This window comes from Ambystoma mexicanum, chromosome 5q (genome assembly GCF_040938575.1).
Source record: "Ambystoma mexicanum isolate Mex_15411 chromosome 5q, UKY_AmexF1_1, whole genome shotgun sequence".
NCBI classification, from domain to species: domain Eukaryota; kingdom Metazoa; phylum Chordata; class Amphibia; order Caudata; family Ambystomatidae; genus Ambystoma; species Ambystoma mexicanum.
The window spans coordinates 1,039,799,765-1,039,943,943 of NC_090933.1; positions in this window are offsets into that span (position 1 = coordinate 1,039,799,765).

The window sequence follows — 144,179 nt, forward strand, 5'->3', positions numbered from 1 at the left end:
AAACAGCGGCATGCAGGTTCCTGGTGGATCTTTCATGTACCAGCTCTATTTGGTATCACTTATCAGATGGTCTTTTCAAGCCCAGAGTATCTCCTGAGCCCCTCTTCCTATAAAAAATCAGTGACTCTTTAATAAGACATAAAATGACCAGGAAGAACCACAGTCAAGATGTGAGGGCTTGTGTACTGTAGTGGGGCATGCAAAATAAGGCAGAGAACAACGTTTAGGAAACTATACTGCAAGATGGTATAGAGAGGCTTAAATCGAAGAAAACGTTTGACCACGTACCCCATAGACATCGCAACCTGAAACCAACAGTGCCAGTGGCACAACCACCATTTGGCAGATTGGACTTTAGCCACCCCCACCCCCCGAAAGGCAGACCTACAGAGCTGTGACAGGACAGGACACATACAATTAATAGTGCTGCCTGCGGCTGTACAGTGAACAAAGGTCCATCAATTACTAATGCAAGGCATTTTATTGTTTTTAACTGCTTTGTATGCATATCTTTTTGAGCAATTGTTATCGTGATGGGGTGTTAGTACTTGCATGCAAGGGGAGTGATTGGAAGGGTAGTGGGGACAGGAGACATCACATTTTCACTGAAGTCCTAAAGTATGTGGTTTCAGACGTGAAGTAGAGAGTTAAATGCTTTTAACATTGAAGCTTAACCCGAATAGTCTCATTAGAATGTGTAAAGAAGTTAGATGCCCGCACGCAAGTAGATTTGTTTCTCCCCACAGTCCATCAAGTTATCCCCACTCCAAACATTTTAAGGGTTAGCACCCGCCAGAATGTTTGTCCTGTTGTAAAATATTACCAGAGAGAGATAGAGAGACAGGGAGAGGAACAGGAAAATGGGCAGTGAGGCAGTGAGGCACAATGAGAAACAAAGAAACATAAACATGCGGAGAGTAAGAGAAGCAGACAGAGACACACAATAGACACAGGCACAAAGAGATGGGAGATTTACACATAAAATGTGAGAGACACAGAAACTCAGCGAGAAAAATATAGAGAAAGAGAGCAGAAGAGAGAGGTATATACACACTGGCGTAACAGGGGCCCCACAGTGCAGGGGGCCCCACGACCACATGCCCTGGGAAGGGCCCCCCTTGGAGATAAAAAAAATCGAATACTCCCCCCCCAACAAGAAAAATACAAAAATAAGCTTCTTCTTCAATTCACTCTGCATTCATAAAGAAATTAATTCTGTAACAGAAATTATTTTTCTATGAAAGCAGAGTGACTACGAAAAGAAACTTTCTTTTTGAAGTCGGAGGTCCCCTCATCCTTATTACATGGAAGCCTATAGTCTGGAGGCCTCCATTTCATTGGGTTAGGAGAGCACTATGACTTCAAAAAGAAATAGTTTATTTTTAAATTCACTCTGCCTTCATAAAGAAATTATTTCAGTTATGGTTCACTCCTTAATGGAAATAATTTCTTTATGAAGTCAGAGTGACTTCAATAAGAAACAATTTCTTTTTGAAGAAATGCGTCTCCCCTTAACTCAATGGCATGTGCGTGTGTGAGTGTATGGTGAAAGGGTGCACACCTAAATGTATAGGTGGCTGCTTGTATGAGTGTATGTTAATGTTAATGTTAAAGGTATTTGTACCTCACTCTGTCACCACTGGAGTGGTCCCCAGGTGCTCTTGCGGATCTGAAAAGGGCGGGAGTGGGGTGGTTAATAGGGTGTAGTTTTGGACAACAGGACAATATTGATGTCCTGTTGGCAGCTTCAGTTTGGTATGCACCATTTACTGAGCTTAAGTGCGGTTTTCGGGTTGGTGCGACTTCTTAGTGTGCTGTTGTGCTGAGTTATGTGGTGTTTGTCTGATGCAATTTGGTGAAGTATGTGCGGGTTGCTGTGCAGAGAAGTGGTTGTGTGAGTTTTCTGTATGAGAAGTTATGCAGAAAGTTGAGGTTTTAGAGTTTGGTTAGCAGGTTTTTTCATACCTTTTTAACTTTGCATTTCTGCGCTCAACATCTATGATTATCCTGTATGTTTGGTGTTGTATTTTGTCCGCCTAATTCACAAGCATGTTGAAGAGTGACAGTTTCCTCTGTGTTACTCTAAAGGTATGTGTGTATCTGGCTGATGCAGGCATGTTCCCCCACCCTGGGTTGGCGATGTTTGGGTTAGAGGGTTATGGTCACTCCCTGCCTGTCCCATGGGGGGTCCTTACCAACCTAGGTTTCCTCTGTGGATGAGCTGCATGAGGACATGGGTTGTCAGGGTGTCCTCCCCCTGACCTCCGGATAGAGTAGATTATTTTAGATGTCATGGGTTAATCCTTGGGATTCTTGTTTCCTGCTCAGTATATGCTTCCTAGTCGTTTCCTTCTTGTTTCAGAGTAAAGAGTCACGTTTTGAGTGTTTTTCTGAAATTCCAGATGATCCCTTGTGTTGCGCATGTTTTTTGGTAGGTCATTCCAGGTTATTGCTGCTGGGTGAGAGAAAGATGATCCTCTGAATAATCTTTTATTGTATGGTTTTGCTTCTACGTGAATGTCATTGCTTGATCTGAGTGGTCTTGTCGGATGGTAGACGGTTATTTTCTCATTTAGGAAATCTGCTCCTTGGCCGTGGATTGTTCTGTGCGTTATGCACATCGTTTTGAACTTAAATCGCTGTTGTATTGGTAGCCAGCGCAGCATTCCCAGTGATGGTGTAATGTGCTCTCTTCGTGGTAGTTTGAGCAGGAGTCTGGGCGCTGCGTTTTGGATGCACTGGAGTTTCTTTAATAGACGTTCTGGCATTCCTAGGTGTATGTTGTTGGCGTAGACTACTCTGGACATGATGAGTGCAATGATGGTGAGTGTTTTGTGGGTGAAAGAGAAGAATGGTAGGATCGTTTTTACTACATGTAGGAGGAAGGAACATTTCTTGATTATTGCATTTACTTGTGTCTCAAGTGTTAATTCACTGTCCATAAAGACTCCCAGGTTCTTTACTAGCATTGATGGAGTCTGTGCTCTTCCTAGTTGCGTCGGCCCTGGGATGTAGTGATTGTTTTCCCGGCTTTTGGATATGATCATTATTTCTGTTTTGCCCGGGTTGAGTTTGAGGCTGTTAGTGTTCATTCAGCTGTAGAGTTCTTGTAGTCAGTCTTCCAGCGCTGTGTTTCCTTCCTGTGTATCTTGTATTTTGTAGACGATCTGTGTGACATCAGTGTAGTTGTAGCATGTGAAGCTGTCATTTTTAATGAGCTTTATTATTTGCATCAGGTATATGTTGAAAAACAATGGGGATATGGAGGATCTGAAAGATTTGATCTATATGGTTTCTGTTCTGTTTGTTAGGAAGGAGTTAATCCATAGTAGGGCTAGGCCAGTGATTCCTATTCCTTCCAACCCTCCAGTGAGAATGTCATGGTTGACTGTGTCAAATGTTGCAGAGAGATCCAGAAGTATTAGAGCTGTGCTTTTGTCTGACTCTGAATTAGCCTTTAGATCGTCCCATATTGAGATCAGTGCGGTTTCCATTCCTCTCATCGGTCTGAAGCCTACTTGTGCTTGATCCAGCACTAGGTTTTCTTCTACGAATTCTTGTGTTATTCTATAAACGTATGTTTTGAGTAGTTTCGCTGGGAATGGGATGTTTGAGATGGGTCGGTAGCCGGACGAGGTCCTTCGGCTTGATGTATGCCGATTTGAAAGATCTCGGTACTTTCCCTGTTGAAAGTGATTGGTTGAAAAGGTTTCTGTAGTATTCCATGGGTGTTTCTTGTGTGATGATTGATTTGTGTATGCCTGAGGGGCAGGGATCCATGGGTGAGCCAGCTTTGTTGCTATTGCTTACCAGCTTGACCAATGTCTCTGCTGCTATTTTCATGCTGTATTTGCTTGGCCTGCTATGTATGATCTGTTGGATGTTGCTGTTTTTTTTTTAAAGTATCAGTATGTTGTTGCAGCTAGGGGGGTCTCTCATTTCGTTTATGATTTTAAACAGTTCTTTGTGGGTGTTTGCAGCTTTGGTGATTCGGTTGTCGTAGTATTTGTTTTGGCCTTATGGATTTCCTTTTTGTATGAGTGGATTTGTCGTTGGAATTCTAATGTTTTTACCAGGTTGTTATGTTTCCACCATTCTAGTTCAAGCTTCCTGTTCTTTCTTTTTATGGCATGAGTAGAGGGGTAAACCATTTTGCTGTTGCTCTCTTGCACAATGGGATGAAAGGTAAGATATCTTGTCTATTGTTCTGGTGATCCATTTTTGCAGTATTTCTGTTTTTCTGTCAAGGTCAATTTCATCCAGAGTCGTTGCCGGTGGTTTGGTGATTTCAAGTAGTTCTACTAAGTTGCTATTTTCGATGGTCCTCCAATTTCTTTTCATGATAGTCGGCAGTTTGTCGGGCTGTTTGGCTGTTGATGTGGCTAGCGTGATCACGAAGGGGGTTATGAGGTGGTCACTCCAGAGGATCTGTATTGGTGGCACCGTGGTGATGAGGATTTATTGCATCTAGTGTATGTCCCGCGTGAGTTTCTCCTTTGCCTAGTTGATGTAGTTTCATTGTCTTCGGTTGTTTGGCTAGTGATTTTTGTGTGTTAGCTGTTTCTTCCTCAAACCAGATGTTGAAGTCTTCAAGGATTATCGGGTGTTCCTGCTCTATGGCTAGGTTGGTGATGGCTTCGGTGAAGGCACCCACAAAGGTTGCATTGTATGTAGGTGGTCTGTATACCAGGATGAATTTGAAGTTTCTTTTTGGGTTTGCTGTTAAGGGAAGGATTAGGGATGTGTAGCTTTCGATGCTTAGTGGTTCTTCAGTTTCAATTTCCAGGTGTTCCTTGTATGCTATCTCAGTCCTCCTCTTCTGTTTTTCCTATTTACTTCAGAGCACTTGAAGTTGTCAGAGAGGCAGATATGGAGTGTAATTTTGTAATTGTCTTCTAGCCATGTTTCGGTTATGAATAAAATGCAAATACTTTCATCGCACAGGAGGTCGTAAACCTCTGTGTCATGCTTGGACATTTATTTATTTAACATTTATAAAGCGGGGTTAACCCTTAGGTATCTGGGTGCTGGATATACAGGGTAAGACAATTTACAGGTGTTACCATGCGGCAACGAGATATAGAAATATGATATACAGATAATACATTTATAGAATTTACATTATGTACAGTTGCTAGGAAGATGCAGCTAGGATAATTTACAGATGTTACCTGGAGGCAACCAGATATGAACATGTAAGTATAAGTATCAAATTTACAGATTTTGAATATGTACAGTTGCAGTATCTATTTACAGTATAGAAGTTCTCAGTGCTAAGGTCGTATGTGCAAAAGAGTAGGCATGCATTGCACATGGCAGTGGCTCCCAGTGTGGAAGTTTTATGGATTGTATGTAAGGGTCAAGGTTTTGAGTTTTCTGCGGAATGAGGAATGGGAGGGGCCAGCTCTGATGGCTAGAGGGAGGGTGTCCCAGCCATTTACTGCTACTACTGGCAAGCTCCGTCCCCCAGCTTTGGCTCTTTTGAATTTGGGCACAGTGAGAAGGTAAGCTGAGGCGGAGCGTGTAATCTTGGTAGTTTGGGTTGGGGTGAACAGGTTGGAGATATATTTAGGTGCTGTGTTGGTGAGACATTTATGGGTGATCGCCATCGTTTTGAATCTGATTCTGTCTTGAATCGGCAGCCAGCAAACTTTGTGTCTTATATCAGAGATATGCTCTCTTCTGGAGATGTTTGAGACAGCCCGAAAGGCATTGTTTTGCGTAACCTGGAGTTTTTTGATACTGGTGGTCACTGTGCCAGCCAGGAGAATGTTACAATAGTTGTGTTTCAACAGGAAGAGGGCTCTAGCTAAGGTCAGGCAGCTGTCGGTCGAAAGGTAAGGTCTACATGCGTTGATAAGCTTGACAGTGTAGGCTGCTGATGAGATAGTTGCATTGACTTAAAAACTTGTCTAGTTAAGATTAAGGAGGAGTCCAGACACACACCCAAGGTTTTGACTTCTGTCGAGATGGTGATAGTATTCCCATCTATTATGAAGAATTTGTATTTGGGATCCAAAAAACGTTTTGAGGCATGATTGGGTACCGACCAGTGGTAACTCTGTTTTGTCATCGTTTAGACAGAGTTCATATTGGGCCATCCAGGATTGAATCATCTGGTAGATATTGTTGAGTATGGTAGAATCTTTATCGTAGTCTCCTGACAGGTGCAATAGGATCTGCGTATCATCCGCATAATTTGTATAGGTCACTCTAAGTTTGTCTCGACGGTCGAACAAGGCTTTGTAAAAATATTATATAGCGCTGGTGATAGGCATGATCCTTGGGGCACACCGCAGAGGACTTGGGCTGGGGCCGCATTTGCTAGATTTGAGAAAACTCTTATTGTGTGCTCTGAGAGAAAAGATTCTATCCAGGTTATGGCTTTCGTTGAGAACTGGGCCGTGCTGGCTAGGTGTCGACACAGTCTTTTGTGGTTCACCAAATCAAAGGCCGCGGATAGGTAGAGTAGGAGTAATATGGCTAGGTTTCCATTGTCAATGATAGTGTCCATTTTATTTTTAAGGTCGAGGAGTGCCGTTTCCTTGTCTAGGTCGGAAGCCCGATTGTCGTAGGCCCAAAGGATTGTTTGTTTCCAAATGTTCTTGAATCTGAAGGTAGGCGGCACAGTCGAGGATTATCAGAAGGAAAGGGACTGTGGTGATAGGGTGATAATTAGTTGGGGTGTTAGGGTAGAGGAATGTTTTTTTTAGTAGTGGGAGGACCCACGTTTCTTTTAGGTTCTTTCAGATAGTCCATTGCGCAAAAGAATAATTAATGAGTGAGGTGATGAATGAGGCAAGTTCTGTGACAATCTTTGATGAACGGAGAAGGGCAGATGTCACCTTGACATCTAGAAGGTTTCAAGCTGGAGATGATCTTGATGACCTTAGTTGTGGTGACTGGCCTAAATTCGAATGGAGGTGGGGGATTGCCTGTGTTAAGGGTGTCAGTGACAGTGGCTGGCAAGGTTGCCTTGTCTTTTTTGTTGCCAATTTTCAGTTTGGAGCATTGATATTTTGTCCAGTAGGGCATTCTGTATATTGGTGCATCAGGTTTCGTCTTTATGGCATGTTTCTGGTGGATTGGTTGGTGACTCGAGTTCCCTCAAGATGGTGAATATTTCTTTGCTGCCAGATTTGGCATTTGCTATTCGCTCGTTGTACGTGGCGCTCTTTGTTTGGAGTATAGCTTGCTTTTATTTTTTTGCGGCTGAGATAAAAAGATCTCTGTTATTTTTAGAAGGTGAGGCTTTCCACAGGGATTCTGCTGTGTGTATCTTGGGTCTTAGATTCTTAAGGTTGGGTGTGAACCATGAGTTGAGATAAGCTAGTGGTTTGGGTTTGCGGTTGATTAGGTCTAGGTTTCATCTAGCATTGATTAGGTTGCAATGGATCTTTTTGATGTGATTAGGTTTGTTTTTTTTATCCTTGTTTTGTCTTGTGGTTGTTGAATTGGTATGCTTCTGTGTTGTTGTCGTAGCAGTTTGCTCTCTCCTTTAAGTCTGAAAGCACCCACTTATGGACTGCTGTGAGAATGAGCCATCTCCTGTTCCCTCTCTGCCATTCCAATTGCTCCTTTGGTATGCAAGTACAAAACCCACTCACAATTTCAATTGCCTAAAAAGTTATGCATTTGAATGCAGGTACTAACAGTGAAATGATTTACGTTAGTAATTGCTGTCCCTTTGTTTACAGCAAAACCCATGTGCCGGTTACCATCTGAATCCCGTTTGATCCGGCAACTGCTCTGTAGGTCAGCCAGGTTGAGTCAACATAGCCCAAATTCTCAGGAAGGAAGGGTGCTGAAGCCCAGTCAGCTGAATGGTGTTGCTCCACTACTTGTGTTTAATGCCTTGATCACTTATTCATAATCTTCATTACTCCTAGCCCTATTCTTTCTCATCCAGTACTTGTGTATGAGGTAGTTTACCTCATACACAAGTACTGGGATGAGGTAGAGGAAATGAAGTTAATGCCTTGCTTAGCTTCCTGTACTCTTCATTACTCCTAGTCCCACTCTTCCTCATCCCAGTACTTACCTATGAGGCAAGGAGTCTCATACGTAAGAACTGGGACAAGGAAGAGGGACATGGAGGTAATTCTGGGTCAAGGAGCTGATTGTGGAGGTTGGTGTAGAGGGTGGGAGAGAGAGGGGATGTGTGGGGGTGGGATTGTGTGATACATCATAATGGTCATCCTGTACAGGCTAAGCAGGCATGGTATGTGGTATTAGTGGCTAGAGGTGCATTTTGGTGGAGCCAGTCTAGTCATTTGTTAGTTTGGCTTGACTTTTTTTAATCTGAGCATTTCTGATAAATCAGTCCTGCTAAGTGTAATTACCTGGCTAGAATGGCATTTGGGTGTTGCCAGTTTAGCCATTTCTTACTGCGGCATTGTATATTTTTCTGAGCATCTGTGATAAAATAACCATAATAGGTGTTTTTGCTTTGACTGGCATTTTGGTGCAACCAGTCTAGGTATGTCTAAATGTGGCCTGGCATGCTTTAATGTAATATGTTATTACGTGTCTACACTGGTCTACATTGTGAAGTCGGTTGGACATGTTTTCATTGTGGCATGGCATTTTGTAATAGCAAAGCAGTAATGTTCCTGCGCACTGCTGGTGACTTGCATGTATTGGATTTTTGGATTGGTGTTACCCAACAAAACAATTGCAAACACTCTGTCTTTTTAGCCAATTATTCTCTGAAAATGTGCTTTGTTTTGCATTAAAACACATATTTATATCTTTCTCTAAGCCGGACCAGAGTGTGGCACGACCCATGATATGTTGCTGAGTTAGGGGGGCCCTCAGCATGGCTCGCAGGGGTGCCCCAAACTTTTGTGTTACGCCACTGTATATACAGATAGAATACATTTGTGATGTCATCTTTGATGTCGTGGGTGTTAGTCTTAGCAGTGCACGGTGGTGGCGCGAGTTATGGTTGCTTAGCTTACCATAACTGGCGAATTTCAAGGGTTTTTCGGTTTTACTTGGAACCATAACGTCCCTTTAACAAAGTTTTTTCACTGAATTTCATAGGTTTTTAGTAGCACAACTTAACCATAACATCCCTTTAACAAAGTTTTTTCACTAAATTTCATAGTTTTTTAGTAGTGCAACTTAACAATAATGACTTTGACTTTATATATATATCATATGGAACTGACTGAATCTCTTCCACTGTACTTGATATCCGCGAACTCATTTAAACTCTGGGGGGGTATGTTTGATTGTTATATCATAACATAGGAACATTTAACAAATTCAAAAAGAAGCACACAAACACATTATATGTACTAATACATAAGAAATGTAACCCATATATACAACATATACAACATATATACAACATACTAACCATTCATTTAAATACACTATGTTCTAAAATGGAATATACCACAAGAAAATAAATTGGCTTCCAACATAATTACCTCACAAACACGACAGAACTGAGAACAAGAGCAGACCCACTGAGTACATAGGACATAACTTACCTGAAATAGTAAGTGCACTTAATTTTATTCATATATTTATAAACTTTCTGTATTAGATAAAAAAATGTATTATCTTTTTTTTTTCTCTCACAGAAATGTCTAGTACTCTGGAATGGCTAGAGGAGCATTTCCCACATGAAGAAATGTCACAAGATAGTGAAACTAATGGTAAACACTTTACAATATAAACCATTTAATTATTATTATTTTGTATACATTTAACATATATATATATATTTTTGTACAGAGCATACCAAAATAGAAAATACTTCAGAAAAACATGTTATAGATAACACTTTTCACAGTATAGAAGAAAAAATTGATTTATTGTTGACTAATTTTAATAATTTGAAAACTTTTGTGGAAGATTATTTTAAACCAAAAACCTCGTACCATTGCCCCACATGTACTTGTCCCTCCTCACCATATCCCAGTCAATTATCCCCAAACCCTCTCCATAACCCAAAACGTTTTGATGAGACTTCCATCCCTTCTTCACCTAATAACAATCATGTTGAAACCCCTAATTCTCCTGTTTTTGTTTCTGTTTCTGCCTCACCTTCTCTGTCATAAATTATTAATATATGTTAAATAAAGTTTAATTTTTATATTGTGTTGTAAATAGTTTCGTTTTTTTTTTAAAACAATGTATGTGTCTCTGCGAACAGTGCAGGTGTTCTGAAATGTTTGTAAATAAAAGCAAATCGAGGTGTCCTGAAGAACACTATACCTGTTCGTACTGTTCGCTAGCAAGATGAAACTATTCTAAGAACACACGCGGTGTCCTGAGATGTTCGTAAAAAAAAAAATTAAAGTGTCCTAAATAACACTATATCTGTCCGTAGTGTTCGCTATCAAGTTTAAACTCTTCTAAGAACACAATTGGTGTCCTGAAATGTTCGTACGTAAACGAAAATGGAGGTGTCCTGAAGAACACTACACCTGTTTGTAGTGTTCGCTAGCAAGTTCAAACTGTTCTAAAAACACACGCGGTGTCCTGAATTGTTCGTAATTAAACGAAAATGGAGGTGTCTTAAAGAACACTATACCTGTCCGTACTGTTCGCTAGCAAGTTGAAAATGTTCTAAGAACACAATTGGTGTCCTGAAATGTTCGTACATAAACGAAATTGAACGTGTCCTGAAGAACACTATATCTGTCCTTACTGTTCGCTAGCAAGTTCAAACTGTTCTAAGAACACACGCAATGTCCTGAAATGTTCGTTTCACGTGCAACACAATTTTAATTAGTTCAGGACCCGAACAGTGTCCGTAGAGCATCAACACGCATGCGCTAGCCAATCTCCGTGCATTTGGTGTCCTGCGGACATGCGCTTCCTTTCGCGGACTTGTTCGCGAACGGATCATATGACCGCACCCACGCTGATTGCGTGTTCTGAATGCGGACACTGTTCGGGTCCCCGAACAAATTAAAAGTACATTTTCAATTAATCCATAATATTTTTCAATAAAATCTCACCATGGCACAAGTCCCACATAGTAATCCTGAGTTTCTACATACCTTTTGAAACTTTTCAAACTTTTTTTTGTGTTCGATCTGTCCGCGGACAGCGCGCATGTCCGCGAACTGTGCACATGCACCCCTATAAAAGACCACGCCCTAGAGCTCATTCTTATTGTGTTTCTGGCTTTTCTACAAAGCACAGCGAATTTTGCTGCCAACTGCAGATTTCCATCGCATCTTTGATGGCATCCCTGGCTGCTGAACTGGCACCTGGTGCTGCACCTGCTTCAGCACCACCCCCACCCCCTCCACCACCACCACCTCCCCAAGGGCCTGAAGAGGGGAACAGGAGTGAGGATGCGGAGGAGGAAGACGAGGATGATGAGAATGAGGTGATGAGAATGAGGTAGAGGAAAACCCTACTACCCACACTAGGCGTGAGTCTTGGGTGTGGCGGTTATTTACCATTCATGGGAATGTTCCTAAGGCTCGTGCGAACCGTGTTACCTGCAATGAGTGCAAAATGATACTCAGTCGCGGGAAGCACGGTAAGTACAGCTTTGGGACCACTACTATGAAGCGACACCTGAGGTCATTTCACTCTGGGGCTATTCGCAGGATTGTACTTTGCGAAGAACGTAGCAGGTTGATTTCCTCTACTTCATCCTCTGTTTCTGATCCTGTCACCACAAGGACCACCTCTGTGGGACAGCGTCTTCCTCAAGCTGCCTCACAGGCCATACAGAATGCTGATGACCCTTACCTTTCGAGGGTCACAGTTGTATGTATGTACTGTGACACAGTACTCTGCAGGGGGGAGCGAGTTCGTAGTGCTTTTGAGACTATCATCTCAGAGCACGAGAAGATCTGCTCACTACCCAAATAAAACCCACTCTACATCTTCCTCTCTCAGCTCGCCCTTTCTTATCCCTGTGGTTGGTGTCCCCCCCTTTACCTTCCTTTCCCCTCCTCTCCTAGTGTGTCGTGTATAAAAAACCCAAAAACCCCAAAAAATACAAAATATCAAAAAAAAAATTTCAGAGCCACCTTTCACAGTTAAAAAATAGAAGTGAAAATAAATGAAGCAGGGCCCTTTGTATTTTTAGAAGTCTGCGGACAGTTCGCGAACATTAAAAAAATTGGGTTGCTACCCCATCACAAACATTGCAATTTTCTCTGGGAGGAAGTGGTGGCTCTGAAAAGCGCCTTTGGGAGATGTTAGTAAGACAAAAATTATAAATGCTTAACACCTACTTCAAAATGGATGTTGTAATTCCAAAAAAGGTCGCAATGCATTTTGTACATTTCTCAGAAAAATCTGATTGCCACCATAAGTAAGATGGACTCCATCTTTGCGAAAAATGTTTGTACTACGAAACAGAATATTTTCATTGTGAAAAGAAGACATGCCAAAATCTTTTAGAAAGGCACAAACAGCTTTATTAACATTGCGCCTTGCTTTTTCCATTTGTGGACCAAATGAAGAAGAACAAAGCCACATTTGTCTCTGCACAATCCGTGAAAATATCACTTGAGAATTAGGAAACATATCCATAACCTGCCCAAGTCCTTCTTTCATAGCAAATTGCAAAAAAAATCCAGTCACATGTCCTAAACTGTTCACTCCACAATGAATTACAATTATGTCTGGATGTTGCTCTGTCTCCAAAGTAGCACAGAGAGGTAGCAAGTCCAACCACTTCATTCCACGTACTCCATGCCAATGTATTTCCACATGTGGGAATCCAAGATCTACAGCTACTCCACAGCTTTCTGCATGCACCTTCAACCAATATATCCATGAATCTCCCAAAATCCATACAATCTTTTTCCTAAAATACACAGACATAGCTATCTGTTGTTCTCTCAGCAAAAACAGTATATGAGAAACTATCTTCTGGCACAACACACCCACTAAACTTCTACCATTTCCACTTCACTCTCTCTGCCATTCCCTCATTGGATGTAGCTAAGAAATCACATGACCATGCACCAATCACATTCAAGACCTCTACATCTAACTGCATCATCATAGATCAGCACTGCAAATGTACTGTGAATCTCTCTGAGTACAAGTGTCATATCATTGGCAAGCACCATCTACCAGAAATACTGTACAAGTCTCCAAGATTTCTACTTGCAACTCCATGCATATCCATATGCATGAACACAAACTTCAGGTATGCATATTTTCTGTACAGTAGATGAACACATTTTCAAACAGACTTTTAGCTTGTGTAATCTGTAAAATGAATTTACTGTATATTTTTCAATTTCCTAAAATCAACTATCACTTATAAACCTTTATACTATTTACTTTCTTTATACACACACACTCAAATCATGTTAAACTAACATTGTTTAAATGAAATATATAGACTACATATATTCAAACAAAATTGCATGCAAGCACAATCTATGTTTAAATCTTTAAAAAAAATACTTATACAATTTCATATTTTTTTGTTTTTATTTATTCATTTACTTAATTACTTTAATTTAGACATGACATTGAGGCGCTATTACCTAGAACAGCTTAATTACAGAAATAGTGGTATTCACTGGTATATTATAAATTTCACAAGACATAGTAAAGATATTTTTTGCTACAGTTAGTCATTCAATACAATTTGTTCATTAAGAACATATCATATGTACTGAACTGATGCAATGTATCTTATGTAAATAAATTAGTTTAATGGTTTTAAAGAAGGCACTGAGGATTTCAATTAAAAAAATCAATATCTAAATTAAAAACAGCACTATATACAAACAAAGTTACTAATTTGAAGCTTTTACAATTGCAGTGAAGACCAGTCTCCTGAAAAGAAGCAGCCGAATTCGAAGAACAAAGAAGAACTAAGAAGTTACCTGTTAATTTAAGAAAAAGAGTAAGTAGAATATCAGAATAATATTTGTATTATTGCTCAAACATACTATAACGTTAATACAAGCTATTTCTGTGCCTAAAAATAGAGATTGTGTACCATTTTGTCCAAAAATCTCCATGTCTTAAACAGCGATCCCATCCATAAGAAGGGCAATCGGGCTGACCCATCCTACTATCGCCCGATTGCCCTGTTGGATACCATCGGAAAAATGTTTGTCTCTTTTCTACGTCAACAGCTTGCTCAATGGTCAGTCGTGGAACAAATCCCAGACACGCGACAAACAGGATTCACAAAAGGAGTCGGCGTCGGAGTGAACTTGTTGTTAATGACCATCTTAAAACTTGAAAGTATAAGGGCTAAAACACATCTGTATGTCGCCTTTATCGATCTACGTGGCGCCTTTGATAGTATTAATTGCTCTAAGCTATGGCAAAAATTGGAAAACTGGAACTGTCCAAGTAACTTGATCGACCCAATAAGCGCTTCATTCAGACACAGCCATCAGCATACGTTTAAACAATCAAGGCACCCTATCTGATCAAATACCTACGAACATGGGCATGAAACAAGGCTGCCCACTAGCTGCCGAGCTGTTCAAACTCTTCATTGCCGACATCCCTGCCCATCGCACAAATGTGAGATGTTTTCCATCAATCCTAAATAACACCGAAATTGGATGTCTCATTTATGCGGATGACGTTGTCCTTTTAGATAAGACCCAGATAGGCCGACAACGGCAAATGACAAACCTACATGAATATCTCATCAAAAACGATCTGGAGATAAACACTGACAAGACCAAGATCGTCGACATTGGTAGAACAAACCTCAAAAGACAAAGGGCCTTCACTTGGTACATCGATAAGAACCCGCTTGATGTAGTAGACTCAATAAGATACCTAGGAATCTCTTTTAATAATTCCCTCTGCGAACATCACTGGAAAACCGACCTAATAGCTCGAATGACTCAATTCAGCATACAAGCACAGCTCTTGAATAAATCATATGGGAAATTCACTCTTACTCCCATATTGACATTCTATTCTCAAAAAGTAGTACCGGCTATTACTTTTGGTTCAGAAGCGGGCTGGAGCATAGATGTGGCTTTTTGGCAGAAACTCGAGGGTATTTTTTGGCGGCGGGTCCTGAAGCTACCAACATACATTTCAATGACCCAGTTAAGACATGAGCTTTCCTTAAACTCGCTACATACTACTGTCTTGTGGAAATCTTTAATGGCATTCCGGAAAATGATTGTAACGCCCAAGTCTCCTGCTTATCAGATCTTCTCAAAAAGTGCTGGACCTGGTCACTCCAATTTACTTGAAGAATGGAAACAATGCTTGGCACAGATAGTAACTAGTGCCGATTTAAATACCGACAAACTAATAACGAGACCACAATCTGCGAAAAAAAAGTTTGAGACTGTGAAGTGGATTCAGAATAACGAACAAAGGAGAAAGATGGCCTCAACATTAGATGCTGGAATAGGTGAACTTAAGCTGGGAGTTCCATGTAACTATCTGACGAACTGCCCGTCGAGACACCATCGTGAGCAGTTCCTGCGAATACGGCTGAATGCCATTGACACAAGAGCCATGTTGTGGCTTCATCACTCCAAAGAAGTAACTGATGATATATGCCAATTTTGCTTGAAGGAGCCCGAATCCCTAGAACATTTACAGGGTAATTCATAGAATTTCGCAGAAAAGTGTCGCAAGCGGCTGGCGCAGAGTGTCCGCGTGCGATTGACTGCACCAGGCACGTGCGCTAAAACCGATTTCCGCGCACAGCGTATTCATGGATTTTAGGCTTCCAAACCAGCCGTGGCACAGAGAATCGCAGCGACCCTGCAGCAGCGCCAGTAACGCCCCCAAGAACGCCCTCGTGCAAGAAAAAGCCATCAAAATCGCTAAATCATCGCAAAGGGCTGCGCTAACCCTGGACCAGTTCAGCGGGCTGGCAAACAGCAAACGCCAAGCGGGGAACGTGTATTGCAGGGGTGCGCGGGAAGTTCCACACGCGACTGGCCCCGTGCAAGCAGGGTACGTGTATTTCAGGGGTGCGCGGGAAGTTCCACACGCGATTTCAGCAGGGTACGTGTATTTCAGGGGTGCGCGGGAAGTTCCACACGCGATTTCAGCAGGGTACGTGTATTTCAGGGGAGCGCGGGAAGTTCCACACGCGATTTCAGCAGGGTACGTGCATTTCAGGGGTGCGCGGGAAGTTCCACACGCGATTTCAGCAGGGTACGTGTATTTCAGTGGTGCGCTGGAAGTTCCACACGCGATTTCAGCAGGGTACGTGCATTTCAGGGGTGCGCGGGAAGTTCCACACGCGATTCCATCAGGGTACGTGTATTTCAGGGGTGCGCGGGAAGTACCACACGCGATTGTCCCAGTGCGAGCAGGGTACGTGTATTTCAGGGGTGCGCGGGAAGTTCCAAACACGATTGTCCCAGTGCGAGCAGGGTACGTGTATTTCAGGGGTGCGCGGGAAGTTGCACACGCGATTTCAGCAGGGAATGTGTATTTCAGGTGTTCTGGGGAGTACTACACGTGAATTGGCCGTGTGGGTCCTCCCAGGTGTACGCTCCACAAACTCCACGGCCCCTGCAGGCAGCCCACACCACGGGGGACTACCCTGCACCCCTGCTCATGTCCCACAGGCAGCCCATCCACCATGGGCATGCCCCCCAGCCAACCCACATGTCACCTTGCACTACTGATCAACAATGCATGTCTGCCACCACCCCCACCCCCCAGCACTGTGGGGCACCTGCCAGCAGGCCCCCACTCATGTCCAACTCATGTTTCCCACCACCCCCACCCCCCTGCACCGTGGGGCACCTGCCAGCAGGCCCCCACCCATGTCCAACTCATTTACCCCTGCACCCCCACCCCCCAGCATTGTGGGGCACCCTCCACCAGGCCCCCACTCATGTCTCCCACCATCCCCACCCCCCAGCAGTGCAGGGGCAGCCTCCACCAGGCCCCTACTCATGTCTCCCACCACCCCCACCCCCCAGCAGTGCAGGGGCACCCTCCACCAGGCCCCCACTCATGTCTCCCACCACCCCCACCCCCCAGCAGTGCAGGGGCACCCTCCACCAGGCCCCCACTCATGTCTCCCACCACCCCCACCCCCCAGCAGTGCAGGGGCACCCTACACCAGGCCCCCACTCATGTCTCCCACTACCCCCACCCCCCAGCAGTGCAGGGGCACCCTCCACCAGGCCCCCACTCATGTCTACCACCACCCCCACCCCCCAGCAGTGCAGGGGCACCCTCCACCAGGCCCCCACTCATGTCTCCCACCACCCCCACCCCCCAGCAGTGCAGGGGCAGCCTCCACCAGGCCCCCACTCATGTCTCCCACCACCCCCACCCCCCAGCAGTGCAGGGGCAGCCTCCACCAGGCCCCCATCCATGTCTCCCACCACCCCCACCCCCCTGCCACCATGGGCAGCACCCACCAGGCCCACACTCATGTCTCCCACCACCCCCACCCCCCAGCAGTGCCGGGGCACCCTCCACCAGGCCCCCACTCATGTCTCCCACCACCCCCACCCCCCTGCCACCATGGGCAGCACCCACCAGGCCCCCACTCATGTCTCCCACCACCCCCACCCCCCAGCAGTGCAGGGGCACCCTCCACCAGGCCCCCACTCATGTCTCCCACCACCCCCACCCCCCAGCAGTGCAGGGGCACCCTCCACCAGGCCCCCACTCATGTCTCCCACCACCCCCACCCCCCAGCAGTGCAGGGGCACCCTCCACCAGGCCCCCACTCATGTCTCCCACCACCCCCACCCCCCAGCAGTGCAGGGGCACCCTCCACCAGGCCCCCACTCATTTCTACCACCACCCCCACCGCCCAGCAGTGCAGGGGCACCCTCCACCAGGCCCCCACTCATGTCTACCACCACCCCCACCCCCCAGCAGTGCAGGGGCAGCCTCCACCAGGCCCCCACTCATGTCTCCCACCACCCCCACCCCCTGCCACCATGGGCAGCCTCCACCAGGCCCCCACCCATGTCTCCCACCACCCCCACCCCTCAGCAGTGCAGGGGCACCCTCCACCAGGCCCCCACTCATGTCTCCCACCACCCCCACCCCCCTGCCACCATGGGCAGCACCCACCAGGCCCCCACTCATGTCTCCCACCACCCCCACCCCCCAGCAGTGGAGGGGCAGCCTCCACCAGGCCCCCACTCATGTCTCCCACCACCCCCACCCCCCAGCCACCATGGGCAGCCCCCACCAGGCCCCCACACATGTCTCCCACCACCCCCACCCCCCAGCAGTGCAGGGGCAGCCTCCACCAGGCCCCCACTCATGTCTCCCACCACCCCCACCCCCCAGCCACCAGGGGCACCCTCCACCAGGCCCACACCCATGTCTCTCACCACCCCCACCCCCCAGCAGTGCAGGGGCAGCCTCCACCAGGCCCCCACTCATGTCTCCCACCACCCCCACCCCCCTGCCACCATGGGCAGCCCCCACCAGGCCCCCACCCATGTCTCCCACCACCCCCACCCCCCAGTAGTGCAGGGGCACCCTCCACCAGGCCCCCACTCATGTCTCCCACCACCCCCACCACCCTGCCACCATGGGCAGCCTCCACCAGGCCCCCACCCATGTCTCCCACCACCCCCACCCCCCAGCAGTGCAGGGGCAGCCTCCACCAGGCCCCCACTCATGTCTCCCACCACCCCCACCCCCCTGCCACCATGGGCAGCACCCACCAGGCCCCCACTCATGTCTCCCACCACCCCCACCCCCCAGCCACCATGGGCAGTCCCCACCAGGCCCCCACTCATGTCTCCCACCACCCCCACCCCCCAGCAGTGCAGGGGCAGCCTCCACCAGGCCCCCACTCATGTCTCCCACCACCCCCACGCCCCTGCCACCATGGGTAGCCCCCACCAGGCCCCCACCCATGTCCCCCACCACCCCCACCCCCCAGCAGTGCAGGGGCAGCCTCCACCAGGCCCCCACTCATGTCTCCCACCACCCCCACCCCCCAGCAGTGCAGGGGCACCCTCCACCAGGCCCCCACTCATGTCTCCCACCACCCCCACCCCCCAGCAGTGCAGGGGCAGCCTCCACCAGGCCCCCACTCATGTCTCCCACCACCCCCACCCCCCAGCAGTGCAGGGGCACCCACCACCAGGCCCCCACTCATGTCTCCCACCACCCCCACCCCCCTGCCACCATGGGCAGCCCCCACCAGGCCCCCACTCATGTCTCCCACCACCCCCACCCCCCAGCAGTGCAGCGGCAGCCTCCACCAGGCCCCCACTCATGTCTCCCACCACCCCCACCCCCCAGCAGTGCAGGGGCACCCTACACCAGGCCCCCACTCATGTCTCCCACCCCCCCACCCCCAGCATCCAGGGGCACCCTCCACCAGGCCCCCCCCATGTCTCCCACCACCCCCACCCCCCAGCCACCAGGGGCACCCTCCACCAGGTCCTCACAATCCCCAATCATGTGCGTAATGGTCAGCCTCCACAGCCAAAAAGCCCTACCAAGTAACCCATTCACCCACATGGAAATGTAAATTACATGTTACACCCCCAATGTTCATGAAGCTAATGAACCCATGTCCGTCACACACACTGGTTGCAATTGAATGGGAAAACACCCAACATGACATGCATGAAACCAATGAGATGATACCACACAGTGAAGTATAAAAACAAAAATGTATTGAAAAAAATAAAGAATGCTAAAGAAAGGAAACAAACTACAATGGGAATGAGAAAAAATAAGGTGCATGTCCATATTAAAAAAAAAAACTGCAAATCAGAATCCAAAAAAATGTCGTCCAAAGTCAAATGTAAAAAAATCTCTATGCAATAAAGAACTATGTTAAAAACTAACAAGGGTCCATGAGCCCAACTGAACAAAGGAAACCTACTAAAAAACCTAACTAAAAATCAACTATATACAAAAAGTGGAGCAGTGTCCGTCGACTCCAAATCATAATAAGAAACAAAGGAAACCTAAAACTAAAGAACTATATACAAAGGCGGCGGGCAAGTCCAGCGGCTCACTCCGTGGTGTCCCGGGCCAGGGCATCATCGAACTCCTGTTCGATGTCCCGGAGGCGGTCCAGTTCCATGGCCCCGAGGGTCCACAGGGACGACGCCGTGTCCTCCTCCAACCCCCTGCGGATTGCCTCGAGGCACTCGGCCCGCCTCAGAGTTCTCCGCCCTGACCATTGTGAGCCGCGCCTCTTCCGCCCGCCGCCGCTCCGCACCTATGGCGTGGCCCAACCGCTGCCACACGGAAGACACTCTCTGTCCTGGGTCCCCCTGCCCTCCGGCCGATGCCTGCCCCTCCGATGTGGAAAGCCCTGAGCCTTCATGTCTCCCACCATGTTGCTGCTGCTGCACTGCCTCTGCCCGTGCACTGCCTCCTGCTGCCTGCACATCCTCCGCCGGCTGGGGTGCAGTTGTTGATGTGGCCACCCCTGCTGGACCTCCGACTCCCGACTGTGGCAGGGATGCCTCCTCCACCAGCCTGGCCGCACCGTCAGAGGCAGCTCCACAGGGCACCAAGGTGACTGATGGGTGGGAAGATGGCACAGAGGACGACTGGCGCGTAGGGGGTCCAGTTGAGGAGGGGGTCGGAGCAAGCCCCATCAGACGGAGGAATCCGGCCTGGGTGACCTGTCCCAGCAGGCTGACGTGGTCAACGAGCCATTCGAGATGACGTGCAGTCTCTCCATGAAAAGACTGCAGGTCACTTTGCATGGCCCGTTGACGCAACGCCACACCAGCCAGGACAGGCTCAACCCGGACCTGGATGGCCACGTCCGCAGGCAGAGGAAGGCCAGTTGACGTCAGCTCATCCCCTGCCTGAAAACGGGTCTGGACGTAGGCATCCCTGCTGGTGCAAGATGATGCAGGGACAGAATCGGGGACAGGATTGCACACAGGCACCTCCGCGGCGGCCTGTGCTGCCTCCTGTCCCTGGTCCTGCACTGCACCACTAGCACCAGTGGGATCCCCACCTCCAGACCCCGTCTCTGGTGCTTGCACGGCCTCCTCCTCCACCAAACCCCCCACCAACCTGGATGACTCCGTGCCATCTTCCCCTGTTGGGCCCTGTGGGGTCCCAGCTGCCCCTTCTGCTGCCGAGGAGTCCAACTGCAACCTCCGCCTCTTGGACCTCCCCCTGGCACCTGTGGCCTGGGACGCGGCACCGGACTCCTCACTCCCCGACGAGATGACAACACGGGAGGGGAGCCGGGCCTTGCGTCTCCGGCTGGCGGTCGGATCCCCGCCGCTGTGCTCCACAGCACCTTCTCCGCCCTCTTCATCAGTTGACGCTGCAGACAGGGAGAAACAAAACACAGGCATCAGGGCACTGTACAATGGACACATACACACATGACAGTTGCACATGAGTGGCATTGGCAAACCTCAGACATGTCATCACAATCCCCAACACACATGTCATTGCAACTCGCACACATGAGCCATACCACAGCCATATCGCAACTGCCAGCACCATCCATACACATACAACAGCATCAGCAGCCAAAGTGGAGCCAGACATCACATGCAACACAGGAAGTGCACCACACATGTACACACACCACCACACTTGCATGCATGTGTCTGCCAAGTGTCGCACTGTTCAGACGGCCATCCATGTCACATCTGCCAATCAGGTTTCCACATACCGCTGTCACATGCATCCATGTTGCATCACTGTTGCACCCTTGTCAAATACACACACATGCACATGTACACAGTGCTCATACATGCAGCCGAAAACAACATACATGCGTGACATCACGGACATACACATTCATACAAACATGTGTGCACGCACAACTGCATTTGCCATGCAAGCCTACACACACAAGCACCATCCATGTCTCACACATTACAGCCCTCGCATGTGTCAGCCCCACGGCCCTGTACACCCCCACCCATACTCGACCCCATACAAACAGATGTGCAACCTGCACAATACCGAATAATCACCACACGCACTGCTCACAATCAGGATGCATGTACACTCACCGCTCGACTCCAGACGGGTCTGCTTCTCTAGGACCTGGACATGGAGCGCTGGGGATATGCGTTCCAGGACCCCCATCTGTTCTTCCGACAAGTGGCCCCGCCGCCCCTTGGCATCCGCTGCCTTCAAGAGGCGCCGGGCCTTGTTCAGGGTCCTGGACCTGTAGTCCTCCCAGCGCTTCCTGACATGTTGTAAGTCCCGGACTGCCACCCCCTCCGCGTTGATGGCAGTCACGATGTCAGTCCAGATCCGAGTCCGTCCTTCCTTGTCGGCGCGGCAACTTCCTAAGAGGGCATCATACTGCCCCAGGACTTGTTCCACCAGGACACCAACTTCGGTGGCACTGAAGCTGGTGCCCCTCTGCCTCTCTGGCCCGGGGTTGTCAGTGGTCACAGATGGTGTTTGCCCCGACATGACAACCCCAGAGGCAGGAGTGGGTGGGCAACTGGGTCCTGGGGCTGGGCTGTGGAGCGATGGAATTCCAGTCGGGAGTCTTCGGTTCCAGCAGGGGTGGTCACAGCAACAGCACCCCTGGCTGATGTGCAGGCAGCAAATGGCAGTGCACGTGGGCAGCAGGCAGTCAGGCAGCAGCAGATGGCAGGTGGGAGCGTGCTCGGGGCTCTGGGGGGCAGTAGTTCGGCCTTCTGGGCAGGAGCGTGGTCTTCCGTGTGCTTACGCGTGGCCAGCTTGGTACGGAGTGATTTGGCACGTGAAAATCCTGCACGTCAGCGTGAAAATCGAGGAAAGGCCCTTAGCGCTTAAGCGCGTCAGCACGCATACGCGATTCTATTGGACCAAAGGCCCTTAGCGCGTAAACGCGTCAGCACGCATACGCGATTCTATTGGACCAAAGGCCCTCAGCGTGTAAACGCGTCAGCACGCATACGCGATTCTATTGGACCAAAGGCCCTCAGCGCGTAAACGCGTCTGTGACGTGACCCGCACGGGTGTTTCCCACACAGCACGTGATGACAGAGCACACGTGGAAAGACTGCACGTCAGAGTGTCATCGCATGTAATTGGACAGCACGTCAGAGTCTCATCTCGTGTAATTGGACAAAAGTGCGCGTACACGCGATTGGCCTATGTACGTGTATATCAGGGGTGCGCGGACACTTACACACGCAAGTACGTCAGCGCACCTGTATCCCGGGGTGCGGGGGAATTTCAACACGCTATTGGACTGGGTACTGGATTTCAGGGGTGCGCGGGTCACATGCTCGCCTACAACACGCGCAACGCATTAATTTGCGCGCTAACAAAATAACAAGCTCAGACCCAGGATGAACATACCGTTCCTAGCAGCAGTGGGCGTGGCCTACCAAAGGAGGAGGAGGAGGATAGTCAGGGCCAGAATATTCACACCCAGAACCAGCCTTTTCGGGATGCCTGATGACCAGGTGCATGGGAGGTACAGGTTTCCACCACACATCATACTGGACCTTGTGAGTGAGTGGGAGGATGACCTCACATCACCCACCCTGTGCTCCCAAGCACTCAGCCCCCTGGAGAAGGTCCTCAATGTACTGCACTTCTTAGCCACTGAATCATTTCAGCGGACAAGTGCCATTGTGGGTGGTGTATCACAGGCCACACAGTCACGCTGCCTACACCAGGTCTTGAACATCATCACTGCACGCCCATCAGTCCGCAGGCACATATACCTGCCCAGAACACCTGCAGAAAGGCATGCTGCCGCCCTTAATTTTTACGCTGTGGCACTATTCCCCAAAGTGCTAGGTGCCATCGACTGCACCAATGTGGCTCTACGTCCCCCCAGGGCATCTGAGCACATCTATAGGAACCGCAAGCACTGGCATTCCATCAACGTGCAGGTAGTATGTAATGCCAAGGGAATCATCACCTCAGTATATGCCAACTATCCCGGGTCAACCCACGACAGCTTCATTTACCGAATGTCCACCCTAAGCCGGGACCTAGAAGCTGGGCGGCATGGCGATACATGGCTGCTTGGTGAGTATGAATGCCACTGCACATGCATGCATGTCAGATACTGAGCAAGGTCACAACCCCACCAATGATACCAATCACCACCTCCTCAGGGGACAGTGCCTACCCTCTCAGCCCCCACATGATGACGCCAATTCGGAACCCCACCACGCCACCCCAGGTAAGATATAACACAGCCCACATTACAACCCGGGGCATAGTGGAGCGCACATTCGTAGTGCTAAAGTCATGCTTTCGCTCCCTTGACCGTTCTGGCGGGCAGCTGTTGTACGCTCCCCCAGTAGTGTGCAGGATCATAGTGGCAGCATGTGTCCTGCACAACGTTGCAACACGCCGGGGCCTGGCCGTAGACATGGTGGTGGCCCCACATCCCCAACCACATGCACAGCCGCTGCGCATGGGAGGGGAAAGGGCACGGGGGGAGGCAGCCTGTACACAGCTAGTGGCTAATTACTTCACATAGAAATCACACCCCTGTGGAGTGCACACTGCCCTGGCACATTCCGTCTGACAATCAATGATGACTCAACCTGACACTGATCCTGAATGTCTGGAGAATGAACCGTGAAAACCATATCAGCCTGAGATTGTTCACCTGGAAGTGTCACAATGTGTGCATCCCTACCCACACAGACACCACCAATGCAGTTTTGTGAAGTAACACATTCAAGCAGCTAAAATGAATACCCACTTGCAAAATGCAACAAGAGGACAGTGCCATGTCAGCCAACCCATCCCCAGCACTGCCACACCACACACCGTGCCATGTCATGCTATTTGCAGGTAAACAAAGTAATCCCCACAACATGACACTAGTGTCACAATGTAGAGTGTCCCTAATTGAAACTTGCAACACCTGAAATGCTCACAGTAATGCAGGACCAACAAAAAACTTGAGCAGGTACTACCATTAACATGACATCACAAATGTTATATATTAGTAGTCTCACCACCTGGAAATGCCTGCACTCCCACCACTACCAACTGTGCAGTGTTGGCGCCATGTAGAGTTGTAGGTGCACTGCTGCCAACATGGACCCCATCTCCAGACTAGAGGGCCTTGTGTAGACATGAGGAAGGGACCTGCAAATTGGGAGGTAGACACAGATGATGAGTTACACATCAATGCAACATGCAGTGTACAACACAACAGCAATATGCACTAGGAATGTATACACAGTATTCACTACAGACTGCCCACACAGCTCATGGGAGTCCAACGTCACTGTGTAATTCACTGTCACTTGGGCACACCCTTTGCAAGCCCATGGAAACGGGAAGCAGGAGGGGTGTGTGTGACTCAAACCCAAGCATCTGAACCAAATACATGACAAGCCTGCATGTGCCCAGCCACAATGCTGCGTATGCCCACAGGAACCTCGGAAGCCAACAAATTGTCCCAAAAAATTGGGAATAATTATTTAGAAATTAAAAATAAAAATAAAAATAAAAATCAAAAATAAAAATCAAAAATGAAAATAAAAATCAAAAATGGCCATTGATGGGCTCGGGGAGGTTGGGGAGGCCACCCAGGAGGTCCGAGGACAGGATGCACACCAGAACCCACCTGCGTGGATTCTGGGAAAAAAAAACACCTCCATGGGCTCATGGCCCACACGGCTACCCTATTGTGGGAGTATCACTGCTGTCGCTATTATCACCATGTGCAGCTGCATCCGGAGGTGGTTGCACTATGGGAGGCAGCCCACGCAAGGCCCTAGTCTGCTCCTCCATGGCTGCAAGCATGCGGGTGTGGTAGGTCTGGTTCTGGAGGATGAGTGTGCGGAGATCCCCATGCAACAACTCACGGGATGCCCGGACCTCCGCCCTCGTTGCCTGCATCTCAGCTGAGAGCGTACGGGTGAGACGCTCCAGCTGCTGTTCTGTCCTTTGGTGTGTTGAAGCCTCAAGCTCAACAAGAGTCGTCCTGAGGTGAAGGAGCTCCTGCCTCAGGGCTTCCCTGTGGCCCTGGAACTCAATGGAGATGGCCTCCTGCAGAGTCGCCAGTGCCGCCCGCCTGTCCCTGTTGGACCCCAACATGTCCTCCCTGTGTGACTGGCAGATGGAGTCGGTTGCCTGCTCTAGTCGCTCCATCAGCCTTTCAGGGGGGACAATGGAAGTGGCCACCCTATCCATGGCCTGAACCATCATCTCGGTTGATGCTGCCTGTTGTGTTGCCATACCGTAAATGGATTGCACCCATGCGGTATTGCCAGGTGGCGTACGGCCGCCACGTCGGCGGGCACCACACCTGTCTGGGGCAAAGCGAACTGCGCCTTGCTGTGCCGGCACTGCCTGAGGCTGCAGGACTGCATTCCCCCTCTGATCTGCTGGCCCAGGAACAGGATCAGATGTCGCGGAGTGTGACCCTGCATCCTTAACCACCAAAGGCGTAGCTGCCAACACTGACATCCCCATTGAGGGTTCTGACCCTGGTGCAGGTGGGTGGGACAGAACAGAATCCCTCCCCGGAACACTCACCTGCGACGGCACGTAGGTCTCATCCGAATGAACACCTGAGTACAGCTCGGGGGAGGTGCAGCCAGAGACACCCCTTGAGAGCACGACCTGCAGCACTTGTGGGTTCTCACCCACCACCACACCACGTCCCTCACTGGTGGTTGGTCGGCCCTCGGACCCCTCCTGGGTCTGCACCATCTCCACAACCCCAGCAGTATCAGGTGCGTCTTCCCCTGCAAAGACATAAAAACAGAGAAATGGAAACAGGCATTAGCACCATGGCACACAATGAGGGCTGAGAAGCAAGAGAACCAGTACTTGATTGACACATGTCCCACATGACTAAAACCCTCCCATGCATGCACCCTCACTGCATATGAAGGGCAGGCAAATGGCACACACTGATGACACCAAGATGGAAGATGAACACATTTTCTGCATGCTGCCTGGCAGTGGCATCACACATTGGCCTGTGATTGCCAGGTGAAACACACATGCCATCACACAGATGGCATGTACCATTGCTATTGAGTGAAGATGGAGAGGAGGGCAGCACCTATTCATTCAGTCCAGTTCCCGCATGTAATAGCTTTTCTAATTCTAACAGGTCAGATTTCTCACCTGGAGCTGCCAGTCTGAAATGGTCCAATTGCACAGGGACATGTGTGAACAAATGATATCCAGGTAACAAAGTCACTCCACTTTACCATAGCCATGTCAGACATGTGACTAGTGGACTGCGACTTGCCTAGTAAAGGTGGTGGAATGCAAACAATCTGCCTGAATGAACAGTGAAAAAAAGCAACAATGTTGTGGCAAGGTGACACTTCAAGGGCAACTGGCGTGCAGTTGGGCTAGATGTCTACTGTTGGCAGAAGGGATACTGCTATGGCCAAATGCAGCTGCACAGGATATATTGCATGAAGCACATGGCTGACCCATACGACTCAGGCGCACACACTCTCACCTGGCACACAAACAGAAGCCCTCACACACACACCATGCACATGGATGACACACACATGCATGTGCACTCACCGGACAATGCCTCGTAATCAGCCAGATCTCCCACGCCTTGGATCTGTTCCTCCGTGACGTAGGTCCCAGCGACTGACTCATGTGGAGTGAGTTCCATGTCTACTACTGGAGACCCACCTCCAGTCACTAGAGTTGCGGCATGACTTGAGGCCAGCTTACTCTTTGCCCTGCGCTTTAGGTCATTCCAGCGCTTATAGCAATCATTGGCAGTGCGCCTCACGATTCCAAGGGCACTTACAATGTCTGCAACGGTCTGCCAGTGTGCCTGGCGTTGTGCAGGTGTGGTCTTGGATCCTGCAACAATGACCATCTCGTTGTCAAGTGCGGACACATACTCGACAAGTGCATTCAGTTCGTCATCCGTGAAGCTGGGCTTCCTGGACGGGCCGGACTGTGTAGCCGTGTCTGGGGCATCAGCCTGTGCCGGACGAGCACTCTTCCTCTTCCGCTTCAAAGGTGGTGGTGATCCTGAGTGTCCTGCACCGCTCTGGACACTAGGAGCAGGAGCCCTGGTGGACTCTGTATCAGGAGTGTGGGATTGCACACTCAGCATGGGAGTTGGTGCAGGCATTGGCTCTAGTGTGATGGTGTCAGGGGGAATGTCAGCAGCATGGACTAGGACTGACACTGTCCTGGCTGGGTGTGTGAGGGCTGGGGTGGATGGAGCCGCAGTTGCCCCTGCAGCCTCTCCGCCCTGCCTACTTGGTGCAGCAGATGACCTTGCTGCCCCAGATGCACGTGGCATGGTGACATCAACGTGCACCAGCGCACGTGTCATAGGCCTGCTGACCTGGAAGTCAGCCATGGAGTCAGCCAGGTCTGGTGCCACAATGGGCTGGTCCAACAAGGGCTGAGCATGGATGGTGTCAGCCACATCAGCCTCAACGGGAGGGGGGGGGGGATTATGGGTGCCCTTGACTGGTCCTCCACACATGGGGGGACAGGCTCACCCTGCAAGTAACGACCACGTCCCCTACCGGATCCACCACGGCCACCACTTGTGGCTCTTCCACCTTTGCCACCCTTACGGAATCCTCGCCTCCCAGCCATGGCACTGATGTAGATGTGCGTATGGGAGTGGCTGTAAAGTATTGTCCTGGGCAATTGGGGGTCAAAGGGGTTGGGTACCAGATGGTAATTGTACCCTAGTGCTCTTGCAAGGCTGATTGTAACCCCTGGGGAAAGATGACGGGTCACGCTACGCACAGGAGCCCCAAAAAAGGGAGATGACGTGCACGCAACCCCTCCTAGACCACGTGTGCAGAAAGAAAAACCTGCACTACGCTGTGGCACCCAGTAACACAAGAATGAACGTATGCGTGTCACACGCAGCCTAGAATGACCTCTGAAGGGGTAGGCTACACACGGGGCAAGCACAGATGTTAGATACGTGCGTGACTCACCGTCTGCCAGGTAAAAGAGCGTGAAAAAGGAGCGCGTTTGGTTGGCAACACCCCCGCCAAAAGAAGATTTGTACGCTGTCTGAGGAGACAGGACAACAGTAGAAGGGAACACTGTTTGAGGGAACAGGCCCAGGTAAACCAGTAAAAGAGAAAAAAGAGAAAAAGCTGTCAGAGGTAACAGGGAATACGAACTTGAAACGCTGTGAAGTAAATCGCGTGTGAAAAGACAAGAAGTACAGAATTCACTCACTCGCTCTCCACGAAAAGCACGTACAAGGAAATGGTGTTCTACACGTACCTTTTATACAGGCCCACACGTCCAGCGTCACTTACGCGGCGTGTACGCGCTAGGGCCATTTCCACCAATTACACGCTTTGTCACTTCTGCGTGTAGGGCCATTTCCACCAATCACACGCGATGACACTCTGACGTGCAGTCTTTCCACGTGTGCTCTGTCATCACGTGCTGTGTGGGAAACACCCGTGCGGGTCACATCACAGACGCGCTTATGCGCTGAGGGCCTTTGGTCCAATAGAATCGCGTATGCGTGCTGACGCGCTTACGCGCTAAGGGCCTTTCCTCGATTTTCACACTGATGTGCAGGATTTTCACGTGCCAAATCACTCCGTACCAAGCTGGCCACGCGTAAGCACACGGAAGACCACGCTCCTGCCCAGAAGGCCGAACTACTGCCCCCCAGAGCCCCGAGCACGCTCCCACCTGCCATCTGCTGCTGCCTGACTGCCTGCTGCCCATGTGCACTGCCATTTGCTGCCTGCACATCAGCCAGGGGTGCTGTTGCTGTGACCACCCCTGCTGGAACCGAAGACTCCCGACTGGAATTCCATCGCTCCACAGCCCAGCCCCAGGACCCAGTTGCCCACCCACTCCTGCCTCTGGGGTTGTCATGTCGGGGCAAACACCATCTGTGACCACTGACAACCCCCGGCCAGAGAGGCAGAGGGGCACCAGCTTCAGTGCTACCGAAGTTGGTGTCCTGGTGGAGCAAGTCCTGGGGCAGTATGATGCCCTCTTCGGAAGTTCCCGCGCCGACAAGGAAGGACGGACTCAGATCTGGACTGACATCGTGACTGCCATCAACGCAGAGGGGGTGGCAGTCCGGGACTTACAACATGTCAGGAAGCGCTGGGAGGACTACAGGTCGAGGACCCTGAACAAGGCCCGGCGCCTCTTGAAGGCAGCGGATGCCAAGGAGCGCCGGGGCCACTTGTCGGAAGAACAGATGGGGGTCCTGGAACGCATATCCCCAGCGCTCCACGTCCAGGTCCTAGAGAAGCAGACCAGTCTGGAGTCGAGCGGTGAGTGTACATGCATCCTGATTGTGAGCAGTGCGTGTGGTGATTATTCGGTATTGTGCAGGTTGCACATCTGTTTGTATGGGGTCGAGTATGGGTGGGGGTGTACAGGGCCGTGGGGCTGACACATGCGAGGGCTGTAATGTGTGAGACATGGATGGTGCTTGTGTGTGTAGGCTTGCATGGCAAATGCAGTTGTGCGTGCACACATGTTTGTATGAATGTGTATGTAAGTAGACATGTCCGTGATGTCACGCATGTATGTTGTTTTCGGCTGCATGTATGAGCACTGTGTACATGTGCATGTGTGTGTATTTGACAAGGGTGCAACAGTGATGCAACATGGATGCATGTGACAGCGGTATGTGGAAGCCTGATTGGCAGATGTGACATGGATGGCCGTCTGAACAGTGCGACACTTGGCAGAGGTGTACACATGCATGCAAGTGTGGTGGTGTGTGTACATGTGTGGTGCACTTCCTGTGTTGCATGTGATGTCTGGCTCCCCTTTGGCTGCTGATGCTGTTGTATGTGTATGGATGGTGCTGGCAGTTGCGATATGGCTGTGGTATGGCTCATGTGTGCGAGTTGCAATGACATGTGTGTTGGGGATTGTGATGACATGTCTGAGGTTTGCCAATGCCACTCATGTGCAACTGTCATGTGTGTATGTGTCCATGGTGCAGTGCCCTGATGCCTGTGTTTTGTTTCTTCCTGTCTGCAGCGTCAACTGATGAAGAGGGCGGAGAAGGTGCTGTGGAGCACAGCGGCGAGGATCCGACCGCCAGCCGGAGACGCAAGGCCCGGCTCCCCTCCCGTGTTGTCATCTCGTCGGGGAGTGAGGAGTCCGGTGCCGCGTCCCAGGCCGCAGCTGCCGGGGGGAGGTCCAAGAGGCGGAGGTTGCAGTTGGACTCCTCGGCAGCAGAAGGGGCAGTTGGGACCCCACAGGGCCCAACAGGGGAAGATGGCACGGAGTCATCCAGGTTGGTGGGGGGTTTGGTGGAGGAGGAGGCCGTGCAAGCACCAGAGACGGGGTCTGGAGGTGGGGATCCCACTGGTGCTAGTGGTGCAGTGCAGGACCAGGGACAGGAGGCAGCACAGGCCGCCGCGGAGGTGCCTGTGTGCAATCCTGTCCCCGATCCTGTCCCTGCATCATCTTGCACCAGCAGGGATGCCTACGTCCAGACCCGTTTTCAAGCAGGGGATGAGCTGACGTCAACTGGCCTTCCTCTGCCTGTGGACGTGGCCATCCAGGTCCGGGTTGAGCCTGTCCTGGCTGGTGTGGCGTTGCGTCAACGGGCCATGCGAGGTGACCTGCAGTCTTTTCATGGAGAGACTGCACGTCATCTCGAATGGCTCGTTGACCACGTCAGCCTGCTGGGACAGGTCACCCAGGCCGGATTCCTCCGTCTGATGGGGCTTGCTCCGACCCCCTCCTCAACTGGACCCCCTACGCGCCAGTCGTCCTCTGTGCCATCTTCCCACCCATCAGTCACCTGCGTGCCCTGTGGAGCTGCCTCTGACGGTGTGGCCAGGCTGGTGGAGGAGGCATCCCTGCCACAGTCGGGAGTCAGAGGTCCAGCAGGGGTGGCCACATCAACAACTGCACCCCAGCTGGCGGAGGATGTGCAGGCAGCAGGAGGCAGTGCACGGGCAGAGGCAGTGCCAGCAGCAGCAACATGGTGGGAGACATGAAGGCTCAGGGCTTTCCACATCGGAGGGGCAGGCATCGGCCGGAGGGCAGGGGGACCCAGGACAGAGAGTGTCTTCCGTGTGGCAGCGGTTGGGCCACGCCATAGGTGCGGAGAGGCGGCGGGCGGAAGAGGTGCGGCTCACATTGGTCAGGGCGGAGAACTCCATGCGGAGGGCCCTGAGGCGGGCCGAGTGCCTCGAGGCAATCCGCAGGGGGTTGGAGGAGGACACGGCGTCGTCCCTGCGGACCCTCGGGGCCATGGAACTGGACCGCCTCCGGGACATCGAACAGGAGTTCGATGATGCCCTGGCCCGGGACACCACGGAGTGAGCCGCTGGACTTGCCCGCCGCCTTTGTATATAGTTTAGTTTTAGGTTTCCTTTGTTTCTTATTATGATTTGGAGTCGACGGACACTGCTCCACTTTTTGTATATAGTTGATTTTTAGTTAGGTTTTTTAGTAGGTTTCCTTTGTTCAGTTGGGCTCATGGACCCTTGTTAGTTTTTAACATAGTTCTTTATTGCATAGAGATTTTTTTACATTTGACTTTGGACGACATTTTTTTGGATTCTGATTTGCATGTTGGGTGTTTTCCCATTCAATTGCAACCATTGTGTGTGACGGACATGGGTTCATTAGCTTCATGAACATTGGGGGTGTAACATGTAATTTACATTTCCATGTGGGTGAATGGGTTACTTGGTAGGGCTTTTTGGCTGTGGAGGCTGACCATTACGCACATGATTGGGGATTTTGAGGACCTGGTGGAGGGTGCCCCTGGAGGCTGGGGGGTGGGGGTGGTGGGAGACATGGGTGGGGGCCTGGTGGAGGGTGCCCCTGGATGCTGGGGGTGGGGGGGGGTGGGAGACATGAGTGGGGGCCTGGTGTAGGGTGCCCCTGCACTGCTGGGGGGTGGGGGTGGTGGGAGACATGAGTGGGGGCCTGGTGGAGGCTGCCCCTGCACTGCTGGGGGGTGGGGGTGGTGGGAGACATGAGTGGGGGCCTGGTGGGGGCTGCCCATGGTGGCAGGGGGGTGGGGGTGGTGGGAGACATGAGTGGGGGCCTGGTGGTGGGTGCCCCTGCACTGCTGGGGGGTGGGGGTGGTGCGAGACATGAGTGGGGGCCTGGTGGAGGCTGCCCCTGCACTGCTGGGGGGTGGGGGTGGTGGGAGACATGAGTGGGGGCCTGGTGGAGGGTGCCCCTGCACTGCTGGGGGGTGGGGGTGGTGGGAGACATGAGTGGGGGCCTGGTGGAGGCTGCCCCTGCACTGCTGGCGGGTGGGGGTGGTGGGAGACATGGGTGGGGGCCTGGTGGGGGCTGCCCATGGTGGCAGGGGGGTGGGCGTGGTGGGAGACATGAGTGGGGGCCTGGTGGAGGCTGCCCCTGCACTGCTGGGGGGTGGGGGTGGTGGGAGACATGAGTGGGGGCCTGGTGGGGGCTGCCCATGGTGGCTGGGGGGTGGGGGTGGTGGGAGACATGAGTGGGGGCCTGGTGGGTGCTGCCCATGGTGGCAGGGGGGTGGGGGTGGTGGGAGACATGAGTGGGGGCCTGGTGGAGGCTGCCCCTGCACTGCTGGGGGGTGGGGGTGGTGGGAGACATGGGTGGGGGCCTGGTGGAGGCTGCCCATGGTGGCAGGGGGGTGGGGGTGGTGGGAGACATGAGTGGGGGCCTGGTGGAGGGTGCCCCTGCACTGCTGGGGGGTGGGGGTGGTGGGAGACATGGGTGGGGGCCTGGTGGGGGCTGCCCATGGTGGCAGGGGGGTGGGGGTGGTGGGAGACATGAGTGGGGGCCTGGTGGGGGCTGCCCATGGTGGCAGGGGGGGTGGGGGTGGTGGGAGACATGAGTGGGGGCCTGGTGGAGGCTGCCCCTGCACTGCTGGGGGGTGGGGGTGGTGGGAGACATGAGTGGGGGCCTGGTGGGGGCTGCCCATGGTGGCAGGGGGTGGGGGTGGTGGGAGACATGAGTGGGGGCCTGGTGGAGGGTGCCCCTGCACTGCTGGGGGGTGGGGGTGGTGGGAGACATGAGTGGGGGCCTGGTGGGGGCTGCCCATGGTGGCAGGGGGGTGGGGGTGGTGGGAGACATGAGTGGGGGCCTGGTGTTGGGTGCCCCTGGTGGCTGGGGGGTGGGGGTGGTGGGAGACATGCATTGTTGATCAGTAGTGCAAGGTGACATGTGAGTTGGCTGGGGGGCATGCCCATGGTGGATGGGCTGCCTGCGGGACATGAGCAGGGGTGCAGGGTAGTCCCCCGTGGTGTGGGCTGCCTGCAGGGGCCGTGGAGGTTGTGGTGCGTACACCTGGGAGGACCCACACGGCCAATTCACGTGTGGTACTCCCCAGAACCCCTGAAATACACATACCCTGCTGAAATCGCGTGTGGAACTTCCCGCGCACCCCTGAAATACACGTACCCTGCTCGCACTGGGCCAATCGCGTGTGGAACTTCCCGCGCACCCCTGCAATCCACGTACCCTGATGAAATCGCGTGTGGAACTTCCCGCGCACCCCGGAAATACACATACCATGCTGAAATCGCATGTGGAAATTCCCGCGCACCCCTGAAATACACGTACCCTGCTCGCACTGGGCCAATCGCGTGTGGAACTTCCCGCGCACCCCTGAAATACACATACCCTGATGAAATCGCGTGTGTAACTTCCCGCGCACCCCTGCAATCCACGTACCCTGATGAAATCGCGTGTGGAACTTCCCGCGCACCCCGGAAATACACATACCATGCTGAAATCGCGTGTGGAAATTCCCGCGCACCCCTGAAATACACATACCCTGCTAAAATCGCGTGTGGAAATTCCCGCGCACCCCTGAAATACACGTACCCTGATGAAATCGCGTGTGTAACTTCCCGCGCACCCCTGAAATACACATACCCTGCTGAAATCGCGTGTGGAAATTCCCGCGCACCCCTGAAATACACGTACCCTGATGAAATCGCGTGTGGAACTTCCCGCGCACCCCTGAAATACACATACCCTGCTGAAATCGCGTGTGGAAATTCCCGCGCACCCCTGAAATACACGTACCCTGCTCGCACTGGGCCAAACGCGTGTGGAACTTCCCGCGCACCCCTGAAATACACGTACCCTGCTTGCACGGGGCCATTCGCGTGTGGAACTTCCCACGCACCCTTGAAATACACGTACCCTGCTTGCACGGGGCCATTCGCGTGTGGAACTTCCCGCGCACCCCTGTAATCCACGTACCTGGCCGAATCGCGTGTGAGACTTCCCGCGCACCCCGGTATACACGCACACGTATTTTTTGTCAGCGGGTGTCCGTGTTTGTGGGTACCCCTTTGCACGTCATTTGTCCTGGAGGGCCACAGTATAGGACATTCATCATGGCAGTATATAGGTGCTATTTGTTGGCGCACCTTTTGGCGCACATTTCTTACAGCCGCAGAGACGCTACCGCCTGCTTTCTCGTGGCGGTCGTGTTTGTGCCTGTGCGCTGGTTTGAGCGTGCGCTTTTTTGCCCTATTCTATTCCTTGAATACGTGTTGTAGGCGAGCGTGTGGGCGTTCCGCGCACTTGTGCCCTGTACTTCCCCCGTGACGCCCACGTTTTGGCAAGCTGTTCCCCATTCCGAGTGTTACGCCCGTGTTCCGCCTACTTTTGTTGCGTGCGCCGCGCTATGTGCGATTTTCGCTGTGGCCTGTGCGATTTTCGCTGTGACCTGGCGCACGCAGTTACATGGCCTGTGCGCCAACGTGCGCCGCGCACTTTTTTATCGCACATCCGCTGGTTTTCTCGCGCACGGCCTTCCATGAATCGATGTGCGCTGCTTTTCGTGCGATTTTCGCACTTGCACTGCGAATTTCGCTATTCCACTGCGATTCGCACGTTTTTGCCCACTTGCGCCGCGCTAATTATTCCATGAATCGGCCTCTTAATAACTAAATGCACGACAATTACGGCAAAACGTATCCTACATCTTGGGAACTTCACTCCTGTGAGCCCCGACTCTCGAGATTGGTGGTCTCATGCAATGGCAGGCGATTCCATGAAACTATGCGGTGCGATAGTTGATTTCATCGCCTCTCTCAAATTGAAGGCTGTGGGTCAATTAACACAGATTGTGCCGCCCTAATCGTGAAGCTAGATGGTACTTGAACGGTGGCTTTGGTCGTTCCTGTGTTTTTATGCACTTATCTTTATTACATTTTCTCTTGGTTTGGTCTTGTGTTAGCGTTTTTGGAGGAATACGTGACAAAAAATGTTTGTAATAAAAGTCTGATGTCACAGTGTTATGCTGAGACATATTAGACTGATGTTGCAATAAAAAATAAAAAAAATAAAAATGAACAGCGATTTACTACCAGAATGGCCCACAAATTCCTATTTTTGGACACACAAATTACCCAACTGAACCGCTACAATTTTCATATTATAGATCAAACAACTGTTTTAATTGTATACATTAGATTTACTATTTGTACTTTTCCACACCACTAGCTTACTTTTTTTTTCTCATCTGAACCCCAGTTTAGTAACACATAAATTCAAGAATACCTATCCCTACTAGTTGTAGTTCCCAATGCACAGTCACACACCATTACATACATCTTTATCATCTCACTCAAACACTCATGCACACAGCACACATACATTCCAGAACACCCCAACCCATATCTTCTTTATTTTTTTCAACAGACCCTAAAGAATGCCTACCAAAAGTCAAGTCCGTAGAAAGCAACGCAAAAGTAAAACAAATGAAAATAAAAGTGTCCAACATAAGCATCCATCTCTAGCAGAATTTGTTAAAAAAGTTGAAACAAAACAGCTAATACAGTAATTTAGTGAAACACAAGAAGTTTCAAGTACAAAAACTTTGCCTCCTCTATCAAAATGTAAAACAAACCAAAAAACAATTAACAGAAAATCAGCTATCACTATAGATAAAACTACTTCTTCAAATTTTAATATAGTGCAAAGTAAGCATACCAAGAAAAGTATTTTAGCCAAAATGTACCGTCACAAAGTCCTTCAAAATCTTATAAAAACAGGAGAGAAATCAGGTTCAATGCTTAAAACCTATCGTAGGAAATTAATCTTAGAAGCATTGATGGACAGTGCAATTCTTCTCAAAAGAAATGTATTTATTTTACTGTTAAACAAAATGAAACCACTAACAAAACTAATAACTAAAATACAAAAAAGACTTCTCAATAAGCGAAATATCAACAGAAAGAACTTCTTAAGTATCTGCGGAGGTGAATGGAATCACACTACGAGCACAGAACCATATTTTAATGAAGAAGCGTACAAACAAAAGCAAACTAATACAATTGCATACATAGCAGTGGTCAAGGTTATGAAAAAGTGAATAATACCATAATGGAACAAGAAGTACTCCTTACAAAAATATGCCCTGAAAACTTAGAATTACCCCTCCATTCAACTGAATCAGAACATCTAGTGTACAAATGGCCATGCACGTCAATGTGTAACATTCCCAAACAATGTTTCAAATCTTTACGCCAATTCCTCAATAAATATGTAAAAAGCAAAGACAAAATCAAAATTAAATTACTGCAAAATATGGATACCTGTCCAGTGCGCAAGTACACAGGTCTACAAGGACATTCATTGGCCTGCATTACAGGACCTACTTGTAAAACCACTTTCCATGATATCAAAAGGATATCAACACATCATTCAACTATAAGAAATCTAGTCTATAAACTGTACTATGCTAAAAGTCCTGCTTTAGCACTAGCAAAGTTAAATAACAATCTTCTACATGATACAGCAAAAGACCTACTTGAAGAAATTCACTATATCCAGAAGAAATATTTTGGAAGTGAACGCCATTTACAGAATGAAATAGCTTTAAACCAATTAAGCAACAATTCTACACATGGCAACCTTATGCTAAACACATACAAAAAAGAAATACTAAAATGTAAAAGTACATCAGCTGAAGTAAAAAACCATGTATGTGTATGTTGCCGTAGTACTTTTTATAAAAGCAACAAAAAAACTGTGGACCTATCATACAAAATAGAAGACAATGAAGATTCTAAATGGTTTGAATTAGCTCTCTACCTTGTAGCAGAAAACAAACACGAAATAACTGAGCCCTTAATACTTTGCAGTTACTGTACTACAAAACTTGACAACAACCAAACTCCTTCACGTGCTATCACAAATAATTTGGAATTATACCTAGTACCAAAACCCCTACAACAACTTAATTTATATGAGAGCATCATAATTCAAACAGTGCACCCATTTCAAGCAATAATACGCCTTCAACCAAAAACAGCAAAATTACCTCCCTCTGAATTGGTAAAAGGCATTTGTGGAAAAGTAGTTTACCATTAGATCTAAAAGAAAATGTGCATACTCTAGGAGTGCAACGTCCAATGCAGCAATCTTTAATTATCTTAGTAAATGGAGTACCTAAAAAAGACAAAAAAATATGGCAACAGCTGGTAGATTTATATAAAGTTAGACAAGCCTTCCAATATCTTAAAGAGAATAATGAATATTACAAAGGAATTAATATTGAAGAAAACTTGAAAGATACAACTGAAATAATTCAAGAAACACAAGAAGCTGGTCAATTTGAGCTACTAGATCCTGCTACAATATCAAATACTTTAGACCATTATACAATTCATCCTTTCCACTGTAATGACACCGTAGAAGATATACTGGAAACTTACCAAATGCGTCAAACATAAGGATCGCCAATCAGCATATGGGAAAAAAGCATAGAAGCATGTGCTTTTCCTCTACTCTTTCCTACTGGCAAAAGGAGGAAGGTATGATGATAGACCTATTCAAATATCAGCTTCAGAATAACGCTCATTACGGATGTATTCTGAAGATCCCAGATTTAGACAAAATGTGGAAAACATATTCCACCTACTCTTTGAAAGTGAACTAGCAACTTTATGTCACGGAGTTGCACACATATTAAAATCAGGATCACACTTTCAAAATATGACAGCTACACAATTATTAGAAAAAGTGCAACAAAAGGATGAGGTTTTACAATCAAATATTACAAATATATTAGCAAATATGCATGGTACTAAAGAGTACTGGTTTCGACGTCATGGAGATGTACGTTGTATGATCAGAAATCTTGGCCCACCCACTTGGTTTGTTACATTAAGTTGTGCAGAATATCCATGGGAAGATTTACATGATTTCCTACGCATATCAAATAAAAACAAACCAAACATAGATATACTAACACCTGGAGAACTTTGTTCTTTGGATCCTGTTAATGTTTCAAGATATTTTCACCATCGCTTCATTGCTATGCTACATTTTATTTGTAATAAAACTGTTCCCCCACTTGGAGAAGTGCAACACTTCTTTTGGAGAAAAGAATGCCAAGCCAGAGGAGCACCACATATCCACATGCTTTTATGGATTAAAGATGCTCCTAAATTTGGTCAAGGCAGTGATGCGACTGTTTTACAATTTATTGAAAAATATGTCACTTGTGAAATTCCATCAGAAGCCACAAATAGTGATCTTCATGCACAAATTTTACAATTTCAAAGACACAAATGTGGAAAATATTGTCGTCGCAAATACAAAAACAAAGGGAAGTACTACACCAAATGCCGATTTGGTTTCCCTAGACCAGTTACAAATACAGGTCAAGTGAACAACCTCATGTCTTCAGTTAGACATAGTGTTAAAGGTAAGTCACCTAAAAATACATATTACATAAAAAGAAAAGAAGAAGAAAAATATATCAATGATTATAATGCAATCATTGCCCACTTATGGAATGCAAACATAGATGTGCAGTACATTGCGGACAATTCTACTGCAGTTGCACGATATGTCACAGCATACTTAACTAAAGCAGAAAGGACAGAGCTCCAAGACCTCTGGAATGACCTGTCTTCAGATAAAACAGTATCTCACAAATTATACAGCTTGGGCATAAAAATGCTCACCCATAGAGAATGTGGATCATATGAAGCAGCTGATTGTTTAACTGGTACTGCATTGTATGGTAAATCTGAAAAGATAGTATGGCTAAGTCTTGGTCCAGCTAAATCTAGAAAAAGAGTTCTAAAATCATATGAAGATATAGAAACAATAGCCAAACATGATCCCAACAGACAAGACATTTTAAAAAACAATTTATTGGACACATACTACCCAAACAGAAGTAATACTTTGGAAAACATGTGTCTATACCACATAGCCCAAAACTACACATACAAAAATAATATGAAACCTGATGAAAAAAAAGGTAAATATAGAGTGACAAACTGTGGAGGCAGCTTAGTTAAACTCACTAAACCAAATTTAATTAATCATATCAAATTGTCATTAAAGACTCCTCAACATAAAGAATTATATTACATGTCCCTGCTACAACTCTTCAAACCATGGAGAAAAGAAGAACAATTACTAGATAACTATGACTCATATGAGGATGCTTTCAAAGCAAATGAAAGCACTATAACTGATGTAAACTTTACACAGTACAAAACAATGTTGCACAATGAACAGCAACACGAAGAAGAACTCCAAGCCCAACTAGATAAGGACACTCCTGACAGTAGTCAACCTTCTGTAACAGGAAACCAAGAACCACGAATAATAAATGAGGCAGAATTAGCTATGATAGAAGTAGAAAACACCATGTGTCAGCATGAAGATAAAGAAGACTTAACTATACTACAATCAAAACTAAACAATGAGCAAAGTAGCATTTTTCAAGAAGTAACAAAACAAATTGCACATGGTGTAAAACATGAAAATAAAGAATGTTCCTGCCATAATTATAAACCTATACTACTGTACGTCAGTGGTGACGCTGGTTCTGGCAAAACATTCCTAATCAAAATCATTAGTAAGTTCCTTCAACAATTGACAAACAACAAACTGTCAGCTGTTGTCACTGCCCCCACAGGATTAGCTGCCTAAAACATAGGTGGTGTTACATTATACAGATTACTACTATTACCAGTAGAACACCAGAACAAATTAGACTATTACAAACTTTCTGCAGAAGCTGCAGTGGAATTACGCAGAGTATTGAAACAAAAGAAAATGCTACTAATAGATGAAGTGAGCATGGTCTCCAACCTGATGTTAGCTTTGATTCACCTCAGATTACAAGAAGTACTCACAACAGACTATGAAGAGCTCTTTGCAGGAAAACACATTATTGTTTTTGGAGATCTACTTCAATTAACACCAGTAAAAGGTGAGCCTACTTTTAAAACATTAGGACACAAACTCTGCCGTAAAACTGTTGGCAGCATTGGAAATGTCAACCTTTGGCAACATTTCCAATACAGAGAATTAACAGAAAACATGCGGCAATCTGCAGATCTCACTTATGCCAACATTCAGAGTAGGTATACTTTCTAAAGAAGCAGAAGCAATATTGAAAACCCGGCACATTAATGCACTTTATGGCGATAATGCATGTGCTACAGATGTTATGGAACAATTAGCCCACAAAAATGTCAATTGTATGGCCTTAATGCCAACTTTTGCAAGCTGTTTCAAATTCAATGAAATCATGCTAAGTAAAGAAATGCAGCCAATCATGGAAATTAGCGCCACAGACAAACTAGATGTACATGGTATGACACTACCCATGTGTGACCACGCCACAACAAGACTAAATAGTTTAGAAAAATCAATCTCAAACACAGCAGGCTTAGAAAAGATATTAAAATTATCCTTAAATTGCAGAGTAATGCTTAAACATAACCTTGACGTGGACCAAGGACTAGTTAATGGAGCACTGGGTACAGTTGTTGGCTTTCAAACATACCCACGCGACAACAAAATTCAGTTTGTCAATATACTCTTTGACAAACTTTCAGAAGTAAAAAGGATATCACGCTCAACAGCTAGATTCCTTCTCTTCAAAGATATGTATGTACGCAGAGAACAATTTTCTCTAACTCTTGCATACGCAGTCACGATTCATAAATCACAAGGTCTTACCCTAGACAAAACAATGATAGATATTGGTAACACAGTCTTTAAAGAAGGCACGAGCTATGTAACACTATCACGCTTACGTACACTTGACGGTCTATTTCTAATCAAGTTTGATGCAAGTAAAATAAACGCTGATATTCCTTGCATTTTAGAATACAATAGACTTCGCTCACTATACACCCCCCACCTAAACACATATTCTGTTCCACAAAAAGTAAAACGTTATAAAAGAAAAATAAATCAAACAGAAATGCAACAGGATGTCACTGGAAATCCTCCAAAGAGAGTAAAAGAAACTAATACTTCATCAGGTACCACAAGCAAAAAAGAATCAATTAGGGAAAGTAAACCAGGTACTTCTTTAAAGAAGGAAGACAAACTTCAAAAAAAACAGTTAGATACAGAACTACCTGGACCATTTAAATTCTCAAATATAGTTGGTGTAAGTTGCTACGCAAATGTAGCAATGAATATTCTATTTCAATTACCACCAATTGTTGATAACATTTACTTACACAGTACAGACCCATTGTGTTTGCAAATGTTAGTACTTCACAGAAATGCAGCAAACAATCCTGACAACACGTATAGTGTTTATGGAATAAGACAACAATTGGACTAGTGTGCTGGAATGGTGAAATTCACTATAAAGTCACAGGAAGATCCAAAACAAAAACATACCTATAAATGAAATCTTTCAGATTTCATACATGTGGAAACATACATGCACTCTCTGCAACAATGTGACACAAGAGGAAATCCCCAATGAACGCTTCATATATATATATCAATACCAAATTGTGAATCCATTCCATTTCAGCAACTTGTACAAAATGCAAACCATGGTAGATTATGTTCTACCTGCAATTCAGATAATCGTTCCACGTTAGTAATACAAACACATAGTAAATACATAATACTAATGCTTCTACGTTACAATGCAGATGGTACCAAAAACAACTGCAAGCTGACTGGATTCACACATGGTCAAATATCACTTGGTAAGAAAACCTTCACAACAATAGGTATAATCTACCACACAAGAGCCACAACCATTCAGGGCACTACACTGCATATATAAAAAAGAAATGTCGATGGTTTGAATGTAATGATAGTACCATTACTCTAAAGCAGAGATTACCAGGAAATCTTACAAACGCTTATTTGATGTTCTTAAAACCAAAATTTGATAACTAAACTGTATTTAAACCCTAAGTAAACTTGTGTTAAAAAAATATAAACTGTTAGAATACTCCAAAAGCTATCTAACTGCTCAAAGATTCTACAACAACTAATCAGATAAATGAATACCACTAAATAAGACCAAAGAATACACAGTTATAATAAGCCAATTGGTATCTAACTGTCCCAAAATTGAACAATATCCAAATAGATAAATCAATACCACTAAAATATATCAAAAAAATAGACAGTTAGAATACGCCAATTGGTATCTAACTGCTCCAAAATGTTATAATATCAAAACAAATAAATAATATGTTACTGCTCCTAAAAAATACAAGCCAAAGTATAAAGCATTAGCCAGAAACAACAAGTGAACACTGAAAACAAACAAAAAAATAAACTGTAGCATAACAGAAAACGTTTTTTTTTTTAACCCAACATGGATTTTTTTTTCTCCCACAGACTCAATGATTTTAGCAACAAATACAGAAACTGAGCAAATTGCACAGTAGTCTGATGTGTAATCTACTAAATATGAGGGTCCAAAAAAAAAAAAAAGGTATATTGATTATACAATGTAATAAGTCATTACAAAATACTAATACTAACATGCTATTTTCTTTTATCACAGAAATTAACAAGAAATACATGTACTCCGGTTACTAGACCAAACAGTAAGTATACAATAATAAGGAAAACCATAGCAGCATATCACATCCATAGTATCTAATACCTTTGTTCCTTATACATTTGTTTTTCACCCAAAGTTATAAGCAAATATGAATGTGATATGCTGCGGTGGTTGTTGCCAGGGCATAGGGTCTTGGGTGCATGGCCAAATGGCCATGCACCCAAGACTGAATGCCCTGCCAACAACCACCGCAGCATATCACATCCATAGAGTCAAACATTTCAACTATGGTCTATGGAAACTTTTAATGTCCGCGGACATTATGAGTGTTCTTAGAACACTTTCAACTTGCCAGCGAACAATACGGACAGCGTTTTCAGGACATCCCCTACGAACATTTCAGAACAACGCGATAGTTCTTAGAACACTTTCAACTTGACAACGAACAATACGGACAGTGTCCTCAGAACACCCACATTTTGTTTATTTGCGAACATTTCAGGACACCATGAGTGTTCTTAGAACACATTCAACTTGCCAGCAAACAATACGGACTACGCCTTCAGGACACCCCCTACGAACATTCCAGGACACCGCAAGTGTTCTTAGAAACGTCCTCAGGACACCCCCATTTTGTTTATTTGCGAACATTTCAGGACACTGCGAGTGTTCTTAGAACACATTCAACTTGCCAGCGAACAATACGGACTACGCCTTCAGGACACCCCCTACGAACACTCCAGGACACCGCAAGTGTTCTTAGAAACGTCTTCAGAACACCCCCATTTTGTTTATTTTTCATTTCAGAACAACGCGAGAGTTCTTAGAGCACATTCCACTTGACAGAGAACAATACGGACAGCGTCCTCAGGACACCCCCATTTTGTTTATTTGCAAACATTTCAGGACACTGCGAGTGTTCTTAGAACACATTCAACTTGCCAGCGAACAATACGGACTACGCCTTCAGGACACCCCCTACGAACATTCCAGGACACCGCAAGTGTTCTTAGAAGCGTCTTCAGAACACCACCATCTTGTTTATTTGCGAACATTTCAGGACACCACGAGTGTTCTTAGAACACATTCAACTTGACAACAAACAATACGGACAGTGTCCTCAGAACACCCCCATTTCGTGTATTTGCGAACATTTCAGGACACCGCAAGTGTTCTTAGAACACATTTAACTTGTCAGCCACAACCCCCATTCATATTTGCGAACATTTCAGGACACAGCGAGTGTTCGACAACGTCTTCAGAATACCCCCATTTTGTGTATTTGCCAACATTTCAGGACACCGCGAGTGTTCTTAGAACATATTCAACTTGACAATGAAGAATACGGACAGCGTCCTCAGGACACCCCCATTTTGTTTATTTGCGAACATTTCAGGACATTGCGAGTGTTCTTAGAACAGTTTCAGTTTGCTTGTAAACAAAACGGACACATATTGAGTCCTCAGAACACCCCCGATTCAGTATTTAGAACATTTCAGAACACCCGTGATGTCCGCAGACAAATCGAACACAAAAAGAACGTCTAACACATAAAAAACACAACTTTCATCCTATCTCATACACTCCCACCCTCCCCAAACACTCCTACACACCAACACACTCTACTAAATACAAATTTTGAACAAAGTTTCACCGCGCTGTCCGCGGACGACCGCAAATCCAAGATGGCGGGCACTACCGAAAATCTGACGCACTTCACGGTCCACGCCGTCCAATCAGCGAACACATTGCATGTCCGCGAACATCACGCAAGCCGATTGGCCAATCAGGACACTGTCAGCAGAGCGGACAGGGAAGTGTGAACACAGATATCACTAATTTTTTTTACCTACTTTTAGGTCATTTTAAAAAAAAAACACTGGACGGATTTTCACCAAATTTGCAAAAGCACGCTTTCGGGACCAAGCCGCTGCTCCTGGTCCAAATTTGGTGAAAATCCGTCCAGCGGATTGGGCAGTAGACACGAGCAAACATTTTTTCCCATTCAGTCTATGAGGAAAAAAATTTTTGGGACCCCCCCTATAACTTTGCCCCCCCTGGACGAATCCTCACCAAACTTTGGCAAAATTCAGAGTGACCCAATACTTTTCTTGCAAAGTTTGGTGAGGATTCGTCCAGGGAGAGCGAAGTTATAAGCCACCAAAAAGTGCTCTTCCTATGGAAACACCAACTTAACCATAACTGCCATGGCCATGTAATATATATATGTTATATGTACATATTGAACATTTTGAATAATATAACAACACCTTCGAATCAAATATAACAGTGTTAAGAGTCTTTTTGTGCACCACAGTTGCCGTGACTAGTCACAGCAGCAATATTGTTGTGCTCTAATGAACAGAGTGACTTTTTTTGTGCTGCTGTGACTTGTTGATGTGACTTGCTTTGTCAATTTGTGATGATGGAAACACTCTTAACTCTCTTTTATGGGTATGGCAGTTTCTGTGCAATAAGTACATTATTAAAGAAATGTATTTCTTTACACCTGTACACATTTGCATATATGCAGGCAAATGTACAGCACCTGAGACAGACATTTGTACCAAACACTTTTTTTTGGCTGAATTGGCAACCTCTCCCACGCAGATCAACACTCTTTTGACACCAATTTATCTTATACATTTTGGACACAGCCTTACAATGCGCTTTTCATCATTTCACCACTAGGTATATCCTTGCTAGTGAAAGGTTGGGAGTGAAAGGTTCTGCACCTTCATGCACTGCGAGGAGGAGAGAGTATGACAGTCATGCTTTCAACCACATAGGCATTCTAGCGCCCCTTCAGTGTATGTTCCAGATGTGGACACAGGCTTGAGCAACTGCCTGGTGTACCCGTAATCGATTGTGACCAGGGAAACTATTGTGTAGCTCTTAAACTGGGTCAAAGCCTCATCAACCGGGTATCAGGTTTCGATATTCCTTTGCATTGATCATTTACATACATTCAGTAACCACTGCCTTTTACGCCTGTAACATTTACTTACTGTGTATTTCCTGATTCTTTGCAATGGTTTTTAAATGCTCTAAATGTGCGAGTGCAGACAATAGGCACCTGAAATAAGGGCAGTTTTTATTGATTAAGAAAAAGTGCCTATAATGGCATAAGGTGGAAACAGATATGGATATCAAGGACATTGTATCACTATAACTTGCTCCTGCCATTACTAGCTGTATAACATTTACAATTCTCGTCCTTGCTTTCTTCTTTGGTCTTTTCTCGACTTTTCTATTGCTCATCCATTCTCCTTGGCCTTCCTGCATGCATACCTGCGCCCTTCGCTTAATCTTTAATTCCCTTTGCTCAATCTATAATTCTTCTATACATCTACTTTTCTCTCTCTCTTTCTACCTGGCAGTCCATTCGACCCTTCGTCGCTTTTTCTCTGCTGACTCTCTTTTACAGTGTCACTTCCTCTGTGTAGTATTTAAATTGCTTAAAAAGGTAATTTCAAAGAAAAAAGAAATATAAAACAAACACACCAGCAGAAAACAGTACAACAAAGGGAGAAAACACAGTGAAACGATTTGGGTAGGGAAAAGTGTTTTATGGACAAATAGGACAGAAAAGTTTGCACTGAGACTGTCTGAATTTGTCTCCAAAGCAATGAGAAAGTGTACGATTTTCTGGAGTATATAAACGTAATTTGCGATCTGTGTGTCTTTAAACCAATCAGCTCTCGAATGTCATACCGTACACATACCCTCAGGCCAATCTGTTTGGAGATTCTTTTTATAAGTGTGAATCGCGATTTGTTAATAAATTTGTCTGTTTTTATTCTTTTTATATCATGGATTTTTGAATATGTTGAGTGACAATTTGGTTGTTCAATAGATCAGGTATGGAATATACTTATTTCTAGGTATGTTGTATGCATGTTATTTCTTATATGGATATTCTGAGGAACGTCAAAATTTAGTGCTAGTCCTATTCATAAAATTTGCAAAGTTAAGCAAAATAGAGCATTTCTTTTCTGTTATTTTTGAACTTTTCTCTCCAAATTATCAGTGTTTTTGCAGTGCTTAAATTATCCCTTCACATAAAATAATGTTATTTGAAGATTAAAATGAAGATCAATGACATTTGTGATGTCATCTTTGATGTCATGGGTGTTAGTCTTAGCAGTGCACGGTGGTGGCGTGAGTTATGGTTGCTTAGCTTACCATAACTGGCGAATTTCAAGGGTTTTTCGGTTTTACTTCGAACCATAACGTCCCGTTAACAAAGTTTTTTTGTGTGAATTTCATAGGTTTTTAGTACCGCAACTTAACCATAACTTCCCTTTAACAAAGTTTTTTTTACTGAATTTGATAGGTTTTTAGTAGTAGCGCAACTTAACCATAAGGTCCCTTTAACAACGTTTTTTTATTAAAGTTCATTGGTTTCTAGTAGTGGCACGTAACAATAATGTAAACTAACATCTGTCTTCATTGCACACCTTGCGGAGAATGCCACATGACCATATGCTGGCGCACAGCACGTGACGTGTCCGTGAATCCGTACACACTTAACATTAAGATCTATGCCTCGTGGACAGTGTGGAAATACATTTTTTACTGATGTAGGAACTTCCAACTTAAACATTTCCCTTGCACAGCTCCAACACCTATTCGTAGTCAGCCATTAACAATGTAGTACACAGTACATACTTTTAGCAAAAGTACTATTAATCTGAAAACGACATGAGCTAAGGCCATCACTCCTCCCCAAGAAACAGCACCACTGCTGTAATGAATGAGCATGATAAACACTGCCCCTACCTTACAAATAACACACGCACAACATTTTCCCCCGTCCACCTATCCCCCCCCCCATATTACTGTTTGGTGCCTCTTTGCTCATTTCCGTCCGTAACTTTCATTCTTAGCTGTCCTTCCAAAAAAAAAAAACATCCGTAAACAAAGTAAATGTTCCTATAAGAACCACCTTGCACCGTTTAAAAATATTTTTTTAAAAATTGCATACACTCCATCTACTTTATATTTCTCAGTAAAGGACATAGATGCAATAAGATTTTTCAACATTTCCATTTGCAGTTTGTGTTATGCTAATGGGAATATTATAGCGTTCATCCTCTGTTCCAGGGACTAGAATGGTTAATAAAGGGCCAGCAGGCCAAGTTATCAGGCCAATCGAAGCGAGAGTGCATAACGCACATCTGGATCATTAGCCCCCCCTTGCACCCCTAAAATGGGGGATGAATGCTATTAACAATCTAGATTTGCAAAGCAGTAACGTGTGGTACTAAAAAGAGGATTTGTTGTTCTAACCCGGGACGCCTTTTTTTCTCTCGATGCAAGAGATAATCGTGGCTATAGCCTAGGTTATGGGAAAATGAAACACAGTAAAAAGCTATTTGCAGGTTACAAAACATACAAATGTCATCAGGGTAGAGGTGGGGGAGATGGCTAGAAAGCACTTAGTGAAATTTGGGAGTTGGAGGGGGTCCAGGGACTGAGTTTGCAACACAAAGCTTTCTGTAGCCTCGGTTATAGCCGCAAAAAGTCGACATCTGAAAGCAAACTGCGTCACAGAAACAGTGTGTGCTCTGGGGTGAAAGGGAGAGGGCAGGGGAGGCAAGGAGGCTAGGGATTTGGGGAGCTGGCACAGATGAGGGAGGCACTTGGCCATGGTCAGTAAGCTTGTAGGCATTAGAGAGTCATTTTTATTTTGGATGTGTGTTTTCAGACTTTTGAGCATGTTAGACTTTGGAGAAGGATAGAAGGAAATAGTTTAACACAATTAAAAAGGAGCAATTGTCTAGTTTTAGATGTTTCATACAATGTATTTTAGGTTGTGTATCCTCACTTATGGTATTATGTTGTGTGGGTGTTCAATGTTGTTTCTAGTTTACTGTTATTTATTTTTGTCATGATTCTTATTTTTCAGTTACTTTACATAAATACACAAGTAGTGTTGTTCTGTATTCATCATTTAAGTTGGATTGTAGTTTAAAACTTGAAGTCAGTCCCCCTTTTAACTGACTTTGTGTAGCCACCGTTATGATAAAAGCCAATGAATTGTAGCCGGGGGTACAATAAAAAATGTTGTTTTGTTATTATTTATTGTATTTTTGTATTTATGTATGATGAGAAGTCTTGAAAAGGACTGTTTTGGGGTACACTGAGTGTAGAACATTAACACATCAGGAGTACTGTTTTGATGTTATGAAGGAGCACTGCATTTCCTTGATCGGTTAGGTGTACTCCGTCATGTCTCTAAAAATTGGCCATGTAGAACTGTATGTTGTTGTTCGCAATCCATATCATGTTCTGGTCTGTCATGAATGCCGAAACTGCTTTATTAGCATTTCTCTTGGATTTCTAAATGTTGCCATTAAATCTGATGGTCCATCTCCATTTTTGCCTCTGAGTGAGATTGGAAAAGATAAAGATGGTGTCAGGAAATAGTTCCATTAGTTTTCCCAACTCTTGTTTCATCATTAAAGTAAGGGTCACCCCTCGTACATTTCCCAAATCATTGCCTCCAAAATGAATTAGGATGACATCTGGGTGCTCTGTACTTCTCAGACTTAACAATTATGGAAAAACCAAGAACCAACGCATTCCCCACAATCCAAACCATTTAATTGTAAAATCTCTCAAAACTAGGTCCATATTAATATTTAGTTTCTAACAAAAAGCCAGTAACCAAAACAGCCAACTGTCTCCAATCAGCCACACAGATTTCAAACCAGCCATGATATCAGCAGTATTTCTCTGTTTCCAGGAAAATTATTCCTAGTTTGAATTTCTAGTAGTTTCTATGAGCAGGGTATGTATGATGTGTGTGTTGTACTTTCAAATTGGTTGATGACGCTGTTGTTAGTATTTGCGGCTATCCAACAGCCACCCAGTATGCAGCATTGCTAATCACACCACCTTGCAGCCGCAGCTATATTCGAGCACGTGGCACGTTGTTTGTTTGTGGACGTCTGGTTGCCACGGCTATCCAAAAGTTTGGTTGGGGTCATTTTATATGCATTGAGTGTTTTGAGGGATTTTAAGAGACTAGGGGAGTGGAGGATGAGCATGAGCATGAGGAGTGGAGGTGGTGCTGGTGGGCATGTTGGGGACAGTCTTTTGAGTTTGGTGCAGTGGAAATGCAATTTTGAATTCACACTTACTATGCACTAATGTTGTATCTTTTATATAGTGCATGTGATGCACTGCATATAAAATATGAGGGTCATAAAAATGTGTGTATTGAATTGTGTTTATTAAAGTGTGTGTGTCATTGAACTGATTCTGTTTTCTTTTTTCAGATAGAAGGATATTATATATTTTTTTAAACATAAATGTATAGCCACGGCTACGATCCAGCCCAATGAGCCATTGGCATTTGGAGATGTAGGTAACCGCAGCAACGACTGGGAGGTTTCTTAGGCATGATTCCGATGATGCATACCCGTGGCTACAGCTCTAATGTGTGAAAAGTGCCTTCTTCATGTATTCCCTTTTTACTGTGACTTTTGTTATTAATATTCTGCATTACATTTATGGAAAGAAAGACACACAATCACATAGCCATGGCTATACAATTAGGGGCATAGTTGGATTTTTTAGTAGCAATGGCTATTCATAATTTTGTAATGTGGAACATTTCTTAAATGTGCATTGAGTGTATTGTTTGCAAACAGTTAGTGTAACATTTTTAATTTGTTTATTTATTCCACAGCACCAAGGAGAATATACAGATTTTAAATACTTTTTAATCGATAATAATGCATATAAATATACATACTTGAAAAGGGTAAATAAATATTCAAACACAGTTTGTTGAAAACAGGTTTATTTGCGGGGGGATTTGATTGTGGGTTTTCTTTCTGTTTCATTTAGAACACATGATATATCTTGTTCTGTAGCCACAGTTTCTGGATTTTTACTTTCCATGATTACTCTTAAATGGTCAATGTCCTTTTTCATTGACTACATGTCTTTTTGAACAGTCATTAATAGTTGTTTTAATTCTGTCTAGGAATCCATAGATTAGTGGGTCGTTGTTGTGGTGCTTACTTTTTGAATCTTCTAGAGACTTCAATCACTGCTTCATCTGTTTGAACATATTTGAAATATGTTTCAATAATGGAAGATATAATACACTTTCAAAAAATGTGTGTTGGTTGTATACACATTTGATAGTTTGATAATATGTAGATAAATGATATGTGTTTGGTGACTGATATTTGTTCCATTAAATATAATTGTTATTCTCATTTTACATGAATATATAGAATGTACTTACAAAATCCTGATTGAGGTGCATTTTCCTCTGGAGCATTATTGTCAGCGTCTTCTTTTTAATATCTTCCTGTGTAGGGTAATTCTCTTCCAGCCATTCAATGCACTGTTCCATTTTAGTAGTGGTAAATGCAATCACTTCTTGTGAGTTCAGAGTTAGAATTTGGATTGGAGGAAAATTAATGAGGAGAGAAGGTGGAATTTTTGTGTTTGCTTTGTGATTGGTTATTCATTGTTTGTGTGGTGGGTGGCTGCCAATAGGATTTCAAGTACCTCAGATGCTGTGGAATTGTATAGAGCCTTTTAGAGAATGTATTTCTGTTGAGTGATGTTTATATATGCCAATAAAATTGTAGATAATGTTGTATTATTATATTAAGAGTTTTTGTACATAGTACATTTTCATTGATTGAGGGTGAGGTGTACCCTTTGGAAATAGTGCTGTTTTCAGGGTATATTTATTATTGTTTCATTTGATATTTGAAACATGGAGCCAATTTCAGAAGGAGAAGAATTTCTTTGTTCAGGAGAATGTTGAAAAACCTTTGAGAATGGGGTCAATAGTGATGCTGAGGACATAGGTGATGAGTTCTCAAAGCATTGGCTTACAAGGATTTTTGGTTTTATAATATTATTTTAGATGGAGTGTTTGAAATAAGAGATATATGCTGCGATATTGGAGAAATATTTTTGACAGGGAGCACAGGTTTTTTTCTCTTTGGGAAACGAAAATGTATTAATCATCAAGACAAGTTTTTCAAAATATTTTGAATCATCATAGAGGTGAAGAGTATTTCTCTGATTGAAAATGTTGGTCATATGAACACCAGAAAAATAAACTGAGAGAGTAAATGTTCCAATAAATATGTTGTCAAAGTATGAAAGGTGCCTACCTTTTAAACCCAGCAATCTGTCGGGAAATATTCCATGGTAAGTGCTTTGGGTCTTGTGGGTAAGCATCTGCAATGGGGACATGACAACCCGAGTAAAAGCCTGGTATCCAAATACTTGAGCAAGCTTGCCAACCCAGAAAAAAACAAGGGGTTGCGTCACCCAGTGAAAAAATGTTACATTGTCATCCCACATGTGTCCTTTATTGGTGCTCTGAAAAGCAGCCACAATCAGGGGAAAATAACTGCATCAGTGTCCATGATTGCAAACTCTCTTGCCACATCATGGGCAAATACCCATGACTTACTTGCCCTTTCATCATGTGCCATCCTCATCCCCATGCCTGGCTTTCAACAATACTCTACTTTATAAAGCTAACTTGAAAGGTACCCATACCATAGTGTCACTCAAATATATAAATCCTTAGAGAACTATGTTAGGAAAAAAGTGTACAATTGTGGCATTATCCCCCCCCCATATTGACTGAGTGTACAATTACCAGAGTGCAATTCAGCAAAAGGTAAAATAATGGGCTATGAGTGCAGAACATTCAAGGACTGACTTGAAAACAAATAATGGTCATGGTTTAAAAACAAATAATGTGGATGCCATGTGTTATGAGATATTTAAAACTAAGAAAATACGCAGCATCCGGACTGTGGACTGTCTCCCATGCATACAGTAACTGGGACCACCAGTGCTTAGTTTCAAAGCGAGTAAGGATCCAGCCCTCTTACGCCATGTTTCTCTAAGTGGTCTTGTAAGGTGGGCTCATTTATTAGGCAACATGGTCTTAAGGAGCTGACCCCTTCCTTGATTTGAACCTAAGCAGGGTTTGTCCCAGTTACTGCAGGGATGGGAAACCCACTGTTGCTGTAAAAACATCTATTTTTTATTATTGACTGGGAGACTACAAATACCAAAATGCAATTCAGCAAAAGGCCAAACGTTTTCTCGGAGTGCAGAACTTTCAAGGACTGACAGCAGCACTGTTTAAAAAAATTATCAATCAGATGCCCATTCAGTCGTCCATTTATGCAGTAACCAGGACTGACCCTTCTTAGCTTCAAAGCATGGAAAGAGCTGGGCCATTTCTCTAAGTGGTCTTCTAATTGTGGCTCATTTATCGGGCAACATGGCCTGAGGAGGCTGCCCCTTACTCACTTTGGAGGTAAGCAGGGTCTGTCCTGTTTACTGCATGAATGGGAGACCTGGATGGCAATCGTGTCACTGGCCAAAAAATGAACGGTAACCACGGTTACTGAACTACAGATATCCTCTGCTATCCTTAGTCCTATATAGCCTTGAATATCAGAAAAAACATCTGGATAAAAATGTTTTGTTGCCCCCCAGGCTCTCACCAAGTACCCCCCTCATCTGTGCAAGCTACCCCCCCACTACTCAGGTGGCCTCCTAACCTCCCCTGCCCTCTTCCTTTATCCCCACAACACTCACTGTTTCTGTGATACACTTGCTGGGAGATGTCAGCTATTTACAGAGATTATAGAAAGCTTTGTTTTGCCAACTCAGTCCTCAGCCCCCCTCCAACTCCAACATTTCACTTGGTGCCCTCTATCCACCCCCCCTCTCCCACCTCTACCCTGATGGTATTTGCATGGTATTGACCTGCAAATGACTTTTCTCCTGTTTCATTTTCCCTTTTAAACAGCCGTTTCCTTTATTCTAAATAGCAGGTTCAGAAAGTTCCTGTGCAAACAATATGCCCCATAACATTTAACTCTTCCTAGGTTTCTGTGCACTGAGTTCACAAAAAGGATCTTATTCAGATGAGAAATTCCATATAAGGTTTCCGTTAACCTCTTTTGTATCTTGGTGGATTACTTGATATGCTCCTCCATCAGGAATCCTCCTGTGAGCTCTTCATTTCTCCTGGTATACACCTCTGCCAGGTATTTGGGTCTCACCATGAAAAGGTATTCTACTTTACAATTTCAAATGCCTGGTACTTCTATCCATCAGGATATTTTCTATTCACTTCCCCAGGCATCTGGGATACCTCTCTACCATGTGCTTTGCAAAATAAGTATGTTTCTTTCTAGGCTTTAGTGGACATCCGGGTGTAGTCCCCTGCCAGGAATCCTTTAGTAGGTTCTTCAGATCCCCTGATATACTCCTCTGCCAGGTATCTTACCCCACTGTCATATACTTCCATATACCTTGAGTTGATTGCCTGGTATACTCCCCTACCAGAAATCCCTTTTAGGGGTTTTGTAGATCCCTAGTATACTTCTCGGCCAGGAATCTTCGCCCAAAATCTTCACTGCCTTTGATATGCCCCTTACACCAGGACCTTTTCTCAGTTTCACTATCCTTTAAGTATCTCACATTTGTATTACTTCACTGTTCTACTTTTATTTGCTTGAGGTACTACCTGTTCCAACTTTCCCCACATTGAGATCTTATACATGTGGACTTGATCAAGTTCTGCCGCTGTATTTATTTCTGCAGCATGTATTTGTTTAGGGTAACACTTGCTCCAACTTTCCCCACATTGACATCTCATACATGGGGACTTGTTCAAGTTCTGTCTGTGTGCTTTATTTGGTCGGTATTCACATTTTCTTATTTGATTTATTTACTTACATGCCTGTCGGTACACCCCGGGGAGCCCAATGGATCTGGGCCGAATCACCGATATTTTGCAGTGTTCCCAACCAATGGCATGTCACCGTGATAAAGCTTCCTCCGTGGGACGGCTTCCTTCACACTGCAGCTCTTCCTCCAGTGCTCCATTCAGCTCTGCGCTTACCCGCAGGCTTCTATCTGCGACCAGGACTGAAGAATGCTGCTTCTCCGACGGTCGTCCAACGGAGTCCGCTATATCTCTCGCGGCTTCACGTCATGCCGGTATGTAACTCTCGCAAATTGAGAGCTGCTGTCTGGAAATGCCTGCTCTCTCAAACTCCTCCAGCACGGTCCTTACCCGTACTGCTTCCTTCTCAGGCTCTGCCTGCATCTCGAGTGCGCACACCAATTTCAATGTCCCGCGCACTTGTGTTTCACCAAAACAACTAGTCTGCATATTCAACGTTGTGTTTCTTTTAATATGCATCAACTACTTCTTCCTCTTCCACATCTCAGTACTTGAGACTTTATGGGAGTTGAAGTCCATAGAATTTCTAGGATTTCTAAAACAATGTTGTTTACGAGTTTTGCTTAGAATAACATTAGAAACAGGAAATGTTAGGTGCATGTTATGTGTGTATTAGCTATGAATGATATTTTGTCTAGAGTGCTTTGCGGGAATGGGTTTTTGGGTTTTACAATGGGAAGAATGTGTACAGTGACAAAAGCCATCAAGAACTTATTAGGTATTCTACTCTAGAAATGGAAGAATACTGCATACCTCCTGATGAGGTCACCACCTTCCCCCGACAGCCATCTCCTCCCATGTGATCCTCCCTCATAGAACCAACCCCAGAGTCAGGATGAGGTAGCGGCTGCCATCCCCTCGCCACATAGCAGACGATCCTTGTTGGTGAATCTGTGATCATCCACAGTATTCATCATAGTGCACATTCCAAAAATGCACTGAAACTACAAAACATATAATACCAGCAATGATATTCAGAGAATAACATAATCACACAGATTCCAACATGCACTCAAGCAAGAAAAGGCATAATTACAGCAACAATATTCAGACATTATCCTAACCATACACAGCATACAAATGGTCTCCCACGGTGTACACATTCCAAAAATACTGTGATGAATTGCAGGATTCAGTGACTTCTCTCCAGGGGGAGCCTTTCCCTGTGAGGCTAGGGAGGTGAGTCTGCTATGCGGTACCCTCCATAGGGGTAGAGGCAATCGGGACTTCACTTGGAGAGACTCCACCGTGGGGACAAGGACTCCTGTTCCATCAGTGAACTCTCTGAGTTAGTTACTAACAAACCATTAGTGGACACGTGGCCTCAGAAAGACCAAGAGGATCAACCTACTGGTTGTTATGGTGCTCTAAAATCATTGGTATACTGTGAGGGATCATATTCTGATAGTTCTGTGAGGAGGAAGAATGATTGAGTAATACAGATCACCCAATAATGAAAAACTGGTAATATTGTGAAGAGGAAGAACATTCGAGTGATGTCGAACCCTCAGCCATCAGATACTGTGAAGAAGAAGAAGAAGGTGAGAATGATACAGATCACTTAACCATGAAGTACTATAAAGAAGAAGAGTGACTGATGCATACAGAATGATCAAGAGTATTCAAGAGAAAGAGATGAAGGGCTGGGAACCTATACCTGGGGAGGGCCCAGCTGAATTTAATAAAATGTAATAAAAAGAGAAGGAGGAGCTGAAACAGAGCAAGAGACCTGGGAGTTCAAAACTGCTTTGCGTGGAGAGAAGCTCGGGAGATTCGAAACCTGGTGGCTGTGGAAGGTGAGAAAGCTGAGTAGTGCAGGCTGCAAACCAGAGAGACAGCTGTCACGGAAACAGGACGCGAGGATGGCTAATTCCCAGGAAGCTGGGGAAAGAGAAACCCAGAGAAGAAGCCCAAGTGTGTGTGGGGCGTGACTGTGATGCAGAGGACTGTGCAGTCTAGCAACAGCACAGAGACCACAGACTCTCCCATATCACAGATTGGATGCCAAGGAAGAGAGCAAGAAGGAGAGAAGAGTGATGCCAACCTGACAGAGCAAGTAGAGATTCCCATCCTGCAAACAGGCCTGTTGACACTAGCCCCAAGGAAAGGAGCTAATAGGGACAGCAGAAGACCCAGGAAGGATAGCAGAGATAAAGAGTACATGAATCATACTAGCCCCCGTGAAACAGAAGAGTGGAACTCAAGTGTGAATCGTTACTGGCACAATCACACTCATCACAAAAACACTGACGAGTGGGATCCAAGTGTTAACCATTATTGGCATAATCATACTAGTCCCAGTAACAGTGAAGAGAAGATAGCTGAGAATAATTTTTGGAACTGCCAAGCTCATTCCAGTAATAAAAAAGAGTGGAAAATTATCTGAAACACCCAGTCAAGAGAGTGGACATTAAGAGAAGAAAGAGAAATACTTGTACAGACCCAAGATAGAAAGAGAACGAGCATCAGAACGGAAAAACACTGTGTCAATGACACAGCAGTAAAGCTAAAGAAACCTATTTCTGAACTCTTTGAACTATTCAGTGTGGTTGCCAAGAACTACCTAAAGATTAAATATTGAAGTGACTTTGCTGAGAAGCAGAACACAGGAGAAGGGAGTAATTCTCCTGTGCCTTAGTTACCATTTTGAATAGTGGTAAGGGCAGAGTAGACTAGATTTGAACAGAGGACAGTTCTGTCTTTTTGACTCATGGATGACTGGCGAGCACATGAGGTAGGTGTGGTTAGGTAGGGAAAATCCCGTAGCTTAGGGACAGATGTGAGTTTATTTATTGTAAAGGATAATAAATACCTTTTGAAATCGAAGACATTTGTTTCTGTCCTTTCTCTGAACCGCCACATATGGTATCAGTAGTGGGATTGGACCAATCTGATACAAAGTGAACCCATGTCATGATTTCCCCGGACCCAAGACCAAAACAAATTTGGTTGGGCCTCAATCATACCTTGAGTCCTGAAATGTTTCTGCCTAGTCAAAAGTGTGTAGAAGGGAATGATTATAAAATCTTTAGTCCAAAGGGGGAAATAGATACCTGGGCAGGACAAGATGGTTTTTTGACCTATGTTTCCAGTTAAACAGTCCTCCCGCTTTCATTGCTTATGTGATTCCACTGGCTAGACCTGAATGGAAAACCAAACTAATTGTTCTACCCATTTCACATCGTGAAGAAGAGTTCTTTCTTGTCCTCCTAAATACTCCCCTGCATCTATTAAAATTCAGAAAGGAGATATTCTGGCTTATCTTTTATAAGAGATCTACCTATTAACTAAAATAATTTCTTCGCCTCTAACCGCACTCTCTCCCTAGCTTCCTCTGCCTGCACTCTCGCCCTTCACCCATCATAGTCACATCCCAAGCACAGCTGGCCACTTACCTGCCCTTTAAAATGTCCAAAGTTGGCTGTCCTTAATCTATGTAAGACCACTTATGCATTGTCCCCTGTGACTGTTCCATTTACCCCCCTCCACAACCAGGTCAAAATGTCCTTCAAACTCACTCCATTATAAGAAGCTCATTGCTTCCCATCAAATCTGATTTATTATCTATTGTAGGTTCTTTTGGTGATCAAAAGAGTATTGTTCCTCCTGGTATATAAATAAATGAATAAATACTTACATGAACGCGTACACCTGGAAAACCCAGGGAAACTGGATGGTAAAAGCCTGCGTGAGCCTACCTAAATTGCTAGTAGAAGATATTATGGACACTGATGTCTGCAATAGCTCTCCATCGTTGAAATATATAATATTTTCTTTAAGGACTTGGTCTTAATGAAATCTGTACCATTAGATACATGGCTAGTAACGAAGATGGCAGAATGGTTGTGAAAGAATTTCTTTCCCAAAAATTGAAACGCAGAAAGGAAATAGAATTTAAGAAACAAAGCATTCAATTTCACTCCAATTATTCACCCAATTTGGGTGTGCCAAACTATGTTGATATGCTTATATGACCTGTTTATTCGGATCTAAGAAAGAAATATCTTCTGCGAATGTTGAAAAGTTGGGGATTGATGCAGGCACATGCAGCTTTTTATCAACTTGTATATATTCCGGATTGATATTCTGCACAGTGTATGGATTGTTATATTGAACATGACTTATTATTAATTGTCACTTACTACAATTTAATAATTCCTTGATTATATTATATTTGATCATCTATGACTTTCACTTTTTGAGTTTATTTGCGTATATAAGGATTTTTCATTTTTTGCTTGTCTGATGTATTTGTTAACGCTCTTGTATTTGTATCTTTTATGAAAATGGCTTATTTTCAAGATAACAATTCTATTAAAATGTGTGAATTATGCATAATTCAAATATTTCAATATCTCATTTTTATTTGCATGTGATTTGTGTTGTTCCCTGAATCTAAATCTGTATGTGATTTTGTAATCGGACCAAGGTACAACTAAAATGTTATTTCCCATGGACACTTTAAATGCACCTTTTTACGAGGCACATTTTACTAAGCACGATGGCTTGAATTGTATGTATGTGTAAATTCACCCATTTTATCAGCAGAATCTGTCTACTGTGAAATACATTCTTTTGAACAAAGAAATCATTTTAAATGTCAGCTTAATGAAACCTACACATTATTCATGGTGTCTAATGCTCTGCCATGTTTAAAGATGGGTGGCCTACCTTCAGAATCTTCTTCTAAAAATGCAATTACCAGTCCACCAGACTTTGAAACTGTTGATTTTCAAATAAACTTAGAAATATAATCCCATGGGTTTGTCCTGAATCCCCGATATAAAGCTGGCCTTAATATGTCTTGTTTTGTAATTTGGAAACAACGTCTTGTCTTAAGCACACCCAGATGGGCCCATTACATTTTCATAGCATGGATCAAAAGGGTGAGAAATGGATCTGGGCATTCCTGGTTGGCAAAATAGCTGATTTCTACCTAAGCAGTCCTTTTGGGTTCAAACTAAGTGAACAAGATCAAAGGTACATGTAAAAATAAAATCTCTTTGTGACAATTGGACTTGTAATGGCAATCTACTAAAGTGCAGGCCTATCACTAGATTAACTTGCTATATCAGACAATTTGTAATAAACATTAGGTCATTGTTTACAGAATACTAACATTCACTTTCTGTGGAATAAATAATTGGTGCCATTTTGTTTTTAATTGATTCAGTTTGTTTAACGTTAATTATAGATATATCTATGCAAAGTATCATATTCAATCAAATCATGTTTACCTTATGTTCCAAATAGTTCCAAGTGAACAGGATGTAGCGACGCATGAAGTATTTAGTCCAGACAGGTGGCAGCATAACCTGTAAGGAGAATGAGGAAGTTGGGACAATATTTCAGAGTTTAGGGTTTATTCACCTTCAATTACAATTGCAATGTTTAGAATATCTGTAGGAGTGAACCCCCCCAAATGGTTTTAATTTTTTGGCAGCACTGAATATAAAGCAGTGGTCTATTGGTTCTTTCCGCGCCAGGGAGAAATATGGGGAATCAGGATCACACTCTCACCAAGGCCAGCAGCCAGGCAGGATTGCCTCAGTAGGACACAACCCAGCAGCGTTTCAAAAAACTTCTGTCAGCTCTTTAGCCAGAACAGGCCCAGATATCAGCAATTCAGTTTCATGCAAAATGTTCCCTCTTTCCAGAATAAGATGTCCATGGCAAGGTAAGCCTTTCTGTGTGGTAAATCATCCAAGGGTACCGTAGGTAGTCATGTTATATTGAGACCACCCTTAACCTGTAGAGTTCCTTCCCACCCCCAATCAAGGAGCCCTGCAAAACTTCCTTAAGTTTTTTTAATGCTCGCATTACTGAAGACTCATATAGAGTCACATAAATCATCTCCCCCCTGTGCCCATAGTGAGACAAGAACCAGGCTGGGGTATACAAAATAGATTTGTATTTATTTGGAAGTTAGGTAATAGAGATCACACTAAAAAGACACACAACACCTTCTTTGTGGCTCACAATTAAACTTTTTGTTACACAAATAAATCACTCAAGTTGGTTGGGAAAAACACAAATCACAATACTTTACTTTATACCGATTTCACTTCGATAAATAATCAAACTGGTCAATGAACACAAGCAATTTACATCTATTGATTGCATGCAATTTTGATTTTCCTTTGCACTTAAAAGGCTAACAGTTTGGTTTTATAGATTGGTACAAATGCAAATGGCAATTATTATTTTACCCACACATTTGGTTTAAAATAAACACAGGGTGATTTAGCGGTATGTTTTCAGACCCCCTTCACTGAAAGGTCTGTGTTGGGGAAGTCGGACAGTAAAAATTGGGATGATTTGAGATTGTTGTATTTCAGACCCCTCTGCACTTAAAGACCTGTGTTGTGGAAGATGGACAGAAAAAAATTGGATGATTTGAGAAATTCGGATTTCAGAACCCCCTCCACTTAAAGGCCTGTGTTAGGGGAAGTTGGCCCCAAAGGATTACCCAATTAAATTACAGTCTATAGTTTTCAGCACACACTGGGAATGAGCTTTGTTAATTTCACATTTTAACAAAATGCACCCTGTGTTGTTCTGCAAATGAGAATTAATAAAATCAATATTTTTAGTTGAATAGGCTAAGGATCAGTTATGCCCCCACACTATTAGGGGAAAGGATTTGAGGCAATCAGATTTCCCCACTTTTGGTTTCAATTGGCCCAATTCTACTCACATTGAAAGCCTCTGTGTAAAGTTCATGCAAGCCAGCTGCTTTTCAGGCCCCTTTTGAAAGACAGGGCAGGGGTCTGGTCACACCACTCTCAAGGATGGGCCCCAGCTCTTCACCATAGACCCAGTCAGCTTTTTTTGTCCTCCCCAGCAATAGTCAGTCCCACCCAGATGCAGTCTCAGCAATCTCTTCTTGTGTATCCTTGCGGCTGTCAGATGAAAATGTTCAGCAGCCCTCTCATTTCCTCATAGTGTATTCACTTTACCTATCAGTGATGACAGGATCAAAGTTTCAATACTGGCAATGCCCCACCACAAGAATTCCCACAACCAGAATTGGACAGTTACTATTCTGTCTAGCCCCAAGTCCAGCATCTCTCTGAGGATTAATTTAGGAGTCTGGAGCAGATGTATGGCAATTCCCATTTCCAAACCCCTTTTGTTTTCATGTCAACTTTTGGCAAAAATGTAGTTGTGTGTCAAAAACATTTGGTTTTCTACAGTTTTTACAAAAAGCATAAAAGTTATGCATATGGAACTTACTCCCCACATTTTAATTTTACCCTGAACAAGTTTGACAACTCTCAAATTCGGAACATGTTCAGAGCAGCCAGAAACACCTTTTAGCTGGTCATTACAATTCCCTAAATTGCAGGTGGATTAATTTTATTTCAACAAAATCGCCTAGAAATTATCTAAAAAATCAAACATATATGTAATCAGTGCTACTTGTGGTTTTTGGGAAAATGCAGCAATTGTGATCGTCCATTTAAAAAATGGGAATCTTCATGTGTGCAAATATGAGCGTCCCTTCCTCTGGGCTATTTCTTACTCTTAGCAAGCCTGTGATCAGAGTTTAATATTTTTTGATTAGCCTCATTGTTTTTTGAATTCAGAGTTCAGCCTTGATTGCAGACCCTGTTTTCACATCTCCACCCTACATTCCGGTCATGCACAAGCTACAACATTTGGCCTTCACAGAACTGCCCTCAGAGACAGCAGATCTAGGGAAACGTGGTTTTCAACACCCTTCGGACAGGCCACATTTTATTGCTGTTGTAACTAGTGGGGATGTAATCCAGGCTTTCAGTGGGGGAGTCTTTTTGTGCATTTTGCCCAGGGACCCACCATTTGCCCTTGGCTGAAAGGAACTCACATATTGCATTTTTGAACATCAGCCTTGATTCTTTAACATACGGTGTGTTTTACTGATCAGGGTTCACTTTGTTTTTGCACTGAAAGTGCAGGGCTGTTTCTTTCAGTCATTAATAAAATACACTTTTAATTATCTGATGTTTGTTTTTCTGCTAAAAAGTGGGTCTGAATTGTCACAGTGCACCACCTTTTGATCGTTAACAGTTTCAGTGAAAATGTTGCATGTGATGTGCTTTTCCAATCTGCAATTGGTTTACAATTTTGCTTTAGCTTTCTCTGGATTTCAACTTCAGAAAAACGCCCACGTAGTTTGACTAAATAGGCCCCTTTTAGGTGTGCAGGTTTCTGAATGCTGGAAGGTCATTTCCCTAGGGAACCCTTCTGTTCTGTTGGTTTGGGGCCTTTGATTACACCCCACAAGATCACCAGACAGTGAACCAAGACCTATGTTGGTCTATGGAACAATTGGCAAGTGAAGGACAGGAACACCACTAAGGCCATCTCAGACTCTGAGATAATTGGCAAGTGAAGGCCATGAATACAGGGGCCATTATATGATCTTGCTCCAATATTATTGAATACTAAATGGGTGCCCTAATAACTCAGCAGAGGACACTGTGATATTGTGAATCTGCCATTGCAGGGGTAATTGTTTCCCCTATGATATGGCTGCAGTGGACATCATTGGATGTGAAGACATATTAATGATCAATGTGGACATCATGGAATGTAAAGACATATCAACAATTAATGTGTACACCATGGGATGTGAAGACATATTAACGATATTGGAATATCTGTTGCTTCAGTTGTGTCTGTTTTTAGGGGTAAGACAATGTTCAGCCTTAGGTATAACATCCAATGCTCCCATTTTCAAGGAGGGGTAAAGATCATCACACTTCATGACACATTAGGTCATATGCCTTCCAACATAACTTCACTGTACTCAAGGCAAAACCATCCAGAAAATAAATACTATATTCACCTATTGTTCTATACAATGAGCATGGCCTGGCCTCAATCTATCATTCATGTTTGCATTCTGCCTTCTTTTCCCAGAAATAACGGAAATGCTTTGCATGTTTTTGCAAGCATACAATTCATTCGTATATTGCTCATGTGAACAGGTGGAGCCATGCGACTATCAAACCAGGGAAACATACTGCAGATTTACATAACTGTTTTTATAAATTGGAACCTGTAGGCCTTTTTCCTTTTGAATATGTGTCAATAATATACATTAAATAACCCAAATAGAGGGGTGTGTGTGAAATGTAGATGCCTTTCTTCACTGTAGTCTCACCACAACGGGGAAAGAAGTGTTTAGTGGAAATCCATTGTAAAACCTCTGGCGTTGCCGCCTGATTGTACTCGCTCTGCTGCAGTTATAAGGGGTGAGCGAAACATGTAAGTATATTTCAGTCCTTCCGTGTGATGTCCATCAGCTGCACGCCAGATCAATTTGGACAAACTCGGAATGGTTTTCACTAATATTTTGGGAAGATTTGTGTATGGAGTGACTTTTACATTCAACTTGCCAATGCTTTCAAATGTGACTAAACCGCTGGCTTTCAAAGGTTGCCTTATACTTTGACTATAATATACATTGCTGTTTGGTATGGCTTAGGGCAGCCATCTAAAGTCCTATTTTGATGTTTATTTTGCAAATGTGCAGGGGTCCTGCTTTGGGCATTTTACAAATATCGTTAAAACACACTACATTATTGGGGATTAGCAGCAACATGTTTGACACAAGGATCTGGGATCACTTGCACATTTCAGAGATCCGACTGATACTGGCCACACTGTCTCTGAAACTCTGAGGCAGGAAGGTCATGACCATATGCGGTCACATGCATGTCTCTCATTCTTTCTCTCTCTCCCTCTCTTGTGCACACACAGTGGCTGTGAAAAGGGACTGTAGCACACCATCATGGAACATTAGTTGGGATATCCAGTCCATCGCAGCCAGCTAAGCCAGCTAATATTCATCTAGCACTGGGCAGGCAGGATTTGGGCTTTAAACTCTGCCCTTAGAACCAGAGTAAACATCAGGGATCTTGTCCTAAGCCCCTGCTGTAGGAATTCAACCTTCAATGGGGAAAGGTCAAACACTGAAGGAAAAACAATACATCTTGAGACATAGCCCCAGCTTAGATTTAACAATAATAATATCTTTAATGTGATTTAGTTTAAATAATAAACGTTACACATATACATCATAACAATATACAACATATAAAAGCAAGCAATATATATATACATTAATAGAATAACATAAAACACAATACATTTATACCAACATCAAATTGAGCATACAAATAATGTTTATCTCTTGGTCATAATGTATTATATCCCAAATGTAACCTCATTCTTCAATACCACATTCTCCTTATGCAAGCAGGGCCTAGGTTAATCATAGCAGGCCTCATAGTGATATACCCAATTTGGCTTCCACCTTCAGCCAGATATTATAGAGTGCAGTTAACAGATGCATACTTTCGGTGTTAACACAATGGTTCCAAAACAACATTTCCCCTATAGTATTCCAATTGTGTACATACTTTCCCAGATAATATTTTATGACACCCACCATTGCCTGGCATTTGGTGAGGACATACTTAGCTGTCTCAGGTGATTCCTGTTTCTTACAGAGGTGACAGAATCGCTGTTCTTGGGGTATCTTATCTGTCACCCCCATAGTCATCTTAATGGGAAGATGTTCTAATCTTAAAAGAAGTGTAAATCTTCTGAGCCTGTGGGACGGGCATAGTATCAAGTATTGTTGTGGTTTCTTAAATGTGTATAACCTAGATTGCACAAAATTATACCTTTTTAACTTGCGGAGATGTTCACAATTCTCCAGCCAGTCCCATAACTCTACCCGTCTTCCCATTACAGCCTGCATTGCCTCCGTATAAGGCCTGGCTTGGTGTGACCAAGAGATGTCTCTTAGCAACTGTTCCATTTGATTTTTGAGTTGGCATGTAGAACTTTATTGATTTCCAGAGCAACTGTCGTCAATAAGGCATTTCCCATTCCATTCACCATTTTTATATAGAGCCCTGCTCTCTTTTTCAGTACCAATGCTTTTAATGATATAAGTCCCAACTCAAGTCTTAACAGAGCCACTGGAATGCATGACGGAAGTCCCAATACCTTCCTCCAATATTTGCCCTCTATGAGTTGTAACCAGTTCAGCTCCATTTGAATCAGTGCTTCTAACCCACAGCATCATAGGAGAGAATACTTGGATATATAGATGGCGAGTTCCCCATAGGGTAAAGCCTCCCTGTTTTGTTGTGAAACTTTTGAAGAGGGCAGTAATTTGTGCTGCTATTATCATGCGGTTACGCTTGCATATGAGATATTCACCTTTGGGTTCAAACTCAATTCCGAGGTATCTATATACCGGAACATATGTGATTTCGACACTATTAATGTAGAGCATAACACATGAGGATCTTTTACTTGTATATCTTATCACGTGAGTTTTCTCCACATTAATAGTGAGGCCATTGTTTTCAGAGTATTCCCAAAGGGCTTAAGCTGATCGACGTAGTCCACTAATGGTATGATCGAATACCACCAAATCGTCAGCATATGCAAGTACTAGACAAGGGATTTTACCAATACTCGGAGGGCAGTTATTTGCCAAAGCTATTGTCCGGGGGATGTCATGTACATATAAATTATGCACTAGGTGGGCTGTCACACACCCCTGTTTGACCCCCCTGTTCTGTAGGACTTCTTCGGACATGTGGCCTTCCTGGTCTAATTTTAATTTCACCTTGGTATTCTGGTGTAATTACCTAAGATAATATAGCAGATCTTCTGGGCAGCCTAGTTTTTGTAGCTTCATCCAAAGTTTCTCTCGGGGAATAGAATCAAATGCTGCTTTGAAATCGACATAGAGTGCATACAGGGGTGGTTGCCCGCTCTGTCGGCCCTACTACGCATATAGTCCATAACCAGAAGGTTATGGGTGGTAGAATAACCTTGCCTAAAACCACATTGAAACTTGCATAAGATGTTAGCTCGATCCACCCATAACTGTAGTTTTTTCAATATTAGTGAGGCAAATAATTTACTTGTAGTGTCAAGCATTGAGAGTAGTCTATAATTATTGGGATCCCTGCGATTACCCTTTTTGAATATTGGTATTAAAATCACTGACTGCCAAGAGCACGGGACCTTACCTACCCTCAAGATCTTTGCAAACAAGATATTCAGCAGAGTAGCCCAGAAGTCGGGATGGCTCTTTATTACAATATTTGCCAGCCCGTTTGGTCCAGGAGCCCTGGAAGATTTCAGCAATTTAATCTCGGACATAATTGAGTCATAGGAGATGTCTATAGTAGTTCAGACGGTATTTTGCTTACCACAGTTGTTTCCTCGCACTTGAATGCTATATTATGGTTCTCCAGAAACCTAGTCCATTCAGCAATAGCAATATGGTTAGCTGCCTGCCGTGTCTTGTTACCCCTAGCTTCATTAAGTAACGCCCAGGTGTTACTTGCTTTCCTTGAGCAGATAGTCTGCACTAACCTTTGCCAAGTTTTATTTCTAAGCTTCTCTTAGCCTTAATGTCTGCCGGATATCTGTTCTTTAATTTCTCAGAAGTGGAGTGATAGGTCTCCCAAGTCATTCTAGATTTCTTAGCCCGTCTAAGTTCCACCCTCAATGATCTCTTAGCATCTCGGATGTATCAATCATAAGTAGGGGGTTTCTCCTGTTCACTGATCATAGCTCTAACTGGAGTTGATGCATGTTTGTCAGAGAACAGGTGGATCCAATCCTCTACTTCATCAATGGACATCATATTAAATTATTCAAAATTGGGGTAGCAGTCTTTATTTAAAGCTTCCTCCGCTAGTTGTACATTCCTGTCAGACCATCGGATACTAGTACCTGCGTGATTTACTTTTAAATCCCCCATAATACACAGTTGGGTATCAACTTCTGGCGTGTCAAATGAACATGCCAAAATGGCATGGTCACTCCAGTTGTTTGGTACAACGGCCATGTCATCAACAAGAAGAAGCATGCTTGGGGAAACAAAAATATAGTCCAGTGTGCTGACCAATGGTCCATTGTTTCACGTGTGTTTACCAGGATGACCAGTTTGGTTCGACCATTGATCATCTCAAGCTTCCAATTTTGAAAGAATTGCACCCAGCCTAATCCTTCCCCCTTTACTTTATGATGCACCATTACACATTGTGGATGCAGTTTCGGGTTGGTAGTTCTCAATTCCCCCCCTGACATATGGGTATTAAAGTCTCTGACTACACAAACGTCAGGATTCTCTTGGATGGTTAACCAATTATCCAGAAGCTCATGTAGAGCTTCCTGTAAAGACTCTCTCATCACTGACCCATGGGATTATATAGGCATAATAGATTTAACAATACATGGTGTTCAATTGGCACATAGTGAATGTCCAGACAGCACAGCACAGCTGCAAGCCGAGGTCTTAGGTATTCAGTAGTCTTGAGGAGCAGGCCAACCTCATACGTTTCCTACTGACTCTGCAGCATAGCATCAGTGCCTGCATGTGTTCCTGCATGCTCCTACCAATCCATTCTGCTCAATCCATCCTGCTCAATCCATCCCCTGGCCCAGTGCAATACATGGGGCGCTGTGTTTTATTTTTAAAGAAATGCCCGGTGTGCGGAGCACACTGCAAATTAATTTGTGGCAGAGTTCTTCAACAAAAAATAAAAAAGTGGGAATTGTCTTTGTGGCGTTGTGTGAAATATTGGTATAATTACATGTTGCTCTATGTTGCGCTTACACCCCTTTGCGAGTGTTTCCTTTCATAGTGTGTGCACTCTCAACCAAAGGTGCCTTTCCTCTGCGTGCTGTTGCTTCTAGCAATCTGTGTGCGAGGGGTTGGGGGTGCACATGGATGTCATACAGCCCTTGTTTACCACAGCTCCTGAAATAGACCTACGATGTTATAAGCAAAGATAACAAGCATATAGTGGAAAACGTGATCTACGGCGTATTTACATCTGCAGGCACTTCAAAGACATGTTTTCCACTGATGGAACTTCAATGTGAATTGTGCATGACAACCTCATGATTTAAACATACAACTTAAACAAATGCCAATGTAAACATCTGATCAAAATACATTTCTCTCGGCACCTCCCAAAGCCGAACCCTGGCGGCAAGAAATGTGCAATGTGATTATGGATTCTGTTGCAAGCCCAGGGTACGAGCACATTCACAGCACGACGATGGATGGAGATTTGAAGCAGGGAGAATGCGCAAAGAAATAAAAGAAGGCCACTGCCAGGAGAAAACAAGCATGAAGTCCGGGCACAGGGAAGTGCAAGAAAACCAGGTGAAGAGAACATAGAATCGATAAAAGGGAGGCCACCAATGCAGGCAATGGAGGACATGCCAGTGAGAGAGCAAAGATGCTAACACAATGCACACAAGGGAGCAACAATATAGTGTGGAGGGAGCCCAGAATTAGTCTGGAAAACGCAGCAATGTTCAATGGGAAAGTCAAACGTGTCCAAACGAGAGAGTAAGATTATAATCAGGAGATCGTGAGAGGAACCAAAGCATAGCAGAACATTAAACATATGAAAGCAAAGGAAAAGAGTAATAGGGACAGTACAGAATACATGAAACTCGACGGGTTCCCTCCACAGGTAAGCTCTCATTCACATCTTGAAGACAGCCTGCAACACCTGGGAGATGATGAGGACCAATCCCCCACCATACCTGCTGAGAAAGGTCACGTTCTCAGGAAGCCCACACAGCACAAAAAGGAGTGACATCGCTAGCGTGGGAACCTAGCGCCAGTAGAAGAGAAAAGCAGGAAACGCGCCTTGTCCTAGGCAGCTGAAATGTGGCCTCTCCCACCTCTCCTACACTCGTGAAAACAATTCAAAATAACACTCTTGATATCAGACCCCATCGAATGCCAACCTCCCCATCAAGTCATGTGTTACCCCCCAACGGCCCCTTATGAGCATTCCTCCTCTGAACCCTTCCCTCCAATGTGAGTTCTTGTTTCTCTCACAAAGCACTCCATTACTCACTAATCATTTTTGCGCTACACAAATCTCTACGCACATGCACATACCAGGATATTGTACATAGAAAAAAAACAGCAGTAATATACAATCTGAGAACACACTTTTCTTTTAACTAGATAATAATATTCTTTAATGTATTGTTCATAACTGTCACGTGAAAGGAGAATGAAGAAAAATATACAGTATATTGTCAGGTCCTTAATTCTCCTGATGAAGGATTGAATCGAGAATCCGACTTCTGGAAGCATCACTCGTGATTCCCGAAATGAATAACTCGACCCGGAAATGAAAGATGTTCTCATGAAACTTGCAAACTTGCACTTGGCTGCTTGGGAGAAGATGTCCCTTTGAGTGGTGTCCATGCTTGTCGAGTACGCTTCTAGTAACCACTACTAAAACATTGACACCGCCCCTCCAAAGCCCCAACTTGACAGTGATATTCGGAAGATGCAGTAATCAACTCCTCTGGACAGACAAGTACTCGCGAGAACTCTCCTCAGTCTCCGAGAGAGTGTAGCCTCAGCACAAAGTGTTTTAGTATGCAACTCGTTCACATGTAATGTGCGCAATTTGCATGTCCATATGAATGCATTACGAGAAGGTTTCAGGAAGGTAACATTGTTCGGGCAGAGACGTCATATGAGCAGACTCCAGAAGACTTATGATGGGAGAATGCAACCTGGGCTTCATACATTCCCGCCCTCAGCCTGCCCGACATTCCTTTCACGCTGATGTTGGGTGGTCCAGCCGCACGTGAATGCAGGTGGGTTGGTGGTCCTGTTGCCTCCTCAGGGCTCTGTCTGGATCTGGTTTTTGATTCGGAGGAATGTAAGGAATGGGGAGTGTTTTCCCATCAATTCACCTCCTGGATCAGGGCCCAGTATTCGAAAGATAAACAGCAAGAGCTACGCATTCCTCGTGGTTTCATTGTGCCTCTAATTCCTGATGGATTCCAGTAGTTTTTGATTAACTTGAACAGGAAATAAAGACACACTGTATTCTTTGTAAGATGGGCGGACCTCCCCCCACCCCCTCCTTCCTCTTGCTTACACTGGGTGGTCAATTGTGGAAGCTTATTGTTAAGGAGGATTAACACACTTAGGGAAGGTGGCGCAAAACTCCAAAGAGGCTTTTTAACCATCTAAACATCAAAGAGCCATAGTTAGGCTCAGTTATTTAATTATTTTGTGATGCCAGGGCAGGCATACAATTCCATGTCTACGCATTGAGGCGAGTATTATACTCCACGTTCTTCACTAAAACCTTCAGCACCCAATTGTTAGCTAAGAGAACATTTCCAACCAACCCCGTGATCCTTTCAGTGGTTTTCTTAAACCTATAGCTCTCAACCCAAACTTATTACTACAGAACGGGTGACAACCGCCAAAAGTGTGTGAGTTGCGAGGTATGCTTAAGCCTGTCGCCTATCAGAGACATCAACACATCGTCTAATCGAGTGCCCCCCTGGCCTCATTTCCTGCCGTGGACTCCTCTTTTTCTTTGCTGTTTTTTTTTTTTTTTTTACCAGATCTATTGTGCGTTTGTTGCTGGTGACTGCATAGCTTTTTACAATTGCTCTGTACCTTTGTGTGTCTGGATGTTTACATGAACTTGTGACTGACTTTATTAAAGGGCATATTACATGACCAGAAGATTTTGTTCCTTTGTGTAATATATAACTCCCCACAAGGTCTAACACCCCCATTTTCCCACGTTAATTGTGGCTGGCACTGGCAGTCCACTCGGCTCTGAGGGCGAGGCTCCCATGCTCTCATGACGCTGGTTGTGAGGAAAGCACCAGCTCACAGCCTGCCATGATGTGTAGGCATGGTAGAATACTGGTGTTCATCTTAAAGGCAGAACAAGACACGAAAAAAGCGATTTTCATTGATAGAAGTCGTTGGATCTTTCTGAGCAACTGGCCAAAATAAAGGACCTTTTCGAAACAGGCCTTGTACATGTATTGCCATAGATTCAGCGGTTGTGCTGCAGAGTTGATTAGAAAGTGAAGTTTGCCTCTTAGGTAATGCCAGTTGCACCATTTCAGTAGAACACCATTGAAGCATGCTGATGAAGATGAGTGATCCTTTTGCTAAGAAGTGCATTACGCCAGGGGGCACATGCACTGTGCTGGATAAGGTGCAAGCTTCACTTCACAGACATGTCCTCTTGCTAGTGTTGGCAGGTGCAGAGATGGGAAGAACTTCTCAACTTCTGCTTCTAGTCTGGCCTGAACAGGTTGCCAAGCGATAAGAGACAAGATTTGCTCTTCCAGAACAGAGGTTGAGGCATTTGTGTCTGGCACTGGCATGGCAACAGGCAACCAGCAATTACCGCAGGCAAGAGGTTTCGCATTATGAGATGCTGCAATTTGTGGTCTGATGGTCAGGTGTGTTCACAATTGGGGTCTGATATCAGAAGATGCCTGGGTATTGCAAGCAATTGAAGGTTTCTTCCAATATGCAGAAGGTATTTCCTACATCTTATCTCCAGAAATGACCACCAGCAGAATTACAAATAACATTAAGTCTTCAAACTCCAACTGTGTCCTGTAGAACCCCATAATAGGGAGTAACACCACCTCAGGATCTGGAGGATTTACATTCATTTCCGAGCTGCGATTATGTCAGCACCAATAAACAAGCTTGATGGAATGTATGCTAAGAATAGCGCCATACTCACAGTGAGGACCACTATCCTGTATTACAGGGTTGTCCAATTCCAGGCCTCGAGGGCGGGATCCATGCTGAGTTTTCAGGATACCCCATATTAATATTCATGAGATAAATTTGCATTCAATGATTCTAAATGTATGCCCATTTTTCCTCATGAATATTAATGAGGGATATCCTGAAAACCTGTCAGGATTCCAGCCATCGTGGGCCAGAGTTGGACAACCCTGCTGTATTAGATAAATATTGCATCCAAAAGGTTTGGAGGAACCATGTTATTCAGTGACCCGTGTCATGAATCCAGCCAGTTAGGTTTTGAAGGAAATTATCATAATCAGTGGGAGAAGTCCTTGGCGTATGCTACTACAAAGTAGAGATTCTTGAATTCCTTCAGAATACAAGGAAGTTTCTCTCAGCTAGACTCTGTTGTAGAAGTGTATTTGAGAGAGTAGATCGCTGAGCAGTCCACATATCCTGTGTATCCATGGCTTCACCCTTCATCTGTTTTTCTTTATTCTCTTTCTCTCTCTCTTTCGTCACCGTCCCTGTTTCTCTTAACTCTCCCTGTCCCCCTCTGCACCTAATATCATTTATGCTAATTTACTCATTATTTATTTATTTATTTTCTGGCGCCAATGCTCTGGAACACTCTTTCCCATTCTTTATATGCAACCCCTACAAATGACTTCTTTCACTCCATATTTAATCTCACCTACCTATGTCCCCCACCCCTGTCAACATAAGACTTGCCCCCTCACCTCTACAGTTCAGGAAGGAGCTCTAGACAGCCATGCTGAAGGAATGGCCCTTCCCTAGCACCTATGTCTCTACACCCCCACTAACATGAGACTGAGCAATCTACTCCCCCTATTTCCTCCCCTGGTTGCCTCTAGATCCATAGCTGATAAATTGCCCGCCCTCCTCCCACCCCCTGCTGTTACTTCAATACTCCCTCTTTTCTCTGCTTCCTTCTCCATGTTCTCCCCACATGATTATAGAGCATGCCATTGCTTCCTGAAGTGAAGTGTGCATTCAAAAAACACCCTAATAGTCATAATATTAATAATATTAATAATTTGTCCTTTTGATGCTTCTAATTTTCGTCACTCTCGCTGTTGTTTTAATTATGCACAGCGGTTTTGTAAAAGTGCTTAGAAATACCACCCTAATAATAGATTAATAATTGAATGAATATCTGGTTGGGCATATAAAAAGCCTGCTCTGCTTGACTAATATCAATCCTCTGGGAGGATGATACGTTTCCAAAAATACCAATGAGATATCCATGATGGAAAGGAATTCCCATTGGCTTTCCGGTCCAAGAGCGCATCCTCTTCAAAACCTTCAACTTGACAAATAAATGTATTCATAAGTCAGCTCCCAAATACCTGGCAGATAAATGTGCCTCCTCCCAATGCAACAGACCTACGTGCTCAGTACACCATCACCTTCTCTCCACCCCCAGATTCAAATGACACAAAGCCAGAGGTAACAGCTTCCCAGTGGTAGCTGCCAGACACTGGAACACACTACAGCTACCCTACGATTAGAAGATTCCTTCTGGACGTTCCGCAAACACCTGAAAACCTTACTCTTCACGCAGGAATGTCTGAACGAAAGTCACGTTCAGCAATCAGCACTATCACCTCAATTAGGTTCACTCTAGTTTAAAATTATCTCTTTGTACCATGTATGTCCTATGTAACCACTATGTTTTTTTATTTTTAAAGGATAGTTCCGGGACTTTTTTTTTATTGTCCCTACGGTTCGGCCATGTGTTTTTAAGCATAAATCGGTAGATCGTAGAAAACTTTCCTTTGGACCTTACCCGACTTTTCGTCCATTAACGCACTCGAAATCAGCCGCCATTTTCTGATAATCCTATCATTTCCCCCCATCGACCTGGCTCACCTGCTTTTGCGGCACTAAATCAAATCCCCCGCCCCTGAAACAGACTTTATCAAAACATTCATATTCCCCGCCTCTATCCGTGACGTGACTGTGCTGCGTAGGCAAACGCGCCCAGGCGTCTTCTACGCGACTCCACACAGAACCCGGAAACCAACACAGATCAGCTCACAACACAGCGCGCCACAATTCGGAATATGAAAATGTACTTTTAAATCAAACCGCAAGATTGTAAATTTGGTAAAGTACATTTATTTGACATCAAAAGTTTAGAGAATATTCAGCGATTTTCATTTTTATTTGCTCACGTTCCAAAAAGTTCGTTTTGAGGCACGCGATGTTCCTTTGCTGTACACAGGGTCTTAGATCATCTCACAATACAGCGCCACAATTCGGAATATGAAACTGTGGTTTAAAAGCAAACGGCAAGATTGTACATTTGGCAAAGTACATTTATTGGACATCAAATGTTTAGAGAATATTCAGCGATTTGCATTTTTCTTTGCTCTCGATCCAAAATAGTTCGTCTTGAGGCAAGCGATGTTCGTGTGCAGTACACAGGGTGTTGGTTTACGATAAAATAAGCTCTTCGGTCGCACTGATAATCGCATGGCTGTTCCAACAACGAGGCACTAGGCCAGCACAACGGTCTGTATGTTGAATCTAGCCGTTAGTACCGCGTAAGGGCATACTTGTACTTGGCGATCGTCCCATAAAATGGTCAGGGTGGTAACGTTGTTCACACGGAGAAGCAACTGGCGGTTGAAAAAGCCATCCGCCGGTGTCTGGTACTCGTGACACATACAATAATGAAGGATGTACCTGTTTTAAAAACATAAAAAATGAAATTAGTCTCACCATCAGATCTTTATTAAAATTATTCATTTTATATATTAGGTCGGGAAATTATTTCATAGCTAGCACAGTGCAACTGGGTATTATACGTCAAGGGGGGGCTGTAGGATACTGAGACAATCCCCCAGTGCAGGGGTTGACAGAGAGGCAGTGCAGGTGGAGAGTGGAAGGGCCCAGGACCGAGGTCGCAGACAGTGGACCAGTTGTAGCAGGGGAGAGGGAGAGAGAAAGCAGAAGCAAAGAGGAAGGTTTTGAGGTGCTTCCGTAAAAGGAGATGGTTCTCCTCAAGATAGTGCGCGGTACAAAACAATATGCCACATAGAACGAACAAGTACAATTTAACCCGTCTTTAAAGCTACTGTATAGTAATTAAATTGCGGTATAAACTCATCTAAAGAGTTACTTACATTATATTTGCATTTTCCATTGTGTCTGTGCGTAGGGCATCCCCGAAATACCACTCCTTCTATGCCGATGTTATTTCTTCTAATGAACGAACATTAAATGGCTTTCGTTTCTGAAATTATATTCATTATCGTTTCTTACGTTATTGCCCCACACCCCCAAAAAGAAGTCTTTCGGGATGGTCCCGGCCTGTCACGGTCAAATAACGTTAGAACCTTATACTGAGTCGTGGGCCATTCCGGCACCCGAGCAAAAAATCAAAGCAGCTGACCTTCACTTTGAACGAGCACACATTCCTAGTTAGCTACATTCAGTGTAAGGCCATCTCACAGGACTTGAAATTTACACTCCATCTTTGCATTTTGTCTGCGTGCATTTGCAGCCCCAGCGAACCATAAATACGGAGACATTCTATATTTTTTGAAAAATGATTTATATTACTGTTTGGTTTAATTTAATGCGCAAATGAACAAGGGTGGAGAGACACATTGCATGTACACTGAGCAATCACTTTTATTTACAAAATACATAGCTACACATATTTAATGGGCCTGCGACATGAGGAGACTCGAGAGAACAGACAATCAAATTACAATCATTTAAACCGTGATGTGTATTTCTCAATGAGCTCTGCTTTAGGTGGAAATGGAACAGAGGCAATGTTGGGTGGCAATGCAGTTGTCCCCTGCACAGGTTCGTTCACAACTCCATGTATGTGCCTATCTAGGACATCAACAATAAGTCTCTCAATAAACTCATATTGCATATCCTCAAACACTGGTTTGATCACCCATTGTTTACTTCTTTTAGTGAAGGCCTTATTGTAGCGAAGCGTCCCTAAAGTTCCGGTCGACCTACTTTGTTGACGGCCAACATTATGGTTATGTGCCAAGACCGCTAGAAGAGTCCGATTTATCATGCCCTCCATGCCAAAATGCAATCGTTTTGGCCTGTACTTTAGGCACATATTGTGGAACACCTCCAAATCTCCTGTGTGGCAGAATTTCGTGAGTCCCCTCAAATCTCTTGTTATAGTTTTATCAAATACAATCTTTTCAATGGCTTTGTGAGTGGTTGATGAAGGAATCAACCACTTCTTCTTCCGTGCCTCCTCTGTGGACAAATGGCCATGTTCACAATTGTGGAAATGTTGGTTTGTGGTCCAGCGGTGAACGTTGCTACAGTGTAGCATTACTGACCGCCATTTTTCCAGTAGAATTTCCAACGACCCTCCACATGTTTTTGAGCTCCACCAAAGATGGTTGCTGATTGACTTGGACCACTGTGAAATACCTTGCATATCTTTTTTTTTACCTGCAGCTGACATTTTTTTATTGATTGTTTTTGCAAGATGCCAAACGTCAAATTGGTGATTTATATTTTTGTACTCTTCTCTCATTGTCTTGGCAATTGAAACGTGTCTGTCCGTGGCTATCAGGTCGTTCACCATTCCCTGCGATTGTAGTTCTTGCAATGATGCTACAAAGCCAACTTTCTCCATGGCCACTGAGGATGTACTTTGTGACACCTGCACGACAACCAAACTCACAATTTTCTTACTTTCCATGTCCTGAAAGTGGTAGGTGCAGTACTTGGCTGAAAATCCTGGGCTGTCGCACTGTCCATCACCGGCTAGCCTGAACCGTTTGCCCGCGAATGTACTATCAATAGACATTTTTTCCATTCTCCAAGCTTCGCTAATGGCTGGAAATAGATAATCGGTTTGGTATTTGTAGAACTGAGTTTTCGCAATGAAATGGATTCCCACAAACTGAAAGAAAGACTCTAACTTTTTAAAACTTGAACCACTAAAAAGTGCAGCCGCTGCACAAAGTAGATTGCCTGCTGGCAGTTGCCCCAGCATGGGTTGTGCAGACCATGAGAAAGGATGATATTTTGTACAGGTGGCATGTATTTTAAGGTTAGTGCCTCGAATTGCACGAGTCACATTAATCAATGGCTCCCCACATACTTCCCCACCAACCGAATGCCCACATTTCATCCGAATAATAATATCAATCAAACAACTATCGAATATAATGAATTTGGCCTCTTTCCTTATACTGTCATTCTGCATCCCAGCTGGTTCGGCCTGTAACGTTGAGGACATGTCACTCACATGAAAGGTAGAATCTCTGATATCGTCTTCCGCTATGTTCAGTGATATTGATGGTGTTTCATTGTCGTCCACTTCATTCTCTTCCATTGCAACATCTGTTCCTTCTCCGGCGATGGGTAAATAAAACAATTTCTTCAACTTTCTCGCGGTCTTAGTTTTTGCGGGTGTGGATTCTGTGAATTGATCTCCGACTGCATCCGAACTACCAGGAGGACATTCACTATCAATGGCTGGTGGTGATATAGCTCCATTGTCAATCACTTCATATTCTTCCCATTGGCACGATGCATCTCCAGTCTGAAATCCCTGCCAAAAGGTTTGACAAGCAACATCTCTCGTTCGCTTCACTGTCTGTGTAGATCTAGTTCGTACACCCACTCGCAACTAGAGGACAGATTGGAAAAGGGATGTTCAGTTTAAACACAACTTACAGTATTGAACTATTAACAGTGAAAAAAAACATAATATAGTGACCAGGACACTAACCTTCTTTTGCTTTCTTTTCTTTGAAACTTTCTTGCCTCGAACTTCAACATCGGGACTCTGTTGCTCCGACTCGTGTGTGCATGTCTCCACTTCCTCTTGCGCTGCAATGACTATATTTTCATGATAAGCACATCCATCACGCACTGACGCTCCACCGACTCCCTGAAACATAGAACTTTCATTAGTATGTATAATAATATTGAAAACACAAAATGTACTTGGGGACCAAAACACGAATGAACGCTTTGTGTAGAACATTCAAACGACAATTATTCACGCATTGTTGATCTAGTTAGATGGAACTGTCAAGATCCATACCTCGGGCTCCTCATAGACTTCCATTGATGATATTATTGAAGATGATGCTTCAGTGACTCCCTGAAAACACAGTAATTGCATTAGTATGGTTTTCTATTTTGTTAAAAAGAACATAAACTTTGTGCAGGCGGCAACGGCTCATCTAAATAGACCTGCACAAATGATCAGTTGTCTAAAATAAATAATGGATATCTAAATATGATTCGATTTGCTCGATCGTTGGAAGTGTCACCACCCAGAGATCTGCATCAACTACTAGGGGTGATGTTCTTGTAGAAGAAGCTCCGTCATCTCCCTGAAACATAGTACTTGCGTTAATAAAGAAGGAAGTATAGCGGATGTAATCACGTCATATGATTTCGCTTGATCGAACTGTCAGTATCCATACCTCGAAATGCATAAGAACATCAAGGGACGATGTAACTGCGGTGCACACTTCTGCAAGCTGTTGCGCCGACCCGTAACTGCATGCTCCCCCTTCTTCTTGGACTAATGCTCCATCGACTCCCTGAAACATAGGACTTTCATTAGTAATAACACAATATTGAAAAAAGAAGACACATAGTAGGGCGACGACAGAAGGACATATCAATGGCTAAAAACGAAAGAAACATTGTGTGTAACAATCACGCTACAAGAATGCAAGATCTGATGATCTCCATCGATGGAACTGTCCGGAAACGTACCTCGAGCATCTGAGTGACATCAACGGTTGTCGTCAATGCGTTGGACTCCTCAGCATCTCCCTGAAAGACAGTACTTGCATTATTTTGGATAACAATAATTATAACTGAAAACAAAGACTAGAGGACGAGTACAAGGGTGTACCCTTTAGGTAAAATAATCACACAATAAATTAAAACTATTGATTTACATGTCTAAAACAAGTCAGTGGCAGAATAGCTAAGTAAGATTACCCGATAGGCGCTTGAAGTGGCTGATGACTGCAATAACGACACGGATGGAGAATCTTCCGCCTTCATATTGAGTGGATACATAAATGAGGAAATTATTGTTAGCTCATGCTACACACTACCGCAAGGCCGAGAGATAAATACGTAAACTTGACTCACCAGTGGAGGGATGTGGACGAATAGAGTGGGAATAGCGGTTGAGAGCAATTTTCGCTTCGCTCGCGGTGTGTTCTTCTTTATTAGCAATGATGTGGAGTACATGTCAGAGGTAAAGTGCCTGCTGCAGATGCGGTATCGATCACCCCTCTTGTCCGCAAAGACTTCTAGGACTCTACTTTCAAGCTCAGACGGTGGATATCCGCAATATCGGACCCATTCTCTTATCTGATCTATTGTCTTAGGGAAAACATGCATTATAGTACCTTCAGATTTATTATGGGTCTTCGAAGGGCAACCGCCAATGGAACAGGCAGGCATTGTGGAAAGTTCTGAAAAGTAAAGATCAACAATTCTCTATGAATACCAATGTGTTAAAAAATTAAATGACACATAAAAGGTTCAATGCAAGGTTCGTTTTGGTTCTTGGAACTATACACGTTATTCACATGCGGATAAGTATTTGAATAACTTTAAAAAAATAGAAAAATAATTTGACTAAACTCAGAACATGTGACTAGTTCCTTGCATGTACTGTCTTGAACGAAAAGAAATTGGACGCAAAATGATTATGGTACATGGCCTTACCTTGACGAACAAACAGTTAGATGCAGGGATCAGAGTAGTTTCTTGTCGTAGAACAGGGAGCAGTTCACAGGTTGCAAACTGACGAGTTTCCTCGAAGTGGTCACGGAAGTTCACAGAGACGAAGAGCAGATAACCAGCACCTTCACGGGTTGACTAGCAAAGCGCAAAGAAGTTCTCATTAGAAATATGAAGTGGGTTATAAAGAATTCGAAACAGGGGTGTGTTTGTGAATGACGTGTATATGTCGTGGCATTATGCGGTTTGCAGGGGGGCGTCCAGCGTGAGGGGGGATGCTTGGCAGGAGACACGGGGTCTGGAGGTAGACATGGGAACAACAACCCATGCTCTATAGACCACTTTGAAGTGTACATGGTCTTTGGCACCTCTTGGCCTTTATCGCTCCCTGACAGCTCCACTTGCCAGCACAAGTACCCCGGTGCGAACTGCCTTTGATAGGGCGGGGGGGGGTGGATTGGGGCGGTGGTCGTGCAGACAAGACACAGGAAGACTCGTGAATGGAGACACACTTATGTGGATTGCAGGGGGGCGTCCAGCGTGAGGGGGGATGCTTGGCAGGAGACACGGGGTCTGGAGGTAGACATGGGAACAACAACCCATGCTCTATAGACCACTTTGAAGTGTACATGGTCTTTGGCACCTCTTGGCTTTAATCGCTCCCTGACAGCTCCACTTGCCAGCACAAGTACCCCGGTGCGAACTGCCTTTTTTTTTTTTATTTTTTTTTTTTATTTGTTATAGTTGAAATTAATCAACCTTTCAAATATACATAATCCAAATGTATTTAAAAAAAAGGACAATAAAACCAATAAATAGAACACAACCGACAAACATATCATAATTACACAAGAAAAAAAATACATTTCATTGTTATTTGATAAATTCATGACTTATTATTTCACTAACTTATACTGACTCAAAAGTCACTATCGGTTCCAACTTTAAACTCAAAAGAAAATTAACAGTTGCAATTTGTAATGGCTGATATCCTGAGCCCAAAACAAGAAACCATGACAACTCTTGTGTAGCAAGTTGGAGGTAGTTGCAATGTCGCGCAAAGTAAATTTCGCGCAGGGGACGCAGAACTGTGCATTCTGTGATAAGATGCCTCATGGTTTCGGGAGTGTTGTAAGTTGTGCAAAAACGACAAAAATTGCCAACTCCCTGCAGTTGATTCCTTTTATAGAGTAGTTCTCTGGTGCCCCATAAATTGAAACGTAATTTTAGAATATGATGACGGTAATTCGGAGAAGGGCAACGTACTAAATATGAAGGCAGGGTTCGCATTTTCTTATGCGGAAATCTATTAGCGTCAGCATCCTGATACATAAGACAGCTCTGTCGAGTTGTAATCCAGTCTATGGCATAAATTTTGCTTTTGGCTGTGTCTGGATTGCAAATTAATAGCTCAATGGATACTTCGGCTTTGATTAGTACCACATAGACAGACATTAGCCATGTCTTAACAAACTCGTGATTTGTTGAAAACATATAAGATGATAAATATTGCAGCAAAATTCGTGATGTGGTTGACATAATGCATTTTCTAAAAAAGGCACATTTGTGCCAATTCAGGATAGCATGTAATGAAATCAGGCCAAGCTCATATCTCAGCCAACTCACCGGGATACAGTTAGGCAGATGCAAAATGTGACGCCAATAACGCGCTTCCCATTTGGCCAAATGCTTGGGTGAAATTTCTTGAAAGATTTCCAAGCCATACAGTAGGGCCGGGACTATTTTTGCAGTCCAGAACTGCCATGCAGGAAGGACTGAAAATTTGCCAAATTTGTGCATTAAAATAGTTGCCTGAGATATGAAGCCAGTTAGCCTGCATGCCAAACGTGCCAGATGACTTGCGGGAGATTGTACATTCTCAAATACAATTCCCAAATAAGTATATGAGGGCACTCTGCTAATCTGAACTTGGTTCATGTGCCAAATATAAGAAGAGAAAAAAACGCCTTTTTGGACAAACAGCCACAATTTGAGTTTTTGTAAAATTGACTTTGAGTTCATTATGCACAGTATAAGAGTAAAATGTATCCAAAAGTCGTTGGAGCCCTACTTGAGTCTTTGAAACCAAAACCAAATCATCAGCGTAGAGGAGGGACTGAATTGTGTAACCATTCAATTTCGGTGAATCTCAAATGGTTTTCACTAAATCAAATCTTAAATCTTGAATGAAATAATTAAAAATGGCAGATGCCAATAAACAACCTTGCTTTAGGCCTCGTGATGTAGGAATTTTTCCAGATAACATACCGTCTAAGGTTAGACGAACTGTAATTGAAGTATTGTAATGGAACTGATGTATGATGTCTAACAATGTCTCGGGACACTGATCTCTGTGCAATTTAGCCAACAGAAGCACCCGACTAACTGAATCGAAAGCTGAATTGAGATCAATAAAAGCAAAATAAACGGTTTGCTTTTGGTGAATGCAATGTAATTTAATGGCATTGAGAGTAAATAAGTTTATGGATGTGCCCATGCCCGCTACGAATCCCGTTTGATTTGGATCACGCAGCTGAGCACGGCAAGTCCACGCATTGAATTCAGCCAAAACAATCTTTGCGATTACCTTCCCCGGAGCATCAAGAAGAGCGATCGGCCGATAATTGGCAGGGATGGTACGGTCGCCCTTCTTGAAAATGGGGATGATGATCGAGGTCTTCCAAGAAGCAGGAATTTTGCGGATGACCAGAACTTTATTAAAAATTAGAACCAAAATACGAGCCCATTCATGTGGAGAAGACTTAAACATATAGTTAGACAACCCATCTGGTCCTTGGGCTTTCGATGAACTGATTTGTTTGAGGGAAGCTAGAATCAAATCTTCTGACAAACAAAGTTGCCAGGGTGATCGAGAAGCTGATGTATAAGGCAATTTGTCATAGATCGAATCAGCATATAATGTCGAGAAGTGTGAGATCCATTCTTTTTCGGTGACGCCGTTAATCTGAGCGTCTCCCTGTAAGTTGATTTTGGCATTATTCAGCATTTGCCACATCTGTGCCGCATTTTTATTCCTCACTGCACCGAGCCAAGAGACACTGTCATGGTGAAACTGTAAGGATTTCCTCTGTTTGAGCCAGTTTTTATAGCGGCATTTGGCAGTCTTTAATAGTTGATAACAAAATGGACCATCTTGAGCAATAATCTGTTTCTTAATGTTCCTATATTCAGCTTTTAATTTCTTGATTACAGGATCAAAAGTATGTGAATGATGAATGCGATTATGGCGTAAGATCATGATGTTTTGTCTGTGGGGCTTTAACAGATCATTATAAGATACCCCGTTGGTATGCCAATCATTTGCTTCTAGAGTGAACATGAATGAATGTAATTTCTGCGAGGTCCATCTGAGACGATTTCGTGCCGTGTTAATAGATGCTACGTCACGATGGACCTGGCGATGGGATTCATGTTCAAATGTCCATGCAAATTTCACAATTAAAAGACAATGATCACTATTAGGATGTGGACAAATGGTGAGCTCTTGCGCTCTTTGAAACAGAAAAGAGTTAGTGTATATATAATCTAGAGTGCTCGTGGTTGAACCTCGATGCCAGGTGTAGTGAGATTGAGTGTCACCCTTTATGGAGCCATTTAATCTATGTAGGTTCCTTTCAGTCATCAGAGTTGTCCATTTTAAGGCCACTGAAGAAGGTGTTAGTAAATCTCGACAATCCAAGTTAAGGTCCCCCGCAACAATAATGTGGGATACAGATTTCCTAGTTAATATAAGGTTAAGCATTTTATTCATACCTTCAAAAAAAACCTCATCATCCATCATGGACGGATTGCGATAAACATTTATGAGTGCTAATTCTTGAGAATGATCTCAGATGAGGACCAACTGAATCTGGATATCAACTGAGGCCCACGGGGCACTGCAAAAACCACTGGCATGATGTACCCCCACTAATAAGCCTGATGAAGGACGGCCTTTGCTAGACTTGGCAGGAAGAAGGGAAATTTCATAGCCATCCCAAACAGGACAGGCGGTTAGCCAAGTTTCTTGTAAGGCAATTAGATGATATATGACGGAAAATTGTGCAAAAGTGGAGGGTAAGTGAGAGTGTCCTCTTGTGTTCCAACTCAGAAAATAAGCGACCTCTGTCACTTCTGACGTTGATGGTTACAGGTGGGAAATATCATCGTTCTGTACATTACCCGAAGGACGTTGAGCGCCACTGTATATATTGGGTTTATGCCTAAGCTGTTGAATTGGCAAGCGTTCCTTAGCTGGATCTTCTGCAAGGAGAAAACCCATACTGAATAATGACATTTTACATTGCCAGATGGCATCATGAACTAGAGCAGATGGTATCCATAGCCTCACAATTGAATTTGTTAAGTCGGAAACAAATTCAATTTGGTCAATATCATGTGATGCCACCTTTTTCAAATCCTCAATATCTCTAAAAATGTTGAGAACGCTATTGCGATTTAAATCATAGCTGGGAAAATTTCCCTCTCTACATTTGAGAATGAGTGTGAAAAAGGAAGCACGCCGTGGATGTAAATGACGTGATATTATCTGACTCGAATTTTTCTCTGGAGCCCACTGTAAGTGGGGCATATCAGGATGATTAGACTCATGATTTCCATGAACACATACACTGGTTGGGTGTTGACTTATAGAAGGCTGCAATGGATGTTGAGTTTCAGCAGCTGCTGTCGATGACCTCAAAGCATTTTGTGCTTGAGCTAAACTATTGGCCAGATAGGCATCTATTTGTTGTTTGAGAGTATGCAACTGTAAAGAAGGAACCAGATCAGCTGGGGGAACTGGCATTTTGGCTTTCTTTTGGTGGCCGAAATCAGTAATATTAGAGTCCATGTTCATCAGCGGCCCATTAGTAGTAGAGGAGCTTAAGGAATCTCTATGAAGAGGTATGATGGTCTGACTTGGCTCTCTTGTGTTTGGGACACCTTTGGGCACAAAAAGTCTATGGTATGCTTCATTTTGTGCTTTTAATGTCACCAGTTGTCTGTCAGCCTCTATATTCCGGTCTATGGCAGATATTAATTGGGACAAAGGAGATAGAATATCTTTTGTCGCAATTAAAGGCGGCTGTTTAGAATGTGCCGTGGAGGTCAACAAATGTTCTTCTGACAGCATGGCCGGCATTGGAAGTGATGACTTGAGGATCTTGTTTGCTGTAAACGGTATCTCCGTCTGTTGGTGTGTCATCGGCCTACTCTGTCCAAAGTTCAAAGGGTGCTCCTGAGCAGCCTTCTTCGACGGTTGAAAGTCTAAGGGGGCACTCCCCGAGGACGGCACGTTTGTAAAGGTGAAAGGCAAAACGTGGGGTTGCTCACTCTGTTGGAGTTTCATTGACCAGCTCTCGCCATCTCTCCCCGGAACTGGTGCGTTCTTAGTGGTGTGTGTCAAGACATGGGGAGGCCCTGGGGGTACAATTTCCCTTTCTTGGTGCGCTGTTGACTTACCCAGGGCTTTGAAAAAGGAATTCAATGTTTTTTTGGTTTGTTTCAGACCAACCATGTTTTTGGTCTTTTTTAGTGCCAAGGGTTTTTTTGGCATGACCTTTGGGTTCCGAACGTTCAAGGCGTCCAGATGACTGCGGCCCAGACCATTTTTTCTAATATCAGATCTTGTCAGAGCTGGACTGGGTATTTTGTTATCTAATGGAATCTGGTTTTGTGTCTGTGCAGAACATTTTTGAGGTGCTGATGTTATGTCATAAGAAGCCTCACATGGGCAAATGATACCAGGAATCAAAGGAAGGGCACAAAATCCAGCAATGGGTGCATTAGCAGTATGGGCAGATTTGGCTGCTGGTGATAAAGATGTTATTAGATCCTCGCGTTGTTGCGCGGGATTGGTCATACTTTGCTTACTTGGCGAGGTGATGTTTTTGGCAGCAACAGAGACATAATGAACCGACAACCATCTCATTAAATCGTCAAACTGTTTAGATTGATGAGAGACCTTTGTATCTAGAGATTCAAATAGCTTACACAAGCTCATGAGGGTGGTATTGATAGCAGACATAGCTGGTTGTGTCATAACCATATCATGTGATCGTGTATCTGTCGATACTTCTTTAAAAGCTCTTGGGGTCGGTAAAACAAAAGAAGGTAACAAAGATTGAGGGGAATGGGAACGAAACCGATCATTTTTAAGAGACATGGTTCCTAATGGATTAGCAGGTGGATAGATCGACATGCTCCCATCCATGATAGACTCATTTTGTGTTGATTCCGTCAATGGATTGGAGCGATCTTGTAGTAAGGGTGAAAAGGGAATTGGTGAAATGCCAATATGGGATGAGGAAAGGCGTGAAACATTTCGCGTCGAGGCCAACATGGTGATATCTGATAGTGGACAAGGATTATTGGTTACACTAGGAGTTTTAAAATGGCTTGGAAGTTCCGTATGTTGCCTCTGTGATCCAATACCAGAGGTTCTCAAGTTCGATGTTGACATGGCAGAAATCGAAACTATAGGATCATGCACATCGTGTTCAAATGAGAAAATAGGCTTGACTTGAAATAATTTCCCCGAATCAATGGCGGAGTGTGCCGAGTAAAAAGGTCGAGGTCCAAGATCTGTTTCCACGACCATACAGGAAGTAGAGCAGGTTTTAGGTAAAAATTGCGGACCAGAATCTGTTTCCACGACCATACAGGAAGTAGAGCAGGTTTTAGGTAGAAGATAAATATCGGTACTGTGAGGGGGCATATTTGTTGTAAGGCGGTAAGACATTTTTTTTTTTTTCTTCTTTTCCCCCTCTTAACCACTCCGCGCTCTGCGTAATATAGTAATGATAGTCAGGTAACCCACCTCTTCTTGTTTAACCTAGGAGAAGGAGAATCTATCGTGGTGGGCCCCCACAGGGAAAAGGATTCCGCCCCGCCGCTCCGCGCACCGCGAACAGCAAACAGCACTCGCTGTACTCGACGTGTGCGCGGCGCTTGTGCGCGGAAGGCGTGGTAGTTATGGATGGTGGGAAGGGCGGAGTTAGTGAGGGACGGCCTCACAGACAGGAAAGGACCTTTAAAAGTAAAACAAACAAAGAACACAATAAACACTTGCAACCAACGTTGTAATCAAGAAAAGGGAGGGAACATAGTTTATGGCGTGTCACAATAGGACCACCCTTTTTCCCTTTGAAACACTGGGAGGCTCCTAAGAGTGTACACGAGTCAATAGAACCACCCTTTTTCCCTTTGGGACACAGGCAGCTCCTGGGAGTGCACACGCAAGCACTGCCCCTCCCCTGGATACGTATGGTGAGCCCCCAAGAGCACAGTCACCTTGGTCAGGCACACTAGGTGCAACTGTATAAGACGTCCTCCAGGCAGAAAAAAGTTCCGCGTTCACTGCAGCGCAGACGAGCGCAGGCAATCCATACGCAGTCTCCCTCCGACAGCGCAGGCGATCCAAGCGAAGTCTTCCTCCAGCAAACAGCACTCGCTGTACTCGACGTGTGCGCGGCGCTTGTGCGCGGAAGGCGTGGTAGTTATGGATGGTGGGAAGGGCGGAGTTAGTGAGGGACGGCCTCACAGACAGGAAAGGACCTTGGTCAGGCACACTAGGTGCAACTGTATAAGACGTCCTCCAGGCAGAAAAAAGTTCCGCGTTCACTGCAGCGCAGACGAGCGCAGGCAATCCATACGCAGTCTCCCTCCGACAGCGCAGGCGATCCAAGCGAAGTCTTCCTCCAGCAAACAGCACTCGCTGTACTCGACGAACTGCCTTTGATAGAGCGGGGGGGGGTGGATTGGGGCGGTGGTTGTGCAGACAAGACTCGTTTGCCGCAGGGCCTCACCAAGGAGAGGCCATCTAACTGCATGTAAGAGGCAGGTTGCAGGATCTAGTACATGGAAGGCAGGGGGGTGAGTTTATAAATACCTCACCCTCCCAGGAGAATATATGGGTGCAGTTCACCCTGGAGACCCTGGATGCCTAGGCAGTTAGTCAGCAGCAGGCTGGCCTGTGGTGGCAAGGCGGCACGGGCCAGAGGGGGTCATCTCTGTACCCGGTGCCCAAAAGGATGATTTATTATGATCAACCATATTGATTATTTACCTATAACCATGTTTTGTATCAATAAAATCCAACGGCCTTTTATTGCCAACGCTTGAACAAAGTGGTGTGGTAAGTATTTTTGGGGGAGGAGGCAAGACCGGGAGGCTTGATGCCAACCCACAAAATAACATATGTATGTCTGCTGCATATGGGTTCAACGGTTATGTGGATTGAAGGTGGGCGGCCAGCTTGAGGGAGGATGCTGGCCGGAGACATGTGGTGTGACAAGACAAGGCACAGGAAGACTATTCAATGGAGACACACTAGATTAATTTAAAAAAATCAAAACAACCATTGTTAAAATATATGTTGGGTTTTATTTTAGATCTTAATTTCAATTGAACATAAATAATAAACATTACACATTGTAAAGTTCCGGTTGCAGCACATCCAGGGAAAATCCGCGGTATTGTCCACTGTCGCTGGGGAAATGTTGTCTAATGGCAAGTACCGCACAGGCAGGTATTACTCTCCGAACGCAGTGTCCGAGCCTCCCGTGAAGCCACCAAGTGAAGCAACGATAGGCCACCAGCCTGTACCACCTGTGAAAATGAAAGATGCAAACTGTATTAAAATGACAAAACTTTCTTATCACTGTCGATTCAGGTAAAAAATGTCATTCTGCTAGAAAATGCACAATATGGAACCAATTTACATGCATTCGAATGATATGTAGATGTAATTTTATATGTGGGAGACGACCATGAAATAGTAGTGGCATCACTGACATCACAACCAGAGTATACTTACTCGTTACTCGGATTACGCGGATGACAGTGCCGCGAAGTTCGTGCATAAGCACCATCATCATCCTCAACACGGTCCGTGAGAGGCAGGCTTCCCTGAACTCTGGCAGCTCGGTGATGCATTGCGGACTTGGCTCGCCTTCCGAAATGTAGGCCAAGCACCCGGAATTCTCACGGCAGCAGCAGTTCTCCTCAGTTGGCATTAGCTCGCACCGATTGCACGTGCACCAGGTGGAGACGCCGTCCATGCGACATGGTCCAGGCTCTTCATCCGTTGACTGGTCCTCCCAACTGCCGTCCGAATCCCCATCGTTTTCGCGTGCTTGCCTTTCCAGTAGTTCTTCCTCGGTGTACTCGGGCTCGTACATATACGGCATTATTGTAGCCATTGTGTGGTAAAGAAAGTAAAATAATTTACAGAGATGGTACAGGTGTTCACAAGGCCTAGAAGCGGCGAAGGTAGCTGACCAGAGCACAGAAACGAGTCACAGAATACTCAAAGTAACACAGAGAGAGTAATGGAATCGAAAATCTGCTGCTGTGTGTTGTGAAACGGTGTGTTTATACTTATTGAGGAAAGAGGCGTCCTGCCATTTCCATGGCGACACTTCATTAGCTGAGGCGCAGCGATTGTTGACACGAAACGTGCTTTGGCGTTGGGAAATGGGCGGTACGCGTCTGCTGATGTCAGGCTCAGGGGCGGGGGATTTGATTTAGTGCCGCAAAAGCAGGTGAGCCAGGTCGATGGGGGGAAATGATAGGATTATCAGAAAATGGCAGCTGATTTCGAGTGCGTTAATGGACGAAAAGTCGGGTAAGGTCCATAGGAAAGTTTTCTACGATCTACCGATTTATGCTTAAAAACACATGGCCGAACCGTAGGGACAATAAAAAAAAAGTCCTGGAACTATCCTTTAAGAATAGCACCCAGATGCCTCTGGGTTGGGTGTGCTAAACAAATTGCAAAATAAATAAATAAATAAATATCCTGGATTGTGATTGTGGACCAGGCCCAGGGTCTTTAAGTGGCCCCTTTAGCTAGCAGGGGGGAAGCGAAGTGCATTCAATGCAGGTGGAATTTGGTTTAAGGGGTGTATATAAGATGACCTCAAAGCTGATAAGACTTATACGAATTGCTGCATCTCATGCATCAAAAAGTCCTTCACGGGGTTCATGGGGATGCCTTGATTCAAGAACACTAAGATTATGCAGCAATTATTCTCCTTCTGATTCGTATATGTTGCAGAGCAATTCGCCAGAGATCAGAGGTAATCAAGACAAGGGGCCTTGTAGGCCATTTGGGGTAACTGTGAAAGACGAGCAATTGCGTGTGGTCTGCTTGGAGTGGGTGAATTTTTAAGTGGTTTTGGATACAACAATGAAAGATTTTAGAGATAATTGTTTATTGTTGGATTTGAGTGCTTGGTGGCCTTTCAATTGCTCTTCAATTGATTTCAACGTATATCCAGCAAACCTGCAAATCGTGGTGGGAAGATAGATTTCAAAGGTCATGACTAATGAACTAGAAAAACACATTGGTGAAAGGTGGGACTACCAACAGGTTGGGCAAAACAGTGCCAACAAAAATGACTTCAATTGCTTCCGACTAACTCTGGTGGCCTCCACTTTGGGCACATGTACATTTTTCAATCCATTATCTTTAAATGGCATATATTGGTGTTCCTTTCTTTTTCCTGGTTACCTTGATCACGTTTGGGCCATGAGTCATGATATGATGTGATAAGTTATTTATAACACGCTTAATACCCAGAGGTTTCTAAGCACGGACCTGGGGATCGAATCTGTGGTGCTCTGTGTCATCTGGCTTCCAAGACGAGCACGTTGCCCATGAGCTATCCTCCCGAGACGAGTTAAAATTGACACTTTTTTAGATGTTACATTTTCACGTGAGGCACGAATGTTCTCACGTTTTTATTTTCGCATTAGGAAGGACAGGAGGCACCCGTATGTTTGTGCTAATTATTCTAAGAGTAAATGACTTTTGGCATTCACGCTACAATGATGACTTTCTATTTACATAACTTGATGAAACAAAAATCAATACTACATGTATAATGTTGGGCACTCACGTCAAAGGATACAGGTTTAGAATATGCGTGCAATTAACCGTATCTGTTTTCGATTTTTGTGCATGGAGAACCACAAACCACAATTGGCAGGCATGCAATGTACACTATATACATTTTCATTAGCATCCAGTGTAAAATGTTGGAATCCTGACAGCCAATCAGTTTCCAGGGCTTCTGGGAATATTTGCAAGGATATTCTGTTTCAGTGTATGATAGCATAGCCATGAATCCTGAAGCATGTCAGGATTCCAATATTCTGCCCCGCCCCCACCCCAGCATTTACCTTTTGGTGGCGATGACTATGCCACCCATTCTCTCTGACTTCTTCTTTCATGTTTGGCACCCCCCACATCAGCCCCCTTTCACACTGCCCTGTGGCTGTACCATGCTGTGGACATCAAGAATGATTCACTTCAACGGCCGAGGAATTGAAGTCCTTTCTTTATTTTGACGGCATGGAGAACAAGCCGCGGGGGAGCGAGGACAAAGGTGAATGTCCTGGGGCTTCCCTGTTTCGACCGCACACATGGCCCTGGGTGCTAATGGAATTATTTACCCTAGTAGCGGGGCAACACAGCCTCTCGCAGCTCTCCTTATGCACCCTCACTTCACTTGGGCCCATAAATCGGATTTGTTGGCCACCAGCATGGGCAGTATTTTAAAGTAAAGTATAACCCACTTATAAAATACAAGCTATGCCACATGTAGCCTCTCTGCACTATGTGATGTTATCATGTGTGACTTTGCTTTTGGTGACTGCGCTGATTCAGCACCCTAGTAGTATCAAAGAGAGGAATCATTGGCAGATGCATATTGTGGTCAAGCCAAGTGCCAGCAGACCTCAGTCTGCTGGGAAAAACACCCAGAGCAGCGATGAAGTAAGAGGGGAGGAACTCGGGAGAGGGGTTTTCAGACTCAGGAGGGAGTTAGGCAGGGCAACATTCTCATATTACTCATATTAGTATGGGAGCGTGTCTGTGCATTATACAGGGTCTGCCTTCTAGAGAGAGGCAACACGAAAGGATATGTGCTGATCTGATATACAGGCTCAGATTCCAAGGCAGTTTCAGAGTATTGCAAGACAGAACCTGGGTAGTGTTTGGAGAGTATGGGGCTCGAGAGAGAGTGCTCTGGCAATCCTTGTAGATATATAGTTTTAAAACACCTGCCTATTCATGGCACATCAGGTAAATTGCTAAGTAATACATTTGGGGCTATGAAAGTTGAATGCTGTTGGTTGCAAAAGGCAAGGGAGTGCAGTCCACAGAGCTAACACGGTAACTGTGATGTAACTGAATCCCCGATCGAAAGCAGACTGTGTGTGTTCTTTGTAGTACCCCGGTGTTCTCTAAGAGCAACACCAAAGGAAACATTGGCCATGAATCGCTAGCTCTGAATTCAGAATAAGAGGGGGACCCTGAAGACACTTCAAAGTCTGTCCCCCCACCACGCCATGACCAAATATCTTTCAAAAGCAAGAAGTGTATTTTAATGAATACAGTCAATATTGTTTTGATATTGTAATGCTTTTTTTCCTTTAATGGGTTTCCAGAGCAAGCCAGGGGAGCATAACGTCTTCTATGAATTTGGTGGCAGGGGGAAGCAAACAGAGGTTAACATACTCTCTCTCCCCTCTCATCACCCGGGGCTCCTCTCGCCCTACACACAAGTAGCCACAACCCAAAGACAAAAAAGTGCCTCTAAGCTTGCAGAACAGGCTACGGTTTCCATGTCAAGCTACCATGACCTGTCCTTATGGAGAGCAATTGAGAAACCAGTTTGCACTGCTAAAGTAGGGATGTCTAACTTTCGAGTTGTCTTGGCAGGCAAGTTCGGGAACAAAGGTGGCTCTAATCACCGAAGTTGAATGAGGAGGAGTGTGATTAGGGAAACAGAAATGAGCCAATGTCAAAGGTATTTTGTATGCTATATTATGTATATATGGAGCAACACTGTATTACAGGGATTGATGAGACTTTTTATGTCACATTGAACTTAATTCTTGCTAGGTGAGCCAAACATAGCCAATTAAGAAGAAACTGCCCAGGATTCCATAATGGATTAGAAGACATTGGGTTTCAACAGTATATTCAAACAGCCACACATTCGGGTTGAAATTGTATAGATCAGGCATTATCCTACATCGTGACCTTGCTAACCCTTCTATCGCCCTCTGGCCATGGTCAGACCATAACTTTGTCTCATTCGAGGCAATCATCCAAGGTACTATTGCCTGTGTTTAATCTAATCCTCGAATGTCGAGGAACGTCGAGGAACGTGAGGACTCTAAAGTTAACTCCAGCGCTTCTGGATCCCTTAGTAGCTACCGTGCATTACCAGCTGCTCAGATGTTAGGGTTACGGCTGAGCACATTCAACTGGTGCTGGATGTTGCGATGAATACATGTGCACCCATGACATTAAAAAGTATCAAAACCGAAACCTGTAAAAAAGTATGGTTCAATGATGGTATAATTAAACTAAGGCAGATTAAGAGAGAGGTAGAAAGAGCATGGTGGCAAACGTCAGGTGGAGAACTGCTGCTGATTTACAAATCCTCAGAAAGGGATTGCAAGCAAGGAATTCTCACTGAAAAAAAGTATTCATACAATCAAAGAATACAAAATGCCAAGCCATGTTTCAATGAGCTCTTTGCCATTCTCAAAGAGTTCGAAGATAAGAACGCCTCGAAAGTCAGGCCCCTTGTCACAGATGCTTGGTGCCAGGAAATACAGGAAGAACTTATGGACAAAGTGATGAAACACAAACAAGCTATAGATCTACGCAGAACTCTGCTTAATGAGGGTGGTATGGAATCACTTGAGCCTGCTATTAGTCTCAGGGCTTTGACAAACAGTATCGCCCTCTTTTCTTTCAGTCAGGTTACTGTGAAGGAAAAGCATACAATTGTCACTAACCTCAAACCCACATTCTGTATTGCTGATACCTGTCCAGCTAATAAACGAAAGAAGTGCATAGACCTTCTGCCACCCTCATTACGCAGATGGTCAATGCATACTTTCAGGAGTCATGTGTGCCGGAGTCACTTAAGGAAGCATGGATTACCCCTCTACTAAAAAAAGAACATCTGGACCTGGGTTTGGCTGGAAACTACAGGCCTATCACAAATACGCAATTTCTCATGAAGATCTTATATAGAAATGCCTATATACAACTGCAGGAATACCTTGATACATATAATATCCGTGGACATTGGCAATCAGACTTCAGAACCTGCCATGGAACTGAGTCATCTTTACTTGACCTCAAAGTAAACATCACCAACATACTTGATGATGGACTCATTGCACTCCTTCTTCTCTTAGATCTGTCGGTGGCCTTTGACTTGGTCAACCATTCTCTTTTAGCTAAGAGACTGATGCCAGTAGCAAACTACTTGGAAGTCTTGGTTTCCTGGTTTAAATCTTTATTGGGTCCTAGGTCAGTGAGAGTGGCAGTGGCCAACTCACAGGCTTGTCCTGTTGTGCTGGAGAGTGGTGTCCCACACGGATCCTGCCTTGGGCCAACACTTTTCAACATAGGCATGAGATCCCTTTTCTATCATCTTGATAACATCATCATAGTATATACCAACCATGACGATGATTCTAAAATTCTTCTTAAATTGTCCAATGTATATGCTGATGATTCCCAAGCCATAAATATGATTTACTCGATTGTGCAGCTTTGGATGGCCAACAATTCACTGGCCTTGAACGACGGTAAAACAGAGCCCTAGGTTAAAAAAACTGCTGCCTTGTTACTCCCATTTTTCCATCTCAGGTTGTAACATTCAGGTAGGTATGCATGTCAAGACATTGGGGGTTTATTCTCATGTACAGATGACCTTCACCAAAAAGGTCAACTCTATGAGGTCATCCTGCACATATATAAAGAAATTGCTATGGCAACTATTCCATATCTGACTTTGGAAAACAGAGCTGTGCTGGCTACGGCCCTGACCAACTCCCACTTGGATTATTGCAACAGCCTACTTGCAGGCACATCAAAATGTGGTATAAAGAAACTACAGATTTCACAAAATGGTGCAGTGAGAGACATTCATGGATTAAAGCGAAGAGAACACATCACTTCCCTGCAACGGTCTTTTCACTGGTTACCGGTGCAACACCGTATATGTCATAAAGTCTTGCCTCTCATGCATAAATGCATTGCTGCCTCTGCACCCCAATACCTGAAAGATCGGATTCTCCTGAAAACCCCTTGTAGAACTGCTCGATCAAATAAGGGTAGCATCCTTTTCCAGGCCTCTCCAAACTTTTGAGATTTGGTGCAACAAGTTTTGATGCGTGGGCACCAAAAGCTTGGAATGAGCTCCTGCACGCCCTGAGTAACCTCCCTGCCTTGTGAAGTTTAAAAAGGACCTTAAGACCTCCCTATTTAGATAAGAGATTGACTGGGATTTACTGTCTTTATCTGTGTTTGTCCTGTTTGGTCTTTATGTAACTTGGTCTGAAGCCTCTGGCGGAGCAGCATGCAATAAGAATTCAAATTAAAATAAATAATAAATATGCGGGGAACCAGGGATTTGAGCCCTGGTCTACTTGCCCAACTGCAATGTACAATTCAATCTTGAGAGAGTGAGTGAGTGAGTGAGTGAGTGAGTGAGTGAGTGAGTGAGTGAGTGAGTGAGCGAGCGAGTGAGACCAGTGAGCGTGCAACATTGTAAAGTAAATCTCTTCTTGGTCCTGATCTTCATTGCCTAGGAGGTCTGCTGCATGAAGACATGTATCAGATATTAAAATCAAGCATTTTAAGGGGAGTTTGAAAGTACATTTGGAGAGGTTCTAACCTAATAGAGGGGGAAAGCATATTCTACTTCCTGGTATCCACACGAAGGAGCAATGTCCACCCCAATAACAACATGCTTCTACCTGTTCAAGGAGAAGGCAGGTGATTGAGCATCTGAGGGGTCTTTGCAGTTAATATCTGTGCATTTTTTGGACACGGTAAGAAGAGGTGGTCACCAACGTGCATTTGTGGAGTCGACTATAGCCATAGTTGGCTCTCCAAGACCTACACTAGTACTCTGTGTTCAATAATGGAGATGTATAAATCACTAAATCACATGATTAATTAACCTGATAATATAAGAAATATGTTTAAAAAATTGAGTGGACAAAAATATGAACTACTCTCCAAGTGGGACAATCATAAATTATAAGGGACATCTACAGAAAGGCTAAAATAATGAATAATGAATCTGTCATATTCTACAAGGAACAACATCCGAGTGCAAGGAAGTGAAAACACTGCATATACTTTAAAGTCAGTGAAAACGTTTAATTTACCATGGATAACCCTTTTAAGAGTGGCAAATAGACCACACTTCCTAATGATACTGAGGGTGGTACACTGATTCAGTAGCAAAGTAATGAAATGATTTACCCGCTGAAAATCTCCAGTTGCATGTAGAAGAAGTGTGAAGTCCAGCTGTGCTGTGTTGCTGCTACTCATTTTCTCATTGATGTTCATCGGCCAGTGTGGTGCACTTACAGGTCCATACCTTTGATTATCAGGGCATGTAGAGAACTAGAAAGAGGTCAGAGGGGCCCGGAATTAGGGCCCTGCCTTGGGCGCCCATCCTTTTTTGTCGAGTTCACCATGTTTTAAAGGATGCCACAGATGAAATTGAATCCTATGTTTGTGCATTTTCTATAATTCATTGGAGCTTGAAAATAGTTGCTTTGTGCCGTTTTTGTGGCTGACATCTAGGATTACTGAAACCAGAGGGAGTCCAGCTTGACATGGGCCACTGACATAGCGTAGAAGTCACTAATATTTGAGACTCCCAAACTGCCACTCATGTGCTCAAGATGGCCGAGCAGGCACGCTGGATGGTCACAGTGGAACCCTAACCATCATTCTAGGGGTGCTGGTGAGCATGTAGAGGCTTCCCAGAAACTGCGCGACATTGCGATGAACTGTGGAACTACTGGAGTTATGGGCGTGGTCCAGGGCTGGCCTTCCAAAATCTATCATATTTACCCATACCTCAGAGGCAGTAGAGATGTGAAGGACATTCCTCCTCCATGAATTTTTTAAAAGGAATTCAGAAAGGAGGGATGCATTCTTCTAGAAATTGATTATGCTAATGTGGCAGGTATTTAATGTAGAAGGGTTCCATTTTCTGAAAAAAAGAATGAGAATCCTGCAGAAGATAAAAGAGATTCAATAGGATGCAGTCTACATGCGGAAAACAAACAGTAAATTCGATGAAATGAAAATGTATAGCGGACACTTCCTGCAAAAGTTCACACTTCTGGCAAAAGATGCCTGTCTCATTACATAGGTCATCATTCAGGTGTGCTATAGTTCAGAGATGGCTGCACTGCATTGGTGGGATGCCTGTTTCACTGTGCACCCACAACTCAGGGTGGGCAATCCTCCCTTGTCACCCTTGGAATACATGGCAGCCCTTGCAGGTGGGAAACATCCGAATGGTTGCATCAGGAGTGGAGGCTCTAGGTAGGAATGCATCTGTAATATCTAAGCCATGTGCACTTTACCTTTTTTTCTGGATGAAATATGTGACATTGCCATTGTTTCTTGTAAAAATAAATTGTTAAATCACTAGAAATTGTGAATGGTGCATCTTCTGCATGGCAAGAAATTCTTTCTTTTCATCTCTGAATGTTGTGTCGGGAACCTAAGGCAGTATTTCAAGCCATACACAAAGTTTCTCTGGCATAGCTGTAACTGCTTCAACAATTTGCCCAATGATTTTATTCACCCCAAAGATTACATATATTTGGGATATGTTCTGTGCATGGCTGAGGACAACAAAGTGTCCTGTGGAAGTGCTTGGTCAAGGAAAACACAAGCCGTCTCTTGATCACACCTTATGACAGTCATTAAATGAGGCGCCTATAACAAAATAAAGGGGTCTTCACAGAATACGTGAATGATACCTGCTTTAAAGCACTTTAAGCAGAATGAAAGACACGCAGTCTGACTCTGCAGTTATATGTGTATGGGTTTTGTGCAGTCCTATTTTTCTATTTCTTATTTTGTGTATATTTTGTGAATGGCGATCGTGTACTTTTGAGCAGTTGCGTTTAACTACGCAAATACGTGGCGTTTAGGGCAGAATATACTTCATTTCAAATAATGTTGTATTTAGGATGGGTTGGATTTCAGCATTAGAAATTGGAGGAGGCTAATTCGGAATAATCGGAGAATTCCAGTTTCCAGCGTGAGCGCTGAAGCCAAATGCAGTTCAACATCCCAAAGCAGCATTAAAAACACACACGCGTTCTACCAGGGGAACCAATAAGCGGGCCATTAGTCAATATAAAACGAGGTATGCTTGTTTTACAGGCCTCAGGGGATCCGGGTAAAATGCTACTGACCAGATAGAACTGTTAACCGGTTTAATATTTGGAACACTATGTTTAAAAAGTAGCATTTGGGAGCGTGGACATCCTATGGGGTCAAACTGAATGTCTCAATGCGTGGACATTGGCATAGAGTAACAAAACGTTGTTAGGAACTGAAAGGATAAGTCTAATCCCATTAGCCGCTGTATGCTTGCCAGGCTAAACAGCTGCATCCAGGGCTCAAGTCGAGGGTACACACGGGTGGAGTCCACCCATCTTTTTCAGAGGGTGGACTCACTCCTCCTAGCCAAAATTGCAAATATTGAAAGTCTTCTTTGAATTAAAGCCAACGTCAGGGACCGAACCGCAGTTTTTCAGGCCAGACACATCACCACAGCACTATGAAAACTAACAACCAACCAAAGGTGAAATGTCTCATTTCGGTACTGCATGTTCCAGGAAAAAACATTTGTATTGGTTCTTGGAGTTTATAGGAGGGGCTCACATGCCTCATTATATTAGTAAAAGAACGTGCAGGGCAAGTGAGACTTACAGACGTACTAATGCTACTAGTAGCTCTGCTATATTACAGTTTCCCCCTGCTAGCCATCACCCACAGGCTCCTCGGCTCTTATATATACAACAAACAGCACCATTGCAGCCTCCAGAAGGCTCTACACACTTCTGTTCACCCCAAGCCATCCCACTTTGAGCCTATGAAAGGCTATCTTTCCGGTACCTCTTTTGTGTAACCATTTTTATTATTGACTGCAAAGTTAGCACAAATATAATTAGCCTTTCTAATATTATCCTGGCCAATATTCATTTTACTTGTAGTACTAATACCAAATTTAAACCACTAGAAGTAATATGACTAGTACTAGTATTAGTTGCATTATTATTGCAATTTTTTTTAATTGAAATTTAGCAGAAATCAATCTACTTTTTTCAATTTGTAAAACATGCATTTCATAGATTCATACTAAGTTACAGAAAGAACATCTAAATTATGTACAAACATAAAACCTTAGCTATTTACATATATCAAATAAAATAAATAAGACAACATCAGTAACATCGGATCGATCGAAAGATATATTCATTCTCACACTATCCATTTCCATCTTTCAGATGAAGAGTAGTTAGAAAATTCACTGAAGCAATGTTTAGGCTCATATTGGCAGAGTTAAGAAGGAAAGCCCATCTAAGTTCAGGCTGCATATTTGCAACAGCGGCCATGTGTTTCTCAAACAATGTATTTCTCAGGGGAATCAGTGCTGTACATTCTACAATTAGATGTTTTAAGGTTTCTTTTTGTGCTAGATCACTGCAGAATCTACAGAGATTCTCACCGATTTGCTTACGTTGGGCCAAGACATCTCGGGTGAGCCATAAGTTAAATCGCATTCTCACAATTGCCATGCATATTTGTGGTGAGGGGGCACTAGTCAGATAAGATTCAACAACCCCCAACCTCTTTTCAACATAGCATTTGTTATTAAAGTGCTTACATTGCAGGCATAATGAACGAGTGAGAATCCAATCTTGGAGGAAGATTTTCTTTTTGGCTCTTACAGGATTCATTATAAGGGTTTCCAAGTTGACGTCTGCCATAGCCAGGACTTGATAGACATATTTAGTCCATTTCTGGATAAAGACATGATTTGGTGTAAACAAATAGGACGCTAGCACAGCAAGAATTGACACTTCATTGGTATTTACAAGACATTTATGCAGTAGAGGACATAATTGCCAATGATATTTCGCACTTAAAGATATAAGACCCAACTCATATCTCAAACATGGGCCAGGAGTTGATTGTGGTGCATTGAGAATCTGTCTCCAAAACTTAGCTTCTAGTTTATTCAAGGATTGGGTAGAAGTGATAGCTCTTGACTCTAGCCATACAACAATATAGGAGAAACGTTTTGTTGTCAAAAGAGGAGTGCTGGATTAATGGTGAATTTGCCATATTTATAAAGTATTATTTTGGTTTGAGAAATGGCTGATGTCAACTTGTCTTGTAATGTATCTATATGCACTGAGGCAGAATTATTACCTTCAAATGGTAAACCCAGGTATCTATAGTGAGATAAAACATCTAGGGTGATGTCTTTGACCCTCCATACAAATTTATTTCTGTGAGTTAGTTTGGGTGTATGCTACGATTTGTGATTTTTTTACATTCATTGACAGTTTGTTTTCATCAAAGTAAACAGTAAGGACAGATAGTAGATTTTGCAATTTTGTTGGGGTTTTGGAGATAAGAACAAGATCATCAGCATGCCATAATGCTTGTATTGCAGACAAATTTATTTTTGGAGAGTCTGATGCAATAGGGGAGAAAATGTATCTTACATTGTGAATGAAGAAATTAAAGAGGGCCGAAGCCAGGATACAACCGTGCTTCAGCCCTCTTGAAGTTCCCATTACAGCAGACAGCAATCCCAAAAAGGTCAAACGAACCTGAATGGAGATTGAGGAATGCAACATGAAGATGATGTCGATCAGACCCTGGGGACTTTGGGCTTTGATCAATTTCTCAATTAATTTCACTCTTGAGACAGAGTCAAATGCCGCATTTAAATCAATAAATGCAAAGAACAATGGTGTATTTGTATTTTTTGCTTGTTCTTTTAAAGCATTAAGTATCATTAGATTGACTGCAGTCCCAAGACCTGGAACAAAGCCTGGTATTAATAGTGATGTTTATCCAGCTAGTAGACATTCTAGTAGTTGTAGTAGCACTAAAAGGCAGCTGTGAGAGGGTGAACAGAAAGTTTAACAGACAGGAATGTCTGCTACACTTTCATTTATACCTTCCTCCCACTTCGTAGTACTTCCCACACCATTCTCCCCTGAAAGCCCCACCATCCAGCCACCGGTTCAGAATCCGGACCCTTCATCATACAGACGCAAGCAGTCCCTGTTTTCAGAGGTTTTCAAAGATGCATGTATCAGGAGCATACCCGTGCCTCCTGATATTTGCACTGGGAAATAGGAAGTGTGTTGCACCTTTAACCCTATTGGACTCCATGGACTGGGTAATTCCAGTACTTACCAGCACTTGGAATCTGGTGTAAATTCCAGCAGACCACGTGCCGGTAGCAGTTATACCGTCCCACCGATGTACCGGCGGGATACCACCAAACTACTCATGAGGCCCAATGTTGCTATTTTTCAATCAAAAGGCTTGCTGCTACCTCTGTCCTGTACTTGCTATGTTCCACTGACCACCACAGCCAGGGTGAATGCACTGCCTGCCAAAATGGTTTGTGAATAACTGCTGTAGCTGGATGTTCTGTGAGCCACTTAAGTATAAAAACTATAATCTAAGTCTGATTGGGACACGAAGCTAGCATCAGATTTATAATCTAAATGTGGTAGACACACCTCTGTGTTTGCAGTGCTATGAGACCACAAAGCTAGTTTTTAGCACTGTATAAAAATCGGTTTATTTAAAGAAAACTGTCTCGGCAGAGGCATTGCTATGGGAATAGTGGGGCTGTAGCCCCACATTAGTGTAGTCCCGCATCTTTTCCAACCCTAGCAACACCCCTGTGGCTCACAATCACCATTGTCCAGATATTTTCCCAAGCCCCTCTTGAATCAGTAAGATCACCCCACATCTCTAAAATCAGATTAAAATAAACTCCACACCATTTCTGCAAGAAAGAAATACAGATATTGAGACTAAAAGCATTGTAAAATGCAATGAAAAACTGAAAACGCCCAAACTATTGGCTTTGCAAATGTTCGTTCATTTTCCTATTATGATATAGCACGTGAAGCTCTCTGATGACCTTCAATACCCTATTCACACTCTGCATAAGATTAATGCAATTTACCACAGTTTCTTCTTGTATTATCTTAGTTATAGTCAGAATAACTGTTAAGGTGGTTTCTAACTTTAGAAATGGCAGTTTGATTTGATTTCTATTTGTATAAATATGTGATTGTTGATCTAACTCTGTTTGAAATTATTCTTCCTGAAATCGAGTAACACCCAAAATGTGTTTTTGTTTTTGTTTCATTAAATAGTTTAAAAACTAAAATGATTTATGATAAACAGATACTAAAGGTTTACATATTATACCAAACAAACTTTACTATCCCTATTCAGGAATATTGCAATGGCCTTTCCTGTCATTCATCACATAATGAATCTAGGATGTCCTTTCACTCTTCTTCTCAATTATTGTCTCTGTCCTGTTTCCGACCAAAACAGGTGTCTCTGAACATGTTTTTCAGCATTTTGGTTCTCTAGATAAAGTGTTGTATTTATGGTCATGTTTTCTTGGTCAGAGTATTTCACACGTTTAATGGTAGAAAGAATAGAACCCTTGGGTTACAGAATATGAGCTGATTGAGATCTGCAATCCCTTTGTGGATATTTTTCTCTCAAATACCTCTCACTCGCTGTTCCAAACGTATTGTACTGTTTTGGAACAATCCTCTGGCTGAGTTGATGAATTTTAAAGAGAAGCAGAGCAGAAGAGCGTCATGGAACAGGCAATGAAGATCAATTGGGTTAGGTGAGTGGAAAAGGGACAGACAAGATGACATGCAACAATGTTCTAGAATTTGCAACCCACACTCACTGCAAACTATTTCTCTCCTCTCCCGCTTCTGTGCATTGCCTCTATGTGGAGTGGCTTACTATCCCAAACCTTTCCCTCTACAAACTCCTTTTTCTTGCCTTCAAATCTATGCATGCACTAACCTTCTCTCCCATGGCTGAATCCATCACTGCTACTCTCCATCTTGTGCTATATGTTCCAAAGTCCTCCTCAACCTCTCCACCACTGGAACTTGCTGCTTATAGGTAGTAAGAATAACCCTTATGTGACAGGTTTTGCAAACACCCTTATCAAATGCTGCTACATACTGCAGTATCCTGCAACACCCACTGCGTGCTGAGTGAAATTGTTCAAGGTCACTCAGTATCTGGCTGAGATTGTAGACAGTATTTATGAAGAACAACTTGGGTAGAGGCTATAAGGATATTTGGACCTGTGTCCTCACCGGCACTGCATTTATTGTGTGTTTTTGGATCTTCAGCAATTTACCTGTGCAGGTCCCACATAGAGCTGTAAATCATAACGTTGTGTTTACAACATATAATAATTGTACCTGTCCTAATAGCATCCTTTCCCTAAATCAGTACCTATACAATATAGAATATATTTACATAGTATATCTGTGTGGACCATTGTTAATCAATGTAATATTGTGTTATACTGTATTCGTGTTGGCCCTACCTCCCTCATAAGTATTGACCTTGACCACTCAACTGCAGCTGCCATTAGGTGAGCCAGGAGTGTTTAGCATTGGTAACCATAGTAATTGCTATATTAAAGCAGTACCTGGACACATGATTCCAACAACCTGTTATTTGGTGCAGGTAGCTGCATGGCATGCTGTATTGTGAAAGCAAAAAGAAGATATCGAGGCTGAGTACCCCAAAAGGAAATACACCCAACGCTGGTTCAAAAGATACACAGATCTTTATTCTACAACTGAACAGTTTCAAAGGACAAAGCAACAGATAGCTATCAGGCCCTCAGTACAACACGGCGAATACCAGCCCTGTTTGGTGTGTTCAGTGAGTGGGACTGTACATCAGAATAGTCGCACCTTTTATACAATCCAAAACATGATGTCCAACCCACTTGTAAGTTAATGAATCTTGGATCTAGGGTTTGTGCCGAGTTTGTTCCTAATTTATACATCTATTTATTTAGGGGTTATCCTTAATACATTCTCCATCAAGTTACTATAGCAACAGTGTGTCTTTGGATTTCATATTGAGCCTTCGCACACATTTATACAATATAGTTAAACAAGTGTTCACATTAGATGCTCGGACAGTATTGTGCATGATATATGTTCATGGATTAGCTTTGTTGGTACAGGTAATCCTCTATACACAGGTCAATGAAGGACAAGGTCTCAGTACATGACCCTAACATTTGGCCTGCGGGCAGTTTACACATTAACTTGTACACAGAGGTCAAGACGGCCATGTTACATTCAAAACGACACTGTCCACCATTTTAGAACACAGGGTGACTTTAGAGTGAGAATCTAAAATGGCGGATGAACCTAAAATGGCAGCTAACAGAGATCTAAGGTCAGGACCTGGCAACGCGGATTTCCTCGCAGAGCGACTTGGCCTAGGCCAATATATATATACATACGATCTAGAGGGTATAATATGATTTCCCGTTCGACAAACCCTCCTTTTGGCCTATGCCAAGCACTAATCTACTTCTAATCACTTTATGAATAACTCCACGTCTCAACATCCATACACCCTGAATCACCCTCAGAGATATCTATTGCCATTAGATCGGTCACTAGAATTTCTTTCAGCACATATTCATTGGAATTCTTGTCTGGGGCGTATACCTTGCGTCCTAATGTACCCATCGCCTGTGCTCAACATCCTCCTAACATCAAACATATACCAGGAAGGCATTGTATACAGCAATAAAGGAACAACAGAATTCCCAAAATGATCAGCAAGACCGAAAGTACCTTCCAACCCCAAGAACCAAGCGCTAACATCCCAGTTTCCCTTGGGAACATGCACTTCTGAACTTATGACATGCAGATTCTGTATTGCCTTGAAGATAGTTGGGTAGGAATCTGGCACGAAAACACAGCAAGCGGACCACACTAATTTACATACCCCTCCACGTTCATCCAGAATGACATCTAATGCCATGCGGTTCTGAAGTGCTACTAACCTTATTGCTTTCTGTTCTAAAGTCATATTATAGAGTATGTCAGTGGTCCGGTTGATGGTTCTCTCCAGTACTTTCGCTAGTCTCCTGATATCTTCTGGGTTCAGTAGTTGTCCCCAAAATGGCACAAAGGATTTTGCTACATTTCCCAGAACTTGTGCTGGAGTGTCACCATTCTCGTCCCGCCGTGGACGAGTCTTTGAAACCGCTACAGTACTGGCTATGAATACCCCGGGTAACAGGATCCCTAAATAACAAGTTCCCTGCCAATCCCTGGGTAACCATGGAAATGCTACATTACTGCAAACAAAGCAGACAGGTTCGCCTACATACAAAGGTCTGTCTTACCCAGTCAAATTAGCAACGTTGGCGCAACCTTTAAAATCACCCATTGACTGAGTACCATTCCTCTGTATGCAGAAAGAAACTGAATCGGGGCTATGATTGACAGTGTAGGAAGGAGGTGGGGCATCCTTATTGCCTATAGGAGCCATTTTAAAAGAAATCAAAGATTGAAATGGACGAGACAGTCTATCAGAAGGCCTAATAGAAGCAACTTTAGGCTTACGCCTATTCGCAAAGAGCGAGCACACCAAGAGAGTCAGAACACATTTTTCAAACTGATTCAAATTAGTCTCATCAAAGTTCCCTGAGATGCTATCATTCCAGCGACCAAAGAATAATGCTCTAAGAGAAGCATAGCATGCAGTTGTCAAAGGGAAAGGATGAATATACCAACCTAGTCCCTTATCCCTGTGTTGCGGTAAATGTGAACAGACCCAACAGTTGGACTTATTAAAGATAGCATGTGTAGAATTCATAATGAGTAATAATGTGTTGTTATGATATCTCTGTCTATGCTGAGAGTCTCTAGGAGATAGAGTGTGCAGATGCACGAAAGGAGTAGAAACAGTAGGTACATTTTCAGGTGGCAACAAATTCTCAAGTGGATGTACTACTTCTAGGTACCAGAAGCCTAAAACAATGACTATTATAAAACCAATTAACATTATCACAAAGCAGCAGTACGTTTTCGGGACCCACATAGTTAAATGTTCGTTTCCGCAGCTGGTCACACAGTCTTTTCTCTTATCCATACGAGCGGAAGCAGTTGCAGGCATTTGTAGTCTTCAAATGAAAAAACACCAATGCTTTTAGCTGGCGACCTCCAGGCCGAGCGTCTTCTTAGTCCTTCCACAAACCCGAGCCAACAGGATCCCTTTTTTCAAAAAATTAATCGAGCCAAAAGCAAGCCCTTGATGACTTTCTTCTTCTCCGAGTGCACATCCGAACCGTGCCGTAAGTCTATTTCCTTGGACACAGATCTTACCTTGTGATCCCTGGTACTGATTGATCCGTGAACAACGTGTTGTCACTTCCCACTGCAAGCGGCGAATGAACGGAAGTAAGGTTAGAGGCACAATTGGGGGTCGCCTCTGGAAACAAAATGGTTGGAGAGTGTGGGGGTGAAATGGCTGTTTCCCCAGACCTCACAGGATCAGGGAGAATCCTTGATACACTTTCGATGCCAGTTACTGCTTCGGCATCGTTGGTTGCAGTACTGATGAGGGGTTCTGCTTCTTCTGTATCGTATGTCACTGGGTGTGGAATTTTCTTGGTGTGCGTCGCATGGATCCAATTTTTCCGGCCTGACACCTGCACCGCCGTTTGTGTGACCAGTAGGACCTGGAAGGTCCCCTTGTGGACTGTTCAAAGGAGTATCATTTAGATCAATTCTACCCTTTGTCTCTTGTTCGGTAGTGTAAAGGCAGTTATGTGACTCTTCGTCACTGCAAGCAGTACTTTGCGGGAAAGGTAAGAGTTCAGCCGGATTAAGGACACCTCTTAATTTGAATGTGTGGTGCAAACAAGATCAATTCATATCTCGTCAACCGTGCGGAAGTGAGGTGTTGCGTTTGAGTTCTGTTCAGTAGAACATCTACAGAGTGAAGTACCATCAGGGTTAAAGCATGGCCTAGGACCATTCCCTCACTCTGTTTTACAGATGCAGTAGCAGCAGCGACAGCTCGCAAACATCTTGGCAAAGTGCATGCTATAGGATCGAGAGTGGAAGAAAAGTAACTGCATGGCCTATTCTTCCCTCCATGTTCCTGCGTTAATACAGCCAAAGCACATCCATCACATTCACAAAGACCTTTTCATAATTTGGTGTGCCCAAAACTGGTGCCGAGCACAATGCAGTCTTGAGCAAATCAAAGGCACGCTGGTGCTCCATGTTCCACAGCAATGGCGAAGAAATGCCCTTCTTCGTCAGAGCCAATATCGGCTTAATCGTTAACGAAAAATTAGGGATCCACTGCCTACAGTAAGAAGCCATTCATTCAAGGCTCTAACTTCTTTCTGTGTATTTGGAACAGACATGCTAGAAATGAGTTTTATCCGGTCAGGCATCAATCTTCTTCCCTCCTTTGACAGGAGATAGCCTAAATAGGCGACCTTCTGGAAACAATATTGACATTTTTTAAGCAAAGCTTTATGTCCGTTTAGCCAGGTGAATAAATAACAACACAGTGCCCTCCTTACAAGCGCTTTCTGAGTCGGCAGCTATAAGCAAGTCATCAACATATTGAAGCAGTGTACAAGTAGAGGGCAACCCAAGGGTATCAATCTGCTCTTTCAAAGCCCTACTGTAGATGCTAGGACTTTCTGTGTAACCTTGTGGTGCATGGATAAATGTGAAGGAGTGTCCCCCTAAGGTGAACGCAAATAAGTATCTACTGTCCTTGTGTATAGGAATACTAAAGAAAGCATTCTTTAGATCCACAACACTAAAGTAAGTAGCTGAAGCCGGAATCGTAGTCAATATCGTCGTCACATCAGGCACAATAGGAAATTGTGGAGCGACGATCTTATTGATGGCACGCAAATCAATTATGAAACGGAAAGGAATTGCATTATCGCCTTTTTTGTACACAGGCAAAATCGGACTATTGCAAAAACTACCTGCAATTTCCTCAATCACCCCTCGATGCACAAAATCGGAGACGATGCATTTCAAAGCTTGCTCACCATCGATCGAGATCTTATACTGTGGAATACGTAGCAGCTTTACTCCATGCTTCAAGGCGATTTTAACAGGCTCAATTTTCAAAACACTGACAACCTTGTCGTCAATTGCCCACAAACACTCCGGAACATCACTAAATTCCGGCGGCAAAGGTCTAGTCAAGAATTGAGAGACAGAAAGTTGCTGTGGTGAAATCGTCAAACGCACTCCATCAGAGGAACAATGAATTACCGCATTTAATTCCTTCAACAGATTCAACCAGAGCAAATTTTCTCCGCAATTCGAAGTAAAAAGGAATGGACAATGGTCCGTAAAGGGACCCAAAGAAATAGGTACCGGCGAAGGACCCGGGCAGACAACTGGTGCGCCAGAAAACCCTGCAGAAACATTAGTTTGCCCTGACAGTGGAATGTTTGAAACCCGAGAATGATCAATGGAACACTTCTGTGCCCCTGTATCTATCAAGAATAGATGTTTCCTATTTCCCACTATCATTTCAACGTAGGGACCTTTCTGATTAACGGGAATAGGCATTGGTTCCAAACCCTGCTTCGGGCAATCCTAACGAACCAGAATGTCGTCAAAAGGAAGTTCTTCAGAAGGTAAGCGCAGAAGGATGGTCAAAAATGTTTCTAGTATCCACACTTGGGGCCTGATTATCCTGTGAAAAAGGTTGCTGTGAGTCCTGTGCAAACTGACCTCTACCAGGGACCCCTACACCCGGGCAACTTCTGGATCGTCTACCCACATTCCCAAAAGTGTTATTTGACCTATGTCGGAGGATCAGGCATTGTGCACGCCAATGACCCTCTTGCCTACAATAGGCACACTGGTTATGTTTATAGGACCCAAGGGCACATTTCCTTGTGGAACATACTGACCTCTAAACTGTGATTTACCCTCCATAGGGCTTCTAACAATTTGCTGTAACAATACTTTTGTCTTCAATTCACCTTTTCTCTTTTTGACTCTTTCTTTTTCATTATTGACACGATTCTCGTAGTACTGAGCCATGTGCAGAACTTCTGATTGAGACTTTGCTTGCCAATCGCTCTCGGACGACATGTTTTGCGACTTGATGTCAGGCAGCAATCCACGCACAAATGTGTCTGCAAATAATCTTTTCCCAGACTCTGTGCCTAAGTCTTGTCCACTGAAATCCCAGAATACCTGTTCAAACCGATTAAAGAACTTGGTTGCACCCTCAGACTTCCCTTGGACACAGGCAGTAAGTTTGTCCCAAATGATTCTCTTTTCGGGAATTATAGTTTTCAATTTCGCAACTATTCTGTCAGGCAAAGTTAGTATCACCTGAGGCAGTCTTTCGCCAGCTGGCCTTTCTCCATCGAGTCTGATTATGTTAGCACATGTATCTCCTAACCCTGCTACATCTTCTATAGTTCCAACCTGTTTCCACAAATCTACGGGCAGGAGTATGAGAAATAACAGATCAATATCACTTAAAGTAAATACTGAGGATTGCAAAACAGACTCCATTTCTTTATAGAACCCTGTTGGATTTTTCCTAATGTCGGGAATAGATTGCCTAAGGTGTTCACTTCCTGTCTCGAGAACGGGACGTGAACGAACTGCAACACATAGTGTGCAGGGATTTCCTGAGCAACTGTACTCACTGCAACATTAGCAGGGATCTCAACTTTTGGGAAGAATGTCGAAGGAACCTCTCTCATAAGCAACTGAGAAATAGGCAACTCGGAATGCTTAGTAAACAATAGAGCTAAATCGAGCACTAAAGCAGCCGAAGAACTGTCAAATGAAAAATCTCTCTTGTAAATACTCAATAACTCTGCGGGACAACAAATCTTTCTTTTTACACACTCATCCTATTGGTTTTCTACCATTACTTGTATCACTTTCCTCTGCATTTCTAGCGTGTATTGACTATATGTGTCATATACTTCAATAGGAGTTATCGATGCATCTGAGATCCATCTAATCGCGTCTTTCGTGCAGATTCGCATTTCCTCAGATATCGATTTTCGACAAGGAAGGAACCGTTTCTGCACATACATAATGTCCAAACTATCTCCATCTTCATCCTCATTCTGTAACCTTTCCAACTCCTTTCTATAGTCAAATACACTCTCAACATGCTCTTGCACTCTCCGCAGTGTCTCTAGAGAATGCTAAGGTGTTCAGATCCCTCAATCCTTGTTGGAGATCTGTATCATTTAATCTGTCCCACATTACACACAAAGGAATCCCTAATCCCTCAATAAAAACATTTTTCTCAGGAAAATTGTCCATATTAGAAAGTGTGGCAAAAACATTAGCTTAATCACCCTTCTCCATACAATGCTTAGCCCATGCAATCAACTCACGTTTCTTCTCTGGAGGTACAGTATTGCGAGTGACAACCCTTGATCTCGCTCCCTGATCTACTACAAGTGGTATAGAACCACTTGGAAGAGGGAGAGTAGGCAAATTCAACAGAGGTGTTACCACTGGTGCAACAGGTAAAGGTGGAGGAGCAGGTGGAGGAGCAGTGAAAAAAGGAGGTCCAATGACTGGAGGAGGAGGAACAATAGAGGGAACAATAGGAGCAGAAGGAGGAGCAGGAGGAGGAGTAACAGCAGGAAGAGGCAAACCAGCAGGAAGAGGAAAATACGGAGGTGGTGCAGTGACACCAGGCCTTCGTTCATTTAACAATTTGTCGATAAGTTCATCGGAAACATGAAAGTCTTTGGAAGGATAGATTTTCTGGATACCAAGTGAGAAAGCCCTATCCATATTCCTAGCTGACTTGGATTGTTTATCTTGGTCATATAACAATGCTTTTCCGGCATTCGTCTTATGACGGCGCGCATGTTTTTCTCTACTTTTAAGCTGCTGTAAAGCTTCTTTCTTCCAATTCTGTAATACATCAAATGCTGCAGGTCTAGCCTTTTTCTTTAATAATATAGATTCTAAATACTCAATACGAGGGATTTCAAAACCACCATTGATTGGCCACTGAAGTTCGGAAGCATGTCTAGTTTGTCTGTGCCAAATATCATTAAACTCTATACTACCAATGCCATGCTTGCAGTACATAGTACAAGCCGGCGACCCCTCCTGTGGCCATTCCAAAGATTGTCTGTCACCGCGGAATAAAGGCCTGAAGCAGGCAGACAATTTCCCAGGCATATCAGAATACTGGTGTTACCTGGTGAATAATTGTACTTGCAAGCACAATGCCCCAAAACAAATGATCAGGATGCTTAAGAATCGGGTCACGACTCACCTGATCAAGCCTAAGGATGTACGATCGTATTTCAAAGTTTTCCTAACAAAGTTTACCTCGTGTTTGGTGATTTCGGCAAATCTGCCCGCCTCGATAAGTGGACCCTCATCAAGATGCCGACATGGACCGCATGCTCACCGTCCAGGGATCGGGCCGTGCAGCGCTGCTGAGGTGTCGCGTCTCATTCAGGAAAGAGGCCACTTTTACACCGTCCGATCCCGGTCCGATAGCCGCGTCAACCTTCAATGAGCTGGCATCAATCTTGAGGGTCCCTATTTGGGCGCCATCTGTGACAGCAAAAAGAAGATATCGAGGCTGAGTACCCCAAAAAGAATTACACCAAATGCGGGTTCAAAAGATACACAGATCTTTATTCTACAACTGAACAGTTTCAAAGGACAAAGCAACAGATAGCTATCAGGCCCTCAGTACAACACAGCCAATACCAGCCCTGTTCGGTGTGTTCAGTGAGTGGGACTGTACATCAGAATAGTCGCACCTTTTATACAATCCAAAACATGATGTCCAACCCACTTGTAAGTTAATGAATCTCGAATCTATGGTTTGTGCCGAGTTTGTTCCTAATTTATGCATCTATACATTTAGGGGTTATCCTTAATACATTCTCCAACAAGTTACAAAAGCAACAGTGTGTCTTTGGATTTCATATTGAGCCTTCGTACACATTTATACAATAAAGTTAAACAAGTGTTCACATTAGATGCTCAGACAGTATTGTGCACGATATATGTTCATGGATTAGCTTTGTTGGTATAGGTAATCCTCTATACACAGGTCAATGAAGGACAACGTCGAAGTACATGACCCTAACATTTGGCCTGCGGGCAATTTACACATTAACTTGTACACAGAGGTCAAGACGGCCATGTTACATTCAAAACGACACTGTCCACCATTTTAGAACACAGGGTGACTTTAGAGTGAGAATCTAAAATGGCGGATGAACCTAAAATGGCGGCTAACACAGATCTAAGGTCAGGACCTTGCAAAGCGGATTTCCTCGCAGAGCGACTTGGCCTAGGCCAATATATATACATATGATCTAGAGGGTATAATATGATTTCCCGTTCGAGAGTATAATCCCAATATCTGGGATTTGCACTAGATAAGAACATATATTAACTGCGACTTCCTTGATGCAAACTTTACAGCATGCTCTAACCAGTGTTTTAACAATGAAACCAGGGGTCTCTCTGCAAGCCCTGCTGAGTGCCGCCCTGATATGATATGATATGATATGGCATTTGTAACGCGCCTATACACAAGTGTTTCAAGGCGCGACGAGGCAGGGGGGGGGACAAGGGAAGACAGACAACGATCTTACTAGGCCAGGTGTCATTCAGATTGCGCAAATGCAAGGGTAGAGGGGAAGGGAAAAGTGCATGGGGGAAAGGGAGAGGGGAAAGTGCAGTACAGGGTTATAAGCATACAGCATACAGGATAAATAACAAGGGCCAGCTGGTGGCAAGTGCGAGGTAAGTGCAAACAAGTGCTGGGAAGGGGGGCTGTATGGATACAGACACAGTCCCGTAGTGCAGGGGTTGCCGTGGAGGCAGTGCAGGGGAGAGTGGCTGGGCCGAGAACGGTGAATGGCCCAGTTGCAGATTCAGTGCAGTTTCAGTAGTATTAGCAGGGGAGAGGGGGAGAGAAAGCGGAGGCAAAGAGGAAGGTTTTGAGGTGCTTCCGGAACCGGAGGTGGTTCTCCTCAAGTTTCAGGGAGGTAGGAAGGCTGTTCCAGAGGGAGGCCCCTGCAGTGGAAAGAGATCTGCCCCCAACTCGTTGTTTGGAGAAGCGGCTGACCCTGAGGGAGTTGGAGGCGGATGAGCGAAGAGCTCGAGAAGGAAGATATTTAGGAAGAGAGAGTTGAAGGTATTTTGGCCCAAGGCCCCAGACGGCCTTGTGGACAATGCAGAGGGTTTTGAACTTGATTCTCGCAGTCACTGGGAGCCAGTGTAGTGATTTCAGTCCTGGAGAGATACGGTCCCTGGGCTTGAGGCCAAGGACAAGTCTTGCAGTCCTGTTCTGGATAAGTTGCAAAGGGCGGAGAGTAGAGGCGGGCAGTTTAAGATAGAGGCTGTTACAGTAGTCCAGCTTAGAGAGAACCAGGGCTCTAGAGACAGTGAGCTTCTGGGGGAAGGAGAGGAAAGGAAGGATACCTCTGAGGAGGTGTAGCTGGTAGTGTGACTTCTTAGATACGTCGGATATGTGAGGAGAGAAGGAGAGTGTGGAGTCGAAGATGACCCCAAGGTTTTTTGCCTTGCAGGTAGGAGTAGGAAGAGGGCCCAGAGAGGCCGGCCAGAGAGCAGCAGGGAAGGAGGGAGTGGGAGTGCCGATGAGTAGAATCTCAGTCTTACTGGCATTAAGGCAGAGGTCGTTGGCGGCACACCATTCCTGGATAGCAGAAAGACAGTCAGAGATGAGGGAAGGAGAAGAGGAGGCCGAGGGTAGCCTGAAAATGAGTTGGGTATCATCCGCATAGCACTGAAAGTAGGGGCAGAGAGCAGCGATGTGGTGGGCGAGAAGTGCCAGATACTGGTTGAACAGCCAGGGAGAGAGGTTAGATCCCTGGGGGAAACCACAGGTAGAGAAGAAGATGTCAGAGAGGAAAGACCCCAGTTGGACCTGGGAGGGTCGATTTGAGAGGAAAGAGGTCAGCCACGCCAGAGCCTGACCAGTGATACCGAGGTTATCACGGAGACGGTTGAGCAGGATGGTATGGTTGACAGTATCAAAGGCAGAAGAGAGATCAAGCAAAATGAGAACACATGGAATGTTAGAGTCAAGGTTCGAGAGCAGGTCCTCACAGATGTTCAGGAGAGCAGTTTCCGTGCTTCTGGCAGCTCTGAAGCCAGACTGATGGTCATGAAGACTACCAACACATTCAGCATGGAGATTAAGCTGGGAGATGGCCAGTTTCTCCAGGAGCTTGCCCAGGAAGGGAGTGATAGAGATTGGGCGATAGTTAGCTGGGCAGGAAGGGTCAGAAGAGGGTTTCTTAAGAATGGGGTGCACAAGGGAGTGCTTGAGAGGGGTTGGGAAGACTCCAGAGGCGAAGGAGTGATTGCAGAAGTCAGCAAGGGCAGGAGCCAAGGAGTCAATGTGGTCCTTGATAGTTTTGGAGGAACAGGGGTGGACCTGTTTTGATGAGACTTTCATAGATCGGACTTGTCTTGAAACCTCGTCAGCAGAAAAAAGGGGAAAGGAAGAGAAGGAGAGAGGAGGGGTGGCTGCAGAAGAGCCCTCAAACTCCCTACAGAAACAAAGGCTGCACCAATTACTCCTGACCAGCCTGGACCAATGCACATCTGCATGATGATCATACTTCCCCAGGGGTGCATTGTGTGCTGTACTAGCTGAAGGATGTATGCTTCAATTAAACCTTACAAATTTAGCGACCATAGAAACAAGAGGGTGACATATGGCCCTTGGTGTTCAAACATATCAGCTTCCATTGTGAGTGGCCGGCGACTTTAAAAGCATGCTAATGCATGCCAGTGGTGCAGGCAGCCTTTGGCGCTGTGCTGTTGGCAGATTCTGAGGGGGCATTGGCATTGTAAATGATTCAAGTTCAGTGGCAGCACTTGATTGCTTTAGTGGAGGGGAAAACATCTTCCAGAATTTAGCATGAGTTAGTGTGCATTGCAAGGAATTCCTAGCTAATGGAGGCACCATTACAATTGTGCATTTTACAGCACAGTTTGTGAGAAAATGTGGGTAAAAGCCATACAATGTGCATTTGGTTCCCTAGGATAACACATGAAACCTCCATCAGATGCCATGTCACCAACAGTACGCAGGTGAAATGTACACATGTTTAAAGGTGCCTATGTAAGCACTATATGTCAACATTGCTATTGTAAGTTACTTGCATGCAGCTGCATCCATGACACATGCCAGTATTGCCACTGTAAATCAGTTCATGAAACTGCAGCCATATACAATACACATATGTTCACTGTAAATAACCTTCATGAAGCTGTGGCCACAATCTATGAAAGCATGGTCATTTAAAATCACTTACAAGAAGCAGCAGCACATATCTATGCAGGGATGGTCACTCTGTATCATTTTCATGAACCTGTGGCTAGGCCACAATATATACCAGAATCCCAAATATAGCACTTGATGAGGTTGCATACACAAGAAGTCAGCAATACTTTCATGTACCAGGCAGCACCAGCCCCTATTCCCAAACACACACAGGCCTTGCTCTTGAACACACACACACACACACACGCACGCACATTTAGTCTCCCATGCAAACATATATATTTTTGTTTTATTTGAATTTAGCTGAGTGAACTCAACTTTTTCAAAACAGTCAAGTAAAGAAATTTACAACAATATACATATCATAAACATGCAAACATATACATGTGCACACAAACACATTAAAAATCGTGCACACACTTCTTGCAATACATTTGAATACCAACACTTTTTTTGTTTTAACTTGCCTTGTTTCACTCTCTCTTGCTGGTGCTTTTCTTTTGCTCTGAGATGGGGAATGACAGCACTTCTCCTGTCTCATGGTTACCTAGCAACTAGTTGTAGTATCCAGCAGGAATGGTCGGTGTTTTTAAAAGGCAGCATTCTATGCAACTCTGGTTATCATCAGCCCCCCCCCCTGTCAACACAGAGCCCTCCACACTACGGAGGATTTGGGGGCTATGGGTAGCCCCTGCTACACCACTGACTCTAACCACACATACATCCCCTCATACAACCACACATCTATAAATCATACACAGAGGAACTCAAAGGTCACCACACAAAGCAAGTTGCAAGGCACACATTCATCCACTCTTTAACAGTACATCGTTCTAGAGACAAGACAACACATTCAACTAGCTTACTTTTCAGTGCCAGTCCATCTTTGAACCCACAGAGATGACTTCTCCCCTGAGGAAGGCCCTTGAGGAAGAAGAGGAGGAGGTAGGAGATGGAAACGTGGCCTTGTTGCCAAGTAACATAACATTAATATGCCAATGACAAATTCAATAAACCCCCCATTGACGTGTTATCTCGTTCCATGAAGCAAAAAGCTGAAGTGTTTTTGTGTGTGTTTGTTTTGTCCTCTACATAATAAGAAGGCTATTACCTTTTATCAGATTGCAGCTCCACAATTTGACATCCGTCTGGTGATGCAGTGGTTAACCATGAACCACACCTCTATAAGTTAGAAACAAAGCACATGACCTTCCAGCAGCACTGTATAGTTGACAACATACACAAAGTGTGCCATTAACCCATTTGATAGAAAGTAATTATTTGATTAGTATGAAGTACAACTATTATGTTTATTCGTTGCATTGGCTATGAGCCTGAAGCTATGTTAATATGTAACAGCATCTGTGATGTCCCAGCGACTAACAATGACTGTTTTCAAGACCACATTGAAACTAATCTCAATTATTTTGGGTGCCAAATAAAATTAGGGGTTTTCAAACTCGACCAACCGTCACATATTACACTGTTCGGTTCTATGTCATCAGGCCTGGTCGGAAGCCAATTACAGCAAGCTGTGTATCCACAGATATATTGCCTGATGTGAGTAAGAGAAGATGTTTGGAGTAAAAAGAACTCTGCACTTCCTTTGACCTTCATGCGTACCAAGCCATTGCCCGTTGAACTTTGTAATACACCAACAAACTCGCTGGATTTGCCAGACTACATTCTGAGATCTGTCTGACAGTGAACAATAAGGATATGCTTCAGCTTGATTACAAAATGCTTAGTTCTGCAACTAGAAAACCTACTTGGGGATGTGATAGGCTTAACGGAAACATCTATGTATACGATCCATACTGACAGGGGTTGTGATTGGGTCTCTACTGTCCGGTGGGCAACTAAACCCATCTCAGGTACAAGTAATCTTCTGTGTCATACTAATACTCAACACTGTATTGGTTAAACAAACTGTAGGGCGCCTTGATACTTGCCCCTCTATAATTTGTTGGCACGCTTGTACCCTTCTGGAATAATCCACTGGCTAGCAGCACGCAAGCTGGTTGCCCCAGTTGCAGGGACGGTCGGCCTGGTCATGCCTCCATACCCAATTAGCCCAACATCTATCATCACTCCTGCGGTCTGCCATTCAATTAGACTTTGAACCTGGCTTTGTAGAAGCTCACTTTGCCTGAGAATAAAAGGGAGTGTGGCATGGTCTTATCTTCTGGTTTTGGTGTAGCTCGACCCACAGTCTATTTTCATCTGATCATGTGACTGGAGACCACCTTTTTAAGCTTTTTTTTGCATAAAACACTATTAAATGATGAACTCTTGACACCGTCAGTGGGTTTTCATTCCACCTCAAACAGAAGTTTGTTTCTTTCTCATGTTCATGTAGCTTCTTGACAGACAACCAGGCTATTGGTGGCCTTGACTCTTGGTGCTCAACCAGCCAGCCTTTCTTGAATTCTCATTTGCCATTAGCTATTTTCAACTGCGCCACACTTCAAGCCATCTCCATTGACGGGATTCAGGTTTGCTAAAGTGCATTGTTGAATATCCAAATTCTATACATTCCTGTGTATATACATTGGCGCATCACCCGCAATCTATTCACTACATAGCCAGCCTCAGGATTACTTTTTCAGCTTGCGTTACAGCATCTGTACACATATAAAATGACTTTGCATTTTCTTCAGTGTTTCTTTGCACAAGCATATCCACTTTGATCTTGAAATGTTGCTTAATTTTGACACCTCCTCTTCAGATCTTATAGATTGTTTATGTTCCTCCTTCATCTGTGTCTTTTCTAGGTGTGTCAGTTCTGCTTCACGTGACATCACCAGTCATTTTTCTCATTCATTTTCGTATTTCTTTCAGAACTCTCTCCAGAAGATACTTTTTCGTAAATACATATAGTGTTTTCTCAGTGGATACCTAGTCTCAAGAATTCTTTGTAGTATAGGCATCCTCACTGGTACTGTGCATGTCGCAATTTCCAGTTCTGAACATATAGGCAACATGGGGTGGAGCTTTTGGTAGGGGTATTTGGCTATGTGTCTACACTCCCCCCTCTGGGCAATTCATCGACCACTCTCTCATCAATCTTCACATCGAGACATCCTCGTCTGAAGAAGTGCTTCTTTGGAGTCCATATCTTTATGACTCCTTTCAGGCATCCTGCTGATTTCACATACTCGTCAGCACTCCGGGTCATAAGACTGCATTGTCCATTAGGACTGTAGTAGATCCATCTTCCCATATACTTCTTGTGGTTCTTCTGATACAGGAACTTTATTCCCTCAGATGCATGGATACTGGCCTTTATGCAGTCTCTAATTTCTTTATCTGTAAGCTCTTTAGGTTTGAATCCTGATTCGACATCAATCACAATCTTCATTCCTATTGCTTTCTTTGCAGTCTTCTTGCATTGTGTGATTATTATACTAATCACACAGAATCCAAACATGATCATCACCAGCAGGGCTCCAAGGAGCTTGAAAATGTTTGCCATTCATTGTGGAACCCATGAGAAGATCGACGCAAACCAGCTGTCATCAGCAATATCTTCCATTTTGTCTTCCATTTTGACGTGCAAGTTTGTCAGCATCGTTATGGCCTCTGTTAAGGCGCCATTCTTGTTGTCATGAGAAGTTATGAATGTGCAACATGATTCTCTGATTCTGGCACAAATACCTCCATCCATAGCTGTAATCACATCCAAGACATATCTGTTCTGAAGGGCCATCAGACATATGGCTCTTAACTCCTCCTTGATAGCATTGAATCCCTTTATGGTGGTGTTAATGATCTGCAGAAGCTCCCATCTTGTTATCTGTAACCACTTGGCATTTGCCATTGTCTGGATCCCAGGCATAAAGATAACAGTGAAAACTGAAGCAGTCTTCCTGAACAATCTGTGTTCATATGGTATAGCATCAAAGGCCTCTATCGATTTGGCTGAGAAATAGTTTTCTCTCTTCATTCGATTAAGGAGTTCAGCAGATCTCTTCTTCCGCAGGTGAGCATCTGCTTTTGGAAACTTGCCAATGTTCAGGTCACTCTTTGGAATCACCAATGCTGGAACATGAACAACTATTGAAAATAGTCCTGCCAAATCTCTGGGCAGCTTCATATAAGCTCTGGATCCACAGGCCAAGTGGTGATCCATTATCACCACTGTCCCATCTTTCATTCTTGGCACATCAAAGATTCAACCGCACTGCTGATTATCTCCAACCTTTCTTGTGCCATTGTTTCTGAAGCATAGTTCTGCACTAGCCAAATGCACTATCTGCAACAGTCCTACTTTGTCTTTGACGCAGGTCAGAAGCTTTGCAAGTCTCGGCCAGAGAGGTTGCCATCCTTTTTTCACTTGTTCGATAACTAGCTTATGATGAGCAGTTACTGCCACAACTCTGCACATGACTATGCCTTCTTCCCAGCCATCTGGAAAAAGTACTGTTCCCCAAATTCACATCTGGCCTCTTTCCTTGCAGCTTCGAACTTCTTCATCAGTCTTTCCTTGACAATTGAGTTTCCTCTTTATCTCCCATCTAATTCTAGCTCCCTTCATGCCAGGCTGTTCATATCTCATCACATGATCTCTGCTGTGTACACCTTTTCTTGTCTTCAAATCTTGGACATAATCATCTTCTTCTGGAGCTGACCATTCTGTCACCCATACCAAGGATGCCGTTCAATCCTGGAACTGACCTCTTTCATGAAAGAGTGCAAGGTGGGTCAGGCAATGAGCTGTTTGGACATCTATCTCAATAGCTATGAATATCTTAGACTTTCCCATAGAATGAGGCAGGTGGGCAGATACATAGCAATCCTCCTTAGAAGTACTCTTTCCCACTTCTTTCATGTGCTGATACCACATGTTATTCCCCAAATGTGCTGTACTGTCTAATTATTCATTTCATCCATAATCATCCTCCCTTGTACTTCTCTTAGGTCTCTTGTTTGCCAAATGATTCTGCACATAATGATCATGGAGTAAATCAAAAACAGACCTCCCTCCAAAGGGAAGCCTAGGGCCATTTGTCACAGAAATCGGTGCCTTCACATGGGCCACTGGTGTAGGGACAATCACATATGGCCTTGGCCTTTTTACAGTGCCTAGTTCTGCAAAGGTGACTTGAGTGGGAAGGATTAATGGAACTCCTTTCCTTTTGGGGCCAATAAAGTAGACAGTGTGGATCAACAGAAACAGTAAAACAACAATAGATGCTGAACAGGCATATATTATGCACCAATACATCAGGCCCCACCATCGGTGTCTCTTACTCGTCGTTGACTCTGCTCGCTCTCTAGAACTGCAATATGTTCAATAGACCACATTTGGCCTATAATTACTTTTGTCAAATTTGTCAGGTGTTCAGAAAGTGGCCTGATTAATTCTAAAATTAGTCTATAATTGCTGCCAATAATCGTCTAATCACGGGTCATTTTTAGGATCTTGGACAAAAGTGCGCACGTCAGTGCTGCACCCAACAAGAGCAGAGTAAGCTCGGAGTATAAAAACAAATACAGCAAGAAGTAGTCTGTGTACATCAACATCTGACAGAACCATTTACACATCTAAAGAGAAATTCAGTTTAAAAAAGAGTTGGAGAACTGCTCCCTTTTCCAGTCGTCAAAAAAGGAAGTCTAGATCAGGCATTTTCCATTTACTTCAACACTCCAAGTTCCAATGTCAGCAAACACCTATGGCTCAAGAACAGTAACTTTCTCGATTCCTGCTATAATATCTATAAGGAGTGTTTCAGGGGACCCGTATTCCAAATGTACACTTTTGTCGATCTATTGAATAGTCTTGGTGTCCTTCTTGCTCGTTATCGATCGAGTCTGCACATGCTGAACTTCTTCATCTTGACTTGCTTCCGAATAGGTTGGGGGTATGTCACCCTCTCCAGCGTGGACTTTAACATCTCCCAAGTGAATCCAAGCTCTCCTCCCTTGGATTTTAACTGTTGAAGGAGTAATTTCTTCCCAACAAAAGGCCACCAAATCTGGGCTCATGTCACTTTCTAGTGAAGTTCCTAATTAGTACAGCATCTACAGCAAATACTTTAGGAAAACATAGTTTTTGAAGTCCGGTTTCTGTATTGTCTTCATCTGTGTCCTGAGACCGTCAGCCCTTCCGCTTCAGTTGCTCTGAAATGACAGAGATACTGGTAGTCATACATGATAAGTACACATGTAGCTCATTTCCTAAAAATTCTGCAGTTGTCTGGGCATCACTCCTAGTCATCGATGGAGAAGTTAGAGGCGTTCTCATCCACTTCCCTGTAACTAGTTTGTGGGGTGTGAGGTGATGGTCTGAACCGGGCTGATTTCTCAATGCATATAATGCAAGGGCCAGGCAATGCAGCCACCCCTTCTTCAGTGTCAATTTCAGCTTTGCTATCCTTTCCTTGAGAAGACTGTTGAGTCTCTCACATATCCTATTTGCTTGCAAGTGATAAGCAGAAGAAAACCTATGTTTAATGCTATGCAATAAGCTAATCTGTTCAAATAGCTTGTTTTCAAAATGAGGTCCATTATCAAATCTCAGCACCTCATATACTCCCAATCTAAATACTAGATGGACAGTATGTGAAAACATTTCTGCGCAAGTGGCATCAGGATGTGTGCATGGACGAGCTTTAACCCATCTCGGGAAGGGGCACACTACCACTATCATATACCTGTATCCATCAAATATGTGCAGTACGTCAACATAGTCAATATGTAAATGCTGAAAAGGACCATTTGGTCAAGGAATTTCTCCTGTTACGCTCACCTTGTATCCACAGGGACGCCACCCAGCCGGGTTACTCGCTGGTATGCTTCTCAGCTTTGCCCTGATGTGGTCTGCGGGGAAGGTTCTGCCTGAAAATACACGAGGACTGTGTTCAAGACTGACCGACTGGGGTAAGTATCCTCCGTCCACCCCCGTATGATTTCAGTCTCTCTGGCACCCTCTCCTCACCTTGTGGTAGAATTAGGCATGCTCTCAATCCTCCCTTCTTTGCAGGGGCGCATTGTCTTTCATGGGCGAGTGCGGTCCAGTTACTTCACTCACTCCGGTCGTTTGATATTGTTCAGGTAGGTCGTATTGCTGTTCTTTAGTTTTGTTGCTATCCTGCATGCCTTTCTTTGTTTAAAATGTATCTTTTTTCTCCCTTAGGTATGAGGAGCTTCAGCGCGGCAAACTGGCTTGGTTGAGCCCCGCTGGTAAATGATAGCGCATTAAGAGCGCTATGATGATATAAAGTCTTGCCTTTGCTAACCTGTGTTTTCCTTCCTTGTAGGTTGCGGTGTTCTTCAGCGTGAGTGGAATGTCCGGAGTGGTGCCAGCCGAGAGGCAACCAGCCAGGTAAGCCTTTTGAGCAGTTTGTAATTTGTAAATGTCTCTACTGCTTTCTTTAATGTTGTCTCTATCTTCCTCTTTCAGGTCATTCTGTCCGGGAGGCGTGCAGATTCGAGGAAGCTGTTCTGAGTAGCTGTGAGTGTTTAAAGAGGAAGACCGAAGGTAAGAAGCTGCTGCTAATGATGTTCCTTTTGTCTCCTGGCAGGTTCTGCTTCTCTGAGGTTTGAGGGAATAGCTGGACACGGTGAGCGTCACGTTGCAAGCTGCAAAGCAACGCGAAGCGTGTTGTCTTGCTCGGGTTTGGTTTAAATAGCCCCAACAAAATAGTCCAGGTAAAGTAGTCCCTAGGCTACCACACCCAAAACACTAGACCGCATAGCTTGGTTCTTAGGCACCAAGCTACGTGGATGCCTCCATGTTGGCTGACAATACAATAAAGTAGTTCCCAAGCACGCTGTTTTTCATGGTCTATGAGCCTGGCACCATAGGTGCCAGGACTGGCCCCATGAGGGCTTTTGAAGAGGATGCCAGGCTCTAGAGGCCAGAGTCCTGACTCCACCTGGCCAATGGGTTTGCCAGAGGGGGCTTTGGGCGAGGGTCGTGACAGCACTCCCCTCTAAGGCCCCTCCCATGGTGTTCCTTCTGTCTGGCCCAGGTTTGGTTGGGAAGTTCCGATGGAAATTCCTGATTAGACTTGGTGCGTGGATATTCTCACTGGGATCCCAGGATCTATCTTGTGGTCCAAATCCTTTCCAATCGATGAGCTAATATGGCTTGGTCCTAGAGTATTTAGAGTACAAGGTATCTTTGACTTCAAATTCTGGTTCTCCGTCAACAAGTATGGGCTTAGGTGGTGTCCCAATCCATGTGCCGGGATGCATTGGTTTCAGGAGGGACACATGGAATACCGGGTGGATGTGTAGATTAGGTGGTAAATCCAGTTTCATGCCTGCTGGGTTGATAATTGCCTTAATGGTATAGGATCCTAAGAATCTAAGATGAAAGGTCTGGGTTCCCTTGATGGGTACGAATTTAGTGGCTAACCAAACTTTGTCTCCTACTTGATAATCAGGGGCCTTTTTCCGGTGTTGGGCGGCAAATCTCTTTTGTTTTTCTTTGGCATGAATAATGTGTTCCTTTGCCCTTTTGAAAGCCTGAGTAATGGTTGTGTAGAGTCTTTACCGCTGGCATTTCCAAGCTGGCTGGAAGGTCTAGTTCAGAGGTATGTGGATGTCTGCCATAAAGGGTATAGAAGGGCGTTTGTCCCGAGCTTGAATGCAAAGAATTGTTATATGTATATTCGGCTATCCATAGTAGGTCTTTCCAATTCCTTTGTTCGTGGTGCAGCATGCACCGTAAATATTGCTTGAGTGTCTGATTGGTTCGCTCGGTTTGGCCGTCCGTTTGGGGATGTGACTGGTGGATAGCCGAACGTCGATCTGCGCCATTGCACAACATGACTGAGGGCTTTTGAAGAGGATGCCAGGCTCTAGAGGCCCGAGTCCTGACTCCACCTGGCCAATGGGTTTGCCAGAGGGGGTTTTGGGGCGAGGGTCATGACAGCTCCTCTGAATGTTCGCAGCCTAGCAGTAACCCTTTGACATACGATGCAATTTACTACAAAAAAAGCAACGTGTTCTAACAGGTTCAGTACGAACCTGTCCTCTGCAATGGTTGCTGCGAGACTCTCCCTAAAAACATGCGCAGGGTAGTGTAGCTGGTCAAACACCACCCTTAATAAGGCTACACACATCACCGGTTTACCAGTGCTGTCTTATCACCACTGTGCTTTGGAATGGGATAAAGAACACCCCATCCCTGTCCACAGTACTTTTTCTTCCTGTGGAGCTCCACCTTGAATTTCCATCAAATGTCTTCTTGACAAATGATTAAACCCATCATTCACAACCATTATTACAACAATTTTTTCTTTCACATCAAGAGTATCAAAACTAAAAATATCAAATGAATTTGCAACCCTTTTGGCCTCTTCATCTGTGGCTTGGTTTTCGCGTGAAATAAAGTCAGTTCTCTTAGTATTTCCTGCACACTTAACTATTGCAATGCCTATTGGGAGCTGTAGTGCTTGGATAAGCCTATCCAATAATGCTCCATGTTGCACTGGAGTGCCGTCCTCTCGGACGTAGCCCCTCCCTTTCCAATGTCCTAACCCTGCGTGTATGGTTGCCATCATGTAAGCGGAGTCACTGTGCACTGTCACTTCCTGCCCTGCGTGATTCTCAAGCGTGACAATACATGCCACTAATTCTGCAGCCTTTGCTGAAAAAGGAGACGTTGGTCTCGCACTTGCTGCCACTTCAAATTCCCCATTAGCCATGTGCCTTACCACAGCTGAACCTGAATTCCTTTCTCCATCAGTTTGATTGATCTTCGAAGACCCATCAATAAATAGAACCCCCCTCGCTGCTAGAGCATTCTCCTTTACCATCAGGATTTCATTTTAGAACTCCTCATAGTTAGAGCAATCATGCCCTTGTTCATCCGCTGCCAATGGTTCAGCTACAAATGTGGCAGTGTTCACTATTCTACACCTGACTATTTTGATCGCTGGATTCGATATAACCACCTCATAAGCAGAAACCCTCTGCGACGTCAGTGTACCTTTAGGTTTCTCCAAAAGAGCAAATAAAGCATGCTCAACAAATAGTCATGGAACACCCCATTACTATGCTTGCAAATTTCTCGATAGCAAACACGGCTGCTGCCAGCGATTTTTCACAATGGAAGTGACCCCCTCATAACTGGGTCTAAAATCACACTATAATATGCCGAAGTTTTGTACCTTTATGTGGTTCTCTGTGTGAGTACTGTTGTCATAACTGTCCCATTCGTGTGTGAAAACAAAAATAACTCCTCCGAATAATTGGGAATTCCTAAAACTGGAGCTGTGCAAATTGTTTTTTTCAATTCATCAAACCCTTCCTCCATCTTCTCAGTCCATTCAATGTTTTCCTTATTCACCTGTGCTTTCCTCAGAGCCTGCAAAAGGGATCTTGTATATGAACTATAATCAAATATCCATGTTCTGACATAATTACAGTCCCAGAAATTGCTGCATTTGCTTTATCGTGTGCGGTTTTGACATTTTCATGATTGCCTCAGCTCTTTCAGGTGTAACTTTCTATCCTTCATGTACAACTAACTGACCGATGTATAACACCGCTTCTTGACATGCTTGTAATTTCTCCTTATCCACTTTATATCCTTTCTCTGCTAGAATAATCATTAGCTGAATTGAGTCTTGTCTACACTCTTCCTCTGTTGTGCTACAAACTAAAATACCATCTACGTACTGCAGCACAAAGCTTGGCAAATCAATATTGCTTAAGTCCATCTGCAGGACCCTATTAAAGATGGATGGAGACTCACAGTACCCCTGGGGCAAATGTGTGCTTTTCAGCTTAGTCTGATGGAACGTGAACGACGTAAGATCTTGGGAATCTTGGTGCAACGGGATTGAGAAAAATGCATTTTTCAAGTCAATCACCGTAAAATATTATGCTTCTGGGGAATACTGCATAAAATTGTTGCAGGTTTCAGAACCAGAGGAAACTCTGCCTCTACAATCTGGTTAATCGGTCTCATGTCCTCAATTAAACACCACAAACCCCCTTTTTATTTTTTTATCGGATACACTGTGGTATTACACAGTGACTCTAAAGTCGCCAAAATACCTTGTTCTATCATGGCCGATATAGTCTTAAAAATGTTCTCGCCTGCCTCTCGAAACATAGGATACTGTCTTGCTTGAGATAAAATTGCTCCTGGTTTCAATCTTAACTTCTCCCGCCCCTTCAACAGGCCTACGTTATAGGGGTCCGTAGTTCATAAAGAAGTTGGCACTATCACCATTTGTTGTGGGATTTCTCTTCTTTCTATCCTGATCCAATAAGTAATGCTCATTTCAAACAAAACTTCATCATCTGATGGATTGTCTTTAAACATATCCTCGTCAGTGACATCAGTCAATCTGTACCCTTCCCCAATGGCAATCACTGTTCTCCATGGCCTGCCCTCATCAAATCCTTCGAGCATGGCCAATTCCCCTCGCACTATGGCTGCCTGCAATTCTAAGTGAAAAATCAGTCCCTTCTCTTCATCCATAGGTATCTGTGGCCTGAACAGAAATTTGTCAGGTATACTCAAAATCTTGCGGACTAAACCGGTTAGCCATGTTAACAAAATGCGTACCACATAGTGAAAGACATCTGGCTCTAACGGTGTTCTTCGAAGGGCTATTTGTCCAGTAAATGCCATGATAAATTCACCCACATATAAATAATGTATCCCAGGCATGGTTCACACTATGGCTTTGTCAGTGAAGGAAATCGACATATTTAGCTTAGTCATTAAATATCGGCCCAACATATTAACTGGTGTCTGCTGAGAATACAATAATGAGACGGACATATCACACTCTCCTATAGAGACAGGTAATTTCTCAGTAAAAGGAACTCTATTTGTAGCTCCAGAGAACCCTTGAGCATTCATGGCATTTCCTGACAGCGAACATTTTCCCTCTTGTATACATGAGCAAGTTGCCCCAGTGTCTACTAAAAAATAAAAAGATTTGTCTCCTATGGTAACCTCAACTTTTGGTTCCTCTTGAGGATTTGGCATCACCGATAGTACTGAACACATCAAGTCACCCTGTGAGCTGTCCTATTGTGGGTACATGCATATTCCTGTGCCTGTAAAAGGATTCCCCCCGCGACAGTAACACCCCCTACTCTAGGAGTCAATAACCATCCTGTGTTTGCACTCTGCTGTATCTGCATGGGTGCATGCTGTGACTGCCCTTGCAGTGGATTCAAGGGTGCTTGCTGTGGTTGTGTTTGCAGTACTTGTGCTTGATACACTGTCCAATCTTGGGTGAACCAATCCCTACTTTGTGGGCTATATGCTGGAGGATAAGCTGTCCCCCCCTCTTGAGAAATGCCCATTCTGCACTGTTAGGCTGAAACCTGTGCAGTTCCCTTAGGGACCACTGCAAAAAGTTTTAAGACCACAGGAGTTAGCAGTAAACCCAATTGGTAGCAGTCTGCACCACCCAGATTTACCGGGTAGCTGTGGCTGAGCAGTCAGACTTCTCTCAAGAAGAGGCAGTATACAGAGCATACACAATAGGGCAGGTAAACACAGTAAAACAAGCAAACACTGACCAGAGCTTTGGTGTAAAAGATATATAATTATTTATTTAAAAACAGATCTATAAAAACACACTGGCACTAATATCAAGCAAGTTCAAAAACACAGTCACTAAAGTATATACACTCCCTTAAAAGAATATTAGACAAGTCTTAAGTAAAGCACCACTTATTTTCAGACAGCGGTGAGCGCTTAACTCAGATGGCACTCTAATAATTTGGGTTAAAAGGGAGAGAAAGGCAGAGCATAAATTGAAACAGATCCCAACACTTTCAGAAGAACACAGCAAGAGAGGAAGGCAGAATAAAACTGTGAAGTTAGAGTTCAGAAAGCCGGATACAGTTTAAGAGGATCAGAACGAAGTGAGTCCAAGGTCACACGGTTGAAAAGTGTACAAAAGTCTTGAAAAGGTTCAGAAAGAAGTTGGACCAAAGGAAAGGAACCAGTTAGATGGTCAAGAGACCAGCCCAGTCTAAAAGGTTAAGGATTTACTGTCACCTTGTAGCAATCTATAGAAAGGGAGGCCAAGCGGACACAGTACCTTGAAATGGTGAGAACACTCCAGCGGGGGCACTTGTTCCTGGCAGCGGTTACGAGTCAGTGCTTCATCTGGCAGAAGAGAAGATCTCGTCGGGGAGGAACGCAGAAGGTCGTTGTACTGCCAGGGAAGAAACCAGCCGCAGAGTTTCTCGATTCAAAGGAGCGGTCCTTGTATTCGCGGTTCAGTGGTAAGTGGCTATCCGGTTGCTGGGGTGCTTGGCACGGGCAATTCGACCACTAGACGTCCTGGTAGGCGAAAAGGAAAGCGAACTGGTTGTCCCCACCAGCTCAAGGGGAAGAGACTCTCCGCAAGAAGATCTCCTCTGTCGTCGGGAAGTGGTGAGACGGTTCAGCAGGGCTCCACCGGTGGTGTCGTCGTTGCAGGTCGGCTCAGCTTCTCCCTCTTCGGATTTTCATGTCCTGTGGCGACTTCTGAAGTTCCAGTCTCAAAAGCCCTGCTTTTATGCAAGAAACCCCCATTCATTCAGCCTTGCTGTCAATGAAACATGCTAAGTGGTGAGCCGGCCGGCTCACCACTTGGGCCAATCACACAAGAGTGCGACTTGAGTTGCCAGGGCAACTCAGTCCAGGGTGCCTAAACCCCCTCCCACACCCCCTGTGGTACCCCGACAGAGTGGCACCACTTTTGGAGGCTTCTGTGGAGAAGCCCGCTAAAAAGTGGAACAAAGGGCTCGACTTGGTTTGGAGTCACAGAAGAGAACACAAACGCCATTTTAGAATCGAGTTCTGGCAAAAAATACCAACCGGTGAATTAATATTAAATAAATAACCCGGCGGTATGTTCGAGGCTATAGGAATAAAATAATTAAAGTTGGTAGCCTCGAACAATGTGAAAATCCCATAGAGATATATTCGCGGTCGAATATAAAAAGTAGTATCCACTGCCACCAGCCAAAACTCGATCAGGGGGGAAGGAGATGTGCCCCCTCGAATAACAGACCCCGGGGCAATCGAATTGCCCCAACCAGTACGTCCACAATATGATGGTTTGTACTGGTTCCTGTTCATAATTTGGGACTAGTAAAGCCAATGGTGACTTTACATGCCCTGGGAGACAGTAGTCAGTCCCAGGGTATGGAGTCTATGGTGGGGTGTCACTATGACACCGCTGTGTCACTGCACTGAGGGTGCTGTGTAACACACATAGTAAAAACACATGAGACCCTATGGAGTATAAGACCCCATAGCCCATAAAACACATTAACAGCCAAAGGAACCCCTCAAATCATGTCCAAGAGTGTGAGGAAAAGAGTCTCACTCTTGGCAGGAGAAAAAAACAAACTCCAGAAATCCAGCAAAGCTGCTTGGGGACTCACTAGGTTAGGAAATTCAGCCTAAACAGAGAATTCTCCCTAACATGTACATACCCTTGACTCCCACATGTTCGTGCAATGTGCGCTGTCATTCCACATGTCCAACACACAGGAGGGAGTCTTCTAATCTGCCGTCCCTACATGCCTTGATTGTCATTCGCCATATTCTGAAAACCACCTTGGTTATTCTGAAAGCCTCCCCTTCCTCTGAAACCTGTTCACCTGCTTCTCAGCATGAATCCATTCCCTCCTTGATCCGACTGCCGCTGATTATTCGCCTGCGGCACCCCCGCTACTTGCTGTGTCCCCACCCCCTCTCCGCTTGTCAACATTGCCCATTCTATAGCATATTTTGACAGTTTCTTCTGAACTAGCTGAGCTTCCTCAAGCTTCCTAGCATCTTCCCTTTTCCAATTTTTCTCTTGCAACAATCGGCAATGGTGCACAATGGTCAGCTGTATTTCTGGCCACGGCTTTGCTTCCATACCCACCAGCTTCTTGAGCTGTCTCTGTACGTGCTCTGACAGCCCTTGACATAAAATATGATAGAATACAGGTATTGATTTTCCGAAAGGGGCTCTCGGGTTTCCAAAGACCACAGCTCCTGAAAATGTTGAATGTAAGCAAGCATATCTTTGCCTTCCTGCATCTTACGTGCCATAATTGCACCCATATCTGATGCATCAGGATATTGTACTCTAAGCGCTTTCCAGACTGCCGCCCTGCAGTTATTAAACGGTGCTCCTTCAGGTGCTGTGTTCTGTGTTCTGTGACGTTTGGGTATCCTGCTCTCGTCCAAATGTCATCAGCCCTTTCCCCAAGGATAGCTGCAAGAAAACCATTAATGTCCCTATCGCTAAGGTATTCCCTCCTGTCTTTTTTTCGAATTCATAAATGCATGTCCATGCCCCTGTCATTAAGCTGGGAAATTTGCATCTTAAGTTGTCTTTATCCATTTGGGGCCATGGGATATACTGCGGTCTGGCCCCTCCTTTCTCTAGCAAAGGGAATTGTGAAATCCCAAAATCGCAATCGGCTCCAATCGTTTGCCTATCCATGGTAGGGACAATGGTTCCTGATCGCCTTCTTCCTGGTAATGACCTCAGTCTGCTCACATATGGTGGTGATTCCCCCCTCTCACTATGAGATCGCCTTTTAGGTCATTCTGGAAACACGATAGGCTCTGGCGTCCTGTCTTTAGGTTGGTTTAAATCCAACCACCTTACTTCCTTATCTGTCTGGAAACATCTCTCAGGACTGCATGCACTGACACCCTCCTCCTCCCTGAAGGTTTCCCTGTCTTCGTCTGACACATCTTCTCCCCAACTAGTATGGCTACCATCTTTCTCATCGCTGTTTAGAATCAGCCTGTCAAAAGTCAAGGCTCTGTGCTCGAGACTAAACGGACTTCCTTCCTTGCCACGTGACTGGCCAATTTCAGATCGACCTTCTTTCCTTCTGTTCCTTAATTCACTTTTTATCCTCATCTCCTGATAAGCTTTTTCGATTCTGTCTCTGATGTTTCCTATCTCAAAAGTCTCCTCTAGGTTTACCCTGCAGGGTCCTGGTATCACTTCTTGCGACAGGAGAAACTCCTCTATGTCTTCCCATAGTACTACTGGACTTGGTTCCATCAGCTCTTTCTCGATGCAATCAATATCGCATGCCCTCTGCCTTCTCTTTAGTTCCATTTCCTCATCGAATTCCCTTCGTTTCTTTGCTTCCTCTCTAACCCTTTCTTCTTCCTGTTTTTCGCTTCCCTTCTTTCATTTGCCCTATGCACCTCTTCGTCCCTTAATCTTTGCATTCTTTTATTTCTTAATTTCTGTTCTTCCTCCTCTTCCCTCTTCTTTTCTACTTTTGTGCTACAATTACTCTTTGTCTATTGTCATTTCTTCTTTGCTCCTCTGCTCTTTCTTAACTGTTCTTCCTGATACCACAGTTCTCGACTTTGTCTACTCTTTCTTGTATACTCGTCTTCCTTCAGTTGTTTTTTCTCATTCCCTATCTTTTTTATTCTGCTCATCTTGATCTTCCCCTTGCCTTACTTCCACAATGCTCTTCGCATCAAGTTTGATCATATCTGACCAACCGTCCATTCGTACTGTATGAGCGCTATCTCGTCAGCTTTGTCTTTTTCTCCTTTCCATCTCTTAATTTCCCATTCTATGTCTAGGGTCACACTCAGCCGTTCACTTTTCTCTTTGTCCTGTAAGACTTTAGAGATCATTTCCCTTTCTGGAGTCCTTTCTGGGCTCTCGTCAATGCTATAAGCAGGTGGTTCATGTATCGGGTTACTATATCCAGTTGCTGCTTTTAATGCCCTTAATGGATACAATCCTTCATCTTTTGCACTATCGCCATTTACTTCCGGCACGTTAGGGGGAGCAGAAGGCTCAACACCCCCCTCGTTACTTTGATTAAGCATCCAGGCTTCAGGAGGTGGGCCTTCCCGTTCCTCCTGGTACATTTTCCAAAGCACTAAACTGGCTAATGTTTTCTCCAATTTCTTTCCTGTGTACGCAGCGTGCAAGTATGTGGTCATGTGTTGCAAAACCACTTTCGACAGCGATCCCCCTTGTGGCCATGACATGAACATTTTATCTGCCGTGCCCTTAACCCATTCTGCACTATATTGCTTAAGCTTGGGTGCGTGTTTTGGCAGTTGCTTACATAGGTGCATAAGGGGAGTATCATCACCCATTGTGATAAGTCTCAATCGACTGTCAATACTCACTGTTATTTTTCACAGAAATGCTTTTCAGAAAAACAATAGATATGAGCATGCACCAATCATCGCCGCTCCAGACCTCTATATCTCATTTGACTTTACTCTACCTATTCAGTCGATACTATTAATGAGTAAATAAATAAATAATTTACTCTCAACCTCTTAACACAATCTATCATTTGTCGCTCTTCGACATCTCATTGTTTCCTCTGTACATAAAATAAATACAATGCACAAACAGACAAACTGGCCGGCCCCAACATATATCTCTTCTCAGCGCTCCTCACTGCAATTCCTGCCCCTAAATTTGCTCCGATGGGAGTGTGAATTATTTCCGTTAGCAAATCGTGTCTGCTTGTCGCCTATTTAGCCACTTGGATTTTGAAATATTTTCTTCTAGATGTTCCTTGAGCGTAGGACTCTGGGCTTATCTGTGATGCTCCTCGTAATATACCTCTATACCCAACCAACCCTCTGTTACTTTCTTCCCATTAACACTTTCCCCAATTAACATCTATTCATTTTTTGCCACCTTTCTCAATTTACTCACCATTGGCTTTTCAGCTCTTGAACTTCGGGATCATCTCCTCCTCAACCGGCCACCGTGGCCTTTGGTCCTCTCAGCTCCTTGTGGAAACCAGGAGGTGATTTCATGAAAGAGGGACCCGTCCTACCCATCTCTTAATGTTTTGCAAGAACCTTTTTGGACGCTATCCACAGTAAGCCTTGCAGTCCTCCAGCTAAAAGGCAGAGGACATCCGATATTCCAAAGCCCTTAAAAGCCTACTGGGTTGATGGGTCTTTAACCATTCTACCTCTGCTATCACGTGAACCCGGGGACCTGGGGCACATTAAAATGAGGTAGCAAATACTTAGATATGGATGGGGATGCAGAACTTACTCATAGATCAATAATCAAACTGACTAAGGAAGTTGGCAAAAATTAGTACTGTTTTATTAAAAAGTAACAGGGAGTTACAATGGACATCAACGGACGCCGCACAGCATAATCTCGCATTCTCGAGAACTCAACTCGTTACATGAAAAAACACACATTTATAGTAAAAACTCGTCATCATTGACGTCACACTATGTGGCAAACTAAGAAAACCTACTTGGCAATGTGATAGGCTTAAAGGGAACATCTAGGTATATGTCCCATACTGACAGGGGTTGTGATTGGACTTCTACTGTCAGGTGGGCAACTAAACTCATCCCAAGTGCAAGTCATCTTCTGTGTCATACTGATACTCGATACCTTATTGGTTACACAAACTATAGAGCTCCTTGATATGTTGCCCTCTATAATTGGTTGGCACGCTTGTACCCTTCTGGAAATTTCCACTTGCTATCAGCATGCAAACTGGTTACCCCAGGTGCTGGGAGGGTCGGTCTGGTCATGCCTCCCCACCCAATTAGTCCACCATCATCACTCCTGCGGTCTGACATTCAATTAGGCTTTGAAACTAGCCTTGTAGAAGCTCACTGTTTCTGAGAATAAAAGAGAGTGTGGCATGGTCTTATCTATCTTCTGGTTTTGGTGTAGCTCGACCCACAGTCTATTATCATCTGATCATGTGATTGGAGCCCACGTTTTTGAGCTTTTTGTTGCATAAAACACTATTAAATGATGAACTCTTGATGCCTTCAGTGTTTTTTTATTCCACCTCAAACAGAAGTTTGTTTCTTTCTCATGTTCATGTAGCTTCTTGACAGACAACCAGGCTCACGGTGGCCTCGACACTTGGTGCTCCGCCAGCCAGCCTTTCTAGAATTCTCCTTCGCCATCAGCTATTTTCAACTGTGCCACACTTCAAGCCATTTCCATTCACTTGGGTCACGTTTGCTAAAGTGCATTGTGGAACATCCAAATTCTATATATTCCTATGTGTATACATTGGTGCATCGGTGCAATCTATTCGCTACATAGCCAGCCTCAGGATTGTTTTGTCTGCTTGCACTACAGCATCTGTACAAGTATAAAATGACTTTGCATTATCTTCAGTGTTTCTTCGCACAAGCATCTTTACTTCAATCCTGAAATGTTGCTTAATTTTGACACCTCCTCTTCAGATCTTATAGAATGTTTATGTTCCTTCTTCATTTGTGTATTTTCTAGGTGTGTCAGTTCTGCTTTATTTGACGTCACCAGTGCTTTTTCTCATTCATTTTCATACTTCTTCCGGGACTCTCTCCAGAAGACCATTACTTCTTCGCAAATGCATATAGGGTTTTCTCAGTGGATACCTTGTCTCAAGAATTCTTTGTGGCATAGGCATCCTCACTGGTACTGCTCATGTCACAATTTTTTGTTCCCAACATATAGGTAACATGGGGGCAGAGCTTTTGGTAGGTGTATTTTGGCTCCTCCTCTACAACGTTATATTTCAAATCTGTTTCAAAGATGAAAAGAAGCATAATAAGCACAACACATTTGCAGATACTTTCCCCGTGATGAATGAAAATGCTCTGCTGTATACAACTAAGCCTTTCCTGCAATGGGTTTCAAAACATTTTATTTGCTATAATGCCCAGAGTTCTGCCAAAATTAGCCTTGATCTTCGCAACTAATCTTGGCAGAGTACAAGCTTCTGTCTCACCTGCATTGTATTGCATTAACGTAGAAACATGAACACGGCTATCTACATTTAAAATTGACAGTGCAAATGAGTTACCCACTCTGCACTATCTGATCACAAATCCTTCGATCATGCTCACCTCAATTAACTGAACTCATCAAGGATAAAAGTTGATCGTTCGTGTGTCCTGAACTGCTTGCAACCCCAGTCTAGCTGCCGGAAAGAAGAATACTTTAGCTGTTTCACTCACTCTGCACTTGGAAAGAGCCCACTGATTTCTCTGCCAGCCTTTCTGTCACACGCTTCTCCCAGAGTCAGCCAAAGAATAAGAATGCCCAAGACTACAAACTCTTCTCAGACAACTGCCTGTCCAGGAACCAGAGAGATAGATAGCGTATGCCCTCCTGAGAGCTAAGCCTGCACATGACATAACTTGCACCTATATGAAACATATAAGTGCAAGCATTTTTCTGTGATGCAATGTGTCAGTCAGAACCACCTCCCTTGAAACATATCCAACCCTCTTGAAGGTTCTGACCGTGTTCATCGTGATTGCTTAGAATGGTACCAATGGAACAAATAGCTACACCTCACTGCTATTTCCAGTTCTGACAGTCTTTTAAATAATAAACTAGTCTTTAGCAGAATGGATTTCACATTCCACAATTCTGACTTGTCACATCTTCATTCAAACACAGCGCCGCCTTAATTCTGCACATTTTATTTATTGCATTTCCAAGCTAACTTTGCACACTGGATTTATCAATCTGCACCAGGTTTGTACAAAACAATCATGAACTCATTTGCTCAGAATGTTAATAGGGAATATGTTATAAGTTAGATGAATATGGTACATTAGTATATGTTAGTCTTACAGCCCTCCACAATTCAGTCCATGACTGTGATATGGAGTAACATCTATGTTGTGCAGTATCAATTTCTAATTCATATTTTAGCTGGCATGTTCTTTATGTGTTCACAGTATTGACATCTACTAGATTCAGCATGAGTCTCCCGCATGAGTCTCACTCTCTTGCTCACCACTGGGACCAATCTTTTACCCTTGTTGAATGTGGAGCCCTAGCTAAAATATGGAATCACCGTTGAAATTCTGAGTCATGTCCCCATGCAGAAGCATAGTCCAAAACATCTGGAGAGTCTTAGGTTGCAGGCCCTTGTAAAATGCCAACGCCACACACATATCAAATTGTTCTGCCATATCATGAAACGAGAAAATGGTTTTCGATTGTTTGACCACCTCCAGAAATGTTAAGAAAGTATCTTCATTGTTTGCTTTGTCAACTTTTAACTGGAAATAACAGTTTCTCCCATTACCAAATTGCAGGGGAAGAGGTATCATCTGGACTGAAGAAACAGGGCAATCATTTGAGTCTCTCAAAGGTCCTTTCAATTCAACACTTTCCTGAGAAATCCAGGTGTTTCTTTGCTATTTCTAGTAGAAACAGGAAATCGGTGGGAGTAGAGACACTTCAATTAATTTTTTTGCAAGTTGGTTAGATGTCGTAGCAGCTGGTTGTTTATTTTTCTGACTTCAATGTTGTGGCTACTTATTTGCCTGGAAATCACCTTATACAACTATCAGGAGATATTTGCAATTCAGCAGCAATGTTACCATTGTCACAAAACTATCATCCATTATCACGCATTGTGATTAAAGCATCACAGTGTGAAGTGATTGAGGAACTCACGAACATCTTAATGTCACATGATTACAATTACAATCAGATTTACTCAGTTGAGCTATTAGTACCTCTGATTGAACAGGTCACTGCTGTTTTTCCCCACCAATCACAATGTGGGAAACACTGACTGTAAATACCTATGCAAGCCCTCATTCCCCACATTCGTTCTGCTGTGAGTACTGGCATTGAGTTACACTGAACAGGTCTTCAATGCAGAGTCCATCTTTAACCTTCACTTCTCCCATCTACCTTCGTCATGCTGGCTCACATCCATGTATTGATGCCTTCTCCAGGGATCTCCACTCTTCCGGGACCTAACTCACTGACACCTCTGCCTCAAATCTGTGATTAAATGACCAAAGTGGCACCATGTCAATGCCCACCTCTATGGTGTTGCCTTGTGCTTTAGGCCATGTGATGCTGTTGTCACTCCCACTATATCTTTCGCCATCCCGGTACAATACACATTGGAACAGTGGTTGTAATTGTAATTGGTTAGTTACAATGCGCTTAATACCCATATAATCGAACCTGTGTTGCTCTGTATCATCTTGCTTCCAAGGTGAGCGTGTTGCCCCTGAGCTATCCTCCAGAGAAAGGTTAGATTCACCCTTTATGGAGTTGACTTCTCTGTAGTGATCTAGGTAAGTTGTTAAGTTTCATGAGCTGAAAGGTTGCATGGAAACTTAAGATGTAAGTGGACCCTGAGGTACTGGTGCTTCCAGAATTGACGGTTGGGGTTGGGGAGAGACAGTCAGAGGAACCTGAAGGATGCTTATATACTGTTCTCCTACGTTCATACTATACCTGTTACTAAGAAGAAATAAACAAGCATTCCTTTCATACTAACCTGGGTCTGGAGTGGTTACTGACTCTCCTATGACTTACCTGCGACCCGGGAGATTTCATTTGTTGATGAGTTGGTTAAAAAACGAACCTGAAGAGATGATGACCTCTGAAGAAGACGTGTAGCCGGTGGAATGCAAATATAAGAAGATGGCGTGGCAGTAATTGTGGTTCCATTGTGTTCAGGGGTGCAAGACATTGGAAGAGTCACTGCTGTTTGGAGGGAGGCCAGAAGGAGTTGGTCCCCACAGCCATGGAGGTTTGGAGGACTATGGCCCCCTGTTGTCCGTGCTGCTGGTGGAGGTTGCTGCACATGAATGCCATGGCGTCATTACTGCAAAGAGTAAAGATGTTTTGCGGTCTGTATCACTTCAGGAAGAGCAGGAGTCTCATAGCGCTAATGGTGAAAAGCATCTTGGGACATGTAGTCTGCTGCTGGATTATTACGGCAGTGGAAAACCCATTTGAAGAAGAAGTGCTTGTGGCAGCCTTCCAGAGTGAATTGGGACCATTGAGGAGGTAGATGATGGTCTGATGGGCCCTTTGATCCACGCGCCTGGCCGTTAGCCCTGGGTTCCAGCTCGGCCATTGCTGGAACGCAGGAGGACGGCCTCCGGGCTGGAGAGGATTTGAGGAAAGGATGTCAAACTTCCCGTGCATGTAGTATGCCACTGCACGTTGTTCAGTAGTTGGAGCTCGGGGGTGAATCTAATGTTGACTGTGCAGGACGTGGTCAAAGCGACATCAGTAATCAGTAATTATTTCTAGGCACTGTAGCCCTGGTTGAATGATAACACAGTGCGGCACTGGAATGATTCATGAGGTAGTGTAGAAAGTGAAGGCCGGGGCGCAAGAGAACCTTTTGACTTGTTGACGCTCCTACACTGGAATGAGGTGAATACAAAAGATGCAGAACAGTGGTGATTGCCGACTGGCCAGTGAATTTACGCTTCCCTGCTGATTGGCCAATGACATGAAGTTTCACAGAGGATTCTTGCCACGCGTTCCCAGCTTTTGAAACTGGGAGAATTGTTATGTTGTCATCTGAATTTTTGTTTGACACGTGACATAGTCTACATTTAAATGTACAGAACAACAGATGTTGTCTGAGGTTTCACAGCCGCGCGTGTGTTTGTTTATCTTTCAGTGGCCCACAACATCATGACGGACATGCAAGGGACCTGCTAGTGAAGGTGTCATCTCAAGCAATGGTGAGAAAAGAAGGCATTCGGAGTTATCATTATTTCTTTTCTCTCATGATATCTAATGTAATGATGGTTGCTATCAGTGTGGGAATGTTTATGGGCATTTTGGGGAATCGATTGCATACATAATTGTGATGTTTTGCACCCGCGTTTTTGTGGAATGTGATGTTTACATGCTACAACTGTGAACACGACTGGTAAACTGTTTTATGTATGTGTTCCATAGACACATTTTGAAGGTGATTTGAAAAAATAGCTTTTATTAGATGTTCAAGCAGTGACTGATAGAGCTGCAATTTGATAGGTATTATGTATGCATTGACACATTAGGAAATGTAATATTATAATGAAGTGTGATTGGAAGTGAACTGCACATGCTTTTAAACAGTCACTTTAAGTTGTGAATGCCAGCTGGTGCATGCTGATGGATGTGGCAAGTATTGAGCAATGTATACGTTGGATGAGATTATGATTAGCTAGTATAACATAGGATGTCGTTCATGTACACGTTTGGAATGATTGCAAGTACGGGGATGCTGCATTACATTGAATTGAATGTGGAAACAGTGTCTGGCCACCACTGTGTTGTCAAGAATTTAATGCATTGCTGGAAAATGAATTGTGACAGTTTAACAGGTGAAGTTGTGCTCAGGTCAGTGGTGTATGTGTATATGCACAATTAGAAAAAAATATACATGTGCTGAACATATGTGTGGAATGTACACAATTAAAAGTTGTTAAATGGTTTGGCCAATTATACAATCAGCAATAGAGATGTAATCCTTCATGAGGTTCATGTAATTAGAGTCTGGATATAAAGAAGCACAGTCAGTGTACCTGTCCAGAAGTGTGAATGAGTGGTTATGGAAATAATGAAGCACGGTCAGTGTACCTGTCCAGAAGTATGAATGAGTGGTTATTGAAATAATGAAGCACAGTCAGTGTACCTGTCCAGAAATATGAATGAGTTGTTATGGAAATAAAGAAGCACAGTCAGTGTACCTGTCCAGAAATATGAATGAGTGGTTATGGAAATAATGAAGCACGGTCAGTGTACCTGTCCAGAAGTGTGAATGAGTGGTTATGGAAATAATGAAGCACGGTCAGTGTACCTGTCCAGAAGTATGAATGAGTGGTTATTGAAATAATGAAGCACAGTCAGTGTACCTGTCCAGAAATATGAATGAGTGGTTATGGAAATAATGAAGCAGTCAGTGTACCTGTCCAGAAATATGAATGAGTGGTTATGGAAATAATGAAGCACAGTCAGTGTACCTGTCCAGAAATATGAATGAGTGGTTATGGAAATAATGAAGCACAGTCAGTGTACCTGTCCAGAAATATGAATGAGTGGTTATGGAAATAAAGAAGCACAGTCAGTGTACCTGTCCAGAAATATGAATGAGTGGTTATGGAAATAATTAAGCACAGTCAGTGTACCTGTCAGAAGTATGAATGAGTGGTTATGGAAATAATGAAGCACAGTCAGTGTACCTGTCCAGGAGTTCGTTAGAATTAGTGGTTATGGAAATAATGAAGCACAGTCAGTGTACCTGTCCAGAAGTATGAATGAGTGGTTATGGAAATAATGAAGCACAGTCAATGTACCTGTCCAGAAGTATGAATGAGTGGTTATTGGAAATAATGAAGCACAGTCAGTGTACCTGTCCAGGAGTTCGTTAGAATTAGTGGTTATGGAAATAATGAAGCACAGTCAGTGTACCTGTCTAGGAGTTAGAATTAGTGGTTATGGAAATAATGAAGCACAGTCAATGTACCTGTCCAGAAGTATGAATGAGTGGTTATTGGAAATAATGAAGCACAGTCAGTGTACCTGTCAGGAGTATGAATTAGTGGTTAGGGAAATAATGAAGCACAGTCAGTGTACCTGTCAGGAGTATGAATGAGTGGTTATGGAAATAATGAAGCACAGTCAGTGTACCTGTCAGGAGTATGAATGAGTGGTTAGGGAAATAATGAAGCACAGTCAGTGTACCTGTCCAGAAGTTAGAATTAGTGGTTATGGAAATAATGAAGCACAGTCAGTGTACCTGTCTAGAAGTTAGAATTAGTGGTTATGGAAATAATGAAGCACAGTCAGTGTACCTGTCTAGGAGTTAGAATTAGTGGTTATGGAAATAATGAAGCACAGTCAATGTACCTGTCCAGAAGTATGAATGAGTGGTTATTGGAAATAATGAAGCACAGTCAGTGTACCTGTCAGGAGTATGAATTAGTGGTTAGGGAAATAATGAAGCACAGTCAGTGTACCTGTCAGGAGTATGAATGAGTGGTTATGGAAATAATGAAGCACAGTCAGTGTACCTGTCAGGAGTATGAATGAGTGGTTAGGGAAATAATGAAGCACACTCAGTGTACCTGTCCAGAAGTTAGAATTAGTGGTTATGGAAATAATGAAGCACAGCCAGTGTACCTGTCTAGAAGTGTGAATGAGTGGTTATGGAAATAATGAAGCACAGTCAATGTACCTGTCCAGAAGTATGAATGAGTGGTTATGGAAATAATGAAGCACAGTCAGTGTACCTGTCCAGAAGTATGAATGAGTGGTTATGGAAATAATGAAGCACAGTCAGTGTACCTGTCAGGAGTATGAATGAGTGGTTAGGGAAATAATGAAGCACAGCCAGTGTACCTGTCCAGAAGTTAGAATTAGTGGTTATGGAAATAATGAAGCACAGTCAATGTACCTGTCCAGAAGTATGAATGAGTGGTTATGGAAATAATGAAGCACAGTCAGTGTACCTGTCCAGGAGTTAGTTAGAATTAGTGGTTATGGAAATAATGAAGCAGAGTTAGTGTACCTGTCCAGAAGTATGAATGAGTGGTTATGGAAATAATGAAGCAGAGTTAGTGTACCTGTCCAGGAGTTAGAATTAGTGGTTATGGACATAAGAAATAATGAAGCACAGTCAGTGTACCTGTCCATAAATTAATATTAGGTTTCTGGAAATATTGATGCACTGTTACTTTCCATAGTTGAGTATTAGAGTGTAATATGTTATATGAAACATGGTTTATGTACCTATCCAAATTAGTTATTTTGTGAATGGTATTAAGATTTTACAATAATGTAAAGACCGTTTTGCCAAGCATATGGAAGTCATGAAAATGAAAACGCGTTATGTGCACTGTCTGTGAACATTGATTAAGGTGACACAAGAATGCATTTAATATTCAACATTTTTGTCAGTATTACATGCGAATAATAGGCGTAGATATCCTGTTATTTGTCGGCTGATCTGAAGCAATACTTCCTTGAGTTGCGTTTGTTTTCATGTGTTCGTGGTTGTGCTAGTCTCTTTACTGCATATTTCATACTTGTGTGTGGTCTCTGTGGGAGGGTTTTAATAAGTATAGCTTTTGATTTGCAGTTGTGTTTAGACAGCATACAGTTTGGAAGAGTAGTTTCACTCTTTGGTTAGCTGAGTTTGTGCTTAAGGTCAGGAGGTGGTGGTTCCTGACATAACAGTTCCTTGGTGGTTGCGGGAGTCAGGCTCTTGTGAGCAGCAGTGCTTGCGCATGGCAGTACCAAAGTCCTGAGTGGCAGAACAGGACGTAATTGTGTTATAGTATTTTGGCAAGTTAATATTCTGCCTAGTATCTCAGTGGCTAGGGTAGTTGGTAATTTTCTTTTGTTTGCTTTAAGAAGGAATATGTGTAGTGATATGAGGTAAGTTGTTAACTTTCCAGGAATGATAGTTGGGAGCTTGGAGAGAGATAAAGGAACCTGAAGGATGCTTATATACTGCTCTGCCACTTTCATACTAGGAGAGCAGTATGTAAGCATCCTTCAGACTAAATAACTAAGAAGAAATAAACAAACATGCCTTTTATAATAACCTGGGTCTTGAGTGGTTCCCGACTCTACTATGACTTACCTGTGACCCAGGATACTTCTTTCTCCCTTTCAGTCACCTGTTGCCCCCCCCCCACCCAGTTCACTTTATTATCCACCAATCTGCTGGCCCTACAAATTAGCATTCATAGATGTTTGTGACTTGCTGCACTCTGCTTTCTCTATGCATACCAACACATCAGGTTATCAGTCTGCTATGCTCGTATTCACAAAAGCCAGAAGGGCCACCACCAGCCTTTGGAACGCAATCAGGCTGTTTCATGATGGCATGCATGCCGCTACTCACAATGATCCCAAAAGTTATCCCTTCCATTATGTATGTCCAGGCGCCCCTCCAAATAACAATGCTTCTTTGCTCACCCTTTAAACTGCCCTATTCTCGACTACTACCTCCTCTGTCCAGTATTTCTCTCAATCTCTATGGAAGAACATCCTAGGGAATGATGAAATGGATTTCAGTACATGCCAATATTTCACAGGAATATAAAAAACATTGCCTCAGTGCATCTGTCATCCTACGGTGGTCTTGACTCTCACAGAATCATGGCAATTTCAGCCCACTGCAGTGAGGTCTCCACCCTTGGCTACTGGTATTCTCATGTGTTATGTTATGTTGATTTATACCACACACCGCTACCATCTTGGGGCAGTCGCCAAGCATTCACATGGATCTACAAGAAAGAGGATGGGGTTGGTTAGTGAGGGAAGAATGATAGGATAGGTCCAGAATGAGGAGAAACTGGCATCTGTGTTTATAGGCTTGCAGATGGTTGGTTGTGTACACTGGCTTGTGTCAGGCTTCAGCTCTACCTCCACTGGCGTAACAGGGGCCCCCGCAGCCCCCGCGGTGTAGGGGGCCCCGCCAGCACATGTCCTGGGAGGGGCCCCCACTTGTAGAAAAAAAAAATCTTTTTGAATTCCCACTGCATTTATAA